Here is a 144,179-nt window from a genome sequence, read left to right as displayed (position 1 = left end):
TATATATATATATATATATATATATATATATATATATATATATTCAATGGTATATGATCACACTGATCTGTTCTGTATTTATTTATGCATACTATATTCAGTTGTGCTGAAGCAAAGCAAGAATTTCATTGTCCTATCTGGGACACATAACAATAAACTCTCTTGACTCTTAGAAACATAGAAAATAGGTGCAGGAGTAGGCCATTCGGCCCTTCGAGCCTGCACCGCCATTCAATATGATCAAGGTTGATCATCCAACTCAGTATCCCGTACCTGCCTTCTCTCCATACCCCCTGATCCCCTTAGCCACAAGGGCCACATCTAACTCCCTCTTAAATATAGCCAATGAACTGGCCTCAACTACCTTCTGTGGCAGAGAATCCCACAGATTCACCACTCTCTGTGTAAAAAATGATTTTCTCATCTCGGTCCTAAAAGACTTCCCTCTTATCCTTAAACTGTGACCCCTAGTTCTGGATTTCCCCAACATCGGGAATAATCTTCCTGCATCTAGCCTGTCCAACCCCTTAAGGATTTTGAATCTTGAATCTCCTTCCTGGACTCGGTCTCATCATTATTTGATATCCGTCCGAAATGGAGTTGGATTTGTATTTGACTGCACAGTCGTGGGTGTATAAGGAATAAAGAAGGGGGCTGAGAATACAATCTTGCAGGGACTTCATCTCCATGCCTTTACTGTCAACATGGAGCTTTCTAATAAAGCCTCACTAATGCATCAGGCCCAAGAGAAGACTATCCAGCATGTATTTGTTTAAGTGGCACGAGGGAATCGGCTACTGACAGAATAAAGGTCATGTGGAAATTATGTAATAAAAAGGAACTGCAGATGCTGGTTCATGAAGAAATTATATAAACTCAGAAAAAGTAATGCTTCTGGAAACTTCCAATTATTAATCTTCACAACATTATTAATTTTGCTCACAAGCCAGAAAGCTATTTGTTTATTTTTTCCTTTGTGGTGCTGCCACACTCACCTTCTCCATCCCTCTGGTTCAACTGCAACCCTGGTGTAATTCTATGTGAAACCCATAACCCATCAAGCCTGTTCAACAATCACAAGGTCAGTAAGTTAGTTGCTGATTTGCAACATTGGGTACAAGAATGCAGAGTTCTTTCTCTCTCGGAAGTTGTGTTCTTAAGCAGAGGTTCAGGTAAAAGTGTGGGGAAGAGTTTTAAGCTTTCTGAGCCTGATCTCATGGACTATCCAAACAGTCACCCCATCTGGATGAGTCTTTGCCTTGGGGATTGAGAGACTTTCTGCATCCAAATGATTGCACACACCCCCTGTTGTGAGCAACTGTAGCCCAGTGGATAATGGAGAAAGTTAACTTCTTTTCAAATCTTTTAATTAATTTTTCAAAATAATGATAAACATAAGTGATATTGATACATAGGGATCAGGATTACATTAACAACAAATGACAAATGCAACCTAAATATAAATCGAGTGTCAAAATACACATTGGGTGTAGACCTCCTAGTCTCTGTGTAAATATAGATAAATGGTTAAAAGATAACTTGTATATATAAAAACAAAAAGAGAAAAAGAGAGAGAAAAAAAAAAAATGAAAAAACAAAACCCCCTAAACTAAAATAAGCAAAACAAAACAAAACATAATCTGGGCTGCAAAACAATGTCAACAATTTAGACCCCTGTTTGGCGTCCAAACTGTTGAGCAAGGTAATTTCTAACGACTGTAAAGTCACGCAGCAAGAAAAGATTTCAGTCTTAATTGTAAGACAAAGGGATTGTTGATATTTTGGGTCATAATTCTACACTGAGAACATTAACAGAAGATACCCACTATACAGAGCAGATGCAAGGGGTAAGACAAGGGCTGGTAGGTGATACGTGGTATAGGTGAGGTGGGGAATGATGGGCAAATGGACATAGGTGGGGGAGGTGGGGTGCGGGGGGAGTTAACGAAGGGTGGTGTGTGAAAACAGATAAGAAAAAAACAAAAGCAATACAGACTGAGCCAAATGGTGGGAGGGGAAAGGGAAAGGTGAGAGGGGGCTTGAAGAGGAGCCAGATATGGGAGGCATGATAGGCAAAAGGAAGGTGATAGTGAGGGTTGGCCAGAGGGCAGCATCCCAGGTGGATAGCTTTGTGGGTGGTGGGAAGATGGTAAAGAGGAAAGTGAACAAAGGGGGAAAGAACCTCGGCAGGCCGGCATGAGTGGAATAGGGAGCAGAGAGAGAGAGAGGGTTATCTGAAGTTGCAAAAAATCAATGGGATGTAGGGTACCCTGCTGGAATAAGAGTTGAGGCTCTAGTTTGTATTTAGCTTTGCTATGATATAGGAGAAGGCTGAGGACAGACAGTTGGTGCGGGAATGGGAAGGTGAGTTGCAGTAACATGCAACTGGTAGTTCAGGGTGGCCTTGCAGATAGAGTGCTGACACTCCACAAGATGTTCACAGGTTGGAGGAGATGCACATGAATCTCTGCAAGGGCTGTTGAGGTCTGTGGATGGTGGTGAATGAGGATGTGTAGGGGCAGGAGTTGCATCTCCTAATGTTGCAGGGGAACATGTCAGGTGACTGGGAGGGGTGGATGGGGAGGAATGAGTGGACCGGGCAATCATGGAGTGAGTGGTACTTGTAGAAACCACAAAGGGGGTGGAGGTGAATATGTAACTGGCCGTGGAATCCCTTTGCCTGGTTGAAACGGCGAAGAATGATATGCGGTCAACAAAGGCAGTGGGATGCAGGATCACAATACTGAACATTAACTATTGCTTTGCCTCAGCTTTACCCACTGAGTTCCTCCAGCTGTTTGTTTTTGTTCCACTTGCAGTAGCTGCAGTCTCTCATGTCCCTGCTGCAATGTTATGGTTGTCAAAGTTGAACTATGACTGTTTGTGTGAAAGGACGGTGTGCGATTCTGAGGAAGGTAAGGTGTGAGAAGAGTTGAGCAATGTAGGGAGCATATGGGAGATATATTTCAATATGTCAGGGTCATTTGATACACCTTGTAAGAACAGGAGATCCAATGCAATTCCAAGCGGCTTACTTCATCTCCAGAGCCACCTCATGTCATTTGAACTTCATTTGACAGCACATCCTGGGATTTCTGCACAGATAACATCACATTCCCACTCCAGATCATCAATGTGGAGGCCACAACCTGATAAATGCAAAGTATACTTGAAAGACCAAGAATGGACAGTTATGGGGAAATGGCATGGAAGGCAAAATGGATCAGCCACGATCATATAGAATGGTGGGGCAGTTTTGAGCGGCTTGGTGACTTAGTGTTACCCCTATTATTTAGTGTTTGTGTGTTCTCTTTCCAGGCCTCTTTAGTAGTGATATTAGCATTAAATAAAGTTTTTCCTGTTGTTTAGTTTAGTTCAGCGATACAGTGTGGGAATAGGCCCTTCGGTCCACCAGATCCGTGCTGACCACCGATCCCCACACATTAACACCATCCTACACCCACAAGGGAGAATTTTTACATTTACCAAGCCAATTAGCCTACAAACCTGTACGTCTTTGGAGTGCGGGAATCGAACCCGGGTCTCCGGCGCTGCATTCGCTGCAAGGCAGCAACTCTACCGCTGCGCCACCGTGACCGCCCACGGTTGTGCTGTAGCATTTTGGAGAATGCAGTGTAAGGGCTGAAAATCCACTATAATTTAATACAATATAGGCTGTTAGTTGCCTGGTATTGTATTACTAAGGTTCAGGACCTGTGCATTTAGAGTTTAACAGCAGAGCAACAAATTTTTAACAGAGTTAAAAATTGGCATGTAGCAAAAGTAATGCTGTGGTTGTTATGGGAGATTTCAACATGCAGGTAGACTTGGAAAATCAGGTTGGTACTGTACCCCAAGAAAGGGACTTTGTAGAGTGCCTTCGTGATGGATTCTTAGAGCAGCTTGTATTGGCGCCTACCAGGGAGAAGGCAATAATGGAATTAGTGTTATGTAATGAACCGGATATGATAAAGGAACTTGAGGTTAATGAGCCATTAGGAGGTAGTGACCATAATATAGTCAGGTTTAATCTACAATTGGAGAGGGAGAAGGGTAGATCAGAGTAGTCAGTGTTACAGTTGAATAAAGGGGACTATGGGGCCATGAGGGAGGAGCTGGCCAAAGTTGACAGGAAAGATACCCTAGCAGGGATGACAGTGGCAGGTATTTCTAGGAATAATACAGAAAGTGCAGGATCAGTTCATTTCTCGGAGGGAGAAAGATTCCAAGGGGAGTAAGGGGCGACCGTGGCTGACAAGGGACGTCAGGGACAGTATAAAAATAAAAGAGAAGAAGTACAATGTAGCAAAGATGAGCGGGAAGCAAGAGGATTGGGTAATGGTTAAAGAGCAACAGAAGATAACTAAAAAGACAATACGGGGAGGAAAGATGAGGTACCAAGGTAAGCTAGCCAAGAATATAAAGGAGGATAGTAAAAGCTTCTTTAGGTATGTGAAGAGGAAAGAATTAGTTAAGACCAAAGTTGGACCCTTGAAGAACGAAAAAGGTGAATTTATTATGGGGAACAAGGAAATGGCAGATGAGTTGGATCTGTCTTCACTAAGGAGGACACAAGCAATCTTCCTGATGTACTAGTGGCCAGAGGATCTGGGGTGACGGACGAACTGAAGGAAATACACATTAGGCAGGAAATGGTGTTGGCTGTGACTGAAGGCTGATAAATCCCCAGGGCCTGATGGTCTGCATCCCAGGGTACTTAAGGAAGTGGCTCTAGAAATCGTAGATGCATTGGTGATAATTTTCCAATGTTCTATAGAGTCAGGATCAGTTCCTGTGGATTGGAGGGTAGCTAATGTTATCCCACTTTTTAAGAAAGGCGGGAGAGAAAAAACAGGGAATTATAGACCAGTTAGCCTGACATCGGTGGTGGAGAAGATGCTGGAGTCAATTATAAAAGAAGAAATGGCCACACATTTGGATAGCAGTAACAGGATTGGTCCGAGTCAGCATGGATTTACGAAGGGGAAATCATGCTTGACTAATCTTCTGGAATTTTTTGAGGATGTAACTCAGAAAATAGACAAGGGAGAGCCAGTGGATATTGTGTACCTGGACTTTCAGAAAACATTTGATGAGGTCCCACGTAGGAGATTAGTGGGCAAAGTTAGGGCACATGGTATTGGGGGTAGAGTGCTGACATTGATAGAAAATTGATTGGTAGACAGGAAACAAAGAATAGGGATTAACGGGTCCCTTTCAGAATGGCAGGCAGTGACTTGTGGGGTAAGTTGGGTGGCAGTGTGAACTGTGAGGAGGATGCTATGAGAATGCAGGGTGACTTGGACAGGTTGGGGGAGTGGACAGATGCATGGCAGATGAAGTTTAATGTAGATAAATGTGAGGTTATCCACTTCGGTGTCAAAAACAGGAAGGCAGATTACTATCTAGATGGCGTCAAGTTGGGAAAAGGGGAAGTACAACGGGATCTGGGGTCCTTGTTCATCAGTCTATGAAAGTAAGCATGCAGGTACAGCAGGCAATGAAGAAAGTGAATGGCATGTTGACCTTCATAACAAGAGGAGTCGAGTATAGGAGCAAAGAGGTCCTTCTGCAGTTGTACAGGACCCTAGTGAGACCACACCTGGAGTATTGTGTGCAGTTTTGGTCCCCTAATTTGAGGAAGGACATTCTTGCTATTGACGGAGTGCAGCATAGGTTCACAAGGTTAATTCCCGGGATGGCGGGACTGTCATATGCTGAGAGAATGGAGCAGCTGGGCTTGTACTCTCTGGAATTTAGAAGGATGAGAGGAAATCTTATTGAAACATATAAGATTTTTAAGGGTTTAAACCTCTAGAGGCAGGAAACATGTTCCCGATGTTGGGGGATTCCAGAACCAGGGGCCACAGTTTAAGAATAAGTGGTAAGCCATTTAGAGTGGAGATGAGGAAACACTTTTTCTCACAGAAACATAGAAACATAGAAATTAGGTGCAGGAGTAGGCCATTCGGCCCTTCGAGCCTGCACCGCCATTCAATATGATCATGGCTGATCATCCAACTCAGTATCCCGTACCTGCCTTCTCTCCATACCCCCTGATCCCCTTAGCCACAAGGGCAACATCTAAATCCCTCTTAAATATACGTACGCAAACTGTACGCAGAGAGTTGTGAGTTTGTGAAATCCTCTGCCTCAGAGGGCGGTGGAGGCCGGATCTCTGGATACATTCAAGAGAGAGCTAGATAGGGCTTTTAAAGATAGCGGAGTTAGGGGATATGGGTAGAAGGCAGGAATGGGGCACTGATTGGGGATGATCAGCAATGATCGCATTCTTGGTTCTTGGTTTCTTGGTCCTCCCAAATATTCCAAATGGAATTTAAATTGGAGGTGGTGGCTTGAAGGGCCGAATGGCCTACTCCTGCACCTATTGTCTATTGAGAAACCCTAATTCATTTACCCTCTGACCCCTAACAATTTGCCTCCTTGCACAACAAGTCAACGGAGGATGCGATATCTCTGGCTGTCCACTCAGCATAGGAACACTTGGACCATAAAAACTTCCGACAGGCTGTTGTGGAAAGACTACAGCTCGGCGTTCAAAACCATCATCACCTCCGAGTTGGTTACCTAGCTCATGGAACTGGGTTTCAGTGTATCTCTCTGCAACTGGATCCTTGACTTCCTCATCAGCAGACCACAGTGTGTATGAATTGCCGGCAACACTTCCTCCACGATGACCATCAATATGGGAGTATCTCAAGGCTGCGTGCTCAGCCCCCTGCTCTACTCTCTCTATCCTCACGGCTCTGTAGCCGGCTACAGCGCGAGCTCCATCTTCAAGTTCGCCGAAGACACCACCATTGTTGGACGAATTACAGATGATGATGACTCAGAGTATAGAAGGGAGATCGATTGACTGACCAAATTATGCCATCACAACAAACTTGCTCTGAATGTCAGTAAGACCATGGAACTGATTGTTAACTTTGGAAGAGGAATGATGACATGGCCGACCGAAGGGGGGGGGTGTGCAGGGTGCGACCTGTCGGGAAAAAAAATCAACGTTTCCACTTTGGAAATGTCCAGTTCTCTGTTCTCCCGTCGTCGGGCAAGACAGGCTGAATCTGAGCCCAAAGGCTGTAACCCCAATGCCTGACGCCGCTGCGGTGGAGCCAGCTCCCCTCGCCTCCCCCCGCTGCTGGGACCCAAGCCATCTTCCCCCCACACCACCATCGCTGACCCCCGCTGGGCCAACGCCACCACCGCTGGGCTCACGCCACCCTCGCTGGGTCCACGCCCACCCCTGCTGGGCCCACGCCACCTCCACTGGGCCCACACCACCCCCACTGGGCCCTCACCACCCCCACTGGGCCCACAGCACCCCCGCCGGGCCCACACCACCCTCACTGGGCCCACACCACCACCGCCGGGCCCACACCACCCCCGCTGGGCCCATGCCACCCCTGCTGGGCCCACGCCACCTCCACTGACCCTTGCTGGGTCCACGCCACCCTCGCTGACCCCCACTGGGCCCACGCCAACCCCCGCTGGGCCACACCACCCCCGCTGGGCCCACACCACCCCCGCTGGGCGCACACCACCCTCGCTGGGCTCACGCCACCCCCTCTGGGCCCAAGCCACCCCCGCTGGGCCCACGCCACCCCCACTGGGCCCCATCCACCCCCGCTGGGCCCACGCCACCCCCACTGGGCCCACCCCACCCCCACCGGGCCCCACTCCACCCCCACTGGGCCCACCCCACCCCCGCCGGGCCCACGCCACCCCCACTGGGCCCACGCCACCCCCACTGGGACCATCCACCCCCGCTGGGCCCACGCCACCCCCCCTGGGTCCACCCCAACCCCGCTGAACCCCGCTGGGCCCACACCACCCTCTCTAGGTCCACGCCCCCCCCGCCCACCCCCGCTGGGTCCACGCCACCCCCACTGGGCCCACGCCACCCCCACTGGGCCCACCCCACCCCCGCGCGGGCCCACGCCACCCCCGCTGACCTCCGCTGGATCCACGCCACCCTCGCTGATCCACACTGGGCCCACGCCACTCCTGCTGGGCCCATGCCACCCCCGCTGACCTCCGCTGGGTCCACGTCACCCCTGCTGGGCCCACGCCACCTCGCTGATCCCCACTGGGCCCACGCCACCCCTACTGGTCCCACACCACCACCCCCGACCCCCGCTGTGCCCCCGCCACCCCTGCTGGGCTCATGCCACCTTCATCCCCCCGCCCGCTGGCCTCACGCCACCTCATCTTCTCACTCCCGCAAGAAAGAGGGGGGATATGAGAGGGGGGAGGGGGTTAGAAAGAGGGGAAGGGAGGGGAGAGAGAGATGGGGAGGGGAGAGGGAAAGGGGGATTATCTTTAGTGAGATTGCAAAATTAAGGTAGCTTTTAGAGTTATTATATTTTCTCCTCCATATGAATAATATTAAACAATATCAAATAATATCAAATAATTGGAACTGGTTTCTTTTCCTTGATAACAATACTGAAAAATATGAATTCCATAGTTTGTGACATAAATACACATTTTAATGGGATCATTATATACAGATGTAACATTTCAATTTCGAGATCGGGGGGAGAGGGGAGTGCTGGGGGCAAATATGCGTCAAGCCGATAGCCTAATCGTTAAAGAGTTAATAGACAGTCTAATCGATAAAGAGCTGAGAAGAGGAATTGGAGCTGCCAAGGAAATGTACTCTGTGAAGTTGAGGAACAAGTTCTCAGCTAATGACTCTTCCTCAGTTTGGAAGGGCATGCAAGAAATCACCAGCTATAAGAGGAAAGCCCCCCGTTCTTTGGACAATCGTCAGCTGACGAACGACCTGAATGAGTTTTACTGCAGGTTTGAAAATCAGAAACGTAACCCTGGTACCCCCTCCCCAACAAACACAGCCAGACCCCAGTCTGCAAAGAATGGATCCTGCACACTCCCTTTCCCATTCACCACTTCACACCTACTTAAGGCAAGACTCCAGTATGAAAAGAGTGGACTCTTTCCCACCTCACCCAACACTTCACACTTAATCACAGCCGGACCTCAGTCTGCAAAGACTGGGTCCTTCTACACCCGTCCCACTCCAATCACCACTTCATACCCAATTACTAATTTTTAACTAGTCCCTGCCTGCTTCAATGTCTCCACTATTGTCCTTGTACCCAAAAAGGTAAGGATTACTGGTCTTAACGACTACAGGCTTGTCGCACTGACCTCTGTAGTCATGAAGACCATTGAAAGGCTTGTGCTGGTCAAGCTGAAAAATATCACAATCCCTTTGCTGGACCATCTGCATTTTGCATATTGGGCCAATAGATCTGTGGATGATGCAGTCAATCTGGGCCTGCACTTCATCCTCCAGCACCTAGACCGCCAGTGAACCTATGCGAGGATTTTGTTTTATTGATTTTAGCTCTGCATTCAACACCATTGTGCCAGAGCTACTACGCTCCAAACTTTCTGAGTTGACTGTGCCTGAACCACTCTGTCAGTGGATCACCAGCTTTCTGACAGACAGGAAGCAGCATGTGAGACGGGGAAAGCATATCTGGGACCCGCAAACGCTCAGCATAGGAGCACCGCAAGATGCGTACTCTCCCCTCTCCTCTACTCACGCCACACCAATGACCACCTCCACAGACACCTCTGTCAAGCTTCTCAAGTTTGCGGATGACACAACCCTGATTGGACTGATCCAGGATGGGATCTCTGTACTCTTTTCAGTTTGACATCTTTCCAATAACATGGTGTCCAGAACTGAACACAATATTCTAAATGCGGTCTCACCAAAGTCTTGTACCACTGCAACATGACCTCCCAACTTCTATACTCAATACTCTGACTGATGAAGGCCAAAGTGCCAAAATACTTTTTTGACCACCTGATATACCTGTGACACGACCTTCAAGGAACCATGCAACCATCAACCATTCCTCTGCCCACCTGGCTGATTGATCCAGATCCTGCTGCAATCTTTCACAACCATCTTCACTATCTGCAAAACCACTCACTTCTGTATCATCAGCAAACTTGCTAATCTTGCCCTGTTTTGTGACTGGAGTAACTCAGCGAGCCAGGCTGAGTATAGAAGTTGGGAGGTCATGTTGCAGTTGCATAAGAAGTTGGTGAGGCTGCATTCAGAGTGTTCAGTTCTGGGTACCATGTTATAGGAAATATGTCATCAAACTGGAAAGGGTACAGTGAAGATTTATGAGGATGTTGCCAGGACTAGAGAGCCAGAGCTATAGGGAGAGGTTGATTAGGCTGGGACTCTATTTCATGGAGCACAGGAGGATGAGGGATGATCTAATGGAGGTGTATAAAATGATGATTTGAATAGATATGGTTGAGTCTTTTGCCCAGAGTAAGTGAATCGAGGAGCAGAGGACATAAGTTTAAGGTGAAGGGCAAAAGATTTAATAGGAATCTGTGGGGTATGTTTTTCACACAAAGGGTGGTAGGTGTATGGAACAAGCTGCCAGAGGAGGTAGTTGAGGCAGGGACTATCGCAACATTTAAGAAACAGTTCGACAGGTACATGGATAGGACAGGTTCGGAGGGATATGGATCAAATGTGGGCAGGTGGGACAAGTGCAGATGGGGCATGCTGGGCCGAAGGGCCTGTTTCCACACTGTATGACTATCTTTCCCTCTCAAACCCATTCTCCTGTCTTCTCCCCATTACCTCTGACACCCGTATCAATCAAGAATCTATCAATTTCCTCCTGAAAAATGTCCATTGACTTGACCTCCACAGCTGTCTGTGGCAATGAATTCCACTGTTCACCACCCTCTGACTTAAGAAATTCCTGCTCATCTTCCTAAAGGAATGTCTTTTAATTCTGAGGTTGTAGCCACTGGTCCTAGACTCTCCCACTAGTGGAAACATCCTCTCCAAATCCACTTCATTCAGGTTTTTACCAGGCTGGGACAGACGGCAACAGCTTCACACTGTGCCCCAAAGCTTGTGGCCTGTGCTGCATCACCCAAGGCAGCAGAGACATTATAGGAGAGGGCAAGCACCGTAACAAAGTAGCTCACGATGGTTTGGGTAACATTCAGGAATGTCAATGCATGGCACATCATGAATATTACTAAAGAACGGTCTTGACCCGAAATATAATCTATACCATTTCTCCAGAGATGCTGCCTGACTCACTGAGTTACTTCAGCACTCTGTGACATGTCACCTATCCATGTTCTCCACAGATGCTGCCTGACCCGCTGAGTTACTCCAGCACTCTGTGAAACGTCGCCTATTCATATTATCCGCAAATGCTGCCTGACTCACTGACTTTGTGACTATTTTCCCTTCACCCATCTGCCCAAGCCCACTCTCCCCCCTCCTTTCCTATGTTCCTTTCCACCCATAAACCTCTCTCTGCCTTTACATTTCACTCCTCTTTCAAATCAATACAATACAATACGGTTTTATTCGTCACATTGCACATAAAGTACAAGTGAAATGAATTTACCAGCAGCGGTACAATGATAAAGAGCACACAATACACAATAAAAATTTAACACAATCATCCACCACAGCATTCATCACTAGGGTGGAAGGCACAAAATTTGGCCAGCCCTCCTCCATTCCCCCCCGTGGCTGGGACCTCAACCCTCTGCAGCCTTCGCTGCGGGTGTCCAGATGTGCAGACAGGTAAAAGTCCAGGTAAGTCCAGAGTCGGCACTTCCCCACCGGAGACCGCGGCTTTAGGTTGGTGTAGGCCGCAGGCCGGCGGTTGAGATTTAAAGTTCCCTCCACGCCGCAGCCAGAAGCACCGCAGACTGCAGAGCCGGCGGTCGAAGCTCCCCCTCCAAGGGTGATGTTAAGTCCATGCCGTGCCCACGGTAGAAATTGGCCGCGGGCCGGTATTCAGAGCTTCTTCTTCCCTCCAGGTCCCCCACGAGGGATCCCGGGCTGCGAACGCCGCGCCGGCTGGAACTCTGCACACCGCGGCTTCAGGCTGCCGGCTGCCGCGGGCCAGCGACACGAAGCTCTCCCCTCTGGTGAGCCCCAGCGAGGGCTCGCCTGCTCCACGCCGAGAGTCCACGCTGCGCCCGCCGCTGAAGTCCTGGGCGCGTCTCTGGGAAAGGTCGCGTCGATCCTTGCTGTTAGGCCACGGGGGAGGCGACCTGGAAAAAGTCGCCTCCAGAGGAGGCGACCGAAACGGTTTCCCCTTCACCCCCCCACACAAAACACACAAAGAAACATTAAAAACACACTTTAGAACATACTAAAAATATAAAAAAAGTGGAAAGAAACTAACATGCTGCTGACAGGCGCTGGCTTGCAGTGCCCCCACCGACCATAATCTGCTCTACTTATCTACATGCATTTTTCTTCTTCACGTTTTAGTCATAGAATGATGCAGTGTGGAAATAGGCCCTTCAGCCCGACTTGCCCACAACGACCAACATGTCCCATCTAAACTAGTTTCACTCACACGCGTCTGGCCCATATCGATCTAAATCTGCCCTATCCATGTACGTGTCCAAATGTCTCTTAAACAGTAGGATAGTCCCAGCCTTAACTACCTCCTCTGGCAGCTCGTTACATACACCCAGCACCCTTTGTGTGAAAAAGCTACCTCCTGTTAATTTCTGAAACATTGGTCATAAATTTGGTGCAAAAATGCTCAAAATTTGGTGCAAAAATGCTCCAAATTTGGTGCAAAAATGCTCCAAAATAAGGCACAGAATGCATCAGAGCATCTAAAAACCCTGGCATCGAGGGACTTCACGCTTTGCGCACGTGATGTGCGTATGCGCACATCATTTCACATTAAGTTTTTTGTAATCCTGTCATGCTGAAAAAGCTACTTATCTTAACTACTAAACCAGGTTCGCTTCTTAATAAACAGACACCACACAAACTGTTTGGTAGACCAGTGCAAAACTTTACTTAACATCGGCCGATGGAAGGGAGGGAGACTCCAGTCAAGTGACCAACACAGACACTTGACTGTCCCCAGTCCTCTTCCCTGAACAACAGAATTACATTGCTTTAAATAGGTTTTTTGTCCCCTTATCACATTCCACAGACATTAGTCATGGTCAGAAGTACTGGAAAAGGTTTCCACAGAATGCATCACATCAAACCTTTTTTTACATGGTACAAGATATACTAAAAACATTGTCCATTTGTTTTATCTCCAAATAGACCACCCTTGCTCTGTTCGCTGCTTCCTCTGTCATTTGGTCCCTCATAAACATAGATCATTTGTTTACAAAGATGTGACTGTTTATTTCTCTCTTCCTTTATTGCCTCCTCCCCCATAAACATTGGTTTATGGCATCTTACTTTCAAAGATATCTCTCCAGCTCCTTCACTTGGGAGACAATGTTATCTCTCACACCCCCCAACCTGAGGAAAGCCTAATTTGACACTAAATATAAGCTGTAAGCTAGCCCAGAAACCAATTTAATATTTTTAACTAAAATTCGGCTTCATCATTCCATCCTTTTATCAAAATTTTGATAACAACTACAGTCCTTGCTGAGTACATACGAAAGACCACAAGCATCTCATCAGACAAATTAATAGTACACTAGTAACCCAATCAATTCATAGTGGACAATCGTTCCACAAGTCCCTCCAAACATTTTAAATGGCCACCAACCTCCCCCGGACCTTACTACCATAGGACAGGAAAAGGATCATAAAAATTGCTCAGCCTTTATTCGGCTTCATTTGGAATTCCCTGTGTGCTGGTGTAACTGGTTCATGCTTCTCTTGTGTGGCACGGCATTTGCAACATAACAATGCCCTGTCACAAATATACTGTTTCCTTAAAATACACCAGTGCCTTGGTTGTGGCAAAAACAGGTAGATTTAACTGGCCTTTGCAGACCTCTTACTGTCTGTAGTCAGGGTATCTTTGCTGCGCTTGTCATGTTTGACTTCAATCTTGTTTAAAAGGAGGTGTGTACCATCCTTTAAATGTTTTTTAGTCCGCAAGTTTGCCATTCTGAAGAAAGTTCAATCCATGTGGGCTGGGCCACCCCAGAATAAAGGAAGCATCAATAGCCCATCGTCCTTGTTTCCACAAACTGTTCACAGTCAATCAAATGTATCCAGCGACAATGATCTTTCATCTTTACAGCAGTTCATGTTGTTAGCAACACTTGGTTGTTCTTTCAACAGTCTCAATTTCTTCTTGTCCCAGCACCCCCGTCATCGTATAGCTTTTATGGCTCCCAGCAAAGCTCCTCCAACCTGGGAATGTAGATCTGGCAAGACATGGGTTAATTGCCGACCATACATAATTAGTTAATTGCCCAGGGCCTGTAAGTGGCTTCCCCCCACTCTCCAGGGGGTAGACACGGCAGCTTTTCCTGTATCAATAAAAAGTTGTGAATCTTGTTCACCAGCTTAGTTTCACCAGCACTTTTGTCTACTTTGATCCTCCATTCCTTCCTAACACTTCCCTGTGAATTTATTCTTTAATCCTATTATATCCGAAGAGGCTCTCTCCACCTAAATATTCAATTCTCCAAATATGTTCTCTTCCCCAATCTACTTTATCTTCTCACCTTTCATCCCTCATTGTGAGTTCCCTCAAACCTCCTTTTTTAAGTCATAAAACAATTTTTTCATCTACCTTCATTTCTCTCACACAGCCCATGCTTCAACATCTTTGTTTGCTTGAAAACAGTAATCTTGCTTCATTTGCATTTTAAAAGACAACCTCTGTTATCATATCAAAACAATCTTTTCCAAAAGAACTCATTCAGAATCAGTAATCAATAATACATTTACTTTTCTCTGTAATTTTGACATTTCCAATCTCATTTAACACTTTAATCGGGATGAGTCTTTTTTTTTAACTTGGTTCAAAAGATTTATAATCATCCAACACATTAGCACACCATAAACTTTGTAAATTTGCATTTTAAAGGACAAACTATTTAAAGTGACACACAACTTTGCTCATTGCTTCGAATTTCACACATTCCACATACAAAAACATTGTTTTACAAGCAGTACATATACAAAAACATTGTTTTACCAGCAGTATATAATATTTCATTTTCAAAGACGTCTCTTTGTAATTTACTTTCCCTTTTTCTTTTTTTTTTAATTTCTTAGTTCTCATTTGATTGTTCTAAAACACACAATTTTAGGCCTACTGCTATTCCTAGCAATACTATAAGCCTCTTCCTTTATTTTCTCCTGGCATTCAAAAACAAATCACATTTCTTGGGTTTTGATGCTTTAGAGGAATTATATAAATCATTTATTTGAATGATAGCCATTGCATATCCATCATCAAGCTTTCTAATGTGGCTTGTCAGCCATCCCACTGCTCATAACTTCATAAATCCTTTTATTTCGATTTGAGAGTCCAATTTTGTATTAACCCACATCAAACTCAATGTAAAATTCCACCATCCTATGTGGAATTTTCCCTAAAAGTGTCTTTAAAACAAGACTATTAATCAATCCCCTTAGTGTACAATACTCAATTCAACAATAAGCTTTTCCTTAGCTGGATCCTCAACATCATAGTTCTGAAAACCATTGTGTATATATTCTACAAATTTGTCCTTCACCTATAACTGATCATTCATTTTGTCGATCCTATATATGTAGATGATAGTACTTCATGCTTTTTCTATTTATCCATATCTGCATCTATTTTTTAATTATGTTGTACTTAATGAATACACTACATTTCCACATTGCAGAGGGGATGAATTCCCAACAAAATGTCCACAAAGAGATTTAATGTACTGCCAAACCCTTGACAAAATTTGTTGATTCTTTTGCCTTTATTTAATTTTTCCTTACACAATTTCTATTAGAGAAAAGTAGGCCCAAATCCTCTATCGATTTCCTCCACAGATGCTGCCTGTCCCGTTGAGTTACTCCAGCACTTTGTGTTTTACTATTGCATCTACATTTTATTTGTGCTGTTAATTTATCTACCTTATTGCAATGCCGTACGCAATTAAGTACATTGCCTTATTTTTCCTCATTTTTATATACTCCAACCTAATTTACTACTTGTTTTTGTTTCCACTGCCTATTTATTTTGCTTTCCAGTTTTCTAATCTTTATTTTCCAACTTTCCTTCTTAAATTTCCTTTTGTTCCCATCCCCCTGCCAAGCTAGTTTAAATTCTCCCAACAGCACTGGCAAACCTCTGTGGGGATAATGTTCCTGTGCTGCTGGGGTACAACCTTTCCGATCTGTAGAAAGGTCCCTGGAAATAGCCACAATGCCAGAAATCCAAAGCCCTTCATCCTACTCCATCCCTCATCAGGACTTATATATAAACCCTAAATATACTTTCAGGCTGGGAATCCACATTGATTCAATTGCCTAATTTGGGACATAACAAGGATTCTATCAGCTGAGACTGGAAATAACCTGGCAATTAGTCCCCAATTTTTTTATAACAGAGTTGCTTGTCAGAAAAAGGATTTACCTCCAGGGTAATTTTGTTTTGCAATCCCCATTGACTCTTTCCACCATCCCAGATATCTGTGGGTGGTGTGTACAGTGAATTTCTGTCAGATATTAAAATGTGCAAATTTTCCTTATTATTGGTGGTTGGTAGAGCTTCACTCCACCTACTAAATAAATCTAAAATCACTACGCAATATTTATAACACTGGGCCATTGGCATTTCAATAAAACCAATCTGTATGCATTCAAACGATCGTGATGGCATTGGGTGTCACCCCTGAGGGTATCCTAATTAGTTTGCCTGGATTATTTCATTGACAAATTTTACATTCAAAGGCCTGCTTCAGTGCCTCTTCAAATTTTCGGGTGCCACCACATTTCCTTTGTTATCCTATCATTCCCTCCTTACCAGCATGGGTAAGACGGGTAAAAATGTATCGTATACACCAACTTGTCCAAGCGGGGTGTGCTGAATCAATGACACAGCCCACTTGTTTCCATAGTTATTATTATATACAAGAGGCGTCCCTCTGTAATGTACATACCTCCCTCATATCTGGCAGGACCGGTCTATTTGCTAGTATCTGTTTACCAGATGTCACCACGCATTTGGATGTACAGGCTGCTTGCTTGGATACACTATCAGCAACCCATTGCCTTTTGCTATAGGGTCCCCAGCACCAGTGTGTGCAGTACATTTAATAATGACCAGCTGTTCTGGTAGCATCAATGCCTTAAACAAATTACACACAGAAAGGCATTCCCGTGCTCCCAATCCTGGAGAGCTTTGTAAGGTCAGAACTTCAAGTTATAGGGATGTTACTGATGGAACTGTCCCAGGTAAAGATGCCATTGCTACTGGTAGGGCATAGGGAGGTGGACATCTCACAAGATTATCTAACTCCTCCTCATTTTCATTACCAAATAGGGTCGTCGTGCCAGACATGAAGTCTCCTCCAGAGGATTTACCAGTACTGGGTTTATTTTTTACGAACCATCACCTGTTTCTCACCTCCTGTCTGTCTTTTAATTCTATTCTCTTGTTCCTCTGCCCACTGGCATTCTAGTTGCAATAATTTCCATCCTTTCCTAGTGCTATCCTTGTTTCTTAACTATCTGGCAATTTACCAAACTGTGAGATTTAAAAAAAAAAAATCAAATCTGCAATTTATCCCATCAGATAAAGCATAACAATAAGTTTAATTTGACACCTAATTCACTTTCATATCTCAAGTAATAAAAAAATTATGGCCATTTTCATACTCGGAAATTAGCATCTTGTTCCCTATTGATTTTTTATGGACATAACAAAAAAACTGTGATCATGGACCGTCAAAAGCCCATAACCTTCTTAAAAATTAAGAGAACTGAATGAAATTTTCAGTTATCATAGATTGAACCATTCTGACACAAATATAAAATAATCTTACTTGGATGACCTGAAATGAAACATATAATTAGTTAGTTACCCAATTGTAGCTAATTTCAAACTTCAATTACTAGATCTAAACATCTATCCATTTCTCAATAAATGATTAACATTTTTAAACAGCCTAAGTGTCCAAATTATATTCACAAAATAATTCACAATAAAACATGATTTTTAAATCTCATTTACATCAATTTATAGGCCAAATGGAAGGAATTTAGTGTTCAATTGCTGTAAATTAAAGTCTATTTTAAATCGGCTTTCTAGTGGGTTCCTGTCTTCCTTTCCCATATCAACACCTCTGCCTTTTTAATTGTCTCAACATTCCATGTGCCCCCTATAGGCCAGGCTTCATCCCCTAACCATTTGGTCAACTTGTAACTTAACATTCTAAATTTCTTATTATACATAGGATTCAAATAACACATATATTGGACCGGTATCCAGAGCATTCCCCATAGATAGATAGAAAGAAAGAGAGAGAAAAAATACTTCTTAATTCCGAATCGTTCCATATATATCAACCAGGCCCACTCGCTACCCGAGACCCCCGTTTCTCAACCTGGCAGACGTCTTACTCTCAAAATAAGCCCCAGGTGTCTCAACGAAGCAGACCCGCGAACCGAGACCCCAGTTTTTTTTCAACTTGGCAGACTCCTTAATACTGTAATATACAACGTCATTTATTTCTCAACCCGACAACTCTTCGGATGTCTCAATAAGCCAGACACACACCTCAACCCCCGTATCTCAACCCGACAAATCACGGATATCTCAACAAGGCTGATGAGCCCTTAGTAGAGAGAGAAAAAGAGAAAACAAAGAGAGATAGACAGAAAGAGGAACCACTCACGTCCTTCTTAACAATATACATAAGACCTTTCTTAAAAATACATGCACAATTCTGTCTTAAAAATACATACGCAATCCCTTCGTAAAAATACATACACAATCCCGTCTTAAAAATACATACACAATCCCTTCTTTAAAAAAAAAACCATATAAAGCCCAACTGGTCTTACCTCTGTCTGTTTCGAAGAACCTCGGCAGGGAACCAAGTCAACCTCTGATGAAGGATCACAGATGTTCCCGGGAGTTTCTAGGGAGTCGGTCTTACAAGGGGGCCGATAGAGCTCAGTTATCTCCCTTCCAATCCCGGCAACCTCCGCAACCTCTTGCACAGTCAGCCGTTGATGTGGTCCCAGCGAGGCCTGCATAACTACGCCAATGAAAAAGCTACTTATCTTAACTACTAAACCAGGTTCGCTTCTTAATAAACAGACACCACACAAACTGTTTGGTAGACCAGTGCAAAACTTTACTTAACATCGGCCGATGGAAGGGAGGGAGACTCCAGTCAAGTGACCAACACAGACACTTGACTGTCCCCAGTCCTCTTCCCTGAACAACAGAATTACATTGCTTTAAATAGGTTTTTTGTCCCCTTATCACATTCCACAGACATTAGTCATGGTCAGAAGTACTGGAAAAGGTTTCCACAGAATGCATCACATCAAACCTTTTTTTTACATGGTACAAGATATACTAAAAACATTGTCCATTTGTTTTATCTCCAAATAGACCACCCTTGCTCTGTTCGCTGCTTCCTCTGTCATTTGGTCCCTCATAAACATAGATCATTTGTTTACAAAGATGTGACTGTTTATTTCTCTCTTCCTTTATTGCCTCCTCCCCCATAAACATTGGTTTATGGCATCTTACTTTCAAAGATATCTCTCCAGCTCCTTCACTTGGGAGACAATGTTATCTCTCACACCCCCCAACCTGAGGAAAGCCTAATTTGACGCTAAATATAAGCTGTAAGCTAGCCCAGAAACCAATTTAATATTTTTAACTAAAATTCGGCTTCATCAATGCCACCCCCTTTTTTGAAAAGCTTCGTACGGGCCTGGATGAGGACCTGTCTATATTGATAGGACAATGTTGGAGTGAGTCAAAATCTTCAAATGCCTGGATGTGTGCATCTCTGAAGATCTTTTCTGGATCCAGCACGATGATGCAATTATAAAGAAAGCCCCTAAACGCCTTACTCCCTGAGATGATTGCAGGGATTCTGTATGTCAGAGAGTGCTTTCTTGAACTTCTACAGGCGTACAGTAGAGAGCATATTGACTGGTTGCATCACGGCTTGGTTCAGCAACTTGAACACCAAGGAGCAAAGAAGACTGGAAAAAATGGTGAAATCTGCCGAGTCCATCATGGGTGCTGACATCCGCCAACGAAGGCATTTACAGGAGTCGCTGCCTCGTTTCATTACAGCTTTGATAGGTATTGCGAGCCTTGGGTGAAATTTAGTTTCATAACAGGTTGACTCAAAATGCAATTATTTCATAGAAGACAATCAAAGTATTTGGGTTAATTAAAATATGCTTTTTTGTTTGTCATAATCTGATAGTCGGAGACTTTTTTCACCTTTAATCACCCTCTTCTCTGCTTCATATTTGAAGGACATCCCATGTTGAGGTTTCAAACTGGAATGTTATTCTTTGGTGCATCACTAGTGATTTATTGTGCATGGTGAGCAGTGTAGGTGAGAATGATACCTTTTAGCCTGGGTATGTTTTCTAACAAAAGTGATGAAGCAGATGACAGGTGGCCACTTAATCTAAATACATTCCATCTCTCCATTTCACCTAATCTGAGGCCATGTATGATTCTTTGGTACTTCACTGACTCAAAGCATGAATAAGATATAAGGGCCTGTCCAACATAGGCAAATTTTTCAGCAACAGCCGGAAAATAGGCTGTCGCCACATGATCATGTGGTGACACGGGGTGACGCCTGTATTGTCGTGAGTTGTCTCAAGTGTCGTTACATTTTTCTTGTCGCCGCTGGATTTCGAAATGTTCAAAACCTTTCAGCGACAGTGGGCTTGATGTTGCCTGCCTTCTGTCCTGTTGTAGGTGCTGTCGTAGGTTGTCGCCAGGATCACGCCAGATGACCTTGGTTGTCGCCGGGTGATAACCTCGGGAATTCCATTGGCGACAACCTACGTCATCCTACATCAACCAGTGACAGTACCGGCATCAAGAGAAGTCTTGAGTTGTCTTCACTTGTCGTAGCTTGTCGTGGGTGGAGATAGGTTGATTTCAGTTGTTGCCTGTGTGGTCGAAGGTTGTCGTAGGTGTCGTCGTGGTTGTCGTAGGTGGACATCACAAGTCGCGAGGAATTGTGTCGCCGGTTGACGTAGCTTGTCGTAGCTTGACGTCGTCTAGGTGGTAGCTCGTCGTAGACATTGTCGTAGGGTGGGTCCATTTCGCGTCCCGCTACGACTGTGACTGTCGCCTAAAAAATCGCCTAAGTGGGACAGGCCCTTAAGGGGTTCATCGTGTCGGAATAGGCAACATTAGTTTTCGTGCATGTGTACAAAATAATACAAGTTCCTTGATGTAAATGTCACCAACAACTTCATCCGGTAGAACCACATCAACGATACGGCCAACAAATTGTGCCGACTCCTCAAATTCCAGTGTCTCCACTTTCTACAGATGCACCATAGAAAATATTTTGTTGTAATGCATCAGAGCTTGTTTTGGCAACCATTCCGCATGAGATTACAAAACATTGCAGTGTGGCCAAACCAGATTCCATTCGTCCCTCATCGACTATATCTATACCACTCTGCCTTGGGAAGCAAACAACATCATCACAGGCACCCCAGTCATTCCTTCCTCTCCCAGCCCCTGTCGAGCAGAAAATGTCAAAGCTCAAAAACGTGTACCCACGAGATTCAAGAATAGCTTCTTATCTGACTCTTGAACAGACCTCATTGATGTTTTTGATGTCATTGTTGATCCTGTAAGCTTTTGTCATTGTGGCTCTGGCCCCTTTTTATCTGCACTTTCTCTGTTGCATGTAACACTATTCTGTAGTGTTTTATTTTCTTTGTTGTACTCGTGTAGCTCTGATTGCACTCATGTCTGATATGAACAGCAAGGACAGTAAGCCGAACAATATTTTAAGCTATATTTCTGTGCACATCAGATTCAGATTCAGGTTCAATCTTTATTGTCATTGTGCAGTGTACAGTACAGAGAGCCAATGAAATGGAGTTAGCATCTCACCCAGAAGAGCGAACACAGAATAATGAGCAACGAATATATATACGTACATACAGTAGTAGTAGTGGAATTTATCTGGGGGAAGGAGTGTTCGGGGGTGCAATCACCAAGGTGCAGAGTTAAGTAGTGTAACAGCCGCAAGGAAGAAGCTGTTCCTGAACCAACTGAGAGAACTGTAGCGCTTCCCGGATGGGAGGAGGGTAAACAGACTGTAGTTGGGGTGAGAGCAGTCCTTGATGATGCTGCGCGCCCTACGCAGACATCGCTTGCTTTGGACAGACTCAATGGAGGGGAGTGAGGAACCGGTGATATGTTGGGCAGTTTTCACCACCCTCTGCAGTGCTTTCCAGTCGGATAATTGCTGCGTACATTTTTGTAGTATACAGTAGATTACGCAGTATACAATTACGCAGTATACCTGCAGTATACAGATCTCACTATTTTATGGGCAAGTGTATTCTGACAATGGTTAACCGGTTTTAATTTAAATGAATTCAATGAAGAATTTATATAGGACTGTCCTTAATTCATTTCTGCATCCATGCTGGAATTTTTTAATTACTTTTCCAACCCTAATATTCCCACAGCAGCGTTGCAATATCCCTGACCAAAATAACCACTGACAAAGTCTCTGTTTAGGAGATAAAAGAAACCAGAAATGCTGGAAACCTGAGCGCAAAACAGTCAGATGGTCGGGCAGCATTTGTGAAGGAATGCACAGAGAACGTTTCTGGTCGGGACCTTTCTTCATACCCACAGCAGTGTCAATTATCCTTGTTCTCGGTCCAAGTTGGCTTGATTGAGTAATCCTTCCATGAGGCTTTGCCTTATTCATTGCCCATTGTGGGAACTTCCACTGTCTAAAAGCAGAACATGGTGAAAACATTCTGCAGGTCAGGCAGCATGTGTGTAAAAAGAGTAAACCTTTTGATTCCAAGATTCTTTTTTTTCAGATGAAAGATTCTATGACTAAAGCATGTCTGTTTCAATCTGCACAGGTGCTGTCTGCTCCTAAAGTGCTCCTTTCCAGCACTTACTATTTATAGTTCAAAATTCCAGCATATGTATGCTGAAGATTGTACTGAGCTTTTTATTCATTGTCATTTTAATGAGAGCATAGAATAACACTCTTTACTTCTGTTGTCTGAAATGTATTATCTGAACAGTTGTAATTCTCTTGAATTAGAAGTTAAGTGTAAAATAAAACCCTTGCTTATCTGTGGTGATTCGTTTGTTAGTTCTGCCTTCTGCCACTTCGACCACTTGGACACTAAAAACACATATGTCAGGCTGTTGTTTATGGACTAGAGCTCACCATTCAATACCATCATCCCCGTCAAGCTGGTTACCAAGCTCACGGAACTGGTTCTCTGCATGTCTCTCTGCACGTCTCTCTGCAACTTCCTCGTCACAGTCTGTCCGAATTAACAAAAACATTTCCTCAATAACCGTCCGATGAGATCATCATGAAACCATCAGGTTTGAGACAATTGAACATGACATCTGGCCTCATTGACACAAATACCACCGGGTGGCGCTGCAATGCCAGCCTTGCCAACCTTGTCTGGCCTTTCGTTCTTTCCTTATTCATTTTAGTGTGTTTTAAAAGTTTGAGTTCAACGGAAGGCTCGGGCACCCCCGACCACGGGAGAGCAAACAAGGGAAGAGATTGAACTTTTTTTCGCCTTCCATCACAATGAGGAATGCGGAGGAGTCACTGTGGTGGATGTTCATGTTAAAATGTGTTTTGTATGTTCCGTTGCTTTTTATTAGTATGACTGTATGGAAAATTAAATTCCTTGTTTGTTGCAAAACATACATAGCTAATAAAGTATGATTATGATTATGATTATGATTATGATTATTATGATTATGATAATCATAGATTAACTGTGTAACTATAAAACACCCCTGATAAACACAACCTCAAAGAGGGGGGGGGGGGGGGTGCTGGGAATATATCGTACCCGGGCCCGTGGTCCAAAAGGGGGCCTGGGAGCCAAAGGAGGGGGCCGGGAATTTCCCGAAATCTCATAAAATGTTTGCATGTATTTTGTGAAGACTGGCATTCACATTTTGTGTGAGCCTACATAGTTTAAACATCGTAATTCGTAGAAATTATGATCCATAACATTATGTAATGTTGAAAAATGTAGAGGTATAATGAATAATATTATTTGCTTTCATCACAGCATTATTGCATCCGTGTGATTTTATGAGGATTTAATGGGGAAGCCATGGAGCCAGTCAGAGACAGGCCCGCTGCCCGCATCGCTTTCGTTCGATTTTGTCCAGAATGTCCGCAAAGTATTGATGTACCCTTTAATGAGATACTAGACTAAGTGTGGCACACGGGAGGCTTTGTCCCACAACGCAATATTCCACCACTCACCCATAGCCCCCAACTGCGCAAGTGCAGCTCATTTCCCCTCACCCTTAGCACTCTCTCCCTCTCCTCTTCACTCTCCCTCTTCTTTCCCCTCCTCACCTCCCCAGGATCTCAAAGTTTCCGCTCCTCTCCCTTCTTGCGTGCCCCGGAGGAGCATTAGCCATCGGCATGGCTCCTCGGCTCAGTCTGGGAGCACCAGCAGCTACGTCCATGCTGGCGTGTGGGCGGGGAGGCGGGGGGTGGAGGTCTCGGAGAAAAGACATGGGAAGAGCCATGTGGGAGAGTGGGGTATCACAGAGGAGGGGGGCGGGAACCAGCAAGGGGTGAAAAGGTACCAAGAACTAATGAATGAAAGGTATGAAAAGGACAAATCAAAGCCTGCAATGAGGATCAAGGAAAGGGGGAGCCCACAAAGGTCCATTGTTGGTAACATGCGGATACAAACAGGGACACTAAGCAGGGTGACAGTGAAACTAGTACGATGACTAGGGTGGGGAGGGATGGCGAGGGAATACAAGGGTTACTTGAAGTTTGAGAAATCAATATTCATACCGCTGGGTTGTAAGGTGCCCAAGTGAAATGTGAGGTGCTGTTGATGAGCCCATGTACAGTTCTCTTTCCATTCAAGTAATTACCAAACCTCCCTCTTTCTCCTTCACTTACTTTAAGTCATTGGCTCATGTAGAGGTTTTGGCCTCAGCTACCAAGCCCAAGTGTGCCTTCTTTATAAACGCTGCTATGTGGAATTATACAGCAAAGAAGAAGTGCTTCATTGTGAGAGTACATTATATTGAAAAGCCTTCTCAAATTATTAAATGATTGTCTTTTGGGTATAAATCCCATTTGATCCGTATTTATTAAATTGTTAAATTGAGGACAATGAAGATATTTCAGTTGTCACGCTGGATGCAGAGACGGCATTTGATCAAGTAGAATGGCAGTATTTATACAAGGTACTCCAAAAATTTAATACGGGAGAGAATTTTATTAGATGGATTAAACAACTAATTTACGATAGACCTACGGCAAGAATATTAACTAACAATATGCTATCTCCAAAATTTTACTTATCAAGGGGTAATAGGCAAGGGTGTGCCTTATCACCATTGCTATTTGCCCTTATGATAGAACCGCTGGCCGAAAAGATTAGAAATCACCCGAATATTCACGGATATAACACCAAGGACTCAAAGAATAAAATTTAATTATATGCCGATGATATCCTTGTATATATTACTAATACACAAACGAGTATACCCACCTTATTAACACTAATTGAGGAATTCGGCTCTTTTTCAGGATATAGAATAAATTGGAATAAAAGCGAAATTATGTCTTTAAAACCACAGGATTCGAGACACTTACTAAAATTCCCCTTCAAAATTGCAACAGAAAAATTCAAGTATCTGGGTATTCAAATTATGAGCGGACACAAATCATTATTTAGTGCCAATTTTATACCACTATTAAATAAACTGAATGATACGATTAAATTTTGGAAAACGCTTCCGCTCTCATTGATAGGTAGAATTAACGATATAAAAATGATTTTCTTACCACAATTAATATATTTGTTTCAAGCGATCCCAATATATATTCCAAAATATTTTTTCAAAAAACTAGATTCCACTATCACTAATTTTATATGGGACTACAGAACACATAGAATTCAACGAAAGCATTTGTGTAAATCTAAAGAAGTTGGGGGTTTATCATTACCTAACTTTATGTATTACTACTGGGCAGTGCATATTAAGAACATAATGTACTGGCTGGATAGTTCCACTCAGCAGTTGGAGTGGATAAGAATGGAGAAAGAGGAGTGCTATCCGCACGGTATAGGAACGATCCTGCTCTCACCGATAAAATTGAATAGCATAATATATAAGAAGAACCCAATTATTCACAATATAATAAGAATTTGGAAACAAATAAAAGTATCCTTGAAATTAAATAATTTATCAGTACTAACCCCACTATTGAACAACCCCGCATTCAAACCTTCTCTCATCGACAACACATATCAACAATGGGATAGACTGGGGATTAGGAAAGTAGGGGATATGTATGAAGTGGGCAAACTGTTATCATTTCAACAATTAAAATTTAAATTTAAATTGAAGGATAATCAATATTTTAAATATATACAGGTATGTGACTTTATGAAGAAATATACACATAGATTTCAAACTATATTTTTAGCCCTTTAGAAGAAGCAATGAATATTAAGGCTGATTCACAAAAATTAATATCATACTTTTATAATAATATATTAAATAGATAATCACCCTCAACAGAAGCACTAAGGGAAGATTGGGAACATGAGCTAATGATAAAGATCTCGAAGGATAGATGGGAAAAGTATTTGATGAATACACATAACTGTTCTAATAATGCAAGACATAATTTAATTCGATTCAAATTATTACATAGACTATATTATTCAAAAACGAGGTTGAATAAATTTTATCCAAACATCTCTCCCAGATGCGATAAATGTTTGTTTCAAAACGCTAATATAACACATTCATTTGTAGGATGTACAAAGTTGAATAAATTTTGGAGTGATATATTTGATATATTTACAAAGCTTTTCAAGTCAAGAATAGAACCCAACACAGAATGGATTATATTTGGAATAATAGGAGAAGATACCAATTTAAATAAAGATCAAAATGTTTTTTTTAATTATGGGTTAATAATTGGAAAGAAATTGATACTTAAATTTTGGAAAAATACAACCATACCAACTGTTAAAATGTGGATTAGGAATATGATGGACATAGCACGCCTTGAAGAAATGAGACTCCGACTAATAAATAAATATGACCAATTCTTAAGGAGTTGGTCTCCTTTCATCGACTTTTTGGAATCATGTGATGCAGCGGTACCGTAAAGGTTGCTGATTTCAGTTCATGACGCGGATAGATCTACATCTCCGAATACAGATTTGAAAAATTCTCTTTTAAGGGGCCTTCTCTTCTATTTCTACTTTCCACTTTCTCTCTTCCTTTTTTATTTTTTATATACACACTTCACGTTTTTCTACTCTCTACCATCTATTTTTCCACTTTTTCCTCTTTCTATTGTTTTCTTTTTCTTGTCTTGTTTACTTCCTTCTCATAACATAAAACTAGAGGTTGTACATAGAATGGATTACGGTATTACATAGTTGGCACCTAAAATTAGGTTCCACTGTACTGTTTTGTGCTGTATTAACTTCTAATAAAATAAACAAAAAAAAAAAAAAAAAAGTGCTTCTTTTGGTTCACAGCAAAACTCAAATGGAACTTATCTCTGACAAGTGTGACTTTTATTTGTCAAACAAGGGCAAGATTTACACTGTAAATTATAGAGCCCGAGAGCATGTGGCAGAATGGAGTGATCCGAGAGTATAGATCATAATTCGCGTGCGTCTGTCTGTCTGTCTGTCTGTCTGTCTGTCTGTCTAATCTTTTATAACTATAAACTCTGATCTGGGATGTGTGTGTGTGTGTGTATTTGTGTATTTATTTGTCTGTGTGTTGTCACATCTTCTCAAAAAAACGACGGGGTAACGGTAAAATGTTACATATTCCGGTAGCGATTTTTTTCTGTGGACTCCAAAGACGCCATCTGAAAAATTCATGATTTATTCTCGAGTTACTTATGAAAATGTTCACTAATGCAATAAAACGTTGAAAATAAACAAGATGGTCTCGCTGATGACATCACAATGGATATGCTACACGCGGCCTGTGCTATGTTCCACGCGCTGCGAGTGGTGTCACCCCCTTTGGTGGTTGACGCCTGCTCCCAAACACTCCTCCCCACTGCTACCCCCCATTCACACACCTCTCCTCTCCCAGTCCCCCCCTCCTTCCCCCCATCCATCCCCCCCCCCCCCCAACTCTCTCCAATATCAAGGGGGGTGGTTAATGAGTGTGGGAGGTGGTTAGTGTGTGTGACGCCGCAGGCTGCCCCCCCCCCACACCCGCACATTGAGGGGACAGGACCCAACGCTCCCCTCCTCCTCTGCCCCCCTCCTCTCCCCCCACCCTCCCCCCATCTCCCCTCCCAAGGCCGTCCTGTACCCCCCTCCTCTCCCCTAATCTCCACCCCCCCCCCCCTCCCCCACTCTTCCCTCTCCGCCCCTCTTTCTCCCCCCCTCCACTCTCTCCCCCCCCCCCCCCCTCCCTACCTACTCCCCTCTCCTCTCTCTCCCCCTCCCCTGTGCATAGCCTGGGATCTTTTGCCGAGGATCGCCAGTATTGGAGCTCCAACGTGTGGACTTTAACATTGTGAAGCAACGTTCTCCGGTAAGAAGTTGCTAACTAGGGAGCTCCACGCTGCGGAGTGTTCTGATCCGTCCCGATGACGGAGTTTTGATCATCCCGACAAGAGGGCTTGAACAGCGGACAATCGGCAGCGGTCCCGTTCAAAGGCCCCGACCACCACGGGTGAACAAAGGAGGAAGATGACTGAACTTTATTGCCTTCCATCACAGTGAGGAATGTTGATTCCACTGTGGTGGATGTTTATGTTAAATTTTATTATATGTACTGTGTGCATTTTTGCTTTTTATCTACTATGGCCGTATGGTAACTCAAATTTCACTGTACCTTAATTGGTACATGTGACAATTAAATTGAATCTTGAATCTTGAGAACAAAGCTTTTCACTGTACCACTTTTCAGTAGTAACAGATCTAAACCTAAACCTAAAACCTGCTTGTATCCCAACAACTTCGCTTATATAATCCTCGAGTGAGAGGGAAGAAGTTTGCCTTTCAGCTTTAATAATCCTAACCCAAAGTTGAGCTCCAACGATAATCGTTCATGAAAAGACCCTGGAAAGTGCAGATCGCTTCGTGACTTCAGTAGCCTCTTTTCAGTGAAGGCATGAATAGATGAAAAAGGGTCTCGACCAGAAACGTCACCCATTCCTTCTCTCCAGAGATACTGCATGTCCTGCTGAGTTACTCCAGCATTTTCTGTCGATCTTCGGTGTAAACCAGCACCTGCAGTTCATTCCTACACATAGATGACAAAATTCAACACCATATTGAAAGCGCTGACTCTGCCATTGGTTGATGGAGGAAAAGAGTATTCAAAGGTCAAGACTTCAGACCAACCACAGTACCAGGCAGCAGTGATTGGTACCTTTTGTACACTAATGAGACCTGGGCAGCTGGAATTTTAAAGCACTGGCAAAATATCACCAACACTGTGCAAATCACTCAAAATTCTGTGGATGGACACAAGTCAATGTCAAAGGTATTTGGGTAATATTCCCAATTTTAAACCCGAGATACGGTCAGCTGACTACATTATTCGCACACCCATCATCATCAAAACAGATACCTTTAGTGAGTTTTGTCATGAGATATTTGTCACGAACATTCAGGATGGTGTTTCGAACCTAGAGTCCATGCATTTTGTGTATAAGCTGGCAAAGGAGTACACTATCTCACAAGCTACCCATTTGCCCAACCAATCAGCCACCATTTGCTCTATTTGTGGAAGATTTTGCAGTTCTCAGTTTGGCTTCATCATCCACATAAGAGGAAGTACATCACCCCCAATCCCTAAGGAGTGCCTTTTAAAGAAAAGAATATGCACAGGTTTGCAAGACTGCAAATGGGACCCACGTCATCAGCTATGTTACTTAGCCACTTCCTAATATAATGTAGAGTTACACAAATTATCTAGAGTTGTTTCTAAAAGCCCTGTCCCATGGTACGAGTTAATTCCAAGAGCTCTCCCGAGTTTAAAAAAAATCAAACTTGTGTTAAGCACGGAGAATGAACGTAGCGGGTACGTCGGAGCTCGGGGACATCTGTTAGCGCTAACGGCAGGTACTCGGGAAGACTCGCTAACGGAAGGTAAGCATGGGAAGACTCGTGAAGATTTTTCAACATGATAAAAAAATGTCCACGAGAGCCCTGAGTGGCCATTACCGTAATGGCCATTACGAGTGGCCATTACCGTAAATCTCAGAGTTCGAATCAGGGCAAACTCGGGAGAACTCTTGGAATGAACTCGTACCGTGGGAGAGGGCTTTTATGATAACAAAGATCTCATGAGGATGCTGAGTAGAATTATATACACAGTAATTTTGGCTGAAGAATCGCTTAGGATTTGTATCCTTCCAGCAATACACGTTATCTTTATAATTTATTGGCATCATTAAAACAATGCACAGGAGAGCGTTAGGTAATTTAATGATCATTGTTATGTGTTTTCTTTTTGAGAATGTTAATTATTGGGTGGAATACCTTTTAATTTCCGGTAACTGACGAAATCAGTCGTAGCACTTATCCTCAGTTCTAACAATTTTCACCAGCAGATGGAGATGAAGAAGCAGCAGGGTATGAGTGTATGATTCTTCAGCGTCCATGAGATGTTATTATACCTGCTAGGAAAGCAGTCCGTCATTACCTATCGGAACTATGAAGCAAAAAGATCAAATAATGTATTTATTTTCTAACTAATGCGCATGGAAGATTTTATGGAGGATGTGAACAATGTAGGATGTGACAATAAAGGAATCAAATCAAAAAAACACATTTTTTTATGTGAAAAGGTACGTCAGAGCATGAAATTGGAAAATTAACTTTAACAGTTTCAACTCAGGCCACAGATTTTCATTTTGACATAATTCTCAGTTTCTTCTTTCAGTTCTATCAACTTGCATTTGTGCACCACCTTTAATATTGTGAAAAGAGAGTTGTCCAAATAACAGATTATGTTAACCAATTGTGGGAACTGTCAAAGAGATAAATCTTGGTATTGTCATAAATGAGTGTGGAGATTGACAACATGACATAGGCTAATGTCCTTAAGGGACAATTTAAAGTTAAAGAGGAAGTGGTGAACCTTGGACCCCTCCGCATGAGAAGTATGGAATTGGGAAGATAAGGTCTTGCAAAAGATGGGGCAGGTATGTTTGGAGCCAATCGAGTACTCCAGAAATGGACAAATGATGACAGAGGAGAAATGGAGTATTGAGTTTCATTGTGGTGTCATCGACCAAACAGTAATGGATTTTTTTTTAAATGAACAGCATAGAACTGATGTGAAATCAGATTTAGGAAACTTGGTGAGGAAAAGAAGATTAAAGGTCGCAAGATAGTTCTTGAGAATAAAATATTCAAATGAACAAAAGAGGAATGTAATAATGATGAAATTTTGAAAAATAAACCTTGCCTTGAAATCATTTCTCACAATGCTGAAACAAAAAGAGGTTTAATTCAACAAAACTGCAACCATATCCAGCATTCTAAGCACCCTGATGACCTTCCATCTGCATTTTGTTTGCCCTAGAAACATGGTCCTGGGTAAATAATGCCCACAATAGTTCAAAATCCAATTTACATCTCATTGTGAGGCCAGTTCCTGTCTGCCCACAGAACAAATGTCATTTATAAAAACTCCTTATTCTGAAACAAAGCCTCAAGGCTTAATCTACACACCCACATGCATCTTCAGCAGCATTGCTGTATTCTAGACTGAATTCCAATGGATATTTGTTACCAAACATCTCGCTTGCTGGATGGCATGTAAAAGGACCACAGGCAGAAAAGGACTCATCGCCTAACACACAACGCACTAAGAATATCACCAAAATGGTTCCTATTGAAATCTGAATCTCCTTGTAATTTCAAATGGCTTCAGTATGTGCCTGGTTTACTTTGCCAATGGAGGCCAAGGTTAATCCATGGCACTGCTGTGAATCCATACCTCATCCTAGTTTAAAGCTCATTGGGGCATGAGTGATATAATTCAAGATCCACACTCAAAGACACATTTGCGTGACCAAAGCAACCAGAAGAGAGTATGGGATATATTACTATTTCAAAATTCCTCAAAGTCTAGACATTTGTAGAGTGAACTCGCACTCACATAGAATTACACAATAAATAAACTTCCTCTGGGTAATGTTGTCCATCAGCCAATCCAAGTCTCTCTCCATGATGCTGGGAACATTGTCCCCTCCATCCCTCTTCTCTCCAATCTAATTATATTGTTGTAGCAACTATTCCAGCTATCCTTGTAGCAGCAGAATGTTTCAGAGGTTGGAACAGTGCAGCTTGGTTACTGCTTGTATCTATTTAAGGGGAGCTCTCAATATTTTAGCCCTGAAGTTAGTTGTCAGCAGCTGTGAGATATTGCCATAGACTAAATCAACCGTGTGCTGTAATTGACACAGTGAATTGTTCAAGTGGGAAATGATAGTCCTTTTTGGGGGAACATTACAATACAAGTTTCAATGAAACTTTTAAAAACCTTGTTAGCTAAACATTAGCTTAACGTTAGCTTAACATGCAAAGCAATTTACCCTCAAGTTAAAACGTCAGTAATAAATTTCTGGAATTCATAACTCTTTAGAGGTATAATTGCTCAACGCTGACCTCCTCTGGTAGTTTGCAGGAACTGTATATCCACCTATTCATTCGTAAAGACTGGAGAGTCGACACGTGGAACTACAGATGTTGGTTTATCAAAAAAGACACAAAGTTACTGCAGCACTTTGGGTCACCCTTGATGACTGATTGGGATGGATAAAACACAATTTATTTACTTTGACAGAAGAAAGCCATTCAGTCTTTCAGGCCCATACAAGCTCCAAACAGTCACATATTCCCTTTCCTGCTGCAACCTTTCTCTCGTATGACCATCAATTCATCTTTTTAGTTATTTTGCCAGTTAGTCACACCCAGGGATAGCTGGTATCCATTTAATCTTTACTTAATTCATGTCTTTACTGTGTAACAGCCAGGAGGAAACTCAAAGTCATGGAGAGAATGTATCACCTGCATAGATTCAGCATCTGAGGTCAGGATGCAAACTGATGTCCCTGGAGCTGAGTCAGCAGCACTAACAGTTGCGCCACCAAATTTGACTGAAGCCACTAAGTATCATTTTCGAGTCAAAGATCAGAACTACCATTCAGGTTCATGAATTTAAGACTGGAGTGATTTCAATCTCCTTTAATGATAGATCATGATGGATAACAATGGGAAGTTGTGTCTTTAGCTGCCGATACCCAGAACTAATGAATAGTTTTCCAAAACCTCCCTGGATCTCCCTTCCTCTTTCTGCCTTTAAAGTATTTCCTGAAAACAACTCTTTACCTGACATTATGTTTACAAATATTAATATATTCTTTTGTGGTTTGCTGTTCAACCTTTTTATGATAATGAGTCTTTCGACTTTCAACTTTAGAGTTACAGCGCCCTTCCACCCACCGAGTCTGCGCCGATCACCGATCACCGCACACAATAACACTATCCTCCACACTAGGGGCAATTTTACAATGTTTATTGAAGCCAATTAACCTACAAACCTGTACGTCTTAGGAGTGTGGGAGGAAACCTGAGCACCGAGAGAAAACCCACATGGTCACAGGGAGAAGGTCCGTACAGACAGCACCCATAGTCAGGATCGAACCCGGGTCTCTGGCGCTGCAAGGCAGCAATTCTGCTGCTGCGTCACTCTGCCACCCTGTGAAATACTGTACTTGGGACATTTTACAGCATTAAAATGGCTACATAAATGCAAGTTATTTTATCTTGCCGGAGACTATGTGACTGAAAGGCACAGCTACAAAATCATTCTTTGATTACGCAGCTATATTGTAATTTACCTCGGATGATTCATGTGAGGGCACATTGACAATTAGTGGCAGAGTGTGGATTTAGAGTTAGAGAGTCTTACAGCGTGGGAACAGGCCCTTCAGCCTAACTTGGTCACACCGGCAAACATGTTCCATCCACACTAGTCCCACCTACCTTCATTTGGTTCATATCCATCTAAACCTGTCCTATTCATGTACCGTGTAGGAAGGAACTGCAGATGCTGGTTTAAACCAAAGATAGACACAAAACGCTAGAGTAACTCAGTGGGACAGGCAGCATCTCTGGAGAGAAGGCCTGGGTGATGATTCAGACTGAAGAAGGGTTTCAATCCGAAACATCACCCATTCCTTCTCTCCAGAGATGCTGCCTGACCTGCTGAGTTACTACAGCGTTTTGTGTCTATCCTTGTACCTGTCTAAATGTTTCGATTGTCCCTACCTCAACTACGTCCTCTGGCAGTTCGTTCCATATACCCACCACTCTTAGTGTTGAAAAGTTACTCCTCAGATTCTGATTAAATCTATCCTCCCTCACCTTGAACCTATGTCCTCTGGTTTTCGTTGCCCCTACTCTGGGCAAGAGACTCGGTCCGTCCACCCAATCTATTCCTCTCATGATTTTATACACCTCCATAAATATCACCCTCATCCATGATGTGGAGTTTGGGTTTTGCACTGAATGGTGGTGTAATGGGGCTGAAACCCTATAGAAATCAAGTATGTAATGGTACCTCCTAGTTATGGCTAGGACAAAGGACCAACAAAAGGCATTTTCAACTGAGATTCCAGTGACACATAAAATGCACATAGTTGTTAACTTGAATCAGCCATTAAAGATTCTCTAAACAACAAACTAAAGTCAGTTTAATTTCTCGCAAGGGAAATAATGGAATTGGCTGATGTACCCAGTTCCTAATTAGTGAGCTAGACAGCCTCAGCTTGAGTATTTGTTAGAAGATAAAATTAAAAGAGGACTTTTTAATAAAGCTATTAGTCCTGTACATTTTGGTCTCATTCCATCTGAAAGTGCTTGCCATGTAAGTAGTAATTGGCAACGATGACTTGGAAATGTATAGGTGAAATGCAGATGCTGGTTGACACCAAAGATAGACACCAAATGCTAGAAAAACTCTGCGGGATAGATAGCATCTCTGTTTAGAAGGAATGAGTGATGTTTCGGGTGGAGACCCTTCTTCAGACTGAGAGTCAGGGGAGAGGGAGACACAGAGATAGGGAAGGGTAATGTGTGAAAACGAGACCTCAAAGGGTACGAAGAACAAGGAAAATGGTCCTCTCTTAAGATGAACAAGCCATCAGGCACAGCATCATGCATCCACAGTGGAGCTGACCATGGCCCCTATATTCTGTTGTTCTATCTGGGACATATGACAATGAAACACTCTTGACTACACCATTTACATTTCCTTGATTATCGTCTGCTTTGATCTATCGTTTTCACACCTTACCCTTCCACATCTCACATCTCCCTCTCCCCTGACTCAGTCTGAAGAAAGTTCTCAACTCAAAACTTCACTCATTCCTTCTATCCAGAGGTGCTGCCAGTCACGCTGAGTTACTCCAGCATTTTGTGCCTATCTTCGATGATTTGATTATGTTATTTATGTCAGGAGCTTGCTGTGAGGTACAGTGCCCTCCATTATGGGACAAAGACTCATCATTTATTTATTTGCCTCTGTACTCCACAATTTAAGATTTGTAATAGAAAAAAATCACATGTGGTTAAAGTGCACATTGTCAGATTTTAATAAAGGCCATTTTTATACATTTTGGTTTCACCATGTAGAAATTACAGAAGTGTTTATACATAGACCCCCCATTTCAGGGCACCATAATGTTTGGGACACAGCAATGTCATGTAAATGAAAGTAGTCATGTTTAGTATTTTGTTGCATATCCTTTACATGCAATGACTGCTTGAAGTCTGCGATTCATGGACATCACCAATTGCTGGGTGTCTACTCTGGTGATGCTCTGCCAGGCCTGTATTGCAGCCATCTGCAGCTTATGCTTGTCTTGGGGGCTAGTTCCCTTCAGTTTTCTCTTCAGCATATAAAAGGCATGCTCAATTGGGTTCAGATCGAGTGATTCACTTGGCCATTCAAGAATTGACCATCTTTTTAACTTTGAAAAACTCCTTTGTTGATTTATCAGTATGTTTGGGATCATTGTCTTGCTGTAGAATGAATCGCAGGCCAATGAGCTTTGAGGCATTTGTTTGAACTTGACCAGATAGGATGTATCTATTCACTTCAGAATTCATTATGCTACTACCATCAGCAGTTGTATCATCAATGAGGATAAGTGAGTCAGTACCTTCAGCAGCCATACATGCCCAGGCCATAACACCCCCACCACTGTGTTTCACAGATCAGGTGGTATGCTTTGGATCTTGGACAGTTTCTCCTCTCCTCCATACTTTGCTCTTGCCATCACTGCGATACAAGTTAATCTTCGTCTCATCTGTCCACAAGACCTTTTTCCAGAACTATGGTTGCTCTTTTAAGTACTTCTTGGAAAACTGTAACCTGGCCATCCTATTTTTGCGGCTAACCAGTGGTTTGCATCTTGCAGTGTAGCCTCTGTATTTCTGTTCATGAAATTTTCTGCAGACAATGGTCATTGACAAATCCACACCTGAAGAGTGTTTCTGATGTGTTGGACAGGCGTTTGGGGATTTTTCTTTGTTTTAGAGAGAATTCTTCTGTCATCAGCTGCGGAGGTCTTCCTTGGCCTGCCGGCCCCTTTGCAATTAGCAAGCTCACCAGTGCTCTAATGATGTTCCAAACAGTTGATTTTGGTAAGCCTAAGGTTTGGCTGATGTCTCTAACAGTTGTATTCTTGTTTCTCAGTCTCATAATGGCTTCTTTGACTTTCATTGGCACAACTTTGGTCCTCGTGTTGATAAACAGCAATAAAGGTTTCCAAAGGCGATGGAAAGACTGGAGGAATGATTTCTTCTTCTATGTAGTTTTTTTTTTTGGCAGTTGGCAAACAACTTTTTAGTGCATTACCGCCACCAACTGGTACGGAGTGTGGATCAAATAACATTATAACATATACTAATAACCTATATATTTCCAAACAAATTGGTTACACTGAGAAAAAGCATTAGGATTTGATAGCACTTATAATGAATTCTTTTGTAAAATATCTATTAAATCAAATTGTACTTTTTCTTTCTGAATCGTTCACTCATTTGTCTTCTTCCTTTCTCATACCTCTCACAATGTATGCCATGCTCTATTGTCTCTTCTTGCCCACAGTATTCACATCTGCCCGTATTATGCTTGCCTATTATAAAAAGTGTACTGTTCAGACCAGTGTGTCCAAATCTGATTCTTGAAATTACTGTCTCCTCTTTTCTGTTTTTTCCTGCACATCTCATTTCTCCCACTTTCCTCTCTGTAGAACCACCGTCCTTTCCGCTCTTCCTCCCATTGCTTTTGCCATCTTTCCTTCAGTCTTTGCTTAATAATGTCTTTGATTTCAATTTTACCTATGTTAATACTTAAATCAATCTTACTTCTTTTTGTTACCTCTTTTGCTACCTTACTTCTTTTGTTTCCTCTAATGCCAATGGGTGCTGGTACCCATAAAAATATGACTGCAAGCCCTATCATTTGAATTCTGAATAGTGTTTGTTGTATTTCAATCAAAATGTCTGGTCTACTGTCTGAATGACTGTGCTGTAAACTCTTTATTGCTAAACTTGAATCTGAACAAATAACTGTCCTTAAAGGCCTGGTATCCTCGACCCACTGTACCGCTAACAATATTGCAATAATTTCACCTGTGTATACTGAGACTTCATTATTGATCCTCTTCCCTACTTTGATGTGAAATTCGGGTACAATAAAAGCTACTCCCACTTTATCTACTGAATCTTTTGATGCATCTGTATAAATTTGGACAAAGCTGTAGTATCTGTCAATGTATTCCTGTATGATGAATGAATTATACATATGTTGTTTATCCTTGTTTTTCTGTTCTAATATTGTAAAGTCTACTGTTGCATCTGGAAGTATCCAAGGTGCAATTGAAGGTAATGGAACCGTTGGAACCACATTTAATTGTGCTATGCTGATTTGTATTGCTCTCTAGGTCACTGTCCATCCAAAACGTTTTGTTTCCCTTCTCTCCTTTTCCCAGCATGGTTTGACAGTAACTTGTGCTGGGTGTTCTTGACTGTGGCCCTGTAGGTTAATCCAGTAATTCAATGAAAGCTGTATCCTTCTCATCTCTAGAGGCATCTCCCACATTTCAACCTGTAATCCGGAAGTGGCGGCGCTGCCCTGGCAGCAGCGGCTCACCTGCAGTCCCGTTTGTTTTTGCTTTTTTGTGTTGTTTTTTTCGTTTTGGTTAGTCTAGTTTTTGGTTTTTAGTTTGTGTTTTTGGGGGGGGGGGGTTGAAATAGGGCTTGCTGTCTCTCCCTGCGGGGGAATGCGACTTTTTTGTCGTATTCCCCTTCTCTGCCTCCATCTGCGCTGAGGCCTAATGGCGGAGCTGGCGACCTCGAGGCTCAGGAGGCAGAGCCCGCCAGGACTCGCCCTGAGCTCGCTCCCGTGAGGACGGTCCGGCTCGGGGCTGGAACAGTGCTTCCGTGAGGGGCTGTGACGCTCCCGTGAGGGCGGCCAGCACAAGGGAGGAACGGTGCTCCCGTCGGAGTGGCCGAGCTCAGGGAGGTACGGCGCGCCCAGCCCGAGGGAGGAGCGGCGCCCATGTCGGGGCGGCCCAGCCCGAGGGAGGAGCGGCGCCCATGTCGGGGCGGCCCAGCCCGAGGGAGGAGCTGCGCCCATGTCGGGGCGGCCCAGCCCGAGGGAGGAGCGGCGCCCATGTCGGGGCGGCCCGGCCCGAGGGAGGTACGGCGCCCATGTCGGGGTGGCCTAGCGCGAGGCTGAGACGGTAACGGCACTCACGTGAGGGCGATCCAGCTCGGGGCTGGAACGGTGGTCCGGTGGCTGGGACGGCGTTCTGGCGGCGGCGACCCGAGTCCGGAGTTCAGCCGCGAGCCAGCGGCTGCGTCAGCAGGACTGGTGGGCGGCAGCTTCGACCACCCCGGGGCGCGGTGATTGAGCCGCGGGACTGTTTTTAACATCGCCCGGTGGGGTATTGCCTTAGCGCAGAGGGAGAAGAGGAGGGAAGAGACTGCAGACCTAAGACTTTTGCCTCCATCACAGTGAGGAGGTGCTAGGTGGACTCACAGTGGTGGATGTTAATATGTGTTTATTGTTGTTTTTATTGTATTGTATGTATGTATAACTGCAGGCATGAAATTTCGTTCAGACTTCGGTCTGAATGATAATAAAGGCTATCTGTAATCTGTAATGCTGCTGTTGGAGTTGTTTTTATTGCACCTGTACATATTCTTAATGCCTGATATTGAATGTTGTCTATTTTCTTAAGAGAAGTACTTGATGCGGACCCATACACCACACAACCATAATCTAACACAGATCTAATTAACCCAGTGTATATATCCTTCAAAGCTGTTCTATCTGCCCCCCAATCACATCCAACTAAACATCTCATTACATTAAGTATCTTCTTACATTTGTCCACTACTTTCTGAATATCCAATTACATCCATGTAATCCTCTCATCAAACCATAACCCTAAAAATGTATAGTATTTTACTCTCTCCAATTCCTGGTTATATAATTTAATTTAACCTCACTACCAATTTTCTTCCTAGTAAAAAACATTATCTTTGTTTTTTCCACAGAAAATTTGAATCCCCATTTATATGACCACTCTTGTACCTTTATTATAGCCCTCTGTAGTTTCTGCACAATAAACTTTACATTTCTCCCCCTTTTCAGATTGCCCCATCATCCGCAAACAGTGAAACTCCCATTTCATTTACAATTTCTTCATATACATCATTTATCATTATTAAAAATAAAGGACTTATTATGCTCCCTTGAGGTGTTCCATTTTCAATATCTAATGTTCCCGAGTATTGATTTCCAACTCGTACTTGTATTGACCTCCCAAATAAACAATCCTTAATCCATTTAAATATACGACCTTTAATCCCCAATTTACCTAGTTTCACTAATAACCCTTCTCCCCACATCATATCATATGCTTTCTCAATATCAAAAAATACAGCTACTACACTTTCTCTGTTAATTTGAGCTCTCCTAATTTCAGGTTCTAAACATATAGCTGGATCCATGGTGTTTCTCCCCTTCCTAAAACCACTCTGGTAATTGGATAAATATCCTTTATTTTCTACATAATATGTTAACCTTTCATTTACCATTTTTTCCATTACTTTACACATGTTGGATGTTAACGAAATAGGCCTATAATTCCCTGGGTTTGTCAGATCTTTACCTGGCTTTCCTATTGGGATTACTACTGCCTCCTTCCAGCTTTGCGGTAATTTCCCACCCTCCCACACGTTATTATAAAATTCTAACAAAAAATCCTTGGATATTTCACCGAGATGGTTTAACATGGTGGAACAAATCTGATCTTTACCTGGTGCTGACATCTTGGTTTTTCTAAGAGCTCGGTTGAATTCTGTCTTTGTGAGTACATCGTTAGTGTCTTCCTCATGTCGTATTAGCTGTATATTCTCTGTTATGGTATTTTCTTTTCCTTCCTTCTTCACTAACATTATCTGGACTGTGAATTTTAGCAAAAGATTTTGCCAACATCTCTGCTTTCTCTTCATCTTTCACTGCTGTAATTTCACCGTCAGTTAGGATTGGATATTTGTATTCTCTTTTAATTCCTTTCATTCTCCTTATCATTCCCCAAACTTGACCTACTTTTGTCTCCCTTCCAACTGAGTTACAAAATGTCGTCCAAAATTCCCTCTTTGCATTTTCTATTACTCTTCTTACACTTGCTTGCAACCTTTTGTATTCAATAAGATTCTGAAAATTGTGATTTCTTTTCAAAATTTTAAAAGCTTTATTTCGACACTTAATTGCTCTGTCACACTCCTTAGTCCACCATGGTACACTCTTCTTGTTGCGCTTACCTCCTTTCTTCTTAATGGACTTCCTTGCTGCCTCTAAAATGGTTTCACAAACAGAAATATTTAAATTATCCACATGTTCATAAATATCAATTTTCTCCATTTCTTGATCACTAATAATCTTAAACTTCTCCCAAGCAGCACCACTAAAAGACCACTTCTGTATTCTCTCTGTATTATACTCCTCTAAACTCACTCCTACTACTATTTCTATCGGGTAGTGGTCACTTCCTACCTTTGTTCTTCGAATTACTTCCCATGAACAAACACCCGCCAATGAGTCTGACACTAGTGTGAGGTCTATGGCCGATTCTGATGTTGATTTGTGTCCCACTTCCATCATTAAGACACACAAGGTTTTTATTCTCCATTAAATCCTCAATCACCATCCCATTTTCATCGTTAGAATCATCCCACAACATGCTACGAGCATTAAAATCTCCACAACATATAACTTTCCCCCCTAAATACCCAGCAAGTTCATCCATCAACTCCATTGAAAGCATTTAACACGGATTATAAAAACTAACAATTTTAACCTTACCTTCTCTTGCCCAAATTTCAAACACTAAATATACTAATTCTGTTCCTTTCACCAACAATCTATACTGTATTCCTTGCTTTATAAATATTACACACACACACCCTCCCCCTATCCTGGAGGAATGACTTCTTCTTCTTCTTCTTCTTCTTTGGAGTTTTACGGCAGCCGGCATCCACAATGTTGCATTGCTGCCACCTTCTGGCTTCACTCCACAGTCCTCATGTCTTTACTTTATATCCTTTTTATAAGGCCAGAGGCCCTCAAGAAATTAAACAACAAATTTACTCCTTTTCCTTCCCCTCCATACTCTAGAATGTTCTTTTCTGATATATCTGTCATTCCAATTTTCTTCATTTCATTGATCAAAACTCTTCTTTCTGTTGCATATCTTCTACATGCAACTAGAGCATGCTGAACTGTTTCCGGCTGATGGCATTCCTCACACATCCCAGTAGGGTGTTTTCCCAACATTTTTAACGTGCTGTTCAGGTGGGTGTGTTGGAGGAATGACTAGGTGCTGACAGCTCTCTTGTACCTGCATTAAGGAGGCAATTAAACACACCTGAGCAATTACAAACACCTGTGAAGCCATGTGTCCCAAACATTATGGTGCCCTGAAATGGGGGGACTATGTATAAACACAGCTGTAATTTCTACATGGTGAAACCAAAATGTATAAAAATGGCCTTTAATAAAATCTGACAATGTGCACTTTAACCATGTGATTTTTTTCTATTAAAAATCTTAAATTGTGGAGTACAGAGGCAAATAAATAAATGATGGGTCTTTGTCCCAAACATTAATGTCCCAAACATTATAAATGCAAGACTAAGTCTGACCATCAACATTCCATAGTACTGGCTGAGCAAAAAATTAACTGTGATCAACAGTGAATGAGACAAGCCTACCAACAGATTGCCTGTCTGACAATCCCTTCTTTTATTTCTACATGATCCTTACAACTGAAGGGGGCAACACATTGACATAGCAAGTAGAGCTGCTGCCTCACATCCCCAGTGACCCTGGTTCAACCCTTATATCTGTTAGTTTTCTGAGGGTGGGTTGTAGAATCTATGGAAATGTTAATTCTCTTTCTCTTTCCACAGATGCAGCCTGATGTGTTGAGTGTTTCCTGCATTTTCTCTGTTTATTTTAGGTTTCCAGCAACTGCAATTTATTTTCTGATTTGCACTTGTGTTGAACAATGACAGCTTTACTCATTCATGTTATGAAGTTGGGCACTGCAGCCCCTTGTTCCACTCGCCACATTTAGAATGTCATGCAAAATGGGCACACGGCTTATTATGAACCTGCATCTGACACCTGCTGAAGATAGACACAAAATGCTGGAGTAACTCAGCAGGCAGCATCTCTGGAGAGAAGGAATGGTGATATTTCAGGTTGAGACCCTTCTTCAGACTGAGAGTCAGGGGAGAGGTTGACAGAGATGAGATAAGAAAGTGCAAGGTGTGAAATCATGACATCAAAGGGATGATGTTCAAAGAAAATGTACAATAGATCAATATGACCTTTGAGAAGGTGGCAACGAAGCATACAGAGATAAAATTTAATCAAGGGGAAAGTCAGACTGGTCGGAGAACTAGGAAGGGGGGGGAGGCTGGAGAGAGAAGGAAAGCAAGGGTTACTTCCAGGTAGAGAGGTCAATGTTCATACCTCTGGGGTGTAAGTTGCCCAAACGAAATATGACGTCCTGTCACCTGCTGCTCGTTTGCATAACACTTTGGTGTTCCAAATCACTTCAGATCTATAGAATGCCGTGGCAATGTACTGCAGAGAGTGGGAAGGTATCCATCTTCACAGTCCAGCTCTCGTCAGGCTGAGCAGCAAGTTGTAGAGGAGATGAAGGACGAAGAGAAACCATGGAAACAATGCAGAAACCCCTCTCTTGACAGTCAGTCAGAGAACCATTTTCAAGACTGCCTTTTCAATAAGTAACATTTTTTTGCTACAGTCCTCATTTTATTTTCCAGTGTTGCTGATCTCTTTCGTGTCTGCTTGACATGTCAGCGACATATAAATGTGCTCGGTCAATATTCCAAAGCATATTTATACAACACAACAATGACAAAAACCACAAACCATTAATTAATCACTTTGGTATAGTCTCTTGTCTTGTCCTGAAAATGCTGTGGCCTTTACTGGTGGTCTTTTGAGTGCTTGCCAGTGCTGATAGCAAGGTCAATGGAAGGTATTGGAAGAGACTGCAAATGACCTCAAGTAGTATTTTGCATTCACCCTAGATTCAGGTATTCCATAAACAGCGGACAGTTGTCAAGAGCACTGGCTGAATGGCAGGAATGGTACCATCTATTGTCTTTCCCACAATGACTCCACGGAAAATGTTTTCACATGTTGCCATTCAGATTGGTGGAGTTTTACCAGGAGTCATATTGGCAGAATTCTGAGCTGCATTGATGTAGATGACAAGCAGTAATGGGCCCAGCACTGAACCCTGAGGCACACCACTAGTCACAGGCCTCCAGTTCAAGAACCAACCTTCCACCATCACACTCTGCTTCTGTCCATGAAGCCAATTTCTATCCATTCAGCTATCTCTCCTTGGATCCCTGTGGATTTCTGTGGAGGGAAATGGACAGACAACGGCTTGGGTCAGGACTCTACTACAGACTGTTCATAAGTTTCTGGTATTTGCAGTTTATTTCACCTCCTTTATCTCTTAACTTTACTGTTATGACATTCAGCATGCAAACACCAGGTTCCAAGGCATGCAGAAAGTGGTTTGAATGGATCATTTGATAACACGCAACACAAGTAACTTTTTCTGAAAGGATCACACCATCTCATGTCTAATGAATTTATGCCAAAATTGTATGTGAGAGACACAACCACTTATAATTGGTAAATGATATGCTTAGCTTCATTCAACCCCTTAATTGCAAAGACAATTTACATGCACTTACAGTTTGCACAGTTTGATACTCATCAATGCACAAGGTGATCAGTTTTGGTCAGATGTGGGACTGAGTCTCAGTCACATGGACCTAGACTTTCTTTGTGGCCTCAAGTATTTACGGTGCCCCAGAAATGTCGACACACCCCGTGACCCCATCGAGACCCCAACAGAAACCAAGACCAGGAGGAAAGTGTGGTTTGGGACCAAGCTCCCGAATGTTAGACATGGACTCCCAGAGCCCTCTCCTGGAGGGAGAGTCGATGGAAGAGGAAGTTGGGGGAGAACAATAAGGCAGATGCTGGTGGAGAGGAAAAAGCTACAGAAGATGCCACCAAAAAGTAAAAGTGATAAGAATAATGCCATTGGCAAGAACATAATTCATGCCAGAGACCGATAAATGCCAGCAGCCTCAACTCGTCAGGGGATCAACCCACCTTGAGAGACAGAACGGGAGAAAGAAGAGAGGAAGGAGAGAGAAGAAGAAGAGGGAGGAAGGGAGAAAGAGAAGGGAAGACACGGGGAGGAGAAAGGAAAGAGGAGGAGAAGGAGGAGAACAGGAGGAAGGAGAGAGAGAGAAGGAATGTGAGAGGGAGGGAAAAGAAGGAGAGAAACTGAGGAGGAAGAAAGGGAAAGAACAAGAGAAGAAGAAGAAGAAAGAGAAAGAGGGAGGAGGAGAACAAAAGAAGAGAAGAGAGAAGAAGAACAAGAAGAGAGGAAGAAAGAGAAGAAGGAAGAGAGAAGAGGAGAGCGACACGAAACCGGAGGAGGAGGGAGAGAGAAGGAGGAGAGAGAGAACAGAAACGGAGAGAGAAACGGGAAAGAGAGAGAGAAGGGAGAAGAGAGAGGAGAGAGAAGAGAAAAGAACAGAGAGGAAGGGTTTCGGCCCAAAACGTTGCCTATTTCCTTCGCTCCATAGATGCTGCTGCACCCGCTGAATTTCTCCAGCACTTTCGTCTACCTTGAGAAGCCATTGACTTAGCCAGAGAAAGAGGAAAAACACAGAAGTTAATAAGGATACAAAATGCTGGAGTAGCAGGCAGTAAAGTAGATGACAGGCAGTAAAGAAAGCGAATGGTATGTTAGCTTTCATTGCAAGAGGATTTGAGTATAGGAGCAGGGAGGTTCTACTGCAGTTGTACAGGGTCTTGGTGAGACCACACCTGGAGTATTGCATACAGTTTTGGTCTCCAAATCTGAGGAAGGACATTATTGCCATAGAGAGAGTGCAGAGACGGTTCACCAGACTGATTCCTGGGATGTCAGGACTGTCTTATGAAGAAAGACTGGATAGACTTGGTTTATACTCTCTAGAATTTAGGAGATTGAGAGGGGATCATAGAAACTTACAAAATTCTTAAGGGGTTGGACAGGCTAGATGCAGGAAGATTGCTCCCGATGTTAGGGAAGTCCAGGACAAGGGGTCACAGCTTAAGGATAAGGGGGAAATCCTTTAAAACCGAGATGAGAAGAACTTTTTTTCACACAGAGAGTGGTGAATCTCTGGAACTCTCTGCCGCAGAGGGTAGTCGAGGCCAGTTCATTGACTATATTTAAGAGGGAGTTAGATGTGGCCCTTGTGGCTAAGGGGGTATGGAGAGAAGGCAGGTACGGGATACTGAGTTGGATGATCAGCCATGATCATATTGAATGGCGGTGCAGGCTCGAAGGGCCGAATGGCCTACTCCTGCACCTAATTTCTATGTTTCTATGTTTCTATGTAACTCAGCGGGGACAGGCAGCATCTCTGGAGAGAAGGAATGGGTGACGTTTTTGGCAGAGACCCTTCATCAGACTTGTTAGGGATAAGGGAAACGAGAGATATGGTTGTTGATGTAGAGAGATAAAGAACAATGAATGAAAGATATGCAAAAAGTAATGATGATAAAGGAAACAGGCCATTGTTGTTTGTTGGGTGAAAAAGAGAAGCTTGTTTGATGGGGTGGGAGAGGTTTCATACCACTCATGAGAGGTTACTTGAAGTTAGCAAAATCAATATTCATACCACTGGGCTGTAAGCTGCCCAAGCGAAATATGAGAAGTTGTTCCTCTAATTTGCGTTTAGCACTCCGACAATCGGGGAGTCCTAGGACAGAAAGGTCAGTGTGGGAATGGGAAGGAGAATTAAAGTGTTTAGCAACCGGTAGATCAGGTAGCTTCAGGAGGGCTGAGCGAAGGTGTTCAGTGAAACGATCCCCCAGTCTACGCTTGGTCTTGCCGATGTATAAGAGTCCACACCTTGAACAATGGATACAGTAGATGAGGTTGGAGGAAGTGCAAATGAACCTCTGCCTAACTTGAAAGGACTGTTGGGGTCCCTGTACAGTCGAGGGAGGAGGTACAGAGACAGGTGTTGCATCTTCTGTGGTTGCAGGGAAACATACCTGGGGAGGAGAAGGTTTGGGTGGGAAGAAATTAGTTCACCAGGAATTTGCAGCGAGAACGGTCTCTACGGAAGGCGGAAAGGGGTGGAGATGGGAAGATGTGACTAGTGTTGGGGTGGCAAAAATGTCAGAGGATTATGTGTTGTCTGCGACGGCTGATGGGGTGAAAGTTAAGGATGAGGGGGACTCTGTCTGATGCGACAAGGGAGAGGGGGAGCAAGAGCGAAGCTGCGGGGTACGGAGGAGATACAAGTGAGGGTCTCATCTATGATGGGAGGAAGGAACCCCCATTCCCTAAAGAATAAGGACATCTCATACAGGTCAATATAGAGATTGGCAGCCAACATACAGGCATGTGCGAAAGGACATATCTGCCTGTCACACTCCAGCTCCGGGAGACTGGGAACTATGAAGTGCCCAACGAACCTCAGCTCACACCTTACACTGTGGCACATCTGGCCTGGGGATTCGGTTGTTGAGAGTCAACTTCTCAATCACTGAAGTTGGGGTGATGGTTGGGGGCCTTCTCATCGTGGTGAATGTAATGTACCATAACTCCCTGCCCCAACTAGCCAATGTGTATGGCTTGCCCATGCACAGGCCAACACGGGCAGACACGGCAATGTCATGCCGGTGATTGTCTTTGAATGCTGCCTCCTTCAGGCTTCCTCTCACCCACAGGTGGACCAGAAGGCAGGCAGGGGATGTGGAAGTTAAACGTTAAACTGCTGACCCAAGTACGTCAAGGAATTAACGAGGGACTACACAGACCGGAGATCCGCAAAGCCCCTCATTGACTCCCTGATATACTGGTGGGAAGCAACCAAGGACAACATCAAGAGGTTCTTCATCCTTAAAGGTATTTAAAAGTTGAACAAAGGTGTCTATCAAGGCATGAGGGAGGAGCTGGCCAAGGTAGACTGGAAAGGGATCCTAGCAGGAATGACGGTGGACCAGCAATGGCAAGAATTTCTGGGCATAATCCGGAAGACGCAGGATCATTTCATTCCAAAAAGGAAGAAAGATTCTAAGGGGATTAGGAGGCAACTGTGGCTGACAAGAGAAGTTAGGGATAGAATAAAACTAAAAGAAAAGATGTAGCCGGCAAAGAGTAGCCGGAAGCCAGAGGATTGGGAAACTTTCATAGGGCACCAGAAGGAAACAAAATGGGCAATACGGGCTGAAAAGATGAAGTACGAGGGAAAGCTGGCCAAGAATATAAAGGACAGTAAAAGCTTCTTTAGATATGTTATGGGAAAAAGTATAGCAAAGTCAAATGTGGGTCCCTTGAAGGCAGACACGGGTGAAATTATTATGGGGAACAGACCCGAGCCACATTGCCTTGGCGAAACAGGCACTAGTTCAGCAAGTGGTCCCTCCTTCAGAGGTCCAATCCAGGCTACAAGAAAAGTGCAACATTCAGAAAGGGTGGTATGACTAAAAAAGCAGACCGCTTCCACCATTAGCCGAGGGGCAAGTGGTGCGTCTGCAAATCGACAAAGGTCATGACCGCATCGGCGTAATTTCTGGGACTGCCTCCGAGCCACGTTCATACTTGGTCAATGCCGATGGCAGCACCTAAAGATGCAATAGGTAACATATCCTGCCTGTGAATGAGTCAGCACCACCTCCGTACTATCCCGACCGCACAAGTGTACTTCCATCCACATCCAGCGGCATTGGCCCGACTGCACCAGCACGACAACCTGTTTCTGATCCGGTTACTTGGCCAATGGCTACGCCGCCTCCACCTGTGCCAAAGTCTCCTATTTCATCCCTGGGAATGCCGTTTCAGTCTCCGACAACTATTGCACCACCGATTGTGTCCCCGATGACAGATGGACTGTACCGTACGCATGCTGGTCATGTTTGTAACCCCACCATAAAGTACCCGGGCTATGTTTGAACTTCCTCCAGTTTATTGCCACATACTATATGTGCTTTATATTGTCAGCAATATACATTTGCATTTAATTCTTTGTAGTTCTCAGTAGGTTTGTATTTGCTTTTAATTCTTTAAGAGGGAGGATGTCGATTAGTGTCATTCATACTGTGGCTCCGCCCACAAGTTTATTGGAGAACTCTCTCTCTCTCTCTCTCTCTCTCTGGTAGACTGGTAGTATGCATGCTGAGATGAAAGCACCTTGTGTTTCCTCTGCAGAGTTGCTAATAAAAGACTATGGATTCTAATCAAAACGTGTGAGTTTAATCATTTCCACCAAGAACTGGCTGCCAGGACACGAAAAGTGTTTCACATTTTCCAATCTCACACACCAATTTGTGCTGGGTTTGAGGATTGGCCAGGAGTAGGCGAGTGATGAATTAAAAAATAACAAATAGCTTGGACAATGATTGGCTGTTTTATAACTCTTCCTTTACCACAAACTTTATAGAAACCAGAATGCACATCAATAACAAGTATTGATATTGGTTTATGATTGCCACATGCAGATACAGTGAAAAATATAGTTTTGCATACTTTCCAGGCAAATCATATCATTCATGTGTACATCAGGTTGTGCAAAGTTGAAAGCAAACAGAATATGTGTTAGGACCAGATTTTAAAAAAGTGTCAGGGCTGCAGTGAATTAGACTGGAAAATCGAAATTCATCCTTAGCATGCAAGGTTGGCTGAGGAGTTGGGAAAAATCAGTTCTTGCATCTCGTGGTAGATGCCTTCAAGCTTTTGTATCTTTGGCGGAATGGGAGAGGGGAGAAGAGAGAATGACCAGGGTGTGAATAGTCCATGATTATGTTGGCTGTTTTCTCAAGGCAGCGGGAAGTCTAGATTAAGTCGGTGGTGGGGAGGATGGTTTATATGAGAGAATAGGCTGCATTTACAATTCTTTGTAATAACTTGCAGTCTTGGACAAAGTAGTTGCTGATATGATGCTTTCTGCAGTGCATCTGTTGACGGGAAAAGTCTTGAGACATGAATAATCTCTTTAGTTTTCTGAGGAAGTAGAGACATTGATGTACTTTCTTGGCTGTAGCGTCAATGTAGTTGGACCAGGATCCGTTTTAGTGATATTTATGCCCAGCAACCTGAAGCTTTCAACCATCTCCAATCAAACAACATTGAAGCTGACTGGGGCTTGTACCTACTGTAACTCCGTTTCCTGAAGCTGATGATTAGCTCATTTGTCTTGCTCACATCATTGTGGGACAGATTGTTGTCTTGACACCAGGTTTCTAAGCCCTGTATCTCCGTCCTGTACTCCTTCTCATAATTTTTCGAGATTTGTTGCACCATGGTGGTGTTATCTGCAAATGGAGTTAGTACAGAATTTGGCCGCACAGTGATGAGTGTAGAGGGAATGTAGTAAGAGGCTGAGTCTACATGTGAGTGAAAGAGGATGTTTGTTGCCTACTTTAATGATTGTGCTCTGTGGCTCAGGAAGTTGAAGATCCAATTGAGGAGGAGGTATTGAGTCAGTGGTCCAGAAGTTTGGAGCTGAGTTTGATTCGGATTATGATGTTGAAGGCAGATCTATAGACAATAAATAAGAGTCTAACATTGGTGGCCTTGCTATCCACATTTACCAGGGATGAGGGCAGGTCCAAGTAGATGGCTTCTGCTGTTGTGGCAGATAGTAAATTGCAGCAGATTAAGGATATGTGGGAGGCTGGAGTTAATGTGCACCACACTCTCCTCTCAAAGCTTTTCATGCTGCTGGAGGTTAGAACCACTGAACAGTTAAGTTTAGTTTATTGTCACGCATGCTGAGGTAGTGAAAAGCTTTTGTTGTTGCATGCTAACCAACCAACCAACCAGTAGTCATTTGTACGTTACCTTCCTTATGTTTGGCAATGTGATTATAGGAGTGTTCTCGGGATGGAGTAGGCAGAGGTTAAAGATGTCCACAAATACTCCTGCTAGCTGGGCCACATAGGTTCTGAGGACATAACCTGGGACTTTCATTAGTGCCAATTGCATGGGTTCAATCTCAAGAAGGTTGACCTGACATTTGCAACAAGACCGTGGGCACAGCTGCACCTGAGACTGTCGAACAGATGACATCACTCCACCGACCTTCTGTTTAACTTGTGCATACAACGCATTGAGCATTTGGGGAAAGATGGATTGTTGCGAAGGATACTGCCCAACTTCACATTGTAGCCCATTTTAGCATGCAAGCCTGCCACAATAGCTGGGTGTCCATGTGGTTAGCCTGGAACTCTTGCATGTTCCAGAATTTGTAGATCATATAATGATTTCTTGTAAAGCTCAGGACCATTTGACTTGAATGCTGCAGGCTTGGAATCCAACAAGGAGTTGAATTAACCCATGATTCATCCATGGTTTCCAGTTGATGAACGCTCATATTGGAGGAAAGAACTTAAGTGAATGACTGGAAGGTCGTGTCAAAGGTGCAGAATTAGGCCATTCGGCCACATCTAGTCTACGCCATTCAATCATGGCTGTTCTATCTCTCCCTCTTAACCACAATCTCCTGCCTTCTCCCCATAGCCCCTGACACCCATACTAATCAATGCTAGCCCTTGCTGTCTCCTCCCCTTCCTTAACCCTCGAGCTCTCTCCTCCCATCCCCCCGCCCTCGGGCTCCTCCTCCTCCCTTTTTCCGTCCTTCTCCCCCCCACCCCCCATCAGTCTGAAGAAGGGTTTCGGCCTGAAACGTCACCTATTTCCTTCGCTCCATAGATGCTGCTGCACCCGCTGAGTTTCTCCAGCATTTTTGTGTACCTTCTAATCAAGAATATATCTATATCTGCCTTAAAACATATCCATTGACTTGGCCTCCACAGTCTTCTGTGGCAAAGAATTCCACAGATTCACCACCCTCCGATTAAATATATTTCTCTTCATCTACTTCCTATAGGAATATCTTTTAATTCTGAGTCTATGACCTCTAGTCCTAGACTCTCCCACTTGAGGAAACATCCTCTCCACATCCAAGAAGGGCTAAATTGGGCCACAAAATGGCCATGGCAAGTCAGATTAAAGAAAATCTGGGCTTTTTACACCCAAACAGCCTTCAAAACAGCATAACCAGGGAGAAGCTAGGACTGCTCATGAATAAAGGAGGACATTGTGCTTTGAGTTAATGTGTGTCGGCGAACTACTAAACAAGTACTTTTCATCTACACCAGACCACCAGCTCAAAGCAGTCACGAAAAACATCTCACCTGTTTCCAAATCCAAGCCATAGCCATGGGCTCCAGCTATGCCTGCCTCCTTGTAGGGACGTCAAACAATCCTTGTTCGAGGCGTACCGTGGTCCTATCCCCGAACTCTACCTCCGCTACATCGACAACTGCATTGGTGCTACCTCCTGCACCCATGCAGAACTCAATGACTTCATCCGTTTCACCACTAACTTCAATCCGGCACTTAAATTCCCCTGGACCATTTCCGACATCTCCCTACCATTTCTGGACCTCACTATCTCCATCGCAGATAACAGACTACTGACCAACATCTACTATAAACCCACTGACTCCCATGGCTATCTGAACTACACCTCTCCCCACCCTGCTTCCTGTAAGTACTCTATCCCCCTACTCCCAATTCCTCCGTCTACGCCACATCTACACCCAGGATGAGGTGTTCCAAACCAGAGCATCGGAACATCCTCATTCTTTAGGGAATGGGGATGCCCCTCTTCGACTATAGATGAGGCTCTCATCAGGGTCTCTTCTATACCCTGTAACTGCTCTCACTCCCCATCCCTCCACTCGTAACAAGGGCAGAGTTCCCCTTGTCCTCACCTTCCACCCTACCAGCCGTCACATACAACAGATAATCCTCGGCCATTTTCTCCACCTCCAACTGGATCCCACCACTGGCCACATCTTCCCATCTCCTCCCCTTTCGGCTTTCCGCAGAGACCTCTCCTTCCGTAACTCCCTGGTCAATTTGTCCCTTCCCACCCAAACCACCCCCTCCCCTGGAACTTTCCCTTGCAACCGCAGGAAATGCTATACTTGTCGCTTTACCTCCCCCTTGACCCCATCCAAGGACCTAAACAGTCTTTCCAGGTGCGGCAGAGATTCACTTGCACTTCCTCCACCCTCATCTATTGCATCTGCTGCTTTAGGTGTCAGCTGCTCTACATTGGTGAGACCAAGCGTAGGCTTGGTGATCGCTTCGCCCAACACCTCCGCTCAGTTCGCAATAACCAACCTGATCTCCTGGTGGCTCAGCACTTCAACTCCTCCTCCCATTCTGAATCCGACCTTTCTGTCCTGGGCTTCCTCCATGGCCAGAGTGAGTCCCACCGTAAATCGGAGGTGCAGCACCTCATATTTTGCTTGGGTATTTTACACCCCAGAGGTATAAACATTGACCTCCAATTTCAGGTAGTCCTTGCTTTCTCCCTCTTTCCCCTCCCCTTCCCAGCTCTCCCACAGCCCACTGTCTCCACCTCTTCCTTTCTTCTTCCTGCCCCCCCCTCCCCACCCCCCACATCAGTGTGAAGAAGGGTCTCGACCCGAAACGCCACCTATACTATCGCTCCATAGAAGCTGCCTCACCCGCTGAGTTTCTCCAGCATTTTTGTCTACCTTCACCTGTTTCCTCAAATCAGTACTCTACAACTTTATTTGCTGGATCCTTTGCTTCAGCTTCTGCTTGTAAACAGCGAGTACCCTGAGTCAGGAGAGAGGGAGACATAGAGATAAGGAAGTGTAAGGTGTTAAAATGAGACATCAAAGGGAGCTCCCGGCTGCTAAACACTTTAATTCCCATACTGACCTTTCCGTCCTGGGCTTCCCCCACTGTCACAGTGAGGCCCAGCACAAATTGGAGGAACAGCACCTCATGTTTTGCTTTGGTAGCTTACACCCTAGCGGTACATATTGATTTCTTTAACTTCAAGTAATTCTAGCTTTCCCTTTCTCCATCCCTGCCCCTTCCTAGTTCTCCGAGTAGTCTGACTGTCCCTGATTTATTTTTTGTCTCTGTATGCTTCTTTGTCAACTTCTGCACTAGGCTAACAATTATCTATTTTACATTTTCCTTGAACCAATCACCTTTGATGTTTTGTTTTCACACCTTATACTTCCTTATCTCCGTGTGCCTCTCTCCCGACTCTGTCTGAAGAAGGGTTTCAGCCCGAAACGTCACCCATTACTTCTATCCAGAGATGTTGCCTGTCCCGCTGAGTTACTTCACCATTTTGTGTCGACATTTGGAGGATGGGGATACCTGGAAGGTTGGATGCTGGGAGCCAGGGAATGCATTCACCTAAGTGCTCAAATAGAGTGTGGAAGAGATCAGGATCTCATTCTGCTGTCTTGGAATGGTGAAGATTTCAAGAGGATTTGGGGAGTTCCAAAGTTGGGAGAATGGGGAGACAATTACAGAAATGACATTATACTGTGCTCATCTGATGTGTACATGTTCTCGAAGTACATGTCTGAGGCACACTGAAATAAGATGGCATTATTTGACTGTCTTTATGCATATTTGATTTATTGGTTCACTGAAGAAGATCAAGAGTCAAGAGTCAATTTAATTGTCATTTGGACCTCTGGAGGTCCAAACGAAATGCCGTTTCTGCAGCCATACATTACACACAAATAGACCCCAGACACAACATAATTACATTTTACATAAACATCCATCACATAGCTGTGATGGAAGGCCAAAAAAACTTATCTCTCCACTGCACTCTCCCCCCCCCCCCCCCGATGTCAGCGTCAAAGTCAAAGCCCCCGGCTGGCAATGGCGATTGTCCCGCGGCCATTGAAGCCACGCCGGGTGGTGCGAGGTCGCACGCCGGGTCTTGGTGTTGGAGCACCCGGTGTGCGCTCGCAAAGTCCCGCGGCCATTCCAGCCGCGCGGGGCAGTGGTGTCAGGCCCCGCTCCAGGAGCTCTTCAACCCCGCAACACGGGCGGGAGAATTCGCCGTTGCAGGAGCCCCGAAAAGCGGTCTCCCTCCAGGGATCCGCGGGCTCCTGGTGCCGCCGTCCGCAGACCCGCAGTAGCAGCCTTCGCATCAGCAGCAGCAGCGGCATCGGCAGCAGCAGCAGCAGCAGCAGCAGCGGCAGCAGCAGCAGCAGCAGCGCTCCTCCACCGCTCCACCCGCTCCGGTCTCGGCCAGCTCCGCGACGGCAACGGTGAGTCGGCACCAGAGTCCCCGGCTTCTTCCTGTTGGAGGCCGCTCCTCGTTGCGGCCCCAACGACAATGGAAACCAGACGAGAAAAGGTCGGGTCTCCAGTGCAGGGAGAGATTCAAAAGTTTCCCCCCCCCCCCCCACCCCCACCCCCATCCCCCCACACACACACCCCAACATAAAATAACAAAAATACATAAAAACACAGACAAAAAAATAAATAAAAACGCGGACAGGCTGCAGAGGCCGCTGCTGACCAGAGTCGCGCCGCCTACCGGGCCATCAAGATTCAGCCAGTGCAGGTTCTGTGAGAGTAATTGAATTGTACATCTGCACAAAGACTGCTTTTCTCAGAATGCTTTCACCTACATACTGCATGCATGAAGGCCATATCTTAGCAAAAAGACAGGATTTAGTTGTGAAACGGGAAGAACATGTTGCAAATTGTCATTATGAAGATACAGTATCAGATTTCATTTGCTGTTTAATACAATTCAGCGTGATGTGACACAAAGCTTGTGGGTTTAAGTTAACTGTCACCAGGTAACAAGGTTTAATGTTTCCCATCTCTATAACCAGAACATCTAAACTCTATTTATCTCTAAGGCTCCTTCTGCTGCAATTCTTCATTGGGTAATCTGTGATCTTCTGCCTGGCTTTGTATTTTCCTTTCCTGTTGTGTGGGTCCACAACACAACCATCGGTGCTGATTGGACAGGAAATCAGAAGTAAAATGGCAAGGAGCTGGTAGCCTTCATAATCCACTCGGACATGCAGAATCTCCTAATGTGCCACCACATCATTTTTTATCAGTTTCTTCTCTCCCAAATAATATTCTGGTCTTTGTTAATTGACTGAATGATTATTGACTGCACCCACAATCTTCAATAATTCTTAATGAAGGACCTGGGGATCAGCGGACAAGCCCTACACCAGGCCATCAAAGAAACATCACGGGGTGGCAGAGCGGAGTAGCCAGGGGCTCTGGCTGAGAGGAAAGACCCAATTGGTCCGCCAAATAACCGACTAGACAGATGCAGAGGGGGGTGGTTCTGGGACGCCAGAATGCACTGCTGAGCCTATTGGAGACTTTGTCGGTTCAATCAGCGAAACGTCGATGAAAGGAGGTGCCCACTTGATAGCCCCAATGACTTGTCTGCCTAGCCTTTCTCAACATCGGAGGAGCATAAGTGAGTGCAGAAGGCGCCCATCACCATCGGGAGTAAATTGATATTTGGCACTTTGGACTTTTAACATCTGGTCCTGTGTATTTGTAAACAATAAAAAAGCAAATTATCATAGAGGTGTCCAGAAAGGAAACAGGGCGTTTGACCCACTGAATCCACACCTACCATCAACCACTCATTCACACTGAACCTAAATTAATCCCACATTCTCATCAACTCCTCTCTCCCTCCCTCCTCCCTCCCCCACCCCCGAGGTATGTTATGGTATGGTCGTTTATTTGTCACATGTTCTGAGGTATAATGAAATTCATTTTTGCATACAGTACAAGTATCACTATACATAAGCAGATACATTATAGATAAGCATCTCAGATAGTTTAAATGTGCAGCATTAGTACACAGAGACAGTATACAGTGACATTTTCAAGTCCCAGTTGGTGCAAGTGCAGGGACCTTGATCTGACCATGAAGGTCTGTTGTCCTGGCGGCATTGCAGGGTTGGCATGGCCAAATGTAGGCGTGGTGTCCTCCACCACTGCTGCAGGCCGCATGCGGTCCACGTGCTCGGCCTCTTGACGTAGTGCCCAGTCCAGCTGAGCCCCAGGATGCTGCATGGCATCTCACCATCGAGGTCGTGCACTCCCTCCCACAGCCGGTCAGCTTACCGGCCCTCCAGGCGGGTTCCCGTGGGTCCGCAATCCGAGGTGGGCGAGCCGGGCCTTCCGGGCGGCTTCCGGCCTCCAACGAGGGTCGTAGTTCCACCATGGTGAGTCCTCAATCACCAGCACCCAAGATCAGGATTGAACCAGGGTCTCTGGCACTGTGAGGCAGCGGCTCTACTAGCAGCACCCTTGTGCTAAAACTATTCTAATGGTTATACTCTGGGGATGCAGTCCGCAAATTAACCTTTAATTGTTGGAGACTCCAGAACAATCCTGGAGAGTTGACAACCAAATCGCAACCGCTATTTATGTATTGTAGTTTGTACAAAAATATCTCGTGATGTATTAAGGCATCAATGCCTGGGATTGTATAGGAGAGTCAGAAGAGATAATTAATTTTAATTACTCCAATTCCTGTCATGACTATTCCCTCAATAGCCAAGCGAAAATAAGAAATCTCCCAAAGTGTGAAATGGGTGTAAATTCTTGCTACTTTGGGTACCCAAATAATTCAGCACGCACTGGTAACAAGAAAGGAATGTAAGGAGATTGCTTGGAGGTCATCATCAACTAATTCAAGGCTTATTAATACATATGAATCGCAGAATGTGATGCTACAGCAAAACTGTACATGTTAAATGGATTTCATTCTACCTTATTCAGCAGTCAATTTTGTTCATGTATCATCTAAGACTCAGAATGAAGCACTTTCACCTTTGAATTAGAAGGTTGCAACTTTATGTCACACCTCAGTGACTTCAGCATATCTAAATCGATACTGCCAACATTATTTAAAGAGTTCTGCTTTGCTGGGGATTATACTTTTTGGATATCATGTTAATCTGCTCTCTCATATGGATATAAAATACCCCTGACACTCTTGTGTAGCTCTGGCCAATATTTATCGATCAATCAACACCATTGACAATGGAGAAAGACACAAAATACTGGAGTAACTCTGCAGGACAGGCAGCACCTCTGGAAAGAAGAAATGGGCGACATTTCGGGTCATTCATGCTGCCTGGCCCGCTGAGTTACTCCAGCATTTTGTGTCTATCTTCGGTGTAAACCAGCATCTGCAGTTCCGTCATACACCATTGACAATGAACTTTCAGATTATTAACATATTGGTTACTGTGGAAGCTTGCTGTTTGAAAATTGTTTCAATATGACAGAACTTTAAAAAAAAAAACAACTGTTGGCCAAAGAAGCTTTAAGACATTCTGAAGTTGTGAAAGGCACAAAAGAAATGCCAGTATCTCTTTCAACTAGCAACTATTTTTAGGCAGAACAAGTTGGAGATTCTGTTTCTGAATTTTGTGGATCGGTATTTAACAGCGTCATCATGCTCGTCTTGGACTCTGCTAAGTTGGTTTACATGATTGTCATGCCGAGAGTAAATTTCCTTAGGGTTTTCAGTCATTAATTTCCATTCCTGTTCTATTTTGTTGCCCATTTAGATGCAGCATGAATTACAATAAAAAAAAATAGGACCAGGAAACCTTGTTGATTTTTCTGTTTGTTATCTTGGGACACTACAGTGAATTCTTGTGTTGTAATATCTTTCCAGGGAAGAACAGTGCAGTGCACATTGCACTGAGAATCATTTGTTTTGCTTCAGGCCAAATAAGCTCTTTGGCCTTTATATTCATGCATGTACCAACAGCAAACAGGGATTGTCAAAAAGCAGTATTGATCAATCCACTGCTTTAACAGTAGAGGCCTCTGGTCTGGGAGACACCGCACAACCATTATGTAAAGGCGTGCAGATGTAGTTTTGGATTCCTCCATCCAATCTGCCACCCAGACCTAGCTGCTTTAATTCAGTGTTCAGATAACCATTACATATTGGCCTGCTGTGGTTTAGTTCTCATGATGTCAGAGCGACACTGCACATAGGCAGAGCTGATGATATAATTGCTGCTGAGGAGCACTGTTTCTCTATGCTCTTTGCAACCAAGACCAGGCAGATCCAGTATGTATTGCTCTAATTAATCCGTCTTGAACCACTGCATTGCAGTGATACAACCAAATGTCTTGCAGTCCCACTGAGGTAAGCAAACACTAGATTTATATTTGGGTGCAGATTTATTTCTCCAAAGAGCACAAGTGAATTAGGTTTAGATACTATTCCAAGTCCAGCTTTCTTCTTTATTTGTAAGACTCCAATTTGCAGATTGTCAATGTGACCGTTGATCTTTATGTTCTCTTGGTTATTCATTCAAGTACTTGATTTCTCGTCCAATAACAGGAAAATTGCATTCCTATATTGTAGTTTGAATGCATCGGTGCATTAATGATTATAAACATAATTTTAAAAAATTTTAACTTAAGAATCTTGGGACCAAAACTAGTGAGCATATGAAATAAGAATTATCATCCCATAAGGTCATTAAGGATTGGAATGTCCTTTTGGTCCTCTGGTTCATCTAGCTAGAAAAGGCCAAATGTCAAAGACGTCATTACAACAGAGATAATTATCTAAGAGCAGACAAAACTGAAACCCATTCAGCCAGTCATCAATTTCACAACTGAACTACTTCATTATCATTTCCTGCACAATCCTCATATCCCTTGATTTATTTTGTATTAACTTAGAGACATAGAAAATAGGTGCAGGAGTAGGCCATTCAGCCCTTTGAGCCTGCACCGCCATTCAATATGATCATGGCTGATCATCCAAACTCAGTATCCTGTACCTGCCTTCTCTCGATACCACCTGATCCCTTTAGCCACATCTAACTCCCTCTTAAATATAGACAATGAACTGGCTTCAACTACCTTCTGTGGCAGAGAATTCCACAGATTCACCACCCCTGTGTGAAAAATGTTTTTCTCATCTTGGTCCTAGAAGACTTCCCCGTTATCCTTAAACTGTGACCCCTTGTTCTGGACTTCCCCAACATCGGGAACAATCTTCCTGCATCTAGCCTATCCAACCCCTTAAGAATTTTGTATGTTTCTATAAGACCCCCCCCCCTCAATCTTCTAAATTCTAGCGAGTACAAGCCAAGTCTATCCAGTCTTTCTTCATATGAAAGCCCTATATATTAATCTATATTTTTGAATGTCCAATTTCTGGGTCTCTATAGCTTTCTGAGGCACACAATTTCAAAGATTTATGCCCTCTGAGTGAAGACATTTCTCCTTGTCCTTCCCTTCTCATGGCCAACACTTGTTCAGAGACTGTGACTTCTGATTCTCGACTCCTCGGCCAGCATCCATTCTATCACAGTCTCTTTACTTGAGAATTTTTTTAAATTCCTGCTCTTACACTGCCGCAGTAGCCACTTTTTAATCCACATTGGTGTATTACACCAAACTCCATGTAAAGACGGGTTTCGGCCCGAAACGTTGCCTGTTTCCTTCGCTCCATAGATACTGCTGTACCCGCTGAGCTTCTCCAGCATTTTTGTGTACCTTCGATTTTCCAGCATCTGCAGTTCCTTCTTAAACTCCATGTGCTCTATCCTGATTGACCAACCATTATTGTTATTTGAGTTATTTGAAGAAATATCTTATTTGGCTTGGTGTAAATTTTTGTCTAACTCTGACTGACGCAAGTGTAATATAAATGTTACTTAAGTTCCATATACTGCAGAGGGGGACATTAGTCAAGCTTGAGTTGACTTTACAACCCAGGTGGCTTGCTTGCAGTACATCCATTCCAGATTAGCACGGTAGGAATTCTCACTGGGTTGCTACCACTCAGTATCAATTTACCCCCTTTGTCAAGCAACTTTTGAGACATACAAAATAATTACACACACAACCTATTTTTCTATTCACCTAATCTTGACAGCAAGATTAGGTGAATACACACACACACACACACACACATATATATATATAGGGTGATTTCACGAAAAGTCACTGGAGCGTAGATTCGCACCCACGTGACCGAAAATCTGAAGTGGAGTACATGCTATACATCCGGTACATGTTAGTGAATGGGAAAACACGCACTTTCACACCCGTTAAAAACATCGAAAACGGCCAGTTTTTGAGCTGCAATTTACTGTGCCAGTCGGGGTGACCGTGAGGCACAGCTACCTAAATTTACAGTCCAAAATAAAGATAGAAACTAAGGTAAATTCAAGAGGGAGCTGAAGGTGCAAATCCAGCAGAAATGACCAGCGGACATTGCCGTGGAGATTTAAAGATCCAAAATATCGGGAATTATCGCGTTTGCTCGCTGTATTTCATCAAAAGTAAGGCATTATTGACTTTTTTGATGAAATGCAGCGAGCAAACGCGATAATTCCCGATATTTTGGATCTTTAAATCTCCACGGCAAATCTCCGCTGGTCATTTCCGCTGGATTTGCACCTTCAGCTCCCTCTTGAATTTACCTTAGTTTCTATCTTTTTTTGGACTGTAAATTTAGGTAGTTGTGCCTCACGGTCACCCCGACTGGCACAGTAAATTGCAGCTCAATAACTGGCCATTTTCGATGTTTTTAACGGGTGTGAAAGTGCGTGTTTTTCCATTCACTAACATGTACCGGATGTATAGCATGTACTCCACTTCAGATTTTCGGTCACGTGGGTGCGGATCTACGCTCCAGTGGCCTTTCGTGAAATCACCCTATATATATACACACACACATATACACACACACACCCATATATATATATATATACACATATACATATATATACACACACACACACACACACACACACACACACACATATATATATATATATATACACACATACATATATATATACACACACACACATAAAAACAACCAAATAATAGTGCAAAAAGACAAAACCACTGCCCCCAAGTCTTAGACAAAAATGCTGGAGAAACTCAGCGGGTGAGGCAGCATTTGTGGAGCGAAGGAAATAGGCAACGTTTCGGGTCGAAACTCTTCTTTAGACTTATGTGGGGGGGTGGGGGGAGTCTATGTAGTTCAGAGCTTATTTGGAGATTGTAGTGTTTAATAGCATGATGGCTGTAGGAAAGAAATTGTTCCTGAACTTGGACGTTACCGTTTTCAGGCTCCTGTACCTTCTTCCCGGTGGTAGTGGTGAAATGCGTGTGTGGCCAGGGCGGTGTGTGTGGGTCTCTGATGATGCTGCCTGCCTTCTTGAGACAGCGACTCCGGTAAATGCCTTCGATGGTGAGGAGGTGAGAACCCGTGATGGTTTCCATCCAGAAGCTGACATTGTGGATTGGTGGGGATTGTATGGTGAATGGGGCCGGCCGGGCGGGCCGGGCTTGTTATTATTTGATGCCTACCTGCGGCGCCAACACACGGCAGGAGCCGGAGCCGGAGCCGGAGCAGCAACGACTGGAAGAAGGGGAGGGGTCGCCGAGCGCCTTGGAAGGTGAACACCGTCACCTCCGGTCCCGCTCTTCACCCAAACATGACGGTCGAGCGGCTTCCTCTGACGTCATCGGAGTGGCATGGAGCTGAGCCACTGAGCTGCGGGGCTGCACCCCGGACAGCCAATGGGGCGTCGAGAGGTGGGCGGGACCCAGCAGCAGGGTAGGTTGCGCTCGGCGGGCGGCGGAAGTAGTTCCCCCTCTATCGCTCTCCATGATGGCCGACGTGGGGTTGTTGATGCAGGATGGCCTCTTACACCCCAGCCAGGCGCAGAATGACGGAGCTGGCGAACAGCCCAAACCCAACAGCGATTCCTCCAACCAGGCCCGGTACGTGGATATGAATAGGCTTGGGATCTTGAGGTATAAATAACGCCATCGGTTACAAACCTATCCCTTCCCCCCTCTTTCCCCGAGAGAGCGAGTGAGCGAGCGATCCGGCCGGGCCTTGGGCCGACACCTGCACACTAACCGCACATCAGGCGCACCCCAACCCCAACCCCGGCAGGAGGCACGGCTCACCTCACCCCTCTGATCTCAATACACGTTCAAATCCTCCTGAAAGGAAACAAACAAACCACGGGGGAACTCTACTAACTTTGCAACGAGGGCATGACGAGTAACTTCACACGAGTAGAGTCCGAGGCATGCTACTGCCACGGTTAATTAATCACACCGCACATATCAAACTCTTATTCAAAAAAAAGTTTAGGGTCACTTAATTCACACAGATTCCATCTTGTGTCGTTCTTTGTTGCTTTACGCTGCTTTTCTTCTCATTTGTTTTCTAAAAACATGGATTCTGACACATAACCTTCCTGAAACCTGCCCATCAACCCGGCTATTTGATTCGAGTACTACATATCCGTTCTTATTCATGTCTTTCTGTATATTTTGATCTCACATGTGCATTTCCAACAATAGTTGTAGTTTTGATGTGGGTATGTGGCTATCAGGATAAAAACCCTTTAGAGACGTTACTGAAGAGATGGCCATTATTATAATTAGTTACGTTTTATTTGATGTTACAGAATGGCGAATGTCCTTTGGTGGCAATTGGATAATGATAGAGTGGAGATCCTTGTTGTTTTTTTTGTTCAAGCTAAGTTGTTCTGGATGAGTAATAGAAATACACATTGTAAGCAAGATGGTGTGAATTTTGTATATCTCTAGATGTTGTTTCAAGTTACCAAAAAGCAAGGTTAAACAATAACATTAGAGTTTTGGTAAAACATTGTGTTCACAAAATAATTCATTAGAACAATGAACAGATTTTCAGTGTCATTTTGGTTGGAAAAATATTTGAGCACTTTGGGCGAGGGATGATTTTTTAAATTAAAAAATCCTGTTTGGCAATTCCGCGTTCGCCTGCTGCCTTCCATCATATTTAGTAAAAAATCTTGGTAAGGTGTTGAAGTGCTGTAACTTCAAAGATGAAGAGGTGAAGAAACAGTTTGAGCTGCAAATGAGTAAATCTATATGTGATATAGCAGGAAAATCTTTCTTGGTATAAGAAGTTTGGAAATATTTTGCATCATAGGATTGGGTTATCTCCATTAGTTTGTGTATCCATTTAATGAGTGAGCAACATGCGATTGCCTCGGTTAATTAATCACATAGCACATCTTCCGCTCTCATTTAAGGAAACGTTTAGGGCCAATTCTTTCACACAGATTCCATCTCTTGTCTTTCTTTGTTGCTTTAAGCTACTTTTCTTATCATTTTCTTTCTAAAAGCATGTATTCTGATTTATATCCTTCTTGGAGCCTGCCTATTGACCAATGATGCTATACTGAATTCCAAACCCACATATGAAAAATTACTTGGTTGTTTGTTTTAATTATAATTTTATGGTAAAGTCCAGTTAATTCCCCTGTTTTATTTCATAGGGTGTCATGCAGTCTCTTATATTATCTGTGATAACATATCGGTTGAAGAACATCTGCCTTACAATGAGCAATGCATCGAGTTACGAAGCAACGTTTAGAGGGAAGAAGCATCCATTGAACAAGACTGAGCTTGACCAGTGCGGATGGATATTTCAAATGATTTGAGATACGAGGAAATAGTGAAGCAAACAGTGTCAATGAATAATGTACTCCAGCTAGGATATTTTTAAATAATTGACATTTCATTGTGGCTATCTCGAAGTCTGCCTTCAATATATCCAATGAAAATAGTCATAGAGATTAGCAATTATTTTCCTTTGTGTTCCAGTGAGATTCTTTTCAGATCTGTTTGTAAGGCGCTTAAGACTTGAGATGCGACTTGATCATAGCACTGGAGAAAGAAACGATAATGACACTAAATATGCCTCCAGACAACAGGGCTTGGGCTGCGCTGTTTCTAGAACAGCATTAAATTATGAGGCCACATGAATTGTCGTTTTTTTTTAACTGAGGCGTTACTGACTATGTTTAGCACTCTGACTGTTCAGCCAGGACAAATAAGAACTGTTGCTGTTATCTTGGTTTACATGTCAGCTGGTCTAGATACAGAGAGTCAAATTCCATCCCTTAAGTGAACTCAATGTGATTTACCTATAATCTTGCAGTTCAAAGTTGGATTTCAGCTAATTGCATTTAGTTAGTTGAATTTAAATTCAAAGTTGCTGCGGTGAGCTTTCAATACACATCACTGGATTAATATTCAAGCCTTCTGTGAGCATGTCCTATAGTAAACCTCTATGCCACCATCAACTCACCTTGATGTCAGTAGTAGACACAAAATGCTGGATGGGTCAGGCAGCATCTCTGGAGAGAAGGAATGGGTGACGTTTCAGGTCGAGACACTTCCTCAGACTTGATGTCAGTGGGACTGATTTATATTTGAAGTAGCGGCTGTGGTTTCTGATATGTTAATATACAGAATGGTATATTTTTGCACGGGGTAATCAAAGTTGTCATGAGTATTTTTGTAGATCTTTTAATTTTATAATGTGTTCTGTCCCCTTCAGAACTTGATATGATCAATAGCTGAAGCATTTATGCAGCACTAAGTGAGTGCCGCATTGGTGGAGGTGTTGACTTTCATGGAAGTCATCGATTCTATTGGTGTTTCTGGGATTTTTTAGTTGGAAAATTGGCTGTCATGTTTCCTAGTGACACTGCTTGTAAAGGCACTATTGGGTTGTAAAATGTTCTTGGACATTTTATCTAATAAATGCAGGTTCTTTATCCAGCAACCAGATTAACACTCCTTTGCAGTACTGAGAAAGTCATATCATAATAGCAGTTTTCCAGAGGAAAGTTTTAAACAATGCATCTAAAATAAGTTTGAAAGATCTATTTTGAATAAGAGAGTTTATCCCGAAAATCCAGTTCGATAATTATAACCCCATCAACATTACTAAAATCGATAATCAAATCATTATCACATTGTTATTTGTGAAACCTTGCCATAATTCTTTTTGGATCTATGTTGCCAGAATTGTGAGATTGGTTCCAGTAATTTTTACTTTACCCTTCAGTGGCAGTGCGTAATATAATTGTGCAGGACACTCTGTACTTCCAGCTCGTATGAAGTGAGTATTAAAGCAAAACTGTTAGATTGGAAATTACAATGGAATACCTGTGACTGCATGGATTATAGTTGTCTTTGTCGTGGGACAGTTAGAAGAGAAGGCTGTAAAATATTCGATGCTGAAACCAATATTTCCGTTGACTCACATTATGTGTGGAAGTTGTTACACACTTTTTTGTTCAGTTAGTTAATTTTGATTTTTGAAACGATTGGTTGGGCCTTTGTGCTCTTTGCCCACAAAGAGATGCACATCACGGGAAATAGAATTCCCGTAATAATCACCAGAAGGCATTGGATCCATGACTGTCAATCCCAGATAATTGACACAGGTTAGTTGGTTTTGAAGTCTGGGAATTTCCAATGGGGAAAATGTTGCCATCTGAAGCACCTACACTAAACTAACTTAAACTAAAAACTAACCTGCCATCTCCATTAACATGCTGAGCAGTATGAGGAATGCTGCGGATGCAGGCCTGAAATATGTCTCATGGTTGTTGTTCAATTTAAGCCAATTAAACATTGCTTTTGTTTCTGTCCTTTGCTGACCACTGTGGCCACAGTGGGTTTCATCCGAGCCAGGCACAGTCAGATGGAATTGTGGAGAAGTAATGGCTTGATTCTCTTTCGGATGGCAATAACTCTTCAGTGGCAAGTCATTTGATCTTGGCTATGGCAGCAACACCTTTGACCCAGGGTGATTTTTGTAGGGGGATCAGACTTTATGCTGTTCTTGATCACCATCCAGTGACCTCTGGAGATATTGTCCAAGGTCAGAATTGTGATCATGTGCTGAATAACAAAACACAGTGGCTTGTAGAACCCTTTTGTCATCAAAATAATCATTCATTTGAAGTTCAAAGGTTACACCCTCATTACAAGTTTTAATTTGCTGGGTCTTTTCTCAAAGGACACCTGGTGTGTTCTTGGCTTGAAACACAGCAGAATCAATAGTTTGTGGTTAGGGTGCAGGATGAGCAAGCAAAGGCCTTGAGTTCAAATGGCAGGCCTCAAAGTTGAATTTGATGACATGGGACTTTTGAAAGGATGATTGGTACTTGACTGTCACTCAGCTGGTTCAGTACTATCTTTAAGACGAATTACACAATAGGTTTTACCTTGTCTGGCCTTCACACAGTGTAATTTCAAACTAACCAAAAACAAAGGAAATAAAAACTGAAATTTTTTGTAATATTCAAGGTCAGAATGCATCTGTGCAGAGAGAAACAGAATAGTTGAACCTTGATGTCATTGAATTGAATGACATTTGATCGGTGGTGCTGCTGTATATCCATCAAAGACATCCGGAAATAAATTAAAAGTAAAATCCACTTAAAGTAAATTGGTCTGATTCTGAGAATATTTGGTACCTGAATTTAGGGCATTTTTGGTCCGTCAGCGACTTTCTGGTACCCTTGATTCCAGAGCTTTGCAATATTATCTGTTTTGCCGGATCAACCAAGGTCATTGCCTTGTGGGGGGGGGGGGGGGGATTTAGGCCCACAAGGTCGGACTCAGAAGTTTGCCATGGGAACACAGTGGCCGGGCCAGAATCCTTGCCACATGGGGCAGATTCAACTCTTACATTAGCCGTGGAAGTCCCTATGAGGTCAGGATCGGCCGCCTCACCCGGCCTAAGCGCCACATTCTGGGAGTGGGGGGGAGGATTTCAAGTGCATTTTTGTATTCCGTGCGGATTAAAATAAGTGCCTGACCACCAGTTGCTGGAAAATCGGTGATGGACTTGTCTTTTATTGTTTCAGCAAGACCAAATCCACTTTGGTGAAAATTAATTTTAATCGTGCTATACTAACTTGAAAATGTTTCTCTGCATGTGTATTGAAACTTTGTGTCAATTAGTTGCAGATCCAAGCAGAGTTTTGATCTGATCATGATCTCTCCTGGTCAAATATTTTGCCAACAGTTAGTATAGAAGCTCCCAGTGATTGGCTGTAATACCAGAGAGTTGCTGCTGCCTGTATAAAATTTAGCAAGCCTGTATATTAAGTCCTTGAATGCCTAGAGCTGATAGTGCCTTCAAAAATATTCAAATGTCTGTTATATCTGAAATTTGGCTGGGGTGAGTGTATAGTTTTGTATAAATTTGCACAGCCATGCTCAGATCCTGCTTCAATTAACTTGTTTCATGCATTGTGGTAGCTTGTGCTTTAGAACTCTTTTTCTCACTTGTTCTCCTGCATTATGTGGCCTGGAGCACAGATATGGCACAAAGTGCTGGAGTAACTCAGTGGGTCAGGCAGCATCTCTGGAGAGAAAGGATAGGTGACGTTTTGCATCTGGACACTTCTTCAGACTGAAAGTAGGGGGTGAGGGGGAAGAGCTCGAGGCAAGAAAAGACCAGGACAAATCGGGGCTAGCAACAAATAACCAAGCCACAATTGCTGGCCCTTATTTGTTTCCATCTTTTGTCACCTCCAGCTCTTCCCACCCACTACTTTCAGTCTGCAGAAGGGTCCCAACCTCAAAAGTCACCTATTCCTTTTCTGCAGAGATGCTGCCTGACCTGCTGTGTTGCTCTAACACTATGTGTATATCTTTGGTATAAACCCGCATCTGCAGTTCCTTGTTTCTATGTGATTTGGAGCAGTAATGCTTGCAAGACAGAGCCTAATTATGAATGTCATCTTGAGTGGATGTATGTGCTGAAAGGGTTTTATACACTCAAGAATTGATGATGTTCGTTACATAGTTCCAAGATTCCAGTTATGATCAATTCTATTCGGTTAGTTATGCGAGATGTTACTGCTGGCTTTCATGTAAAATATCAAAGATGTTATTATCCATGATCTGTCCACTGGATGATGTGATCATTGAATAAAAAACAGATCAGAGGACAATTATCACAACTGAGACATAGAAATGACTAACAGCCATTTAATACCTCCAGCTATTGGAGGTTGGCCAATGAGTATGGAAGAGATGCGGAGAAAAGAACAAATAATAAGAAAATGTTAGTAATAAATAGTTAATTTAAAGACTAACACTGGTTGTCGTACATCTATTCATATTTTATTTCTTCTGATAGAATGGCACATCAGCAAGCGTTACGATTTCGTGGTCCTGCTCCTCCAACGAATGCAATGTTGCGGGGACCGCCACCTCTTCACGTGCGTCCACCACCTCCGCCATTTGCCATGATGAGAGGACCACCACCACGTCCTCCGTTTGGACGGCCACCATTTGATCCCAATATGCCACCGATTCCACCTCCGCCAGGAGGAATGCCACCACCCATGGCTCCACCACATTTACAGGTAGGTACGAAAGGCAGGAGTAATCAGAAGCCAGAAGCATTTTCTTTTCTTTGTGTTCGGTGGCTCACTTATCTTTTCATTTTGTCATATTTTACTTGGACATTTGATCTTTCAAGTCATGCTTAATCATTCCCCCAAAACCTTTTTGTTATTTATGAGCCTTCACCGCCCTCTTTTAGCATGCACCCCTAAAGTATATTAAAACTTTACTGGTCTCCACTTTTTCAGAAACAATCCATTTGGTTTCTTCTGGCTTTGCCCCCTCATTCCTCCATTCAGTGCAATTTAATCTTATTTTTATCTTTATCTTTTTTTGTAGTTGACCTGAGATGTGTTTTTTCAAAATGCTCCTCATCTGCCAAGTATATCCTGATTTTTTTTTTGTTTTTGTTTTTGTTTTAGTTTCAGTCTTTCAGCTTATGTATTATTTCATTTTTTAAGTTTCTTTTTTTAATATATCTTCATGCTGCCACAAGCCATTGAGTGACTTAGAATTATTCAAACAAATATGCCAACTAAAGGTTTCCAGAAAATTAAATGGAGTTAAATCATCCGCTTGCTTGGTTGCAGTTTAATGAGAATGATCAGAGAGCTGTTCCTGTGCTGAGTTACCCGAGAGCAAAACTGATGATTTGTACACTCATTTCTGCAAATAAGGAATATCGTTTTCTTTTCAAGATGAAATATTAATCTCCAGGCGATGTGAGCACGAATGACAATTGTGCAAGTTACTTACTGCACAGAACTCGGAGATTGACTTTATTTAGCACAGACCATATATCTGGCTTTGTTCCATATTTCTTTATACCAGACAGGTAACATAAATCGACCAATGGAAAATATGACATGAATACTTGACATTTCAACCACCAACCAGCCCTTAAATTCTCTTGGAAATCTCGTGACGCCCTTGACATCGATTTAGTTCTTCTCCTCCCTTCCCTTCCTTATCCCCGCTCACACGTTCTTTTCCACTCCCCCTGCCCCTGTTTCCAGGTTCCTTTCCCCTCCTGAACCTTCAACTCATCTACTCATCAGCCATTCTTCCCTACCCCAGATCCCCCCTTTCCCCCCCCCATTTTCCCCTTTTCATTTTCCTTCTCCCCACCTTTTCTCCCTCTAGTTCTATATATCACTCCCCACCTTGGTTTCATATTAGATTCCACCATTTCCACTTGTGTCATCTCCACTTATCATCTTCGGCATCAGTTATTAATTCCACCCTTCTCATCTCCACCTGACTTGCCTTCTCATCAATCTCTCCTTACCCAAGTACACTTATCACCAACTCCTGACGCACCCCTTGCCCTCCCCACTTTCAATCAGTTTATTTCCCGTCCATCTATCTGAAGAAGGGTCTCGGCCGAATTGTCGCCTTTTCCTTTTCTCCAGAGATGCTGTCTGACCCGCTGAGCTACTCCAGCTTTTTGTGTCCATCTTTGGTTTAAACCAGCATCTACAGTTCCTTCCAACACATTGGTTTCTGTGAATATGTTTACTACACATTTTGACTCCTAACTTAACATATTTCATGCAACCATATGACCAAGATATTGTAAACAAAGTAGTTTTCACAGTAAAAGTAAAGGAAGCTAATTAATCACAATGTCACTATTTGATAGTTCAATTATAACAATTTATAATGATACAGTTGCATGTGATTCAATAACAAATCAAAGTTTTTGTAGAGCTTGGAGAAAGCAATGGCCCATTGTGACAGTTGCTGAAATATCTTTTGAATAAGATTTGCAACACTTAAATGTTGGACACCAAATGTCAACGACAGCTGAAATTATCTTGGGTAAACGATGTTTCCTCGCACAATCTGAGTAAACCAAGCAAGCTGTTAGCTAAAACCTTGGTTATGGGGCTGTTATAACTTGAAGTGCAGCAAGTTTGTGAGTAAATCCAATAAGGCACAAAAGATATTGAAGTTAAATGTTCTCGTCTGCATTGGTGATTTGATATTGGATATTTCTCAACTTGTGTACATCCCATGCATATGAGTAAGTGTTTGGTAAGCTGGTGGAATGGAATTATTGACTTATGGGGCTGCAGGCACCTTCCGCCATGTGAGAGCTCAGTTTGCAACTACATTTCTGCCGTGTACTTTAGCGATATAGTGTGGAAGCGGGCCATCAGCCCACCGAGTCTGCGCTGACTAGTGATCACCCTGTACACTAGCATTATCCTGCACACTAGGGACAATTGAGCATTTCCAGAGGCTAATTAACCTACAAACCTGTGGGAGGAAACTAAAGCATCTGGAGAAAACCAATGCGGTTACAGGGAGAACATACAAACACCGGATAGACAGCACACGTAGTTAGAATCAAACCCAGCTTTCTGGCACTATAAGGCAGCAACTGTGCCACCTGTGGGAGTCATGAACAGTTCTCGGGACCACAACCCAGTCATAGCCTGTAGAGGGCCAGTAACTGGTATTTTGCTTCACAGGCGCATTTACAGTACTTAATTATATTTTTCAACTTGGTTTATGGTATGGTATAGTACATGCCAACCAAAAGAGTGAGTAAATGACATTCAACTAAATAAATGGCCCAGCCCAAATGGCTTGCAGTGATGTCTTCCAGAGTTCATGTGTATTGATACAGTGATTGTGTAAAGGAACATCGATTGTCCAGTGTTTCCAAGGAGTTGACTTGTTTCCAACCCATTCATCTCGTATGCAAACTTTTTTGATTTCTTTAATGTGTTTTTTGATTGATAGATGTAGTGATTTGGTGATATATTTTAATATTTCCTTTTTCCAGTAGAACTTCAATGGATTTTTAAAATATACCACAGTATATTATAAGATAGTTTGTTTTTCAGTTCTCTTCCCAAGTGGGTTAACAGTTCACTTCTGTGCCAAACTACGGTTGGGATCTTGTTCACCATAGACAATAGGTGAAGGAGTATGCCATTCAGTCCTTCTATTCAATGTGATCATGGATGATCATCCCCAATCAGTACTCCTTTCCTGCCTTCTCCCCATACCCCTTGATTCCACTATTCCTAAGAGCTCTAACTCTCTTTTAAATTCATCCAGTGAATCGGCCTCCTCTGCCTTCTGAGGCAGAGAATTCCACAAATTCGCAACTGTGTGAAAAAGATTTTCCTCATCTCAGTTCCAAATGGCCTCTGGTTCTGGACTCCCCTGACATTGGGAACATGTTTCCTGCATCTAGCATGTCCATTCCCTTAATAATTTTATATGTTTCTATGAGGTCCCCTCTCATCATTCTAAACTGCAGTGAATACAAGCCCAGTCGTACCATTCAGTCGTACCATCTTGGGAATTAACCTTGTGAACCTACGCTGCACTCTCTCAATAGCATGAATGTCCTTCCTCAAATTAGGTTTATTCCTGATGTTGGGAAGGAAATGTAAAGTCTGCGTATATTGCTATTCTCTTTATATTTGTTACTCGGCTTCTCTGTTTGGTACTAATATTCTCTATGCAGCCCAAGCATCTACCCATTACATTCCATGTTCATAAGGGCACTTTATGTTGGCATGTCACCACGGATATAAATTATTTCATAGACACTTTGGTTTGCTGAGACTGACGACATCGTTAGTGATACACTTAAGGGCCTGTCCCACTTGGCGATTTTTTTTGGCAACTGGCAGCGTCATATCAATGTCGACAAAAGATTTTGAACTAACAAATAAATGTTGTGACAGTTGAAAAAAGTCGCGCCGCAAATTTTTCAGTGCCCTGATATGTCAGTCAATGATGCCGGCATTCGCCGAAAAAAATCACCGTGGGACAGGCCCTTAAGCAGATAATTGCAGAACTTACCCCGCCTCTGCTCTAATGTCATTTTTTCTAATTCCAGAGACCACCTTTCATACCTCCTCCCATGGCCAGCATGCCCCCACCACCAGGAATGATGTTTCCACCAGGGATGCCCCCAGTTTCTGCTCCTACAACTCCTGGGTTGCCAAACAATGAAGAAATCTGGGTGGAAAACAAAACTCTAGAAGGAAAGGTAAGCTCAGGGATAATTCTGGCCATTAGATATAATTACTTCCATAAAGGATGAATTTAATATGCATAGTAAAGAACTGCAGGTGCTGGTTTAAATCAAAGTTCGACTAAAATGCTGGAGTAACTCAGTGGGATAGGCAACATCTCTGGAGAGAGGGAATGGGTGATGTTTCGGGTCGATATCGTGAGTGGGCGGGACAGAGATAGAATGCAGTCGGAGACAAGTAAGACTGGTAGGAGAACTTGGAATGGAGAGAGGGAAAGCAAGGGCTATTTGAAGTTAAAGAAGTCCATGTTCGTACCACTGGGGTGTAAGCTACCCAAGCGTAATATGAGATGCTGATCCTCCAATTTGCGCTAGGCCTCACTCTGACAATGGAGCAAGGCCCAGCACAGATAGTTCAGATTGGGAATGGGAGGGGGAGTTAAAGTGCTGAGCAAATGGGAAATCGGGTAGGTTAAGGCAGACTGAGCGGAGGTGTTCAGCGAAACGATTACCTAACCAGCGGATACAGTAGATGAGGTTGGAGGAGGTGCAAGTGAACCTCTGCCTCACCTGAAAAGACTGTTGGGGTCTTTGGATGGAGTCGAGGATGGAGGTAAAGGGACAGGTGTTGCATTTCCTGTGGTTGCAGGGGAAAGTACTTGGGGAGGGGGTGGTTTGGGTGGGAAGGGACAAGTTGACCATGGAGTTGCAAAGGGAATGTCCTCTGCGGAAAGCAGGAAGGGGTGGCGAGGGGAAGATATGGCCAGTGGTATCTTTGTATGCGACGGGGGGGACTCTGTCCATGTTGTGAATGGGGGGGGGGGGGGGGGGGGAGCAAGAGCTGAGCTGTGGGATATCGAGGAGACCCTAGTGAGAGCCTCATCTACAATAGAAGAGGGGAACCCCAGTTTTCTAAAAAATGAGGATATCTCTGATGATCTAGTATGGGAAACCTCATCCTGGGCGCAGGTGCGGCAAGGACGGAGGAATTGGAAGCAGGGTGGAAATAAGTGTAGTCTAGATTGCTATTGGTGTCAGTAGGTTTGTGGTAGATGTCGGTCAATAGTCTGTCTCCTGTGATGGATTCAATATGCATGATAGTTATGTTATCATTTTGAAATCTGTTCCTCAGAGATAAGGGAGAATAAAACACATTTCACTGCTGATGCCCAATTCTCTGACTTTGTACGTTCTGTTGTATTAACTGGTGTGCGAATCAGAAATTGTACTCGACTAGACTGCACAATACATCCATGTCTACAACAGGCAAAGACTGGTTCTGATCTAATGCAATCAGTTTGATAAAACAAGCACTTGGATGTGATTATTTTTTTGATACAAGTAGTGGTTTCGTTGCAAGAGGATTTGAGTTTCGGATCAAGGAGCTCCTACTGCAGTTGTACAGGGCCCTGGTGAGACCGCACCTGGAGTATTGTGTGCAACTTGGGACTCCTAATTTGAGGAAGGACGTTATTAGTTTAGTTTAGAGATACAGTGCGGAAACAGGCCCTTTCGGCCCACCGGGTCTGCATCGACCAGTGATCCCCGCAGATTAACACTATCCTACACCCACTTTTTTACATTTACCAAGCCAATTAACCCACAAACCTGTACGTCTTTGGAGTGTGGGAGGAAACCGAAGAGCTCAGAGAAAACCCATGCAGTCACGGGGAGAACGTACAAACTCCGTACAGACAGCACCCATAGTCAGGATAGGACCCGGGTCTCCGGCGCTGCATTCGCTATAAGGCAGCAACTCTGCCGCTGCGCCACCGTAACCGCCCCGATATTGCTATTGAGGGAGTGCAGCATAGGTTTGCCAGGTTAATTCCCGGGATGGAGGGAGTGATATATGATGAAAGGATGGGTCGACTGGGCTTATATTTACTGGAATTTAGACGGATGAGATAGGATCTTATAGAAACATATAAAATATCTTAAAGGATTGGACAAGCTTGGTGCAGGAAAAATGTTCCTGATGTTTGAAGGGTCCAGAACCAGGGTCATAGTTGAAGAATAAGGGGTGGGCCATTTAGGACTGAGATGAGGAAAAACGTTTTCACCCAGAGAGTTGTGAATCTGTGGAATTCTCTGCCACAGAAGGCAGTGGAGGCCAATTCACTGGATGTTTCCAAGAGAGATTTAGCTCTTGGGGCTAAAGGAATTGAGGGATAGGGGGGAAAAAAGCTGGAATGGGGTTCTGATTTTAGATGATCAGCCATGGTCATATTGAATGGTGGTGCCCGCTCGGCCGAATGGCTTACTCCTGCACTTATTTTTCTATGTTTCCATGAGTATGTCATTGAGCCTTTTCAGTTGGTTTGGAAATGGCATAGAAGAAGAAAATGCTGGAAACAATTAGCAGGTCTGGCAACATTCATGGAAGGGGAACATTCTGGCAACATTCATGGAAAACATTCAGTTTAAGGACCATTTATTGGGACTTGGATGAAGTAAACAAACTAATTTTAAGTGGCCAGGAGACTGTGGTTGGATGGGCTGAAGGAATGTCTCTGTTAGGATGATTCCTGGAATTAGCTGTTGATGATGCCATTAGGGTGATGTGTTAATGAGAGCAAGTTAAACGCCAACAAAGCAAATGCAGAAACTGTATGAAATGCCCTGGATGTCAGGGTATGCTGATCAAGAGAGAGAGAGAGAAGGTAGGTTAATGTTAACAGATCAATTAGACTAAGTGGGATCTGTTGGGCCCCAGTCACACGGGAGACCTGGTCCCCCAACGCAACCCATTCCCCAATACAATATTCCACCACTCACCTGTTCCCCCAACGCAATGGCAGGAGCGTTCTGTAGCTGGGGGACGGCTTCAGTCGAAAACAGGGTTTTAGCAATATTTGCAAAGTAATTAAAAATAAATAAATGAAATATCACATTTATATAAATATTCAGACCGTTTACTCAGTACTTTGTTGAGGCACCTTTGGCAGCGATTACAGCCTCTAGTCTCCTTAGGTATGACGCTACAAGCTTGGCACACCTGTATTTGGGTAATTTCTCCCATTCTTCTTTGTAGATCCTCTCAAGCTCTGTCAGGTTGAATGGGGAGCGTTGATGCACAGCTATTTTCAGGTCCCTCCAGAAATGTCCGATCGGGCAGTGGCTGGGCCACTCAAGGACATTTGCAGACTTGTCACAAAGCCACTCCTGCATTGTCTTGGCTGTGTGCTCAGTCATTGTCCTGTTGGAAGGTGAACCTCTGCCCCAGTCTGAGGTCCTGAATACTCTGAAGCAGGTTTTCATCAATGATCTCTCTGATCTTTGCTCCATTCATTTTTCCCTCGATTCTGACTAGTCTCCCAGTTCCTGTTGCTAAAAAACATCCCCAAGCATGATGCTGCCACCACCATGCTTCACCGTAGGTATGGTATTGGCCAGGTGATGAGCTGTGCCTGGTTTCCTCCAGACATGATGCTTGGCCTTCAGGTCATAGAGTTCAATCTTGGTTTCATCAGACCAGGGAATCTTGTTTATCATGGTCTGAGTCCTTTATGTGCCTTTTGGCAAACTCCAAGCGGGCTGTCATGTGTCTTTTACCGAGGAGTGGCTTCCATCCGGCTACTCTACCATAAAGGCCTTATAGGTGGAGTACTACAGATATAGTTGTCCTTCTGGAAGGTTCTCCCATCTCCACAGAGGAACTCTGGAGCTCTGTCAGAGTGACCAAGGCCCTTTCCCCCCGATTGCTCAGTTTGGCCAGGCGGCCAGCTCTATGAAGAGTCCTGGTGGTTCCAAAGTTCTTCCATTTAAGAATGATGGAGGCCTCTGTGCTCTTCGGGACCTGCAATGCTGCAGAAATTGTTTTATACCCTTCCCCAGATCTGTGTCTCGACACAGTCCTGTCTCGGAGGTCTACGGACAATTCCTTCGTCTTCATGGCTTGGTTTTTGCCCTGACATGCACCGTCAACTGCGGGACTGTATATGGACAGGTGTGTGCCTTTCCAAATCATGTACAATCAATCAATTTAATTTACCACTGGTGGCTTCCAATCAAGTTGTAGAAATATCTCGAGGATAATCAACGGAAACAGGATGCACCTAAGCTCAATTTTGAGTGTCACAGCAAAGGGTCTGAATACTTATGAAAATGTGATGTTTCAGTTATTTCTTTTTTATTACTTTGCAAAAATTTCTAAACAACTGTTTTCGCCTCTTCATTCTGGGGTATTGTGTATAGATTGATGATTTTAAAAAAAATGTTGATTTTTTTTTCATTTTAAATAAAACAAAAAAGAAAAGGAACGTGTTAATAAGAAACATGCAAATAATACACAAAAGAAAAATACAAAAATATACAGAAACATAAAAGAAATATTTAAAGAAAAAGATTATATATATAATGCAACCATGCCATCAGTCCATTTTATAATAAGGCTGTAACGTAACAAAATGTGGAAAAAATGAAGGGGTCTGAATACTTTCTGAATGCACTGTGTGTGTGTGTGTGTGTGTGTGTGCGCAGCTGATGTAAAAAGTTACATGCATTACAGATGAAGAGTGTGCTTCAGGAAGCAACCTGCATGTTGTTTGGATGGTCTGGGCAACTCATGTAGAACTCATGGACTTCATCAACCTCACCACCAATTTCCATCCTGCCCTCAAATTTACTTTGACTATTTCCGACACCTCCCTCTCCTTTCTTGATCTCACAGTCTCCATCACAGGAAATAGACTATCGACTGACGTCTATTACAAACCCACTGACTCCCACAACCATCTTGACTACACTTCTTCCCACCATGCTTCCTGCAAAGACTATCCCCTACTCTCTATTCCTCCATCTATGCCGCATCTACTCCAAAGATGAGGTGTTCCATACCAGGACATCCGAGGTCTTCATTCTTTAAGGAATGGGGGTTCCCTACTTCCATCATAAATGAGGCCCTTACTTGTCCGCCTAGTCCTTACCTTTCACCCCATCTGCTGTCGCATACAACACGTAATCCTCCAAATTTTTCGCCACCGCTAACGAGATCCCAACATGAATCACATCTTCCCATCTCCACTCCTTTCTGCCTTCCGCAGAGACTGTTCCCTCCGTAACTCCCTGGTTAACTCATTCCTTCCCACCCAAACCATCCCATCTCCAGGTACCTTCCCCTGCAACTGCAGAAGATTCAACACCTGTCCCTATACCTCCTCCCTCTACTATGTCCAGTGACCCCGACAGTCCTTTAAGGTTCAGCAGAGGTTCACTTGCTACTCCTCCACCCTCACCTACTGTATCCGTTGTTCAAGATGTGGACTCTTTTCCATCGGCGAGACCAAACATAGATCGTTTTGCGGATCACCATCACTAAGTCCGCCTGAACCAACCTGATCTCCCTGTTGTTAAACACTAATTCTCCTTCCCATTCCCACTCTGACCTTTCTGTCCTCGGTCTCCCCCATTGTCAGAGTGCGGCTAAATGCAAATTGAAGGAACAGCATCTCATATTTCGGTTGGGCAGTTTGCAGCCCAGTAGTATGAATATTGATTTGGCTAACTTCAAGTAACCCCGGCATTCCCTCTCTCTCTCTATCCCTCCCCCACCCAAGTCGCACCAGCTTCTCGTTTTCACCCAACAAACAGCTAACAATGGCCCGTTTCCTTTATCATCGTTACTTTTTTTGCATATCTTCCTTTCATTGTTCTTTATCTCTCTACATCATTGTCTATAATCTCTTGTTTCCCTTATCCCTAACCAGTCTGAAGAAGGGTCTCGACCCGCAACGTCATCCATTCCTTCTCACCAGAGGTGCTGCCTGTTCTGCTGCTACATCAGTTTTTTGTGTCTGTCTTGAAAGAAAATCATATGTTTGTGTCAGAGAAAAAGATACAGGCAAATAAATGTGTAATTATGTTTAATCGATTACTATGAGCACTGGCAGGGACTCTTTGGACTGAAGGTCCCCTCACATGTCATAGGTAAATTGAAATGCTAAGGCAGTATGCTTGGAACTTTGGTCTAATTTTATACACCTCCGCCATTGAAGATTTTTTGTAATCTATCCAATTGCTGTCTATTTTAATTTGTCTATTTAGCCTCTTCTGTTCCAAAGACTATGAAAACCCACCACACTTGAAATTGACCTACTTTGTTAGACGGTACAACAATAAGGAGTGTAACCACGTACATTTAAATGAAATGTTGGAACTGCGGCTTCCGTGAGTGGGATAGGGGTGCGGGGACTGTAGCACTTATGTATAGGATGGGATCAAGGCAAGCATTAGCTGGTGAGCTGGATGTTGCATCAGGATTTCTAAATTATTGAATAGCGGTCTAGATACCTTCAGGGTCTGGTAAGAGTTGGATCGATTTGTGTTAAGGAACGGTTAGTACATTTTTCTTTTGGAGATGGTTATAAATTAGCACCTGTGCTTCCAAGTGGAGGAAAGATGTAGATGTCAAATTAGTAGTACAAGTGATAGATGTCACATGCTACAGATATAGATATAATCCGCATGTTTCATACTGCGGGTTGGCATTGACTTTTTTATGTCCTGTATTTTGTGAATCAGCTGAACACTGGAATAGACACTGTTGACTCCACTGCTGGGTTTGCAATGGAGTGTAAGGTTATTGATGGAGCAGTTGAGAGTGAATGGGATGAAGGTGCACCAATGAAGATTTCCTGTGTTGACATCAAAGGCACAATTAACATAAATGCAGCCTGTGACATAAAGCTAAATCATCTTGTGTACGAGGAAAATACTGTAGGTCTATCGCATCTATTTTTGGTTGGTGAGTAATAAATAATTCTTGAATATTTTTCATCCATGCATAAATCGTGATCAACCACACCGCTGTCCGTGATGTACTGGTTAGAATTATCAAGCAGGCACTTTCAATCGAGTCTGCTTGATAATAATTAATCCCAAATACATTTGTGGGAAAAATGTCCTTTTATGATTGCTGTATATATATTATACATTGGTTTATCCTGTTTGCATTTAGCATTGAAGAGGTTTTCTTTCTTGCTTAGGTATACTATTACAATGCTCGGACACGAGAATCTGCCTGGTCAAAGCCAGAGGGGGTAAAGATAATTCAACAATCAGAACTGACACCAGTCATGGCCTCACAAGTGATTACTACAACATCAACACCTATTGGTAGTACGGCAGCCCCATCTGTCTCAACACCCACATCATCTGTTCAGTCTACGGTACCAGCCTCTTCCAGTGTTCTCACATCAGTTGCAACGGTGTCGGCAGCAGGTCCAGGTAAGTAATGCAGAAGTCATGAACGCTTGTTTTGGTTCACCAAATGAATTGCATATATTAAATCTATTGGTTCTTGGGATTTGACCGTCTGCATAAGAGGCATGGTCAACTTTTGCAATTTCATTGGTGCCTATTCCAGGAAGAATAATCACTTTATATTCATTAGCAGTTTGGAATATTATTTGGGGGAAATTAATATTTGATTACAAAGGGAAATCTTAAATGTGAAAGGAAAAAATGAGGAATGCTTAATGTTTTCTGCATCGTGTTGATCTCATGAATCACAATTCTAATGTTATACAACACAAACTAGCTATTACGTACATAAGAATCCCCTTATTCTATGCCCACTTACCTGCACGTACTCTATTGCTGCCTTTCGTTTGGTGTGTAAGTAGTTTTTTAAGTGTGGTGTAAGTACCTGTCTTCACCACCCATTCAGACAGTATGATCTCCATTACAGGCACACTCTAGATAAAATATATTCCTTTCCCTGATCCTCTTTAAACCTCATGTCTTACCCTAAAGTTATGTCCTCTAGTTTTGGACACCCCAGCCACTGGGAAAAGTTTCTTAATATCTGTCCAATCTGCACTTTTCATAATTTTGTCTACTACCAGATACCTACCCCCTTGGTCTCTTCAAGAAAGAAAAAATCGGTCTAACTAGTCTTTCCTCAGCTTTCCAACTGCAATGTCTTTCTGCTTGGCGAATACAGATGAAAAATGTAAATATGTAGTAATGAAAAATTCCTGACAGACTCCACAGACTTATCCATGATACCCATATCATTTTGGATTGTCTAATCAATATCTAGCAAAATCTCTCTCGACTATTGCAGTTCCTTTCAGACGTGATCTAGATATTTCCCCATTTTTGTTCTGCCCCAATGACAGGTTCCATTGTATGGAATTCCTTGAATTTCCCTTTTTCTTAATCTGCCAATAATATTTTGTAGCTCCTTGTTACTCCCAATTTCTCTTGTAAGATATCCCCTACATTCACTATATTGCTGAAGGGTTTCCTCCCATTTCTGTTCTCAGTACCCATTGTGTGAATCCTTTAATTTTCATCAAACCTTCCAATTTAGGAAAGTAAAGCTTTCTGTCCTCTGCTACAGGAGGTCACGCTAACTGGAAGAACAGCATCATAATCCGCTTGGCTAGCTTACAACACAACAAAACTTACCCTACCTAAAAATGCACCCGTTTCTCCCTTTTGCTTCCACCCCACCCTTCCACCTATATTCCTACTTCTGGATTACATTTCAAGCCTCTTCTATCCTTAGTAAATCTTCTGTCTTTTTATCTCTGGACTTTGTTCAACCATCTGCCAATCAAAATTCCCCTTGTCTGCATTCATTCATTCCCCCCCCCCCCCCCCCCCCCCCCCCCCCACCCCCCCCCCCCACTCAGTCGGCCTGAAGGAGAATCACGACCCAAAACATTGCCAGAGATGCTGCCTGACCGGCTGAATTACTCTTGCACTTGGTGTCCTTTATTAAGGAACACGGAGTACCCGCTTAAGGTGTGCACCCCAGACAATCAGCACCTAATGTTAGAATTTGACCCTGCCACTGAGGCGACCACCACATTGGCACTGATCCTGGGGCAATTCGGGAAGGACAAGAAATCCTGATCTTGACAATGATACTGAATTTCATGAAAAGAAAAACTGCCACTTATTATAGTTAACCAGGTTGCTAGCACTTCACAGCTGTTGGATCATTGAGGGGTTGTGCGAGATGTTTTATAAATGCAAACAATTTTTTTCATCTAACTTATTCTCCGTAAAGCACGAAGAATAAATGAAATGAGTGGAACTTTCATTGTTGACTCCATTGATCTTAGCAGTTGATGTGTGCTGGTGTAGGACAACTATTGATTGATCAATGGTGTTGCACATTGAAAAGCCAAGATTCAGTGTCATTTTTAAAGCAAGATGGCTATGCTTTTGTAAGTTTTGTAAATCTGAAATAATGTGTTCACGTCCTCCCTCTAGTGTTAATATTGCAGAACTGTAGACAGCATTTTTCATGCTGAATGTGAACCTAGAAATTCATATTGACACTAGTTAACCAGAAGAGCAGATAGACATATTTCTTTACATTAATCCGATCTTCAAAGGAAGCATACATTTTAAATGTTGAAATAAGTTATGAGACAAAGGCTGTGAGGTTATTGCATGTGTAGGAATAGTACAGTTATAGGATATTTTAATATATCAGTAGTATACCAAAGGTTCCACCAAGTACAATTTCCAGGTGTAATGACCAATTGTACGTAAAACAACCAGCGAATAATGCACCATTTGACAGTTGGAAGGAAAGAATGTCAGTATCATTATAAACTGGGTGCAGTTTAAACTGAAATTTTTTCTGTATTGCTAGTAATGTGAATTGTCATGATATATGTGCAGTAGTGAAGGACTAGTTTATTTTGATCAGTCCTCCTATTGTGGATCTATTTCTTGGTTTTTAGATTGCATCATCCATGATTATTTCAGCAAGTAATACCTTTAAATTTTAATTATTGTTAATGTGGACATAATTTAAAAAATATCTTTCTTTCATCACACATTGCTAGCCAAATGGCATTAGGACCAATTTTACAAACCCATCAACATGACGGAGGCATGGACTAATTTATCTCGATTAAAAATGAAACCTTCCTATTAGACTTCATGCAAGTCACCCGGTTTCCAGAAACTATAATTGATTGTGCTAATGTAAAAATATTAAAAAAAATTATGAGCATGATCCCCGCCGATTTACTTTGTATGATAATTGTGCCATACATTTTTTTTTAGAAGATGGATTTTTTTTCAGATTTTCAGAATTATATGTTTGAAATTTGTGTATCGTGTAATTATAAAATGGAAATTAATGTGTGAGATGTATAGCTTAATTCTATAAACCACATAAGAATATCAGAGTATAGGCTTCATCGAATCTGTAGCACAGCTATAGGAGCTGCTGCATCAGAGACCCGGGTTGATGACCTTGCCCTTGGATGATGTCCTGTGTGGAGTTTGCACGTTCTCCTTGTGATTGTATTTGTTTCCTCCTGGTGCTCTGGTTTCCTCACCCACCCCAAAGACTCGTGGGTTTGTAGGTTAATTGACCTTTATAAAATTGCCTCGAATGTGTTGGAAGTGGATGTTGAAGTGACTTAACATAGAACATATGTGAAGGGGTGATCAATGCTCAGCGTGGAGCGACGAGCCTGTGTCCATGTTTAACTAAACTAAACCATTCATTGAAATTGTAGCTGGCCTGATCTGGCTCTGTATTGGGTTTTTTTTTCACTTTTAAGAACAGATGGATCAGCATGCAAAATATTGGTGTAACCGGCCGGCTAAACATTGGCTAGATGACACGTGTAGTATTATGTGTGGATTTGGTTGGCACACTATAGGAAGGATGTTGTGCTAAAGAGAGCGTAGAGGACATTGACAGGATATTGCCTGGATTGGAAGACTTCAGTTGTGGAGAGCAATTGGGTAGGCTGGGCGTGTTTTCCCTGGAACGAACGAGTCTGAAGGGTGAAGGGCTATCAAAAATAAGAATATGTAGGTTTAAGATGAGAGCAAACAATTTCAAAGAGAATTTGAGGTGAAGCGTTTGTGCCCAGAGAGGTGATTCAACTAAAGTTATTATATTTAAACAGGCACTTAAATAGGCAAATCATTGAAGGATTATCTAAATGCTGACAAATGCGATTGCTGTACTTGGGCATGGGAATAGCAGGAATATTGCGTGTTGTGCGACTCCATGTTTCTGTGTCGGCACTGAGAAATCTTTATTACCTGTCCCCAATTGCCTTTCAGGACGTGACAGTCAGCAGATCTGTTCTTTGACCTCTTATGATACTGTTGGATGAAGAGTTTTAGCACTTAAAACCAGTGACAGTCAAGGAGCGGCAATGTATTCCCTCCCAAGAAATAATGGTGTGTGAATATAGAGAACCTGCAGGCACCATTGCTAAAGACCTGCTGGCCATGGCCTTGGTTGTAGGTGTTGCAGGTGCAGAAAATGCAATCATTGTTATCTGGGGATGTAACCCGACTGGTATTTTTGTAGGTGGTATGCACTGCAGCCACAATATGCCAGTGGTGTGTTGAGCGATGGTTTAGGGTGGTAGCTGCTATTGTTATTGCCCAATATTGTGGTAGCTGCTATTGTTATTGCAACAATATTGTTGATGCAAAGGGGGCACAGTGGTGCAGCTGATAAATCTGCTGCTTCACAGCACCAGAGACCTGGATTCAATCCTGACTTTGGGTGCTGTCTGTGTGAAGTTTTCACATTAGCCCTTGACTGTGTGGGTTTCTTCCAGGTGCTCTGGTTTTCTCTTGCATCTCAAAGATGGTTTGTAGGTTAATTGGTCTATGCAAAATTTCCCCTAGTGCAGATGGTAAAGAGAGATAATGTAGACTGAGTGTGAGCAGGTGATCGATGGTCAGCATAGACTTGGTGGGCCAAAGGGCCTGTTCTCGTGCTTTCTCTCTAAACTAAACTTCTCTCAATTTTGTTGGCTTGCAGAAATCTTTCAACTCTCAGATCTGAAGGTTAAATTCTTAATAGTTTTTTAGCTTCAGAGCCACACACTAGCTTTGAGCTTTCCATTGAATGATCGGGTATTAGTAATTTACTGGAAGAAGTAAACATTTCTGCTAAAACCAGCCACCTTGATTGATACTGCATTCAGATACATTCCAGAAACAGAGTATTCATGCCGTGGTCACTGTAGCACAATCTTAGTGGTTTTATGAAATTAAATCTGAAAGCCCATATCTATGGAAATCGCATGTTCTAAGATGATTGCAGTTCTTAGAAAATACTTTGCTTGTATAATAGAAGTTTAGGCATTCATAATCCATTTAGTGTGACATGTTATTCAAATAGCCTCTTTTGTTTCATTTGCAATGGTACAGATCACATGCGATTAAGCACACCAACATATTCAGCATTAAAAGGGTTTGGAAAAAGTATGAGGAGTGTGTCGAGTGACGGCGCCAGCTTTACTTTTCCACTGGTATCTGCAGCTCCTGATCAGCCTCCACCTGCTGTCTCAGTGGCTACCCCAACGCCGCAAGTCTCTGTAGCCGTGACTACCAGTGCGACACAGCAGTCTGTACCTCAATCCATGCAACAGGCTATGCTCCCGCCAGTACCGCATTCCGTGCCTCAACCAACTGCAGCAATCCCAGCCTTCCCTCCAGTGATGGTGCCGCCATTTCGTGTGCCATTACCCGGCATGCCAATTCCACTGCCAGGTAAGATACCATTTCTCTAACACTAATGTTATTCATGTCCATTTGATCATTTCCCTAGGTGGGTACTTTTATTTAAAAAAAAAAAAAAAAAAAAAGCTCCTTAAATACTTGTGCGCTCTATTTTGGTTGTAATCCTTGTGTCTGTCCTGGCTTTCTGCAGTAACAGGTCAGTAAAGCTAACCTGTTGGCATTTAAAATCATTAATCTCGCTGTTACGTTTACAATGGTGCATACATATAAACAAAGGAGCTTTTCTAAGACCTATCCAGAAAGAGGCTAGCGGCTTAGAGAACATACAAAACAATTTGTTGTCAATCTGATGGACAATTGCAATGTGCTGCTGTGCTGAAAAGGGAGAGTCGTGCCTGGTTGTTAAGATTTGGATTAAAGGCTAGTAAGTGGCTTCACCTTGAATAAGCCAACACCTTCCCATGCACCCGCTGAGTTTCTCCAGCTTTTTTGTGTAACCTTCGATTCTCCAGCATCTGCAGTTCCCTCTTAAACACCTTCCCATGATAGTCCTAACAAAATTCACGGGAAGAAAGATTGCAGCTGAAATTCTTTATTTTATACTACCCACCCAGGCTGCACATTGGAATTTCATGATGCAAAGTAGGCAATAAATCTATACATTTTTATTATATGTTTTGTTGAATTCAAAAGAATAGATGGTTAATAAATCCTGTGTCAAATTTGCTCCCTGCAATATAGTTAAATTGAGCCATGAGAAAATGGCAGGCAGTGTTTTCAGGGACAACTATTCATCATGTTTGCATTCTCTAATTTTGAAATAGAAAATCGTATTGATGTTCATAGTCAATTGATTAGTTAGGCTTCATATTTTTCACTCTTTAAAGCTGCATTTATTTTTTTTAAAACAATCATGTTGGGTTTAGCAATTAAGTTTTCAGCTTGGTTGGGAATTGACTGTGCAAACGTTTTTTATGTTTAATGCAGCTTTAATATTTGGAATTTGAAATGTTGTGTTATTATGATGAATTGTGTGTGTTAAACTGCATGAAGAATATGAGTTGTATGTGAAAATTGTATGGAAAGATTTGTCCCAACCGGAGACACGTGAACTTGAGATGTTGGTCCAGATATTGGCTTGGCTATTGAAGAATTTAAGGATACAACGGGCTCTTTTCCTGCAATCTTTTACTGACATAGAAAGTGAAGTTTGGGAAAAGGAGAAAACGATTATTAGGGTGGGGGGGGGGTGACGTTTGAGGTGAAAATGGCAATGAAGCATTCTGGTGAGGACTAGTGCTAAGCTTTCTGGCCTTCATAGGGTCAACGCATTGTCAAATTTTGTACAGATGGTGCTGTTTGTCATCCTTGATCTCGATGTATCTTTGGTTATTTAGAGAATGGAAGTATATTTCCTTAGTTCTTATAGATAACATATAATGACAGATAAGGTGATATCTAACTGCCTTATTCAGAAAGGGAAACAGAAATCACTTTGAGTTTACATCCATCATTGAGAAAGTGCTCGCTTTTAATAAATATTTTTCAGAAAGTCAAGGTACCCAGGATGGCTTTTTTGGGGTTTTATTGGAATTAACCTTGCAAACTTTCTTTTTTTTTTTTTAAATTATTTTATTAGAAGTTAATACCGCACAAAACAGTACAGTGGAACCTAATTTTAGGTGCCAACTATGTAATACCGTAATCCATTCTATGTACAACCTCTAGTTTTATGTTATGAGAAGGAAGTAAGCAAGACAAGAAAAAGAAAACAATAGAAAGAGGAAAAAGTGGAAAAATAGATGGTAGAGAGTAGAAAAACGTGAAGTGTGTATATAAAAAATAAAAAAGGAAGAGAGAAAGTGGAAAGTAGAAATAGAAGAGAAGGCCCCTTAAAAGAGAATTTTTCAAATCTGTATTCGGAGATGTAGATCTATCCGCGTCATGAACTGAAATCAGCAATCTTTACGGTACCGCTGCATCACATGATTCCAAAAAGTCGATGAAAGGAGACCAACTCCTTAAGAATTGGTCATATTTATCTATTAGTCGGAGTCTCATTTCTTCAAGGCGTGCTATGTCCATCATATTCCTAATCCACATTTTAACAGTTGGTGTGGTTGTATTTTTTCAAAATTTAAGTATCAATTTCTTTCCAATTATTAACCCATAATTAAAAAAAACATTTTTATCTTTATTTAAATTGGTATCTTCTCCTATTATTCCAAATATAATCCATTCCGTTTTGAGTTCTATTCTTGACTTGAAAAGCTTTGTAAATATAAATGTGAACTTTCAATAGCAAGAATGTCCTTCCTCAAATTTGGAGACCAAAACTGCACACAATACTCCAGGTGTGGTCTCACTAGGGCCCTGTACAACTGCAGAAGGACCTCTTTGCTCCTATACTCAACTCCTTGTTATGAAGGCCAACATGCTATTCGCTTTCTTCACTGCCTGCTGTCCCTGTATGCTTACTTTCATTGACTGATGAACAAGGACCCCTATTTGTACATTCCTGTTGTACATTCCCTTTTCCAAATTTGACACCATTTAGATAGTAATCTTCCTTCCTATTTTTGCTTCTGCCCACTCACCCAACCTGTCCCAAGTCACCCTGCATTCTCATAGCATCCTCCTCACAGTCACACTGCCACCCAGCTTTGTCATCTGCTAGTCTCCTTCAGTTTTGGGGGGCTTATCCCCTTCAGTTTTCTCTGCAGCATATAAAAGGCATGCTCAATTGGGTTCAGATCGGGTGATTGACTTGGCCACTCAAGAATTGACCAATTTTTAGCTTTGGATAAATCCTTTGTTGCTTTAGCAGTATGTTTGGGATTGTTGTCTTGCTGTAGAATGAACTGTCGGCCAATTAGTTTTGAGGCATTTGTTTGAACTTGAGCAGATAGGATGTGTCCATGCACTTCAGAATTCATTATACTACTACCATCAGCAGTTGTATCATCAATGATGATAAGTGAGCCAGTACCTTCAGCAGCCATGCATGCCCAGGCCATAACACCCCCACCACCGTGTTTCACACTCTGGTTGCTCTTTTAAGTACTTCTTGGCAAATTGTAACCTGGCTATCCTATTTTTGCGGCTAACCAATGGTTGGCATCTTGCAGTGTAGCCTCTGTATTTCTGTTCATTATATTTTCTGAAGACAGTGGTCATTGACAAATCCACACGTGACTCCTGAAGAGTGTTTCTGATCTGCCGGACAGGTGTTTGAGCATTTTTCTTTATTTTAGAGAGAATTCTTCTGTCATCAGCTGTGGATTAGTAAGCTCACCAGTACTCCCTTTCTTCTTAATGATGTTCCAAACAGTTGCTTTTGGTAAGCCTAAGGTTGGCTGATGTCTTTAACAGTTTTATTCTTATTTCTCAGTCTCATATGGCTTCTTTGACTTTCATTGGCACAACTTTGGTCCTCATGTTGATAAACAGTAATAAAAGTTTCCAAATGTGATTGAAAGACCGGAGGAAAGATTAAGTGCTGAGAGCTCTCTTGTACCTGAATTAAGGGGGCATTTAAACACACCTGAGCAATTACAAACACCTGTGAAGCCATGTGTCCCAAACATTATGGTGCCCTGAAATGGGGGGGATTATGTATAAACACAGCTGTAATTTCTGCATGGTGAAACCAAAATGTATAAAAATGGCCGTTAATAAAATCTGACAATGTGCACATTAATCTGATGTGATTTTTTTTTTTCGATTAAACATCTCAAATTGTGGAGTACAGAAGCAAATAAATAAATGATGGGTCTTTGTCCCAATCATTATGGAGGGCACTGTGAGTATATGTGAATGCTGGAATTTTCTTTGCAACTTAATAGTGTGCACTGATTGCATTGCTGTTATCAGAGAATCACTGTTTGTTTGGTGGACACATGGGTAATAGTGCAGATATTCTGGAGAAATATGGAGTGTTTGAGTTGCTGTGCTGTAGATCCCTCCCCCAAAGGTTATCTAGGGTACCCACTGCAGAAGATTTGTTTTGAAATGTACACACAACAGCAATAAATGCTATGAATTTGGATCGCTGGCTTATTTGAAGAAATTACTAAATAAGTATAGCATATTGCAATAAGATCCCATATGGGAGGTTGGTCAACAAGGTGAGAACACACAGTATGGAGATCATACACTGACATGAATTGAGATGTGTAGGAATACTTTGAGGAGATTTCGCAGTGGAGCAGACGAAAGGTGTAGGAAATTCATTCCTTCTATCCAGAGATGTTGCTTATCCCACTGAGTTAGTCCAGCATTTTGTGTCTATCTTTGACATGGATGGAGAGATACAAGTGGGAATAAATCTTTCTCGGCTTGACAGACTACGGCTAGCAGGGTATGACAGAGATTGGTTCTTGAACACCACCTGTTAACAAGCTATATCAACCCTTTGGCTGAGGGGACAAATGTCATATTTTCAGCTTTGCTGGTATAACTTTAATAACGTTGATTGTGAGTATGGAGGAGGATGCAAAGATGTTTCTGATGGGCATGAACAAACTAAGTGAATTGTGTGGAGATGTGAAGTCTTCCATTTAATGGTTGAAATGGAATGAAGTATTTTTTAAATGATGAGAGATTGGGTAATGTTGGTGTTCATCAAAGGGATCTGAATATGCTTTTAGAAATCTTGCTAAAAGTCAGGCAAATTAAGCAAGCGATGAAGAGGGCAAATGGTATGTTATTCCTTTTTGAAAGATGATTTGATTACAAATGTAAATGACCCAGCAGGTGGCAAATGAGTAAAACATGTCTTAAATATGTTTGTTCGAAATGCTGCTGTGATGGAGAGATCCAAAGAGATCCAGTGCCTGCTTTAGCCCTACCTTTGCTTTGATTCTAACAGAATTAGGAGACAGCAAATGAGCTGAATAGATCTCATGCACTTCAGCATAGGAAGGTTTTAACATCTATTTCATTTCAGATCAATTTTTGCGTCTAGTTTACTTAGTTTATATTTTGAACTGCGACTACTACTGCCTGTTGTGAGGACTCGGGTCCATAATTTGAAGGAGCCAGATATATTTATTTTTACAGGCTTTTGAAAGAAATTGAGGAATAGTCGCAGAAATGCAGGATTAGCAGAATGTAGTCACTGGGATTGTACAAGAATATTTGTTTATAAATGGCATATGGTGGATAAAAAGCTATTTCCTCACAGCATCATTTGCTTTGTAATAGAGTAAACAGAAGCTTTAAATTGCAACTGTAATAAAAGAGCTTATGGCATGGTAAACCCAAATGAATGGTCACTTACTTCGAACCCAAAAGGATTTTGTGTAATACTCTAAATTTTTACAAAAGGGCACTAGAAATCTGAGAGATGTGGGGGTTCCTGAGCTGACTGACAAAAAACCACTTCCTCCAATTGTTAAAATCCAAGGAGTGCTTCCATTTAGAAATGGCAAGTTGTGCAGTATAATCACATTTAAACGTTTGTAGTTGACTCTCTGTTGGCTTTGCTAATTCAGCCATGTATTCAAGGAAGAGCCCATCCTGTGTCAGCTAATGCCATCCTTTAGGTTGATGGCACTATAATTGGCATTGGATTCCAAAATTGAGGAGGAGAAAATGTTTTCTTCCTTAATCTGATTTATGCTTGAACTTGGATTTAATATGCGATTGTGCTAAATTTTAACACCAATTGGTTGAATGAAGCGAAACGTACGCTGTTTTAGAAACTTGGAAGACATATCCAAAATGACTAGCACCCAATTAAATTTAAGTTCAGCACAACTGAGTGTTTTAACAGAGGTAGACAAAGTGAAAAATTAAGTAAAAAATGGACAACGTGAAAAATTATTCAGCATGAGTAATTTAAAAATACAAGATCTCAGCAGCATCTGATAGTAGGATTAATTTGACTGAGTTCCGCATTTCTGGAGAGAAAACAATCATTTAAATGAGCATACTTGGTTAAAGACCAATTTTGGAGTAATTACCATATCTGTTTGGCAAGATTTGAATCTGAGGGATTGGTTTCAGTGGGGATAAATTCATTCCAGCTTAGTTTAAAGCTGCATTATACTTTAATTTACATTTATTTTCATTGTTTCCTTTTGTGCATAAATGTGCATATTCTTCCTGAATTTGGTTTGCTATGTGCACTACTTGATGTTCAGTAATCTGTACTTTCTGTACATTATCTGAATGATTCAGTTATTAGATCCTGAGGATGTACCTATGTCAATTCTTGCAGGTTTACAAGTACAGTCTACTCCACTTACCTGTAAGTGCACACCTCAGTTAAGTGTCTCTTTTTTGTTTTGTTTTTAAACAAGCCAAAATTTCCCTTGTTTCATCTGGAGACTGTGGTATTAATGTTTGATTAGTCACAACAATTTTCATATAAATACATCTTCCCTTTGAGTTGCATTAAATTTATCCTAGTTTTCACTGATCTGTTACTCTGTGTAGTTCAGGAAATGCAAATGTCTTGATGCTTTCCAAATGTAACTGTCTGACATGGTATTTTTTTTAAAATAAAGCATCATGATGTACGCAAGTTTTTTTCCTTTTAAATGTTTACCCAGGATAAGCATATACGTATCATGGGGAAACACAATACCATTAAATCCATTAGAATGCCAACTTGCATTTACACTTCAAACAATGATATTAAAAGAATAATTTGATGTACACATGTTTTCTCTGCAATGTTGTACTGTATTTTTCCCCAAGTAGTAACCTTAGTGAGGAATTGGAACATGTTTTTACTATAATGCAGCTTTAAAGTCATTACAGCACAGCTGACGCCTATCTTTTCTCCAACATGCTTGCTTATCCATTCCTACAGGTGTAGCAATGATGCAAATAGTCAGCTGCCCGTATGTAAAGACAGTCACTACCGGCAAGAATGGTAATACTTTAACTTAGTCCTTTCTGTCTTATTAGTGGCATGATATTTGAATGTTATGACTTTATTTTAACTGTCCAACTAAATACTCATCCCAAACCTCTGGCTTTATTTTAAGTGACATAGCATTATACAAATGTTCCATCAATAAAATAATTACATTGGGGCTCTTTATTAGCATCAGCTTGGAAAATGCGATGCTCTGCGTAGTATTGCTTTGGGTTGTGCAATGTGGGGATGGGGTGATGCAAAATTAATAGTACACCAATATTTTTGCTTACATTGATTTGTTCATTTGTTAGTGCTTCAGTAAAGCCTCCCTTCATCCACTTTGTTGTACTACTCCCTCTGTTAACGAGTGCTTGGGTGTACAAATCCATTTCTTCATGTATGGTATCTAGTTTGCATGCATGCTTTAAATTGTTGCCACAAAACCTGTCTTTGTAACTTTGTTCTTCAATTTTTTATAAATCTATTTATTTTTCCTTAATTAGTTTTGTTAATATAGTTTAAACATTACAAAATAATTCTACTTGGAAAGAAAGGAGAACTCTGCCATTGTAATAATTGTGGTTACGAGGAATAAGGGGGCTTATTTCCAGCATTGTCCAATTATGAGCCGGCTTTTGATGCTTGAAGCTAAAAGTATCTCTTGTTCCACCATCACATTAAATAGTCCCTTGCATTTATTATGAGCATTCATTCTGTTGTACTAATCTTTTGTGGTTGGTAAAAATCCTCTCCTGCAAGTAAATTTCTCTTGACAAATGATTGAGTTCTCTGACCTGGCGTCTTTGGGGCTCATCTATTGGATGTTACCAAGCACACTTCTGTGGAGAAATAGTGCTGCACTCCACAAGTGTTTTCATAATGTAGTATTGAGGAATAGGAACGTTGTTTCACCTGTCCCCAAGCCCATCATTTTGTACTGGACATCTTTGTACTTACTGGCTTTGAAAGAACTTCAAAGCAGCAGATCTTGTTCCTTGATTATCCAGAATGTGGTTTGATAGGATATCGTTCATGAGCATAAAAGTCCAGAGTGTTTTCAGTGAGTTATAGATGGTGTGCAGCAAGTCTGAGATGAGAGAATGTTTGATTTATCACTGAATAGAAAAGTGATACCTTGTGCCTAGGCTGTTGAGGTAATTTATGTTGATTGTCACCTTTCGTCAGTTCCATGGTTTCAAAAAACTTGGGGACTATTTTAAAAAAATGGGAGAGTGAGCACTCATTATCTTTCAGTAGGATTTGAAATTGGCATTTGATTTCCCTAAAGGGATGGACTTGAATTTATTTGCGAAGTTATGTCCTATCCAGCTTCTCGATTATTTTGCAATCAATGTATCTGTGCAATGTACTCTTAATTTCTGCACTTATGTGCTATTTGCATTCAGGGATCAAATGTACAGCTAACTTTCAAAATTTTAAATTTGAAAATCCACATGTGCCAAGGTCACCTGAGCAAAACTGAAAATTAGAAATATTAGATAATGAAACACAATTATCTTTCCTTCTTTCAACAGTTAGCTTAAATGATGCTATAAATAAAATAAATACAAGTGAAATTATTACTTGAAGCATCATGCAATACCCTTTGAATTCAGAAATTCATCTGTTTTTCTCTAACGAATTAAACTAAACCCTAAACTAAACCACAAATTAAAATGAAGGCAGAGGTCTCATTTTAATAGACATTTCTGTGCATTCTGCTTAAACCATTAATTTAGAATTCTCTCCATACAAAATACATTTTGTTGAATTTGTCATGTTTATTGTTGGTGGTAGGTGGGTATTCCTTTGAACCAAATTGAATCTTTGTAAGTTGTGCTCCATGAATATTTAATTAAGTATAGGCCAGGCCACAAGCCCGTTTAAAATTTACAGGGAACTGCTGTGTTGAAATCATTTCTATTTGTATGATTGCTTGCTCCCAAGTTGTATACAAAAAAATAATTTATTATGTCACTGCATGTTTCATCTTGTAAAATGCAGAATTAGTTTCAAGGTGATGTCATTTTTGCATATTACTGCAACTTGGGATGTAAGAATGAATGGACTAAAAAAGAAAAGTGAAGGTAGCAATGGAAATTGTATAAAGATTATCAAATATATAATTTCATTAGAACAGAAGTTTTAACTCAAATTTCCTTTGGCCAAAATGGATTTTATATTGAACTAATCATTTTTATAGCAATATTGGCAGTAGGAGCAGCAACTTAGAAATGACTGAATCCACTCAAACCCCTCCATAGATGCTGCTGCACCCGCTGAGTTTCTCCAGCTTTTCTGTGTAACCTTCGATTCTCCAGCATCTGCAGTTCCCTCTTAAACATTAAAGATAATGATTGTATTGATGTATTCATGTTAAATAAAGGGTTCAAAATTCTATGACAGACAAAAATATTAGTAAGAGGTCAAACTGTGGAAACGGAAAATAAATTTTTAAAGCTCGAAACATTGTTTCTTTGACTGAGAGAATGCATTTTTTCAGATAGGATAGTCAAACAGGTTCTGATGCAGTCTATGTTTTTGTTCATGTTAGTAAGAATGAATATTGTTATCTTGCATTTTGTTCAGTATAAGAATGTCGCCATACTGGTGTAACTTCACCATGCTCTTCCCCCTTTCAGGTATGTTGCCAGGAATCGCTCCACCTATGGTGCCGATGTTGCCTCCACAGGTTACAATGGCTTCATCTGGCCATCTCGGAGGTATTCCAGGATCTGAATGGACAGAATATAAAACTGGTGATGGAAAAACATATTATTATAACAACAGAACCTTAGAATCTACATGGGAGAAACCGCATGAACTGAAAGATAAAGGTAACTAGTCACTAATTTGCAAGAGGAAAGTTAATGGCCCAATTAAATGAAGGTTCATCCAGTTCCAACTGAAGTAGAGTTCTGTGATTACTGGTTTCCAATGGCATCTATACAGGATGGTTAATATGTCAAAGAGGTTAATGAGCTTTGACAAGCTACTTGCTCACTATGGATATTGTAGCTATGTCTGTATCTGATCTACATCCACACTAATTCCAACCAAGTAATAATAATGTACACAAGTGATGTGAATGAGCAAATTTGAAATGAAACAAATAAATAAACATAGTTTGACTTTGACACTTAATCTAGCTTATTAAGGTTGAAAATGGTCCTGCTTAATGGGACAGCAGTAATAAATCTTTGTATTTTTGTAGAAACTGCTTCAGTTCCTCATTCAGTTTCTAGTGCTGAACTTGAAATGAAACTTGTTGTAGGGCAAGCAAGAGTGCTGATGGAGTCAGGATAGATTGATTTGTACGGATACAAAATATACATCTGTAGAAATTGCAAAATGAACTTGTATAGGTACAGTATGTTCTGCATTCTTTCGTTTTATTAATTTTATTCTTCAGTGTAAATGACTGGATCTACTAACATTATAAACAAGCATTGGCTTGAAGTTCATTGCTGCACCCAAATTTATTATGACCAAATACCCAGGTGAAGCATCAATCTGCAGTAGATCATTGTCACTGTTGCTTCCATGACCATTGTTTCTTGCCTAGTATTATTGGATACTTTCTAATGCCCCCACAATGCAGATATATTTGGTGTTAGTTCTGCATTTAGACTTTTTTATTTAGAGCACAGAAAGTTACATTAGATCAGGCCGTTCAGCCCGCTATGTCTGTACTGATCGCTTTTGCTGGCAAATGATCCACATCCCTGCAATCTCTGCATATTCATGTGTTTCTCTAAAATCCTTTTAAACTCCACTATCACATCTGCCCCTCCATCATCCCTAGCAGATGTTCCAGGCACCTACCAATGTGTAACAAAAAAATTGCCCTTTAAACTTTATTTATCTGATATTAATTCATGCCCTCCAGTATTTCACATTCCCCCCCCCACGATAAGGATTCTGACTGTTTGCCTTTTCTTAACCTCACATTAGGCCTCTGATGTTCTAGAGAAAACAATCCAAGTTTATTCGAACTCTATAACTAAATAGCTTCTATAATTTCTAATGCCACCACAATTCAAATATATATTTGGTGTTAGTTCTGGCACAAAAGTGTCAGACACAAACAGAAACCGCCTTGGTTGTGTTTGAATATTCCTGCTGGAATATTTGTTGTCCTTTAAGAGTTTGGTGAAATGTATGAAATATCAACTAACTTCATATGGATGCGATCTTCTGGACGTGTTCTGCACTTCCTGAAAGAAGCCTTGCTGATATCAGTGTTAATTTCACTAGGACTTTTTAATGTGTATTAGCATGTCAGTTGAAACATTATTTGAATTGGAAGTTAGTAATTAGTACTATAATTGCTACTGAAGAAATTACCGCTCACGGAGGTTCTTTCTGTAAATAGAGGTGTGCCTTTCACTTTGAGTCAGGAAAACAAATAGAACGTGAGCCAGTGGAAATGAAAAAGGAAGAGTTACCAGACTACTCCCTCCTTTCCTGAAGGCAACATTTTCCTGCTAAGATCCATGAGTTCCAGCCCGAGTCCATGACATGGGCTTATTCTGTAAGAACTGGAATATTCAAACACAACCAAGGCTATTTCTGTTTGTGTCTGGCACTTTTGTATGTACACTCTTGAATAACAGCTCAGTTAGTAGAACTTAAGTGATTTTTTTCCCTTCACTATTTAGGGAAACAGAACTCTTGGATTATTGCTAAAACTTAACTGGCCCAGTAAAAAATTACTGTTTCAATGAAAGCCTTTAATTTGAGTGGTGCATCACAAAGTTTGGATTCTGATATTTTGACTTTTTGTTTTTTAAAGTGGGTGCTGTCTTCATAGAAACATAGAAACATAGAAATTAGGTGCAGGAGAAGGCCATTCGGCCCTTCGAAGTGGGTGCTGTCTTCCGTTGCTCAGCTTTGGAGTCATTATTGGATCATGCTAATCCACAGTCCATGCTAATCCAACAGTCTCCACTGTTGCGCTCTCCATCACACTGAGTGTAGTCTTCAGTATTTTATCTAAAGTCGGGTGTACTTTCATTCTCAGCTTTGTATTTCAAGGGAAGAAAACAAAATTAGTTTCATGTTTTAATGGTTGACAGTGGCATGATCAAGGGACATCTGCAAAATGCTGAGTGCCTACATTATTTTCTGTATAGTGGAGAAAGAAGTGGAGAAACCGAAAGAGCTGAACAAAGAGCCAGCAGAACCTGAGCCAATGGAAATGGAGGTGGAAGAGGCTAAAGAAGAACCTCCGAAAGAGAAGAAAGAGGTTTGTGGAAAGTGTGCAGATAGCTTGCATGGCTCCATTCAAGAGAAAACAAGATATCTGTCTCGTAATTAAGTACAGAGCTTATTTCTTATTTAATTTTTCTTGTTCACATTCTCTTTCTCCAACTGTTGGCACAGTTGCAGCACCATTTCTTGGGTTGGGATATGCTTGCTCATATCAGTTGAATTCTGGGCAGCTCTATTCTTGATTAAAATCAAGCAAACACTGGGTTCTTTTTTTATTAAATGTGCCATATGTATAAAATAGTATTACTGCTAGAATTGTGGATTTGTAATCCAGCGTTCCAATCTCATAGACAAATGATAATCTGGGAATTTGAAGTTTTATTTAGGCAAGATTGGGATTTGACTTTTAACATTAACCAAACTTCTCTCTTTTGAGAATGGATTGTAAATACTGAATTGCCGGAGATGCCCAAATCCAAGGAATTCCTTGAAGGACAAATTATTTCTGAATTTCTAGAAGGCATAAATTGCAAGTCATTGTCCTATTTCTGTTTTTTTTTCATGTTTTGAATGTTTTGTTAATCAGTTACATTATGTGATGTCACAAAATGTGTTTTCCCCCTATAGACTGTTTGTTACGAGGGAGATCTGTATTGCTTAGTGTATTTTACTATGGGCATGGTGCAAGAATGGCATTCATCAATGTCCATTTAACATGCAATTAAAATTTTAGCGCACAGCTTTGTCCTTGCTGAATTATGTCCTGCTAGAGATTTGGAGGAATTGCATTCAGTGCTTCAACCACGTTGAGAAAATTTGAGGTTTGGAGTATGCTGGTGATATTTTCAGCTTGCAAGGTATCTGTTAGTAAGTATACTCATTTTATTGTTGCAACCTGCAAACAAAACTCCATGATACATACTTGACCTGCACAGTAAGATAAAGAGCTTAGACGAGTCCTGCAGTATTGATCAATAAATCTTTATAACTCAGCGGTCTGTTGTTCTAATTTCTTTAGGAGCCAAAGGAGGAGATATTGACTGAAGAAGAAAAGGCTGCACAAAAAGCTAAACCTGTGGCTACTACCCCTGTTCCCGGCACACCATGGTATGTGGTGCAGATATGTTTATTAAACCATTCATCTATCAACAAATTAGGTTAAAACTATCCACTATGGTAAATGAATTTCTGAATTGATTGATGTTCCAGAGACATGATTCAAAGTCAAATGCTGTCCTTGCCAGCGACAGAGATCCCAATTTAAAAAAAATAAAAAAAATTCCACTTGTTCGTTATTTCATGGACAGGGGCTGATTTGACCCTATTAATCAATTTTGAAATGTGTTTATTAATTTATTATTGCATAGTATTGAAACTTGGCAACTGAGTTGTTGATTGGTAATTTGCACATGAAAGTTGACTATTAAGAGCAGCTATTTTTTTTACTGTAATTTTGATTAGTGGTTGCATCTGGCTGATGCTGGTTAATTTATGAAATGTAATGGTATGTAATCAAGTGTACTAAATGCGCCAAAAAAAATGATCTCAAAATCCTAAAGAAAAGGACAGGAGAGCTTTAGGAAAGTGTTATCCTGAAACGCATCAATATTATGAAAGAGCAGTTATTGGTGATCGTGAGACACAGAGTGGCTATATCCTTGGGACCTGACTGAGGCCATTGTGGGAAGCAAGAATTTTCTATCTTACTTGGCAATGGATGAGGTACCAGGAGATTGGAGGGTGACCAATGTTCTGCCATTATTTAAAAAAAATGTTGCAATAACAGGCTACAAGGCTACAAACTTATGAGTCTAACATCAGTGGTGAGAATGTTACTGGGGGGATTCTGAGGGTCAGGATCGACTTGCATTTGGAAGGACAGAGACTGATTAGGGATAGGTAGCATGATCTTGTGCATGGGAAATCCTGTATCTTAAATGTAATTGAGTCTTTTGGAGATATGAGTAAGAGAATAGTTGAGAGCAGTGCATTGTTCATAGTCTCTCTGATCTTTAGCAAGGGATTTGACAAGATACTGCTTGGTAGAATGGTCCATGCAGTTAGATCAGTTAGGATCCAGGGTGAACGAGCCAATTTGGAAGTGCACATGAATGGACAGGGCCCTGGGAATTGTACAGAGTTATCCCAGGGTACAGGTACATAAGTACCTTCTCGTCCAATTTGTTATAATATGACAAACAGTAAAGAACCCACAGCTAATCCCTAAGACACGCTAAGTAATGAAAAAAACAGAATGACGTGCTTACCTTCATCAGATGGGGCACAAGTACAAAAGTTGGGATGTCATGTTACATCTGTGTAGGATGTTGGTGAGACAACACATGGGATATTCTGTGCAAGAAGGAACTGCAGATGCTGGAAAATTGAAGGTAGACAAAAATGCATGAGAAACTCAGCGGGTGCGGCAGCATCTATGGAGCGAAGGAAATAGGCAACGCTTCGGGCCGAAACCCTTCTTCAGACTATGCTGTTCTACTCAATGACATAGGAAAGATGTGATTAACCTAGAGAGTTGTGAGAACCTCTACTTCAAGGATGTTTGGAAACCAGTGGTAGGTTGGCAAGGCTTCTTTATTCACAGCTTACAGGTTCAGACAAGAGGAGAATAATCTATCAAGATGAATCGGTCTTTGCTAATGTACAATTTTCCACATACTTCATTTGACTATCTCTGATTCCCTCTCTTCCCTATTAAATTGGGTCATGTTTAATCCTTATTGGTCCTGCTCCAAGGGGGCTGGTTGGCATTACCGCATTACCGAAGATTGACATGAAAAGCTGGAGTAACTCAGCGGACCAGACAGCATCTCTCGACCCGAAACGTCAGCAGTTTCTAACAAACCCACTTCAGCAATTCTCTGCAAACCTCCACAACAGGGTGCAGATAAGATTTACGTGCATTTTGATGGGATTATAATGAGAAACTGGATAAGCCTGATTTGTTTTTCCTGGAGTGAAGGCTGAGGAATGACCTTACAGAAGATTACAAAATCATGAAGGGTATAGATAAAGTGGATCTAGACGTCCAGTGTGGGGATGTCTAAAACAAGAGGTCAAAGGTTTAAGGCAGGAGTTTGCAACCTTTTTCGTCCTGTTTAACCCAGCATCTTTAATAGCACATAACAATATTATTTCACTTATTTATGAACAACTAATGATGAACAGGTAACAGAACGGAACACAGTCAATCAATGAGAAAAACTATGTACAAATCCAGAATCAACAAATTTCTCTCCTGGGTAGGCGAAATTTACCCTCTGGGGGTAAATTTACCCCAGGTTGGGAACCCTTGGTTTAAGGTGACTGGGGAAAGATTTAAAGGGAACCCGACATGCAGAATGTTTCACATGTGCGAAGGTGGGTGTGTGGAACAAGCTACCAGACAAAATGGTAGATTTGTTACTATACAACCATTCAAAGGTCATTGTTTTAGAAGAATGTGGGTTAAAATGAACTAACTCAGGAAGGCATCTCGGTCGGCAAGAACAAGTTAGGATGAAGAGCCTGTTACCATGTTGTGTAACTCTAACTGAAGAAGGGTCTTGATCCAAAACGTCACCCATTCCTTCTCTCCTGAGATGCTGCCTGTCCCGCTGAGTTACTCCAGCATTTTGTGTTTACCTTCTACCTCAATGGCATTTGGTTTCCTTGCAATGAATGTCATTCATACTTCTCCATCAAATTAGAGTGAGGTTTCTTAAATTTGAAAATATCACACGAGAAATAACAAGATGTGATGGTCAGTAAAGTGAAGTTTCGTTCTGGTGAAGTCAAATGTGTACTTGCTTGCTTGAAAGGCATTAGTTGTTTATTATTCAAATACTAATTTCATGGTTTGGTTTTCAAAATTTAAAACAGATGAAACAGTCGAATACTTGATTCTTTGCTCCATGAATTGGCCTTGCTGTCTCCTCCGCTTCCTATTTCTCCCTTAGCCCTCGGGCTCCTCCTCCTCCATTTTCCTTTCTTCTCTACGCCCCCACCCCCCATGACTCTGAAGAAGGGTTTCGGCCAGAAACGTTGTCTATTTCCTTCGCTCCATAGATGCTGCTGCACCCGCTGAGTTTCTCCAGCATTTTTGTCTGCCTATCTCAGTATCTAGCTATGTTAAATTTAGTGCTCAAAGAATGTGAAAACATATAGCCCTGCCTCTAGGAGTGATGCTAGAGATTTTATTTACAGCAATGACCTACTGCTGGCTTAAATTATTCAATTCCCATTAAAGATTTTAGTTTCAACCTGCCCAAAATGCACTTTAAGGAGCAACTTTGAACTTGGCCTTGCTGATGTGTTGTCCTTTTCTCACCTTCAGGTTTTGGTTTCTCCCTACTGTCTTGTAATTTGTCTTGCTTCAGTTTATTCATGTCACACCCAATCCTCAACCTTAGGTTCACCAATTGACCAAGAACATTCTTTGTTGCTTCACTGTATTGCTGTAGGTTTTCCTATGTCTTAGATTCCAACTTTGTTTTCAAGAACTTCAAAACTTTGGAACTATTTACCCAAGTCATTTGTCCACCTTATAATTGTCATGTTTCTAAATCACAATATTTGTGTCTGCTCGTGGTTCCTTGAAGTACCTCACTTTCTTACCTCTTGATTTCTTAGCATTTTGGTCTCCATCTTTGTCTTATTTTGTCAGTTTAAAAAAAAAAGAGTTGATCCACCCAAAGACAGACAAAAGTAATACTCAATGAAACATTTGATTTTAATTTTAGGTGTGTTGTGTGGACTGGCGATGAGCGCGTATTTTATTACAACCCAACAACCCGCCTGTCAATGTGGGATAGGCCAGATGAACTGGTTGGAAGAGCAGACGTTGACAAAATTATCCAGGAACCTCCGCACAAAAAGTCATTTGACAGTGAGAAGAAACTTGGTGAGAGTTATTGTTGTAAGCGTAGCTGCAGCATTATTTCTGATGATATAACAGTTGTTATTTCCAATCTTTGATGCTTGGACAAACATTGAACGAGTGTTCCCCAAAGTTGCAGTGTGCTTGAAAATGTGTTGGAGTGAATGTGCTCGCTCAAGTATGTGGTTTTTGCACGTGTGAACTTGCATGTGTGAATTTTGCTGAATGGTTGCTGGGTATCATTCTGGAAAGAAAACAGCCTAGCACGATTGGTCCAAGTGTTGATTTGAATTGATTATTTTTAAAGTTTAAATATTTAAATAAAGCAGCATTTTTCACAACAGTTGGTAAGTTGATTTTTTTCTAGCACTCCCATTCATTGGTGGTTGTTTTTTTTTGCTTTTAACATATACATTTATGCATCTGTCTGAAGACATGTAAATTTAATGCTGTTGAATTTACTTCAAGTTTAAAATGAATCAATTTACCCAAGAAAATATGTGAAATTAAATGTTGAACAAATAAAATTGAGTTGTATAAATGGAAAAAAAATAATTTTGTTCTATCTGAAACATTGCCTTGTTTATATAGTGAGAGAGGAATCGGAACCTCTGGAGGATGAATATGATGATGAACCAATTAAAGCAAAGAAGCGAAAGTAAGTGAAGCTTGAAATGCATGTTGTACTCGTTGTGAAGTTCTACAAGGTGAAGTTGTGAAAACTGTTACTCAATTTATTTTTCGAATACAGTTTATTTTGGTTTTTGTTTCAATGTAACTGCATATCATTTGAAACCTGTTCATATGAATATTAATTGGAGCAGGATTAGGCCATTTGGCTCATCAAGCCCTTGATTCCCCTTATATCCTGGCATCTATCTTTGTTTTGAGTAAAAATTAATAATTAATCCTTCACAGCCCTTTGAAATAGAATGCCAAAGATTCACCACTGCCAAGTAATCAGATCTCAGGTCACTTCAGTCCTAAGTGGCTTATCTGCCTTTTGAGACTGTAACTCCCACCCCTTAATCTGGATTCCTCAGCCAGGGAAATTTTGCAAAACCAGCCCGTTACTTCTTCATATCACTAATTCAAGCTTGAGTGCAGATATATTAACATCAATCTCTTCTCCAGCGTATCAAAATGAGCACTATTTTATCACATACAAAAATTGTTCTGTTTTAGTGAGTGGTAAAGTGAGTATATTTTATATATTTTTAAATACAGGAAGGATGATCTCAAAGATCCAGAGTCTGAGAAGGAGGCAGCTATGGAAGCTGAGATCAAGGCAGCCCGGGAGAGGGCAATAGTTCCACTGGAGTCTCGCATGAAACAGTTCAGGGATATGCTGCTTGAGAGAGGGGTAAGCACCAATGTGGATTCTCCATTTGTATGCAAGGCCTGACAACTAAAGAATTTTTAACTTTAGATTAATGTGCCTTTGTGTTGCCGTGATTGCTAATTAGATTTGTCTTTTAATTAGTGGTGAAATTAGTTTTTCTTCCGTGTTTGATGGCGATTGTTTATCAGATGCCAAGTGACATTTGGGCTGATTGTTTCATGAGCCTATTTTTGTGATACAATAATGTCTTGCGTATTTTGGGATTTAATTTAACACTTAATTCCCATGTTGTAAAGTTAGACATTTCCCTCCCAATGACCCATTCTGCCAGATGTGAAATCCCACATACTCCAAAATAAGACTCGGTGAAAATTTTTGTTTTGATGCATTCATTTATGGAATGTGGATATTGGAAGGAATGGTGATGTTTTGTACCTGAGTGTCAAGCTCAGCTCAGCTTTCTCTGAGGCTTTTTCTACGATTCAACCTTTGATTTGCAGTTATATTTAGTTCAGATCATGTAAAGATGCAGGATTTCCTTCCCTCGATGTTTTATTTTGGCAAATGAAGTAGTTTTGTGAAGACAAAGGCACATGAGATTCTGTTTCTGGAATCTTAAGCAAAAAACAAATTGCTGGAGGAACTCAGTGGGCTCGGCAGCATGTGTGGAAGGAAATGGACAACGTTTCAGGAGGGGAATCTTCTTCAGGCTGCTGGGTTTTTTTTTTTTTTTTTGCATAATACTAGTACCAGCTGTTTATTCCAAATGTATTTATTAAATGTATTTAAACACTGGTTGTTTGAATCTTTTCTGCTCTTTATTTTTAGTTAAGAATCTGTATACCATTTTATACAAATTGTTCATGATATGTGATTATTTGGACCGTCAAACCATTTTATATCTATCCACGTTAATTGCTATCTATGATTTTATGATTGAGTTTACTCCTGCACAAAAAAAATGCCTTTGGTGCTGATGAGCTGACAGCTCTGATTGCAAATTAACTGTTTGATTTGGTTTTCTTACAAGGCATACCTTAGGAATCACCCAGAATTTTTATCCAAGGTCGCTTTCCAGTTCCAAACAGGTCAGGATGTAATCCTGCAGTATATGCACTGCCATGCAAATTAGAGCTAGAACATTGCAAGCATCCAAATGGTGGAAACAGAGTCTGAAGGTATTGTGTGGCTATTGAAACAATTCCGACAGTCATTTAGTTCTTGTGGTGGAATGACATAAGGTGGATGGGTATCAAAGCCTAGCTAAACCTAAATCCTGCAGGCAAGGTGCTCGACAATTACACTGTAAAAATTGTGTAATGCCTTTTCAAAGCCACTGCTTGTGTATCTCAATGTGGTCCAGTTTAGTTGAACATGCAGCTGCTATTGGAAGCAGTCTTCTCACATTTGCTGACCATTATTTGAATATCATTGATGCTGATGCTTTTTTTGGCACATTGGCTTGAGAATTTTTTAAATGATCCATTCGTAGTTGCACCATATCACTTGATACTAGATTTGATTTACTTGATCTGATGAATATAAAAGATTAAACTGCAGTAAGCAAATTCTGGAAATCTGGAATAAAATTAGAAAATACCCAGCAGATCAGTCAGCAACCTGTAGACATAAAAAATGTCATTACTTTAGCTCATTGACCTTTCATCAGTACAGGTCCACGCTAGGTTACAACGCCTGGTTTATGTAAAGCCAGTACATATGATAATTTGGGGGACTGGTGGCATGTATTTGCGAGATGCTGTGGGGCTGCCGGCATCTTATGTTGTATGGCAGCTCCATTTGAGGTAATATCCAATTAGTTGAGTTGCATAGCCTGATTTAAGTGTACATTGCTCTTAATTGACGCCTTGTTTTTATTTAATTACATTGCCAGAAGCCACGTTTCCATCTTGTGAACTGTTGGGTTATGACTGGTTCTGCGTGATGGAACCCTGTTGTAATCTGAGCAAAGAAACTGTAGAAGGCAAACGTGGCTTAACTTCCAGAGAAAGATGAGGATTAAAGAGAATATTGAAGATGTGGTGGTGACCAAGGGAAACTAAATGTTCGTGCTAGTTAGAGGCATTTTAATCTCCCTGAGGAAAACAAAAGTTGGAGATATATGAAAAAAGGAGGAGGAGAAAAATAAAACCGTGCTGGAACTGAGATATGGATTGGAGAAGTGAAACTTAGTTGATGGCAGAAATCTGAAGTAACAGCAGAGAATGTTGGAAGCTTCTCTCAAGAGGCAAAGTTAACTTTTCAAGTCCATGAGTTGTCATCAGAAGTATTCAGTTCTCTCAGTAGCTGGAATGGCTGGTTGTCTATATTTCTTGAATTCACCCGAGGTCTGTAATGTGTTAAGTTGGAAGATGAAATGCGGCGGAAGTTCAAAACAGAATACTGGGAATTATCAGCAGCTCAGGTGGCATCTGTGGGAAGAGAAAAAGAATGGTGCCAAGTGAAGAGTTAAAAGGGCTGGTATTGCTCGTCTTGGAAAGTGTCATCAGAAAGGGGAATGGTTTGAAGGCAAACACTTTTATAAACTTCATAAGAAATGTTTAGTGTCAAAAACGGTGGTCAGAGTGGGATAGAGAATTCAAAGCGACATTGGAAAGTTCAGGATACCCTTGCTGATGGAATGTGGATGTTCCACCCGATTTGTATTTGGTGAGAGGAGATCAGATCATAAGCACCTACTGCACTTGTCTAAATTGCAGGAGCTGCAAATTAATTTCTATTTCAAAAGAATGCTTGAGTTGGCGGATGGTGAGAAGTGAAGAGTTTAAAGGGCTGGTATTACAAATCCTATAGTTACATTGGAAAGGATCAAGAGAGGGGGAATGGATGCAGTAAAGATGGGTAAGTGAACCAGTGTTATGGAGATAGCAGTTCCTTTAGAATACTGCAAAGGTTCAGACTCCGTGGGGGGGGGGGGGGGGGGGGGGGGGGGGGGGGGGGTTGGTGATAATGTCTGTCGTGGAATCACATTAAATGCAGCAGAAAATTATGGACCATGGACAATTGAATGTGGGGGCTGGCAGGGTTGTAAAGTGGGAAACATTCCCTTGGTTTGGGAGCACAGTTGAGAACCTTTGTTAACCATGATTGGTTGCTAACATAATCTGTGAACTGGGTAGAAAAGGTGAGAAAGGGAGGAATTGCCCCATGTGAAAGTGAGAGCACAGTGGAAGTTGGCATCAAAGCTGATGAAACTTGCACGTTCAAAGTGAGATCAGGAGGTAGTGTAGATATGCCCATTGAAGTAATTGGGGGGGGAAAACAGGTGAGAAAGAGGGCCAGAGTAAAACAAAACAATGACTGTTTCATGTTCCACAAAGGGTTAAATCTTTTGGCTTGCATGAAATCTCCCTCCACAGAGGCATTTTAATGCTCTCCCTTTTTTTCTCGCCTTAGACCGTGAGATTTCACTTATATTAAAGACTCTTTTTCATTGTGTCTATTTATAGTCTTGGTGAATAGAGGATTTGGCATTATGTAGACCTTGTTTTGCTAATGCGCATTGGATTGAAGAACAGTGTGTCTCCCATCCATTCTCACAGATCAAGAGAGTCCATAGGTTTGAAGGAGTTAGTGGTAGATAATCAGCTTCAAATCAAAATAAGGATGAAATGCCACTGGTCTTTGCACTTGTAGAAGTGAGACTAAACAGGTCTGTAATGTCATGGTGCGTAAGAAGGAACTGCAGATGCTGGTTTAAACCGAACATAGACACAAAAAGCTGTAGTAACTCAGCGGGACAGGCAGCATCTCTGGAGAGAAGGAATGGGTTTTGTTTCGGGTCGAGACCCTTCTTCAGATGTCATGGTGATGTTTACATGTCCATACTCAGCATGTGATTTTCCTAATGAGATGAGCTCATTTCCTGCTCTGTAGAGGGCGTATGCCATTTGAATAAATATGTTGATCCTGGGAGGTAGGTAATTTAAATTAATTACACTCCCTGCTGCTTTCTTTCCTCCCCCCCCACCCACATGAATACGATCATCAATGAGAATACCTTTTTGAAAAGTTGATTAATATGAGCGACTGGAGACTTCTTTGTTTATAGCTCTGCAATTTAATCCTCCTCTCGCCTAGCATGATTGCTTAACTGTAGGAACTTTGCATAACAATGGGGCAGCTAAGTGCTCTTCATGTAACCATTATTTAGCCTTTGGTTGAAACCAATTTAACATTTCAAGTATTATCTTCATCTGAGATTGCAACAACCATGTGACTGAATCGAGGATCAGTACAATGGTATTCCATGTGATCAGACATAAATCTGAATACTGGAAGGTTGACCGACCAAGGTATACAGGCTGAGTCATAATCATGCTTAATAATTTCTGCTTTACTTTCTGTAAATACGATTACCTTGCTAGTATTTTAACAAAATCTGTTTGGCATCAGGAAAGATAATGCATGCTATTATTAAAACAATAATTATAAACAGTGAAACAAAGCAATATTTGACAGCAACGTTAACTGTGCTTAAGTCTCAAAGTTGCATCCTAGCCTGACCATGGCTTGCCCCCTGATTGAAAATTAATTAGACTCGAGTTGACAATTCAACCTACTTAATTAAAATTTCATTCAATAATCTACTTCATAAGAGGCAAATAATCTGACTCTTACGTTTGGCTTAATGACATTTTGTGCCTTTTAGTGTGTGTGGACAAGCTTCCTTATCTGAGGTTAACTAACAGGACTAGTCTGTATTTCAAGTCTTTCAGTATTTTTAAGTTTAGCCTCGTTTTCTCTCCCAGTTATCCTGCTCAGCTGTCATGCATGCATGCATACTCTTACCATAATTTTTAATCAAGAAGAATTTTTATTTTTAATGTTACAACATAATTCTAAAAATCCCTTTTTCAGAAGTTACACATGCGACATTGCTACTTTTGCACCATGCCACATTTTAACGTTAATATATTCCTCCTGTCCAATATCATTTTTTCTAACATCTTCCATTTAATGTGTTCCACAGTAAAACTTGAACTTCAGATACTTCTGCATCTGAAAAAAACCCTTAATTTTATTAAGCCATGGAATCTAAATTAATCGTGGTTGCAATCAAAAGAAAAAAAGTTCAAGGCTTTGGTTTGGTAGGAACTCCTGCTGCAGTCATCTTAAATGTCACCCGGTGGTGGATCTTTTAATGAGAAACTAGATGTCTGATATTTTAATTGTTTAGTGGTATTGAAGGCTAATTAGTGGAAGAATTGGCAGCGTCCTGCTGTTTTTTTGTCATTTTGAATAGAGATGTCTTATGCAGTAATTTCCCGTGGATGGAAGGGATGGATCTTCATATAGATTTGCTTGTTTGATCACCAGAAGGAAAAGGAAACAAAGCCAATATTCACCCCTTGTTCGTTTTTCCTGACTTTTGTGGAATATTATTGCACAGGCACATGCAATACTCTGGTGTTTCATTTATCTAAGCCTTGAAGGTGAGCGTTAGTAGGTTATTTGACCATAGAGATGATCGTTGACAATCTTGACACTGGACGTGGGTTGACTTGACCATAATTTTCAGCAGTGGTACAGGGAAAGAGAGCATAAGCCATCGCTGTTTCCTTTTTGAAAATTCACCCTGACAATACCATGAGTAATAAAAGACTCCCAGTTGCTGTACTGAGTAAAATCCAATTAATGTAAAACAAAATTAAAGTTGGAGAATGGTGTTTGGTACGTGCTTTGTTACTTGCACCACTTGGACTTTCAGTGAAGCATGATAATGTCATGGTTAGTAAAGGATTTGTATGGCAGTAGAAATGTCAAATTTGTATTCGCATTGAGGTCTTGTTCACAAATGGCGACTTTGCCAATCTCCAGTACTTCAGTGGATTTGGATGGATTTAGCTTAGTTGCTATTTGGTTTCTCTCTTTTAGGTCTCAGCATTTTCTACATGGGAGAAGGAACTTCACAAGATTGTATTTGATCCGAGATATCTCCTCCTCAATCCAAAGGAGAGAAAACAGGTAAACAAAATTACGTTGTTGGGTTAGAGGAAATTATCTGCACATTGCTCCTATTAAAATGCTGAAGCAGAAAAATATCAGTGAATTGTAGGAATTCTTTGTAAATTCATTCTCCCCCTGCATTCTACCCCATTTCCTTAAAAGACATGGCTTGATTTTACTGTGATTCATTTTGACAAGTATTGGTAATTCTCCAAAAAACCTTGATGGACACATTTGATGTGCAGCAGGTGTGGTAAACGGCATCTAAATGTCAGACACCATTTCCTAGGACTTCCATCCCTATCCCCCTGATAGTTCAAAAGGTTTGTCATTTAAAAAGGCTTTAATTTAAAAAAAGCTTTAAATAAAAACTTTAAAATAAATGTAATAAAAGCATTTGCAAATAATTTAAAAAACCGTTAAAGTAAAGCACTTGCCTGTTCCCATCATGTCAGTAACCCAATTCAAAAGACTGAATCAGTCGCTCATACCAAGTTCTGTGGCATTCGTTGGACCTCCAAATGCCCAACAAATACCTCACTTGCAGAGTTGGATCCTGCTCTACCAAGAATTTTTGATTGTCTTCGAACAAGACCCGAGATTGAAAGAAACTGCAGGAAGGATTGCGATGGAACGTGGTCGTACTTTTAATTAAATTTCCCATTAGTTCACTTTATAACTTTATATATAATGATTAAAGAAATTTAAGAGGTGAATTGATAGCTGTTCAACGTCATGAAGTGCTTTGTGCAGAAGAGAAGTTAAAGATATTGCAGGAGAGTCGAGAATCAGAAAAAACAGATTTACAATATTTGGCAAAAAAATGCATAAAAGGAAAGGTAGAAACAAAGATATGATGATGATGATACTTTATTGTCGCATGTACGTGGAGCAGTGAAACTCTTTCTTTTTGCATACAATTCTCAAAGTATGCAAAGAGTCGCCACTTATAATGCGTCGACAAAGTTACGAAAGTGCTCAATGTAGTGCCGATGGTTCCTCTTCATTCTTCCCCCGCCCCCCTCCTCCTCCCCACGCGGGTGAAATGAAGGAATCTCTCTTTTAGGACCTTGCTTTCAAATTCTTAACAGATGAACATCTATGGTCTGCTGAAAGATTTATTTGATAAGAGCATGACTGCTCCTACATCAGTTCTTGCTGATGGTCTGCTTACATCAAATTATTATCATCAGTTACATCGGTAACCCTTTCAGCTCTCAAATCATTATCCTGCTGTAATTATATCATTAGATTGCAAGCTGTATTTGCAGCGACTAAAAATAAAAATGCTCAATTTCAAATTGCAGATATTAATTGAGTTTAACAATTATCTGTCGAGGAGTGGCCTCGTTTTATAGTCCAGGTTTAATTGTATTTTATTCTTAAAATCTGCTCATCATTGGCCAACAAATTTGATGAAATGTGAAAGTACTGAATCTCTTAAGTACCAATAGTACGAGTAAGGGAATAGAGGTGTCTCTCCTGATTGGCACCAGTATTTAATGGGTATTTCTTCAGGTTCTGTTTTAAAATGCATTCTTCTGTGATGCAACAGGTTTTTGATCAGTATGTGAAAACTAGAGCTGAAGAAGAGCGAAAAGAAAAGAAAAACAAGCTGCAGTTATCAAAGGAGGATTTCAAGAAATTATTGGAAGATGCAAAGTTAACTCCCAGGTAAGTGTCTGGTTCATTCCCATGATGTGTGTGTTGCTGGCAGTGCAGCTAATAAAGGTTCATTTGTAGGTACACAAAATTGCTGGAGAAACTCAGCGGGTGCAGCAGCATCTATGGAGCGAAGGAAATAGGCGACGTTTCGGCCCGAAACGTCGCCTATTTCCTCCGCTCCGTAGATGCTCTGCTGCACCCGCTGAGTTTCTCCAGCAATTTTGTGTACCTTCGATCTTCCAGCATCTGCAGTTCCTTCTTGAACACAAGGTTCATTTGTAATTGCTTTCGACTGATCTGTGAATTGGTCACATTGGTGTAAGTCTCAAATTTAATATAGATCAGGTAAGGACAGCAGGTTTTCTTTTCTAAAAGAGTTATAAAATTCTCAGCATTTCAACAGGTACATTGTTAAATTAACAACTTGATAATTAAAATTATTTGGTTAAGGAGAACTTTAACTTTAAATCCAGCCATTTAAAATTTGCAATTACATTTTAGCTACTGGCCCTAATTTTTTACTTGTCCGGTAATTACATACCCATTTCATCATCCTTAGCTGCTTTTCATAATCTACAAATGCAACTGTCTTTACCTTCAAACAAGGTTCTTGGCACTTTCAGTTTCCTTCATGAGGTAGACTTGCATGGGCCAATTAATTCGCTGGCTACAGACATGGCATTTCACCTCTCCAAAAACTGTTTGGTAATGTTCACAATGGCTGAATGTTTTGATTCATAATTTTAAAATGTTGCTGGTAAATGCTATTAAATTTGAGGCTTGGCCAGAGGTGCATCAAAATACAGAAGTCCCAAATTTAGGAGCACATTCCTGCTGCCAGTCATAGAGTCATACCGCATGGAAACTGGTCTTTTGCCCAACTCGTCATGCCAACCAAGGTGCCCCATCGAAGCTGGTTCCACCTGCTTGCATTTGCCCTCAAGAACCAACCACCATCAACCACCAATCAACCACCCATTTTTACACTAATCCTACTTTAATCCCATTTCATACTCAATTTCATCAACTCTCCCTAGAATCTACCACTCGCCTACACACGAGATGCAATTTATAATGGTCCTTTAACCGACTAAACCACACATCTTTAGAATGTCAGAGGAAACTGGAGCACCTGGAGGAAATCCACACAGTCAGAGGGAGGTCTTGCAAACTCCATACAGACAGCATCTGAGATAAGGATTGCCCCCGGGTCATTGAAGCTGTGAGGCAGAGATTCTTTAGCAGCATTCCTGTGCCGTCCTATTCGATTGATCTGTTGTTGCACACATACATTCCATGTGAAGTCCAATAGTACAGTGCAAATTTCTGAGATCCTTCTCGTGGAGAAATTTGCTCACAGATTTTATGGCGGGTGAGACATTGTGCTTTTACGAAGGAGCTGGTTGTGGAAGCGCGGTTAATTACTTGCCCCAATAAGCGTCAATAGTTACGAAGTGGAAATAGTTGAGAGCTTTAAGTTCCTTCGCGCAAATATTACCAACGATCTGTCAAGGATCGACCACTGAAGGGATAACCTTGGCACATCAGCGCCTATATTTCCGCAGGAGACCCCAATGACTCTTTCAAACTTCTACATGTGCGCCATCGAAAACATACTGTTGAGTTGTATCACAGTTTGATTTGGGAACAGTTCTTCCCAAGACCAGAATATTGGGATGTCCATCACACAGACCAGACACCCCACCATTGACTCCATCTACACTTCATGCAACCTATGGAAAGCAGCCAACATGAGACCCTTCCCCACCCCAGTCATTCCTTTACCCCGCTCCAGTTGGGTGGAAGATACAAAAGCTTGAAAGTGTGCCCCACTAAATTTGGGAGCAGCTTCTTTCCCTCTGTTATCAGGCTTCTGAACAATCCTTCCATAAGCTTGGGTACAGTCCAATTCTCCTTACCTTATTACAGACTTTGTCTGGAGCTGTTGCACTACAATATTCTGCACTGACTCTTTCCCTTTGTTCTACCTATTGTATGAGTTTGGCTTGATTGTATAATATCTGATATGATTGGATACCAAGCAAAACTATTGTACCGTTTGAGTACAAGTTTGACAGATGGTTTGTCCCACTTGGTCGCCTAATCCGCGAGTTCTGCCGTGTTTGCCCTCTACTCATACTCGCAGCATGGTCGACACGAGGTCCTAGGAGGTTTTTGTAACTTTATTCATGCTCGAGATTAGTCCCCATGTACTTGAGACCTCAGCTAGGTTGCGGCGTATTTTTCAACGTTGAAAAATGCCCGCGAGTAAAAAAAAGGTCGCCATGGAAAAAAATCAATACTTTTTTTACTCGTCGGTTTAGTCGTAGTAGGTCGGCATGTTAGTCGTAGGTAATCGAGGGTAGTCAAAAGTAGTCGTAGATAGTCTTCATCATAGTCGAAGGAGATCGTCTTCACTCTCCACTATTCGGTGTCCAATTTTCCCGAAGTTAGGCGTAGCTGGTCTTCAACATAGTCGAAGAGGTCTTCTACATAGTCGAAGGAGGTCTTCAACATGACATTTTTTCAAACTCTTCTAAACTTGCCATTAGGTCGCCCAAGTGGGACAACCCCATAGGCATGATTTAGTCATCTGCCAGTGGGGATTGACCTCTGACCTGATTTTGATAATAATTTGGATTGGTCGATAGTTTGGATCCACTTCTATGACCTGATTACAATGTGTGTGACTTAGCACTGTGTAAGGTCTCATCAATTGGAAGCTCTCAGTGAGTATGTTTGGTCCTCTAGATCTGTCGAGATCTGGGTAGTAAATGCATGCTGCTGCAAAATCCTAATTCTCAATTGGCAGCCCTATTTTGGAGCGGGTCAATAACTCGCTGATGGTTTTATCCTCTAGGCTGGATACTGCTGCCCTCTTCCTTAAGGAGTCAGCAGGATTTACATCCAGTCTGGTTTTATGATGGTCAATAAAGTCCATGTGGGGACTGCAGACACTTCTGTGGATGGGGCAAACGTTGGCCGGTGCTAGGTAGATTTGCACTGATGATGCATAGTCTCGTCGTTCTTCATATCGTCCAAAATGTTATTTTTCCACTTTGACGTCATGGGCAATGATTGCTTGTAGTAATGGGGAATGTTGCATTTCTGATTGGTTGATTCATGGCCTGGTTCAGTAACTCGAATGCTCAAGAATGAAACTCACTGCAGAAAGTGGTGGACATTACCTGGTCCGTCATGGACATTGACCTCCCCACCATCATATGGATCTACAGGAAGCGACACCTCAAAGGGAGTTGATATCATCAAAGACCCACAGCGTGCCCTGGCCACACTCATCTCACTCCTACCATTGGGAAGAAGGTACAGGAGCTTGGGAACCGCTATCTCTAGGTTTTTCACGAACAGCTATTTGATCTTTCAGAGCTTGACCTTTAACCACACTGCGACGTTACCTCAGCAGCAAACTACTATGGACATCAGATAGGTTGCACATAGTTCTTCAGCTTGTACTATTATGGTCTGGCTGTCGAGTGTTATTGATAATTTATTACATTTATTTGTTGTGTTGCGTTATTGTGTCTGTGAAGCTGCGGAAACTAAAAATGTCATTACATTTCTCGAGCATATGACAATTAAACACACTTTACTCTTCATGGAGCTTTTGAGTACATCCTTCAATCTTATCTACTGTCTGGTAATCTCATCCTATGACAGCTCAAAATAGCTGCCTGTTCACAGGGGAGACGCTTTTTCTAAGGTCAGGGGGCTTTGTATCAGCCCCCGTGTGGAGTTTTGCCTGCTACTGAATAATTTGGTTTTCATAAAATGCCAACAGTCTGTCACTGAAGCCAGCAGTGCAGCTCTGGGTGCAAATTGTACAAATGCTTATTATCAGAATACTACTCGACACCCTACATAATATTTTCAGAGGAGAAAGTGTACATTGAGCAAAAAATGCCATTTCCCCCTTGCCTTGCGTTCGGTTGTTGATTCACTGAAATGTACTTTCACTTGCAAGTATCTGACTTTGTGTTGGATCACCAAACCATTTGGTAAATAGCAACAATTTTTCCTGGAGACTATTGGGCTTACATCATATTGCAGGAGCATGTTGTGAAATTCAAAGAAGATTTTGAATTATTAACTCTTTGTCAATAACCTGTCAAACATTAGAATGGAAAGTAATTAGAATTTTGTAACTTGCTTGATTTAAAAAAAGATCAAGGCATCAGAACGATGTTGGCTTGTGACCTATATTTAAGTTGTATGATATGTGTACATGGTAAGATGCTGTGGGTTTTTATATAAGATGTGATTTACCAAACATATGACTACCGGTGGTGCATTGTGAAACGGTTAGCCTTGGGCATGGAGACTTTGTCACACAGCATGGAAACAGTCCCTTTGGCCCAAAATGTCCATACCAAACAAGTTGCCTTCCTCAGCTAGTCCCAATTGCCTGCATTCAGCCAATAAATCTTTCCTATCCATGAATCTGTCTGAATGTCTTTTTAATGTTGTAATTGTACTCGCCGCTATCATTTCTTCTAGCAGCTTGTTCCATATACCTACCATCTTTCGTGGAAAAACGAGCTCCTTAACCTCTCCTCTAAATTCTTCCCCTCTTGTCCTAATCCTGTGCTTTCTAATTTTAGACTGCCTGACCCTGGAGGAAAAAGACTAAACAGCTGTTTCAACCAAAGGAAACCCCTTCCCACCTAATTCAGGAAAAAAATGGAGTAAATGAAGGCTTGCAGCATTTTTTATTAAATGCTTTGCAGGTGTCCTGCACTTAACCTTTCACGTACATGTTAGTGACCACCAATCCAATTGTTGTTGGGAGGGATACTGGTGGCACAATAGGTTCAATTACTGTATTTCCCGGCAATGAAGACACGCATCCCCAATTTAAGTTGCTACATTTTGAGAAGAGTCAAGAGTTTTATTGTCACGTGTCCCAGATAGGACAAGGAAATTCGTGCTTGCTGCAGCTCAACAGAATATGTAAACATAATACAGAACAGGAGGTAAAAGTTCAGTGTGTCTATATACCATAGACCATATATGTACACAAAAAAATAAACAGATAACGTGCAATAGACTTTTATTGTTCAGAGCTTATTTGATGTTGTATTTAGTAGCCTGATGGCTATTGGGAAGAAGCTGTTCTTGAACCTGGATTTTCCAGATTTCAAGCTCCTGCACCTTCTTCCCGATGGCAACGGAGAGATGAGTGAGTGGCCAGGATGGTGTGGGTCTTTGATGATGCTGGCTGCCTTTTTGAGGCAGCGACAGCAATAGGTCCCTTCGATGGTGGGGAGGTCAGAGCCGATGATGGACTGGGCAGTGGTCACAACTTTCTGCATTCTTTTCCGCTCTTTGACATTCAAGTTGCCGAACCAAGCCACGATGCAACCAGTCAGAATGCTCTCTACTGTGGACCCGTAGAGGTTCGAGAGAGTCCTCCTTGACATACCCTCTCTGTAATCTTCAAAGGACGGTGCGACAGGATCAAGGGTTTGTAGTCCAGGGGTCGGCAACATCGCCTGCGTGCCCCGGGACTGGCTGCAGTCCCCAGATCCCTCGCGTCCCCAGGACTGGCTTCAGTTCCCAAGTCGCCTGCCCCGGGACTGGCTGTAGCGCCCGGGTCGCCTGCCCCGGGACTAGCAGAGAGAGAGAGAGAGAGAGCCCGGGACGGAACAACCAGCCTTCCACCCAGTAGCTGCCCGCCAACCACCACCACCACCGGTTGCGCCTGTGGCGCTGAGGTTCTGCTGTCCGGTCCCGGCAGCTGCTCGCAGCCACCCGAGCTACTTCCATCCCCGGCCACAATGCGGTGGCTCCATGCCCGTAGTGTGAGTGAGTGAGTTGATGGCATGATCTCCGACCCCCTCCTTCTCAACGCTCGTGCCCACCCCGCAACTTTACCTCCGACCAGACTCCCCACACGCTGTGAAAGGAACTCCCCCCTCCTCCCCCCCCCCCCCCCCCCCCCCCCCCAGTGAAGCTGTCCTTTTATAGCCACTCCCCATCAGTTGCCAGCAATGAGGGATAGACTTGGCTACCCTCTCAGTACAGTAACATTGTTCTTGAGGGATAGCCAAGTCTACCTTTCTAGGCTAACAACCTATCCTTCGGCCTCCAAGACGCAGGTACATTTGCGTGCCTTATTTCTGGGTAAAAAATGGCGTCTTCATTGCGGGGAAATACGGTATTTTTTAAAACTACTTCAAAGGCCGAATATCAGAACTTTGCTGTAACGAATAGAAACATAGAAAAATAGATGCAGGTGTAGTCCAATCGGCACCGAGCCAGCACCGCCATTCAATATTATCATGGCTAATCATTTAAAATCAGTACCCAAGGGATTAGGGATATTTTCCCCATATCCCTTGATTCCTTTACCCCTGAGAGCTAAATCTATACCACTGCCCTCTGTGGCAGAGAATTCCACAGATTCACAACTCTCTGGGTGAAGAATATTTTCCTCATCTCAGTCCTAAATGGCCTACCCCTTATTCTTAAACTGTGACCCCTGGTTTTGGACTTCCCCAACACCGGAAACACTTTTCCTGCATCTAGCCTGTCCAATCCTTTAGGAATTATATATGTTTCTATAAGATCCCCTCTCATCTTTCTAAATTCCAGTGAATACAAGCTCAGTCGACCAATTCTTTCCTCATATGTCAGTCCCACCATCCCGGGAATGAACCTGGTGAACCTACGCTGCACTCCCTCAATAGCGATAATGTCCTTCCTCAAATTTGAAGTTTGGTCAAAGGGGTGAAAACAGCTCCTACCCATGAAATTATTAACAGACTGAAAGCACAAACACAATTGGTGTGCTGAGTCATGTAGACCGCGATTTTAGTTCCATTTCCTAGTTTATCACAATGTGAACATTCCCATCAGGGAAGCAATTTTTTCTCAGCACTTAGTCTTCGTACTCTGGCCAAAGTTCTTGCCCCTTGATGTTTGATTGTAAAATGTCTAGTTGCCTTTTACATGTAAATCCAACTGAGAATATTGTGCAGGTGTAATAAATAAACTTTATTGTGGGATTATCACAATTTCCTTCACCTCTATGATAGTTTTATCAAATAGACACATCCAGGAGCTCTATAAAATATGAACTGAAATTTTGAATATGCTTAAACAGTTTAAAAGGAAAATGACATGCCTGAACACTGACCCAGAATGTTTGACTTGCAAAAGTGTGTGTTATGGAAATGGATATTCAACGCAATTTAAGTATACCAAGCAAGAATTTCAAATATGTTGAGGAAGGAACTACAAAACGTCTTCAGCGCGTGTGTGTGAACGGAAAGAGCTCAGATTGGCGTCCAGTGTTGAGTGGTACACCTCAGGGCACAGTACTTGGCACACATCTGTTTTTGCTTTACATAAATGACATCCATGAAAATGTCAGAAGCACGACCAGGCTATTCGCTGATGTTTATTTGCTGTACCGTCCAATTAAGTCAGCTGATGATGAAGATGCTCTCCAAAAGGATCTCGATACAATGGTTGAGTTGTCACAACAATGGGGCATACAGTTCAACCCTTCCAAATGTGAAACCATGCGTGTCACCAGAAAGGGGAATCCTGGCGAAACATCTGACAATATACTTGGTGCACCCTTGAAGAATCCAAACAAACCAAGTATCTTGGCATCAAATTGCAGAATGATCTGCGTTGGAATGGTCAGGCTCATCATGCAACGGTGAAAGCAACAGCTGTCCTTAACTTTCTGAGATGCAACTTTCATCATTGTTCAACTTCTGTCAAGGAGAAGCTATACTTCACCCTCGTTAGACCTCATTTGGACTACGCAGTTGCAGCATGGGACCCATACACAAATAAAAACATTTCTTCCATCGAACGTGTCCAAAGACAGGCAGCTCGATTTGTTACTAATACCTATGAGAGAGAAGCGAGTGTTATCAAACTTCTGAATTCACTGGGGTGGAACCCTCTCCAAGACAGATGTGAAGCTCGCCGTTTGACCTGTTTTTACAAAATGTTAAATGGCCATCTCGACATAGATTACAAAACCTACACCAAACCCAAATTAATTAGGAGCAGACGAGGGCATTCGATCCAATTTGAGATACCAGCTACCAAGACAGGTGTACAGCAATTCATTCTTCCCCCGCACAAGTAAAGCATGGAATAGTCTTCACCTTACCATAGTTACCCAACCAGATGCAACTAAATTTAAGGTAGCTCTTTCTTCCCAAGAACCCTTTCTGGCTTAAGTCCTCCCTCCACCAACTCCAGTTTAAATTCCATTTGGAATATTTTGGAGGACTGGGAAACCTAGAAAACCTATCAAGATGCTGGTTTAATCCAGAGATAGACACAAAAAGCTGGAGTAACTCAGCGGGTCAGACAGTATCTCTGGAGAAAAGAAATAGGTCATGTTTCAGGTCAAGACACTTTAGCAGTCTGAATGCTTCCCTGGTGGGAATGCTCACATTGCGATAAACTAGGAAATGGAACGCAGATTCAGCGGTCTGAAGAAAGGTCTCGGCCCGAAACGTCACCTACTCTTTGTCTCCAGAGATGCTGTCTGTAACTCCAGACATGCTGAGTTACTCCAGCTTTATGTGTCTATCAAAAGTTTCAAATAGTTAAAGTAAGGTTGCAATTATTTTCTCATTGGTAAATATAACCTTTCACTTGATACTGTAATATGCTTATGATAAGCCCATGGTGTCTGAATGCTTGCAAATTTTTTGCTCCTAGATCCACATTCAGTGACTTTGCTTCCAAATTTGGCAAAGATTTCCGATTCAAGGCCATTGAAAAGATGAAGGATCGGGAAAGCATGTTTATCGAGTTTATTGCCAGCATGAGGAAGCGCGAGAAAGAAGACTCAAAGAGTCGTACAGAGAAGGTAAGGTGGTTGTAGTTCCAGTGGCGTGAGTGGTGAGAGTGTGATTGTCAGGGATGCCAGACCCTTCCCAGCAGAAACCAAGCAAACTGAAACCTTCTCTTTTAATGAGTGCTTGCATATTTCAGAGTGTTTGAGAAAAAATATCTGGTGTGTAAATGAGCATGCATCAAAAATAAAGGTCATGTATTAAAAAAATAATGAGATTTGAATGTCATGTGGCTGTGGTGTCGAGAGCCCTGGGGATGTGGCTTCCACTGCGAGGCAGCTTGGCAGGGAGGTGGCATCAATAACATCACGATAGCAACACATTGTACCTTCCCGGAAGTCCCTGTGTGTTGTGCGAATGAGATTTTTTTTCAGCCTCTGAAGCCTAATCATTTATGACATTTGCAAATAGGTGCATGTTAAGTAACTGCTGTTCATGTAAATTTTCTCCATAAATTACATAAGAAATTAAAAAAAGAACGTTTAACATTTCATTACATTTGATTTAAAGCCTTGACTTAAGTTGCTTATAATGGTTATGCTGTTCAGAGGGTAATTTGTTAACTGGCTTTGAACATAGTAAATAAACTTGTCTAATTTAAATTTGATTACTGAATTGTAATTTTTACATGTAAATATTTTTATTTGAAAATTGCATGTTTATTTTCAAAATTTGTCTTAAAAATTGTAACTTGTTGATTTTTTGCATTTTGATGTTTTCTAAAGCCCTTTGTAACCATTTTATGTATTCTGTTTTATAACGAGAATAGTCTTTACAGTTTTGACTGTGCGGCCTATCACTCAGTTCAGTCTGACAGCAGTCAATCACTGACAAAATATTATGGGAATCCCTAGTGAGGAAAGAATTGGTGTTTCTCTGTGTGGTGACTTTAGCCTCCCGCTGCTCTGGTACTTTACATTTTTTAAGTTATTTTCCTTGTGAAGTGAAAATTGTGCCCAAAAATGTATTAAGACAAAACAATCAAAAAAAGATCTGGATAGAACCAGATGGTATTCATTCTTTTACTTTTTTGTTTTATTGTTAACTCGTGTAAAGTAAATATTTCAACTTGTGTTTTTATTTAAAGTAGTCCTAATAAAATGTAACAAGTTACAAAATTGATTGTATAGAAAGATGTGAAGCTTTCTGAGTCCTCTTTATGTCTTTTTGTATAGCAATAGAATAAGTGCCTGTCACTTGGATTACAAAAACAAGGCACAAACAAGGCTTTGTTTAAAAAAGATGCGACTTAGTCCACTTTTCTCCAATTTTTTTAAACATTCAAAAATAATTGAATAGTTGATCTGTTTTGGATAAACTTAGTTCTGCTCCTCTGCTGCCCTCTTAGCAAATAATTCCAAAGATTCTGTACCCTCCAGATTTCTTCCCCTCTTGGTCCTGAATAGCTGACTGGTTAACATGTGACTCTGACCAAAGGCTGTAAACATTCCAGCCATGGGCAAATTTGATCCTGTATCCATCCTTTCATCATTGGAAATCAGTATATTCCAATGATTTAACTATCTAATTCAGAGAATCTAGGCCCAAAGGAACATAAAGAAATAACTATGGATGCTTTCATTCACAAGTTATAGGAGTAGAATTAGGCTATTTGGCCCATCAAGTGTACTATTCAATCATGGCTGTATCTGTCTCCTAATCCAATTTTCCTGCCTTCTCCCCATAACCATTGACAGCCATTCTAATCAATAACTTGTCTATCTCTGCCTTAAATATATCCACTGACTTGGCCTCCACAGCCCTCTGTGGCAATGACTTCCACAGATTAACTACCCTCTGACTAAAGAAGTTCCTCCTCACCTCCTTTCTAAAAGAGGGCCCTTTAATTCTAACCTAATCATTCCTGGAATCATTCTTGTAAACCTCTGGATCTTCTCCAGAGCCAGCACATCCTTCCTCAGATATGGGCCAGAGTTGAGTACATGGCCATTTGGATAAGACAAACAGTGACAAACGTACTGCATTCAAAGTATCAGTTTGCCCCTTCATGGTAGAAGGCAGAAAATTAAAGTGGTAGTAGTATTATCTAAAGTATGCAGGAAGTGTCTTGTTGAACCTCACATATACGTTAATGTGTTGTTTTTAGTGGAAGAAATACTGACTGAAAATGGGAAATTGATTTTAATTTGTAATTTTATTAGCCTTGTAAAGACTCAGCAAGCTTCACAAAACTATGCAAATTACATACTTAAATTAAGACACAAATATTGTCTTTGCTTGTTAGCTTTATATAACCAAAGCCATGTAATCTGTATTAAAGTCTGTGTATTGATTTAATTTTGCATTGAAAGCCCTTTAAAATTATCTGCAGTGTTCAAACTATTTAAAGCATTGGTTGATTTCCATAATGATTTTACATAGCTTTTGAGGGTAAAATCCATCTGTTGTGGATTCGTATAAAAGAGTAGTCTAGATATTTGCTTTTATTTTGTGATCACCATCAGCCATATTGTACATAAAGTTGACATTGCATAACTTTAAAATTGATTACATTTTTACGGAGGTAGATTGTATGTAAATGAGGTCCAGAGGGAAACTGGTTTTAAATTAAGTACAGAATTCATGATTTAATTTGCAATAGGTTCAATTTACTTTAAAAATGGGTCTGGGTCTTTTTGCTACACTTCTTAAAGCCTGGTGCTCACTGGTGTGGTGACTCTAGTCTGCCTGGTATTATCCTTGTGTGAGCTGTTGTCATTAGCTACCACTTGAAGCACCACCTTGAGATGCAGAATAGTTGGCTCAGCATGGATCACAGCAACTCTACATTCTAGTGTTGCGTGCACTAGCATTGCTCAAACTGAAGTGAGCTGCACATGGTGGCAGTGACTCCATTTAACGTGAGATGTTATCTATAAAACAAAGATATCCAAGATATTTAAAAAAGTCCGAAGTTAATGCACTAGTATAAATGCAATTCCATAGAAAATTATAAGACCAAAATTTAAATTGCTAAGACCATTACCTGAATTAACCTTAGTAATTTTGTCAAATTCCATGCAGTCTTCCTCCCCAAATAAAGAAAAATAAATAGATGCCATTCTATAAAAATATATCTTAGTATTTATGCTCAGGGGCTTCTTTTGTTAGTTTCAGTATAGAATGTACATTCACTTCAGTGTGAGGTAAGTCAATGATGTTGTTAGTGGTAACTAAAATGTCAAGATCACAAAACTGCTTTCTGACTGCATATATTCTTCATTTCTGCCCATCCACTTTATAACCTACCAATCAAAACTGAGCAGATAAAAGGCAACTTTTTCGACATGTTGTCTGAGCATCACCTGGACAGCCAATTACGCTGGAGTAAAGTAAAGGAGAAATTTGAGAGTGACTCGCGGTACAAAGCTGTGGATAGTTCTGGACTACGGGAGGATTTCTTTAAACAATACATGGAGAAACTGGCCAAGGTAAGCCTGTGTGTATTGAAGTTGCTTCTGAGAGACTTGGTGAGCAGTTCATTTAGATAGAGCAACTACTTTGGGACTAGCAGTCTAAGCTGCAGTCGGATGAAGGTGCTGAAGTTGGCTACTATTAATGACAGCAAGGTATCCTGGCTTTGCAGCGATTCTTGTCCAAAGTATAGGCGTGTAACTATGAACATGATTGGGCTTTGCCATTAAAACCATAAAACTCTGAAGAATGATCACCTGGTGGAGGTCGGAATATCACCAGACAATAGGTGAAGAGTAGGCCATTCGAGCCAGCACCGCCATTCAATGTGATCATGGCTGATCATCCCCAATCAGTACGCCCGTTCCTGCCTTCTCCCCATATCCCCTGACTCCACTATCTATAAGAGCCCTATCTAGCTCTCTCTTGAACGTATCTAGAGACATAAAAATGCAATTAAAAGTGGCAAGATGTCTAAAAATTGTTTCTAAAAGCAAAGTATAGAGTCAAGGTGGCCAATTTCAGGCCCTTTGCCCCAACTTGCCCATGCCATCCAACATGCCCTATCTGTACTAGTTGACCCTGCCTGCATTTGCCCATAACCCTCTAAACCTATCCTACCCTGTACCTGTCCAAATGTTTCTTAAAAGTTGTGATAGTGTCTGCTTCAACTACCTCCTCCCGCAGTTAATTCCATGTACCTACCACCCTTTGTCTGTTTAAAAAAAAAAGTTGGCCCTCGGGTTCCTATTAAATCTTTCCACTGTCACCTGAAAGCTTTGTCCTCCGCTTCTTGATTCCCCTTCTCTGGGTAAAAGACTCTGTGCATTTACCCTATCTATTTCTCTCTGACATAACAGCTCATCCTCATCTCATTATACACCTCTGACATCACATCTCATCCTCCTGCACTCCAAGGAATAAAGTCCCAGCCTGCTCAACCTCTCTGTAGCTCAGTCCCACGAGACCTGGCAACATCCTCGTAGATCTTCCCTGCACGCTTTCCTGCTTAAAAACATTTTTCCTAAAACAGGGTGACCAAAACTGAGCTAAGCACAATATTCCAAAAATGGCCCCGCCAATGTCTTGTACAACTGTAGCATGACTTCCTTACTTCTATACTCAATACTCTGATGAAGACCAATGTGCTGAAAGCCTTCTTGATCATCTGATCTACTGGTGACACTGTTTTCAAGGAACTATGCACCTCTGCTCCATGACACTACGCAGAGCCCTATCATTCACTGTGTACATCCTGCTCTACTTTGACTTCCCCTAATGCACAACCTTGCACTTGTCTGTATTAAACTCCATTAACCATTCCTCAGCCTATCTGCCTAACCGATCAAGATCCTGCTGCAATTTTTGACAACCATCTTCGCTATCTACAATATCACACTTTCGTGTCATCTGCAAACTTACCAATCATGCATTGTACGTTCTCATCCAAATCATTGATATTGATGACAAACAACAGTAGACACAGCACCGAACTCTGTGGCACGCCACCAGTCACAGGCCCCTTGTCCAATAAACAACCTTCTACCATCACCCTCTGCTTCCTTCCATGAAGTAAATGTTATCCATTCAGCTATCTCTCCTTGGATTCCATGTGATCTAACCTTCGAGAGCAGCTTGCCATGCGGAACCTTGTCAAATGCCTTGATGAAATCCATATTTACAACTTCTACAAAGGAGAAATATTCATTGAGGACCTTGCCCATCTGCTGTGGATCCACACAGAGTTGACCGCTTTGATTCTTGAAGGGCCCCTTTCTCAGTCTAGTTACCCTTTCTCCCTTAAAGTACATATAAAATCTCTGGGGATTATCCTTAATATTATCTGTGAGAACTATCAAGGCCCCCTTTTTGCCTTTCCTTTTTTAGTATGCTCCTCAGTTTCCAAAACTCATCCATGGATACACTTGATCTATACCTGCGCCATGTTTCCTTATTCTTGACTAGAGCCAGTTTCTCTCACCCCAAGCTTCCTTACACCCACCTGCTTTGCCCTTCACTCTAACAGGATCATGCAGGTCATGGACTCTTATCATTCCACTTTCTGGATTTTCCTTTTCCTTCAGACAACCTGCTCGAATCAATTTGTGCGAGTTCCTGTCTAATACTTTCAAATACTTTTAAATTGTCCCAATTTAGAATTTTAACTCATGGGCCTGCTCTGTCCCTATCCCTAAACCAAAACCTAATAAAACTGCCCGCTGGTCCCAAAAGGCTCATCCACATACACTTCATCCACTTGCACCTACTCCATTTCCCAAGACCAGATCAAGCGTAGCCCTCTCCTGTGTTGGGAAATCTGCATAGTGCTTGAGGCAACTTTTCTGAACACATTTGACAACTTCTGCCCATCTAAACCTTTTGCACTGTGACATTCTCAGTCAATATTGGGAAAGTTAAAATCCCCTACTATGACAACCTTAATAATCTTATCGCTACCTGGAACCTCCTGGTATAATTTGCGTTGATTATTTGGGGGCAGGCAGAACACTCTGTAGGGGATTTAAACTTTCCCAATATCGACTGAGAATGTCACAGACATAGAAACATAGAAATTAGGTGGAGGAGTAGGCCATTCGGCCCTTCGAGCCTGCACCGCCATTCAATATGATCATGGCTGATCATCCAACTCAGGATGGGCAGAAGTTGTCAAATGTGTGGAGCTGAGAAATGAGAAAGAGAAGATCAGCTCCACCCTTAGAGCCGCGCTAGACATGAATAATGCCATCTCTGTTCCCTGCTGTGAAATCCCCCTTAAACAACAAACAACCCCCCCCCCCCCCCCCCCCCCCTGTTTTTTTTACCCCCACCTCTATCCTGCAGCATCTGTATCCTGGACTGTTCGGTTGACAGACTTGTCCCTCTCTTAACCAGGTCACACATACCTATCCACGCCTTGAGCCGTATTCCTTGCCCATCAGGCTTCTCCTATTAAAATAAGTGGAATTTAAACCCACAGTCCTTTCTCACTCCCTGCTTTTCCTCTTCCCATTCTCTCCGCTAAACTTTCTTTCATCACCACCCATTCAGCCTTTCACCTCCTTTGATCCTGCATAGGACCCCCCCCCTCACCCCCACCCCTGTCCCCATGCTAATCTAGTTTAAACCCACCCATGTAGCACAAAGGAACCGGTCTTGTTCCTCTTCAGTTCCGCTTCAGTTAAGGTGAACCCATCCCTCTTTTACAGGTCACCTTGGCCCCAGAAGAGATCCCAATTGTTCCCAAAATTGCCCCCCTGCACCATCTCCTTAACCACACATTCATTGCCCCTATCTTCCTGTTCCTACCCTCACTTGGCACTGGAAGCAATCCAGAGATTATTATCCTGGAGGTCCTGCTTTTTATCCTTTTACCTAACTCCCTAGTTCATTACAGCACCTCATACCTTTTCATACCTATCTCATTTGTGACAACGTGCACAACGACTTCCGGCTGCTCCTGTCCCCACCGAGCATGTTATGCAGGCGCTCCAAGACATCCTGAACCCTGGTACCAGGGAGGCAACACACCATCCTGGAGTCTTCATTGCTGCCACAGCATCTCCAGTCTGCGCCCCTAACTGAAGAGTCGCCTACCACAATAGCTCTGCTTGACGTTACCCTGTGCTGAGCCTCATAGCCATGCTCGGTGCGACAGCCTGATACTGCTGCTCAACTTTGATATGTCATCCCCCTCGACAGCACCCAAAAGGGTGTGCCTGTTTTGATGAGCGAAGGCCACAGGGGTCACTTGCATTCCATCTCCATTTCCCTACCTTGTGGTCACGGACGTTGGGTGTGACGATCTCGCTGTACGTCTTATCCAAGAAACTCTCATTCTCCCAGACGTTCCCGAGGTCATTCAGCTGCAGCTCCAGTTCCCTAACACTGTCTTTAAGGAGCTATACCTGGACACAATTAATACAGATGTAGTCGTCAGGGACATCAGCAGTTTCCCTGTCTTCCCACATCCTGCAGGAGGAGCATTATATCAACTTACCTGCAATTACCAATGAAACTGAACCAAGACAGAGAGGGAAATTAAAAAAAAAACAAAAAAAACCGACTCTCACACAATACAAACCTGTACCTTATCCTCCTATCCGACTCTGAAAGCCTACTTGCCACAGCCATCTCACCAAAGATCTTGAGCTGAAGACTGGCACTTGTCCTCAACACAGCTCTTCTCCTCCACACAACCTCTGACCCAACACGGCTGCTCCACTACACCTCGCCTTGTTTTTATTAACCAATTTGGATGTTCCGACCAATCAACGGGATTGCTGCTCAAAGCTGCAGCTCCTGCTTCGAGCTGAAATCAACTTGCCCAAACCGGTTCACTAATTTGCTTTTTAAAGTGGTCCTGTACCTGCACTGACCTGAAATTCACTTGCTGCAACTAACCAAGTAGACAAAACATTTAAAAATTATCATTGCATTTATTCTTTGCTTGTTTAGTGTAGAGATACAGGGCGGAAACAAGCCATGCGACCCACCGGGTCTGCACCAACTAGTGATCCCCGCTCATTAACACCATCCTACACACACTTGGAACAATTTTACATTTGTACCAAGCCAATGAACCTACAAACCTGTTCGTCTTTGGAGTATTGGAGGAAACCGAAGTTCTCGGATAAAACCCACGCAGGTCACGGGGAGAACGTACAAACTCCATACAGACAGCACCCGTAGTCAAGATCGAACACAAGTTTCTGGCGCTGTAAGGCAGCAACTCTACCACTGCGTCACTGTGCCCCCCTGTATTATAAATATATATAACATCACCCATTCCTTCTCTCCAGCGATGCTCCCTGTCCCGCTGAGTTACCCCAGCATTTTGTGCCCATCTTTGGTTTAAACCAGCATCTGCAGTTCCTTTCTACACACGAGCTTTCAGAGTTACAGGTGTACTATACAAGCACCTTCTCTTAGCTGCCAATGCCATAATTGTGTCACATGGCATGAGCTTCACAGCATGCCTCTACGTTTGCACATCCTGTACCTGTCAAAACAGCAGGGAGTCAAAAGAAAAGGTGATAAGGAAGGAGTGTGTTTTTAGACTACTAATATAAAGAAAGAGAATTTAAAGGCCAACAAAGCAATTTGAGAGTCTAATTTTTTTTTTAAAGTTTGATAAGTTGAAATGTGGGGAAGTGACTGAAGCAATTGTATTGCCATAAAACTAGCTCATTATCCTCTATGGCCTTTTGACTCTGATGGCAATACAACAACAACATAAATGTCATTGTGCTGGAGAGAGCTAACAGGCCTGTCACTGCTGGTGATAGCTGAGCAAATGAGCAATGCTGCAAATATCAGTCAGAAAGATTTGAGCATGTAATCCCCTTTGGTTAACATATTTTAACCTGTGCTGATTTGCCTCCAATTTTAACTGCAGATAGCATTGTCATGTCGTAGCTATTCTTTTCCAGTTTAAATGTGTCCTGTGCAATAAATCTTGCCATTCAATAACATTTCTTTATTAAATGTGCCTGTCATTGCCTTTTACAAAACTGGAAATACTATAAACCCCTCTGGAACTCTACCGTTTTGTCTGTTTCACAGCACATAGATTCCGATAAGGAAAAGGAGCTGGAGCGTCAGGCAAGAATAGAAGCAAGTTTGCGAGAGCGGGAGAGAGAAGTTCTTAAAGCTCGCTCGGAACAGACCAAGGAAATTGACAGAGAACGTGAACAACATAAGCGAGAGGAAGCCATTCAGAATTTCAAAGCTCTGTTGTCTGATATGGTAAAACCCTGTGTGTTCAGAAAATAGAGCACAGGCTTAGCTGTGCTCATTTTTTATGTTCAACATTTTCTAAGTACTCCTAAATTAATTTATTGGATGATGATTATTACATGAGATGGAGTATTTAGTACTTTTCCTTGGCCGTTAAATTGAATCGATGTTAAGCACTCACATGGTGCTAATGTAGTATCTTACATTTCTATCGGTGAATAATCTATAGTTAAAATGTAATGAATTCTGTGTTGAGGCTTGTATTGTTTTGAATTTAATTATCTCCTCTCTCACCTTGTGGTAGATTGAATTTTCTTTTTTAAATGTTCATATTTGGTAATAATGCACTAAATGCTACAAAATCTATTTGAAAGTTTGTGGGAGCCAGATACCAGACAAGCTTCAATTCCATCACTCTGGAAACCATTTGTCCATTAGCTGATTTATATAGTGTGTAGGAAGGAACTGCAGATGTTGGTTTAAATTAAAGATAGACACAAAATGCTGGAGTAAAGCCCTTGTCCCACTTTGGCGACCTCCACCGCGACCTCTGGCGAGTTTGTCCGCGACCCATAGTCGCAGCAAGGTCTCCACGAGGTCGTAGGAGGTCTTCGTCCCTCCCCTTCATGGTCGAGAGTGGTCTCCGCGTAGTCGAAGCTTCCGCTAGGTTGTGGTGTATTTTTCAAGATGCTAAAAATAGGTAGCCGTGGGGAGAAATCGATATTTTTGTAGTCGTGGGTCCAATCGAGGTCAGTCTTGGTAGGTCATGATGCTAGTCATAGGGGGTTGAAGGTAGTCAAAGGGAATAGCTCCGGGATGCAAAAAAGGTCAGTAGGAAAAAAAAGGTAATTTAAACAGCAGAACGTCACCTCTGTCACTCCAAGGCATGTTCATTCATAGCTGGAGAGTTTTTTGGAGGAGACTTGTATTTTAGAGATGGCACCAAAAAGGCAGCAGCACAGGGAGAGGGCACAACCCTCAAAAAAACCTGCCGTACAGGTGTTGCCCACTCAAGAGGAGGAGTGGCAGGAGGTGATGCCACAGGAGGTGATAGTGCAGGAGGAGGTAGCCCTGCATGACAGACCCCTGGAGGAGGAGACCAGGGTTGTAGTACATGTCCCCACCACCACCCCATCCTTCACTGCCTCATTTGAAGGCAGCAAAGCAGCCCTTTCTCCTGTGTCTGACACAGCATCAGAGGGAGATTCTGACCCAAGCAGTCGTTCCAGGTACGACAGAGGGTCACCTGCATCTCCTCCAACCTCATCTATTGCATCCGCTGCTCTAGATGTCAGCTGATCTACATCAGTGAGACCAAGCGTAGGTTTGGCGATCGTTTCGCCGAACACCTCCGCTCGGTCCGCAATAACCTACCTGATCTCCCGGTGGCTCAGCACTTCAACTCCCCCTCCCATTCCGAATCCGACCTCTCTGTCCAGGGCCTCCTCCATGGTCAAAGTGAGCACCACTGTAAATTGGAGGAGCAGCACCTCACATTCCACTTGGGCAGTCTGCACCCCAGCGGCATGAACATTGACCTCCAATTTTCGGTAGCCCTTATTGTCTCCTCTGCTTTTCAGCCCTCCCTCAGCCCTCTGGCTCCTCCTCTTCCTTTCTTCTTCCCCACCCTACATCAGTCTGAAGAATGGTTTTGTCCCGAAACGTTGCCTATTTCCTTCGCTCCATAGATGGTGCCGCACCCTCTGAGTTTCTCCAGCACTTTTGTCTACGTTCGATTTTCCAGCATCTGCAGTTCCTTCTTAAACCCCTATTTGCTTTCCGTTCTGCTGAATCTTTGATCTTTATTTGATGAAGAATACTTCTAAAAATAGATTCCATTAGCATTCCATGTATTTACTGTCACCACTTTGTGGAATCTTGATTTTGTTTTTCCTCATGCCCCAAGTTTTATCTCAATTGAAAAAAAAAGACAGCTCAGTTATTTATCTTGCAACACCTTTCCTGTTTTTTTAAAATATTCTTATCTCTTCATGTTCTGCAGGTCCGTTCTTCAGATGTTACATGGTCGGATACCAGAAGGTCCCTAAGGAAGGACCACCGCTGGGAATCTGCTTCATTACTGGAAAGAGAAGAAAAGGAGAAAATATTCAGTGAACATATAGAGGCTCTTACAAAAAAGAAGAGAGAGCATTTTAGGCAGCTTCTGGATGAGACTTCAGCGGTGAGTACAACTGGTGCGCCGTTACTTATCGACAAGAAGTTGAGGAGAACCTGGTAGGAGTACAAAATTGAGAGGCATATGTAGGATAGGTCGCAAGAAATTCTCCCCATGGTAGATTATATCTAAAACCATAGGGCACAGGTATAAAGTGAGGAATAAGAGTTTAGAGTGAATTTTAGGACTTTTTGACATATAGGTTGGTTGATATCCCCATTCACTGGTCGGGACAGATACTCCCAACATTTAAAAAGCATCTGGCCAAGTACTTGAATCACCAAGGTATAGTAGGATACAGAGCTGGTGCCAGTACATGGGATTATAGATGGATAAGTGATAGCGACTGTGGATATGGTGGACCAAAGGGCCTGTTTCTTTGCTGTCTATTTCCATGAGCTTAGCGAGAACAAGCACCACAATGTATGGAGTAGCTCAGCCAGTCAGACAGCATCTCTGGAGAACATGAATAGGTGATATTTTGGATTACGCCCCTTCTTCAGGCTAGATTGGTCTGAAGAAGGGTGCCAGCCCTAAAAGCTACCTATCCATGTTCTCCAGAGATGCTGCCTGACTCGTAGAGTTACTCTCGCATTTTTTGTCTATTTGGAAAAACAGCATCTGCAGTTCCTTGTTTCTAATAGAAGAAACACGCCCATACTTTGTAGTACAAGAAAGTTGTTTGTGGGGAATAAACGAGGGCATACTTTCATAAACTTATAAGCTTTTTACATTTTAAGAGATACTTTTACACATCTAATATAAATTTATTTGGAGCTTTATCATCAAACCTAGTTACTATACACACAACCTTTCTTCACAGTTGCAATGACTGTTGTGATATGAAGAAATGCTAATTGTCACGATACATATTTTGGGACAATTTCACAAACTATGTTATTGAGGAGAAAAGGAGCAGGCTGCAAAGTAAGCTTGCCTGCCTACTCTTATCTCCTACTTTAAGCAACATTTTAGCTTGTTTTTTTTCATGTTAGCATTCCAGGCAAGGCTCACATTTATTGAAAACTCCTAATTGCAATTGAAAAGGCAGTTGCGAGTTATTGTCTTGAACCTTTCCAGGTATTGGCCAAGGTGCCGACGCTTTCAAAGAAACCTTAACTGGCTGCTGCTGTCCATTCCTTTCCTGGTGGTCGTCATAGACGACGATAGCATGTGACATGTCCCCTACCAGAGGAGCAACCCTCCCTGAGCACTCCCACACACCCCTGCTGTACATATCACCTGCATTTTGAGGTCACATTGTGTCCACATAGGTTTAAGATGGCAGAGAGGATGAGGGCAATAGGACAGTTGGGAATGCTTACAGAGCTGGCGTGAACGGAGTTAGCCAAATGACTTAAATTTGGGTGACTGGAGTGTGGCAAATGTTGTGCCTCCATTCATGAAAAGCTGCAGGGAAAAGCCTTGGATCTACAAGCCAGTGGGCAGAGAGTTACAAGAGAGCATTCTAATGGCTGACACAATACTGGGTGGTATTCTAGAAAGCGGAGGGGTTGTCACAAATTGCAGCAGGAGATTGATCAGTTATGCATATGCGATGAGGAATGATTAATGGAGTTTAATACAAAGAAGTGTGAGGTATTGCATTTTGGTACGTAACCAGGCCAGGACCTACACAGTGAATGGCAGAGCTCTGGGGAGTGTTGTAGAGCAGAGGGATCTACATGCAGGGGTATATGACATTCAGGAAGGATATACAGAAAGGAAGGAGGAGGTGGGGTGACATTGCTGGTTAAAGTGAAGATTAATGCAATAACAAGGAGGGACATTTGCTTGGATGCTGTAGAATTGGTATGGGTGGAACTGCAAAATAGCCAAGGGCAGAAAATGTTCCTTGAAAGTGGCATCACAGGTAGATAGGGTCGTCAAGAAGGCTTTTGGCGCATCGACTTTCTTCAGTCAGAGTCAGTAGAGGTTCGGAGGTCATGTCACAGTTGTGCAAGATATTAGATATTTGTGAGGCCACATTTAGAGTATTGTGTTCAGTTTTGATCACCCTGTTATCGCAAAGATGTTGTTAAGCTGGAAAGGGTGCGGAAAAAATTACAAAGATGTTGCCAAGACTCGAGGGCCTGAGCTATTTGGAAAGGTTGGGCAGGCTAGGACTATTCCACAGAGTGCAGGATGATGAGTGGTGATCTTTCACAGGTGTACAAGGTTATGAGAGGAATACAAAAGGTAAATGCACAGTCTTTCACCCAGAGTAGGGGAATAGAGAACCAGAGGCTATAGGGGCCACAGTCTTAGAATAAAGGGGAGGCCATTTAGGACTGAGGTGAGAAAAAACTTTTTCACCCAGAGAGTTGTGAATTTGTGGAATTCCCTGCCACAGAGGACAGTGGAGGCCAAATCACTGGATGGATTTAAGAGAGAGTTAGATAGAGCTCTAGGGGCTGGTGGAATGAAGGGATATGGGGAGAAGGCAGGTACAGGTTATTGATTGGGGACGATCAGCCATGATCACAATGAATGGCGGTGCTGGCTCGAAGGACCGAATGGCCTCCTCCTGCACCTATTTTCTATGTTTCTATGTTTAATGTGAGGGGAGAAGATTTAATAGAAACCTGAGGGTCAACAATTTTTACGCAAAGGTATATGGAACGAGCTGCTGTGCAAGGTAGTTGAGGCAGGTACTGTCACAACGTTTAAGAAACATTTTGACGGGTATGTGGATAGGACAGAACTAGAGGGATATGGACCAAACGCAGGCAGGTGGGACGTGTAGATGGGGCATGTTGATTGGCATGGGCAAATTGAGCCGAAGGGGCTGATTACACTTACAATTATGATTCTATGACTAGGTCGTGAAAGGAGCTAATGTTGACCAATCATCATGAATGTCCCCACCTCCGACAGTCAGCTGAAGATTACTAATGAACAGCCAAAGACAGACCTATAACACATCGCTCTAGAACTGGTGCAGTGATGTCCTGGGCTTGAGATTAAACCATACTTATATACATTTTATTTTTCGCCACATTTTATGCCATAGCTATTCATTTCATTCCATCTGAACTAGCTCTCTGAAGGAACGATTCATTTAACCACGTTACTCTAGTCTTCAATAAACAGCAATTGTGGCAACATGGGCCCCAGATATAACCCCACGTGTCTTGAGGATATTTTTCCATTTCTGAGGTCTTGGTTTATTGGAACTGAGACTCCTGACTTCAACAACTGTGATCATAGTAATAGCCCTGGTGTCATGCCAAAGCTACCTGCTGCTAATTCTGACAGAATAAATTGCAGAACGGATACAGGCTTGTTATTAACCTCAATGCAGGGACAAAATGTCAACAATGTGCCACAAACATGGAAAAACTATTTTGGTTTCATGACTTAAAATTTTTACGGGTAGCCTTTACTCTAGTACATCGTTTAGTGCATTCCCAGCAAGGAGAGCACTAGAGAAAGTAACATAAGGAGTAATTATAGAGATTACTGTCAGTGCTACTGCGCTGAGAACCAGGTGGAGGGCTTGAATCTCTACTGATAGTAATTGTAACAGTTAAAATGATCTCATTGCCTCATGGCTCGATGTGGATTTAGCCACATGTGCAGGAGCTGTCTGTGAGGGCTGATCTTCGACAGGTTTGGGGCAAGTGGTGTGGCAGCTCAGTGCTGAGATGTGGGGTTCCATGGTGAGTCTGGGCCCACCGCTGGGCTCTCTGTGTTGGCTTGCAACACTACCCTAGTCTCTCTCATCACTTCCTGTTGGAAGTGATGGAGCTGCTCTCTCCCTTTCCTTGTTACGGCAGCTCTCCCCACCCCAGATGTTTTTCTGTGGTAACAAGTCCAATGACCAGCAACAACCAAAGTCTCCAGCCAAGCAATGAGAAGGAGGCAGCAGTTTGATGGGAGAGTGTTGAATCTGGGTACTTGGTCCGCCCAGCCATTGCCAACCCCATGCAACAGCCTGCACTCAATGTGTTGGACAGGGAGCGGCCCTGATTACTCTATCTCAGCACTGAGCAGCTTCACTGCCTGCTCCAGCCCTCCGCATGTTGTTTCTGTGGTTCATTCGCATTGGTTCATGTGGTGATAAGATCACTATATCATCACTGTGTGAGCACCAGCAGCGGGGTACGATTCAAAACACCTTCCTGGTAGAGCATCATGCAACCCAATTGGAGAATTTTATAAGTAGAGGGCACAAACTTCAATATTCAAAATGCAGAACCAAGAGGATTACAGCAAAGAAGAATTCTGTGGGTTAGCACAAAGTGTGTTATGGATGGATTTAGCAGATGTGGGACTTAAGAAGCTTAATTTGAAGGAAAACATTGCATTTCCAAGTGTTCTGCCAAAAGTTTCTCAATCCAAACGACATAATGCTGATATGGTGCAAATCTGAAATACAAACCACATGTGCTTAGACAGATAGACACAAAGTGCAAGTGTAACTCAGCGGGTCAGGTAGCATCACGAGTAAAAAGGATGGTATTTGTGATGGTAAAGTTAAGATTTCAGGATCAATTACCATTCTGTGAACGTTCTTGTAAATTTATTAACACTTGATAATTGTGCATTGTAGATTACTCTCACCTCTACATGGAAAGAAGTAAAAAAGGTCATCAAAGAGGATCCACGCTGCATCAAGTTCTCCTCTAGTGATCGGGTAATTAATATGTCGAACAAACTTTCAAAATGTTCACTCTTTCATCCAAATACACACATGTTAATACTTGCTTATGCTCTCTTTCAGAAAAAGCAGAGGGAATTTGAAGAATATATTCGGGATAAATACATCACGGCCAAAGCAGACTTTAGAACACTGTTGAAAGAGACCAAATTTATTACTTACAGGTGAGTAACAACGTCTGACCCCTGGTCAAAAAGAAAACTTACACATTGGAGGGTTTGTGGGAGGAAAATCCAGAACGTTGTTGAATTATTGAACTAATGATGAATTAAGAGGATGGGAGAAAAATCTGAGATGGAGGAGGATTACAGAGCTGAAAACAAATAGTGTGAGGGGATGCTGGAGCGAGACTGGAATTGGTATAAATATTTTAAATTAATTAAACCAATGTACAGCAAGTCAAAGGATGAATGCGGTCTGGTACAGTTAAAAAGCATCCAGGCAAGTACTTGTCAAAGCCCAGACCTGATGAAGTTGAATGGGGCTGGTATAGGTACGTGCAATGGGTGGCATTTGCATTATGTACTCTTGACTCTGATTGGGGCAGCAGGCTTATGAGTTTCTATTCATGTAAGATTGAGGGGCTGACTGTGGGCATGTTAAAATAGGTTTGTTTGATAGCAATAGCATGGTGAGCATTTCTGCATAGCAGGGGTGAGACAAAGTGAGATAGGGTTACTGTTAAAGGTGAAAGTGGCTAGTCAATGCAATGTGGATGGCATGGAATTTGATGCTCTATTCCAAGTTAAATTAAATGCTGATGTTGCAAAGTTTATCAGCGTTGGCCAAGGGATAGAGATGAATTGTTTACCTTAACAGCATCAGGGAAGTTGACTTCGTTTTGAGTTGAATTAAAGTGATTCACAGCCTTTCCAGGACCAGATAAGAAGAAGAACAGTCTATTTGCACTGGGTTGAGGGAGGTTATTGTGAAGCAGGTTGTGGATACAGTGTATGTGAAACCTGATTTCTTATGGTGCCTGAAAGGATGGCATTGATGAGACTATCAGTAATAATGATGTTGGGAAATGAAATTGGCAAAGGGATACATGATTGGACCTTCTCTCACTGCATTGGATAGATCAGAGTGCGTCTGAGAATATTGGCATTGAGATTGATGGCTTCTGGGCAAGGGTGGTCTGATCAGCCATCGTGCAAAACAGGAGGTAGTGTTCAGGATACACAGGATGTAAATAAACAACAACAAAGGGGCATCTAGCTTGAGGAGGTCTTCATAGTATGTTAAAAATAACCACAGCACAATGGGATGAGTTAGTGTCAATTTGGTAACCACTGTCTTTTCACTGTTTAAAAAAAATGTGGAATTGGTTGACATAAACCACTGAATAGCTGTCTCCTTGCACTGTCTGGCAGGAATAAAAATTGTTAAGGTCTTTATTTTTCTCCCCAAGATCGAAGAAATTATTGCACGAGTCAGATCAGCATTTGAAAGATATCGAACGGATCCTTCAAAACGATAAGAGGTACTTAGTATTAGAGTGTGTGCCGGAGGAGAGACGCAAGCTCATTATGGCTTACATTGATGACCTTGATCGACGAGGACCTCCACCACCACCCACTGCATCAGAACCAACCAGACGGTCAGCCAAGTAACACCAAAAACAATTCTCCTGAGCATGAGTAGGCTCCCCATCAACTGAGACTTGTGCATGAGCCATCTGCCAGACTTATCAACGTGTGTGCAGTATTAATGTGTCTGCTTTGTCCAGTTTTGTATATAGTATGGACACATTTGTACCAGCTTGTCATCATGTTGAAGTGGAAGCTTTGACTCATCATTCGGTTGTGTAAAATAAAGAACTTTTTTAAAAGAAAATGCAGCTGATGTAGTACTTGCAGCATGGTCATTAGTCCAACCAAATGGCTGTGCAAACCAACTCTGCAAAAACTAGCATTTAGTTACTAGTAATTTTCAAAGTCAGTCACTGATCTCAAAGGGGGTTTAGTTTGTGACATTTAAGCTTTTACTTGTGTTTAAATGTAAGTTTCCAAAGTGACTTAACTAAGGTGTTGGAAATGTTGCCTAGTTGAAATGTTTACTGCAATAAACCATCTTTTTTTCTACGTTTTGGAATGCATTTTGCTTTGTGTTAATTTAAGTTATTTTTTAAAAAAAGGTTAGAGGTATTGAAAATCATAAATTGGAATGATTTTAGTTTTGTAGTTAATTAACAAAGGCAACGTGTTGCACAGCTAGTAGTACCACTGCTGTGGCTCCAGTACCTCGGATTCAATCCTGATCTCCACTGTCCACATTCTTCCTATGGCCACACGGGATTTCTCTGGTTGTCCAGTTTCTTTCCACATTCCAGAGGTCTGCAGATTGATGGCTGCTGCAGATTGCTCTCGGTGTAGGTGGACAGTGAAATTAATGGGAATGTGGAGAGAAGAAGTTAAAGGGAAAAGTGGTGTGAAAATGGGATTGCTGTTGAACCAGCATAGTGGGCGGCTATTTGGTCTATGGTGAATGTGGTAAGAAAGTGTATTCAGTTTATCAAGCTTCCATCTCGGGTTGATCATGTAATCAGAATTACAGGGCATGCTCAACCTAAAGAAATAAGTAGCCATTGACTCTGAACCTGAGTGCCCATTTGTCATTGCATGCTGACAATTGCAGCACCTGAAGTCCCCAGGACCCAAGTCTTGCTCATATAACCAGCAATGTTATAGGCAGTGTGGGATAAAACTGTTAATGGGACTTCCGAAGCTACAGCATAGATTCTTCAGCCAAGGAATTTTACTTTGCTCACTGGCTAATGAAAAATCCTAACTTGGGAATTGGATAAGAACTACTTGTGGAAAAGGTGGTTGAAGAGCCTGTTTCTGTGTGTGTGTATGGCTGCTCTTATAGTATCTTGGCCCTGTGGACAATGACATATTGAAATAAATCAACGCTGTAGATGCCATGGGGGTCCTTGTATGCCTCCCAAAGCTGACCTCAGTATATTTATATTTAGCTGCATCTGTGTTTTATCTGGAGACCAGCTTAATTTCCAGCTGTTTAATTTTTCTTTGGGAGCGGATGACATGGATGGGTGTTCAGTGTTATCCTTGATTGTGCGGAGTGAAAGCCGTGGATGCTTGCACTGTGAACATTACCCAAACCCTCTGAGACAAATCAGGAGAAATACTTTTAAAGGAATAAAGTTGCTGATAACTGCCACAAAGTGATAAGACTGAACCGTTTGCACCCACGTTGTGCTCAGCTAATTAGAACTGGGTTATTAATTCTTAGAAACATTATGATCTTTTTGCAAGATTTAATGTGATTTTTTTTTTTAAATGGTCAATATTGCCACCTGCCCGTTCCACAAGTGAAATTATCAACCATTTGTATTGTTTTTGCTATACCCACATGATTAGTATCAGACATACTCTGCTATTTTTTTTAATGCCTTAATTGGCAGCAGTTCTTTCTTGATTGAAACGAAGAATTATTTCATGAAATTTATAGACACGTTCGCCGTTTTTTGATTATTAATCTGTTTGGGGGAGGGGTGGGTCCCCAACACTCCGTCTTAACATTTCTCACAATCAGCGGCTCCTACAGATTGACACCGTGTTTACATCCTGCTGGTGCATTTCCATCTTGTAAAATACTGCCACGTACGCGACTGCTTTGCAAGTGATCTTTTCACCTTTGAATGGCCTCTCCAAATGGATTGGGATGCTTGTCAAACGTGAAATGTGAGCTCATTTCACCGAGTCTGATACATATTAGCCGAATTGTCGTGGATCACTGTTTAGAAATGTGAATTATTCGGAAGGGCCAGAATCAGGTCCGCAGTTCACATCTCCTATTCAATCGCGTTTCTGTAAGCATTTTTGTGATGACCGCCTGTGCACAATTATGGGGCCTTGGGGCAATAGATCTTAAAACATTTGCCTAAGACGTTTGAGCAGTGTGAATGTATGGATTTTTCAGCAGGCAATTTACTCGTACACAAAACTGTATGGAACTATTTATTCTGTGCCCAAGTAGCAACAAGTAATGTCTGACACTACATCACTTTATACATAGAGCGAGGCAAAACAGCTACAATTTAAACATTGAATGCTTCATATTCAACAATATTGCGTTTTAACAAACCGTCATCCGTTACAATATTGGGGGGGGGGGGGAATTACGCGGTCAAACGGAATTTAAGTTGAACTATGTAATTGGCGTTGAGTCAACAGACGCACAAGGTCTATGAAGATGAAGACGTTGCAGCAAAGTTCCAAGATCAATACGTTCCAGGCACTGCTAACATACAAACTGATGTTATATTTATCATTAACAGCTCCAATAGAAAAAAAAGGCAGGTCTCTAAAAACAGAATACATCGAGTAGTACCCACCACGTTAGCCTTTTGCTCACATGAACCGTAGCTAGACATTTAACAGTCACACGCAGTATCTCGTGTAGCGGGTAACTTCGTAACATTAAAGCGTCCAAATCCAGTTGAAAAGCAGCCGCAAGAAGCCTGAGGCGTTTATAATCCATTTGAAGACTAAGGTGGGTAAAATAATTATGCAAGTGTACAGCATAGACAATACAGGTGGTCACGATCAACACAAGACCCTTACGTAAATCCTATTTTCTTATGTCAACTATACAGGGATGGGTACTCGCTCTGGAGGCCGTTTTGCCATTCAATATTACACGGCCGATCCGCTTTAAATGCTTCACTCGGGGTTGTGGTGATATGCTGTAGTTGGATGAATCCCTGCATCAGAGAACAGCTTCACCCGCAGACCAAGTGTTTGTGTTTTTTTCTTGAAATAAATTATAAATCACAGCAACAATCTGACCCGCCAAACCCATTCCCCCCAATTCATTTCAATACTAGTTGTTTTAGATTGTCAATGGAGGGTATTTCTGCAAGAAGACTTGGACTCCTGGTAGGAAAGGCATGACTTTAATTCTACCCCAGTTGCCCAAACTGCTGCTGACCATCCTACCCCTTCACTTCTTGTTGCCGGTGTCGGGGCACGGTGCATCTGATCCACTCTGATGTTCCCAGGGAATCGGGTCTTCTTCGACACTGGCGACCGCCTTGTGTCTCTCCTCCCAAAATTGTTCCATATCGGACAGGACGATGTTGTCCGTTTTATTTGTGGGGCTCTCCACGTTTTCTTGGGCGATATCGCTGTCTGGGACTTGGACCGCTTTCTCTTGCTGATACTGGTTGGTCGGGAGACTCTCTGATCTGGGCGGCTCGGGCTGTGCACCCGAGAGACTGGGGGACGTTCGCGGCTTGCTGGAGATCAGCCTTTTCCAAACGCCCATGAACCCTTCTTTAAACTCTTCAGACCTCACCACGAAGATGAGCGGATTGACCGAAGAGATGCTGAACACTAGGACTTGAGAGAACAGGACGAAAGCTGCAGGTGGCGAAGGGTCGTCCTTGTGGATGTGGCGAATCCACAACCACACCACCCATTCTGGAGCGCACATGGTGGCGAAGGCCAGGCTGACTCCGAAAAGCATGTCGTTCAGTCGCTTCCCTCGAATCTGATTCCGCAGGTTCTGGTTTTTAGCTCCTCTGCGCTTGCATCTCCAGAAAGCCTTCCAGTGATAAGCGAAAGTACACATCACAGGAAGGCAGTAAACCAACGCGGGGTACAACTTTGCAAATACAGCCAGGAATTTGGATGCGCGTTGCGGCCAGTCAAGAACACACATCGGCTTCTTCGATTCACTGCTGACACTCGCGGTGATCCAGTGAGGCGCGGAGAGGATAAACGCCAGCGCCCAGATACACACAATGAGCACGGCGACTTTCTGGTGCCTGATTTGGACTTGCTTGGACGGGTGTGAAACGTACATGAAACAAGCTTTGGCCAGCGTGGCTAAGGTGAAACTTTTGGCGGCCATGCAGCTCTGCAAGAACCAATCCACCGTTTTGCATGTAAACCAGCCGAGAGTCCAGACCGGCCTGGAGTAAGCCACGGCCCTGAAGGGGACACAAAACGCCATAATCAGGAGGTCAGCCGCGCTCAAGTTGAGTATCAACGAATTTATCATCGAAGTTCGACCCTTCCTTGTTTTGTTGATCAAAACTGCAATAACCAGGACATTTCCAGCAAAGCCGACCACACAGATGAAGGCTAAAATCAACGGGGTCGCAATGTTCAGCTGTTTGGGCTCGGTATTTTGATATCCTCCGTCCAATAGGGCGACATCATTGCTACCATTGGGAGTGTTGAGATTGATCATTTGAACTGGAAATTTCTCCATTGGGATTACACTAGATCGCACGGCTGTTTTTTTCCCCTCTCTTTCGACACGTATGACTTCTCTCCGGAGTTCCTCGGTAATGCCGCGTGAAAACAGAGCTCAGCAAACCAGACTGGCAAACGGCTGCATGAAAGATATTGGGGAAAGCTGCGCAGGAGCTGCTTTCAGCACCTTGGCCAGCGTCGATTTGCAAGTAATAAATACACAACAGCCGAGGGGATGGGGCGGGGGGATGATAACAACGTATTTACGGACCCACCTACTTCATAAATCATGCATATCGTTTCACATAAGGGCATGAAAACATTGCTAACGCTCAAATCATTTTTTACGGAATGCTGCAAATTAATATTTAAAAGGTAAGTTTGTTTTATTTTCTGCATGTCAGCCGCAGATCTTTCTGATCGGGATTAATTTCTAAGTCTCTAAATGGACCCGATATCAAGCGATTTCCTTCGTATTCACAGTCTATACTCCAGTAGTGTTTAGGATATTGAAAAGCGTTTGTCATGTGTGCCGGGTTTGGAGTTACTTTATTAACATATAGCTTTGTGGCAAATTGCAACATTTAAGTCGCTTTGCTGCCTTCAACTTTTGCAAATTGGACATGTAGGTAGGCGAATACAACGGCATGATGCAGATGGCATGTCCGTTTAGAAGATATAAATAATGCCCCTGTCCCACTTAGGCAACCTGAACGGAAACCTCTGGAGACTTTGCGCCCCATCCGAGGTTTTTGTCAGTCTCCCTACCTGCTTCCACTACCTGCAACCTCCGGCAACCACCTGCAACCTCCGGGAACCGCACGGAAAGCTTGGGTGGGGCGCAAAGTCTCCAGAGGTTTCCGTTCAGGTTTCCTAAGTGGGGCTGGGGTAGTGATCATCAAGTATATTAACATACCATGGCTTTGCAACAACAGGAATGTGTTTTAAATTGTGTACTTAAAGGGTCAAATGCTCCAAGCACTTCGATAACAATATCGACGATGGGCCAAAGCTTGATCGAAGGAATATGGTTTGGGGGGGCTCCATAAAGAGGGTGAGAAAAGCGATTTAGAAAGATAATTATTCATCAGCATGATGGCCGATGGTGGAGATATCAACATTCAGAACGTGACGAAGGTACAAGAGACTACCGTAAAACATGCCAAATATAAATGAGGGATATAGTACAAATAAACGTAACTTCTCCCTTTATGTCCTCCTAGTTAATTGGAAGATCCATCTAATTAGTTTCTCCCTCAATATCTAGTAATACTTTCGTTTTCAAGTTTTGTATCCAATCTTTTTGGGAAATTATTATTGAATTTGCTTCTATACTCCGTTCATACGATGCAGATAAATGTATTTTAGTATTGTCTTTTCGTCATCGTCCTTTCCCCCACTAGACATAGTTTACTAATTTTTAACTTCATCAGAATAAACTCGATTTTAAACCCTAACTCACGGGAAAGGGGAGTGGATGATTCTATTAAAAGTCTGCTTGCCCTCGCCGGGGGTGATCTAAGACCCACGTAGGATGAGGGCAAGTAGGTTTTTCATAGTACCAGAGGATCGCAGTAAAATTCCCTGTGCCAACTTGTGCAAAGAGAAGCCCCAATTTATGACCACGCTGACCACATTTATTGCAGTTATTCATTTTTTAATTTAGTTTAGTTTAGAGACACAGAGCAGAAACAGGGCCCACCGAGTCCGAGCCAAACAGCGTCCCCGCACACTGACACGCTAGGGCCAACTTACATTCATACCAAGCCAATACACATGTGTAGTGTGGGAGGAAACCGAAGATCTCGGGGAAAACCCACGCTGGTCACGGGGAGAACGTATAAACCCCCGTACAGACAGCACCCATAGTCAGGGTCGA

The 144,179-nt window shown here is 42.1% G+C and overlaps 2 protein-coding genes and 1 long non-coding RNA gene across 7 annotated transcripts; 1 reads left to right on the top strand and 2 right to left on the bottom strand.

Moving 5' to 3' along the window:
- Window positions 1-62,219: 62,219 nt before the first annotated feature.
- Window positions 62,220-138,158, top strand: tcerg1b (transcription elongation regulator 1b (CA150)). 5 transcript variants are annotated; one of them, XM_055642592.1, is made up of 22 exons: window positions 62,220-62,376; window positions 68,612-68,840; window positions 72,686-72,838; window positions 79,810-80,050; window positions 84,986-85,327; window positions 91,521-91,550; window positions 92,118-92,180; window positions 94,811-95,005; window positions 97,304-97,416; window positions 98,401-98,489; window positions 102,122-102,282; window positions 102,850-102,916; window positions 103,486-103,621; window positions 109,499-109,588; window positions 111,126-111,244; window positions 119,948-120,098; window positions 123,351-123,515; window positions 129,061-129,243; window positions 131,237-131,416; window positions 135,966-136,049; window positions 136,137-136,237; window positions 137,485-138,158. In XM_055642592.1, the coding sequence occupies exons 1-22, from the start codon at window positions 62,261-62,263 to the stop codon at window positions 137,684-137,686; spliced, it is 3,210 nt and encodes a 1,069-aa protein (XP_055498567.1). In that variant the 5' UTR covers window positions 62,220-62,260; the 3' UTR covers window positions 137,687-138,158. The 5 variants fall into 5 exon arrangements, with proteins under 5 accessions (XP_055498567.1, XP_055498569.1, XP_055498564.1 ...); XM_055642594.1 differs by having other exon boundaries at window positions 62,225-62,409; window positions 85,097-85,327; XM_055642589.1 differs by having other exon boundaries at window positions 62,225-62,409.
- Window positions 85,408-87,816, bottom strand: LOC129701426 (uncharacterized). Its single transcript, XR_008724193.1, has 2 exons — window positions 85,834-87,816; window positions 85,408-85,752 (listed from the first exon to the last, which is right to left on the bottom strand). It is a non-coding gene; the product is annotated as an uncharacterized LOC129701426 (long non-coding RNA).
- Window positions 138,159-138,629: 471 nt separating the features above from the next.
- gpr151 (G protein-coupled receptor 151) lies at window positions 138,630-142,443 on the bottom strand. Its single transcript, XM_055642596.1, has one exon. The coding sequence runs from the start codon at window positions 142,314-142,316 to the stop codon at window positions 141,042-141,044; it is 1,275 nt and encodes a 424-aa protein (XP_055498571.1). The 5' UTR covers window positions 142,317-142,443; the 3' UTR covers window positions 138,630-141,041.
- Between the last annotated feature and the right edge of the window lie 1,736 nt (window positions 142,444-144,179).

The sequence above is a fragment of the Leucoraja erinacea genome, chromosome 11, assembly GCF_028641065.1.
Source record: "Leucoraja erinacea ecotype New England chromosome 11, Leri_hhj_1, whole genome shotgun sequence".
NCBI lineage: Eukaryota > Metazoa > Chordata > Chondrichthyes > Rajiformes > Rajidae > Leucoraja > Leucoraja erinaceus.
The sequence above is the reverse complement of the archived record's forward strand: the minus strand, read 5'-3'. Positions and strand labels throughout refer to the sequence as shown.

Excerpts from the sequence above, each read along its gene's own strand:
- tcerg1b (XM_055642589.1), top strand. The coding sequence starts at position 62,261 with ATGATGGCCGACGTGGGGTTGTTGATGCAGGATGGCCTCTTACACCCC. Across the intron at positions 62,410-68,611 it reads AATAGGCTTGGGATCTTGAG|AATGGCACATCAGCAAGCGT; the intron begins GTATAAATAACG and ends TTCTTCTGATAG. Across the intron at positions 103,622-109,498 it reads ATATGCTGCTTGAGAGAGGG|GTCTCAGCATTTTCTACATG; the intron begins GTAAGCACCAAT and ends TCTCTCTTTTAG.
- gpr151 (XM_055642596.1), bottom strand. The coding sequence starts at position 142,316 with ATGGAGAAATTTCCAGTTCAAATGATCAATCTCAACACTCCCAATGGT.